This window comes from Gracilinanus agilis, chromosome 1 (genome assembly GCF_016433145.1).
Source record: "Gracilinanus agilis isolate LMUSP501 chromosome 1, AgileGrace, whole genome shotgun sequence".
NCBI classification, from domain to species: Eukaryota; Metazoa; Chordata; class Mammalia; order Didelphimorphia; family Didelphidae; genus Gracilinanus; species Gracilinanus agilis.
Genome location: NC_058130.1, coordinates 622,437,140 through 622,562,853, shown reverse-complemented (window position 1 = coordinate 622,562,853; position 125,714 = coordinate 622,437,140). Strand labels below are relative to the sequence as shown.

At 34.8% G+C, this 125,714-nt stretch overlaps 1 protein-coding gene across 1 annotated transcript; it reads right to left on the bottom strand.

The window, feature by feature from the left end:
* Positions 1-7,434: 7,434 nt before the first annotated feature.
* Positions 7,435-119,733, bottom strand: WWP1 (WW domain containing E3 ubiquitin protein ligase 1). The gene is made up of 25 exons (XM_044668297.1): positions 119,606-119,733; positions 115,977-116,027; positions 106,263-106,353; positions 97,547-97,685; positions 90,450-90,574; positions 82,227-82,373; positions 82,064-82,130; positions 79,461-79,645; positions 71,458-71,812; positions 65,431-65,526; positions 62,277-62,451; positions 47,256-47,310; positions 47,077-47,161; positions 46,811-46,939; positions 39,515-39,587; positions 38,862-38,933; positions 30,261-30,349; positions 28,165-28,324; positions 19,747-19,880; positions 19,526-19,666; positions 17,437-17,557; positions 14,165-14,269; positions 10,901-10,997; positions 10,497-10,569; positions 7,435-9,117 (listed from the first exon to the last, which is right to left on the bottom strand). Exons 3-25 carry the CDS (start codon positions 106,330-106,332, stop codon positions 9,018-9,020), a joined length of 2,793 nt encoding a protein of 930 aa, XP_044524232.1. The 5' UTR covers positions 106,333-106,353; positions 115,977-116,027; positions 119,606-119,733; the 3' UTR covers positions 7,435-9,017.
* Positions 119,734-125,714: the final 5,981 nt, after the last annotated feature.

The window sequence follows — 125,714 nt, the reverse complement described above, 5'->3', positions numbered from 1 at the left end:
CCCAGACAGTAAGTGTCTGAGTCCTCTTCACTCAAAGGTCAGCACTGAGAGGCAATAAAGAGCCATGGAAGACTGCAACAGATACAACTAGCTCTGTGACAAAGATTACTGATAGCTTGTATAAAGAGATTTAAAGGGACAAGAATGTGGCAGTGAGGAGATTTGTTTGTATGCTACTTCAGTAGTCCAGGCCGGTTGTGATAATGGTCTGTAGTAGTTGTAGGAATTAGGGATGTCTATGACTCTGGAGAGAGAAATAATGGGATATGTAGACAAATTGTGGGAGGTAAAGGAAAGGAAGAGTCAGAAGATAAGATCAAGACTGGGGTGGTTGTAGTTCTGTTAATCCTTGTTGGGAAGTTATATGCAAGGTTCTTATTAAAAAATACTTACAACACTAATATATTGTTGGTGGAGTTCTGAACTGATCCAACCACTCTGGAGGACAATTTGGAACTATGCCCAAAAGGCTATAAAACTGCATACCCTTTGATCCAGTAATACCACTACTAGATCTGTATCTCTGAGAGATCAAAAAAAGGGGAAAGGACCTGCTTATACAAAAATATTTATAGCTGCTCTTTTTGTGGTGGCAAAGAATTAGAAACTGAAGAGATGTCCAGCAACTGGGGAATGGCTAAAGAAATTGTGGTATATGATGGTGATGGAATGCTATTATGCTGTGTAAGGAACGAAGATGAGGATTTCAGAAAGAGATGGAGAGACCTTTGTAAATGGATGTAGAGCGAAATAAGCAGAACCAGGAGAACATTATACACAGTAACCGAAACATTGTGGAATCAGCAACTGTGATGCTTAGCTACTCTCAAGTCTGAGGGACTTAAGACAAAGAACGCTCTCTACCTCCTGGGAAAGAACTGTTGGAGTCAGAATGCAAAGGAAAGCGTACGATTTTTCATTTATTTATTTGGGTTTTTGTTTGGGGATTTGGGTTTTATAAGATTATTCACTTATAAAAATGATCAATATGGAAATGTTTTGCATGATAACACATGTATAACCCAGATTGGCCTGCCAGCTCCAGGAGGGTGAGAGGAGGGAGGGAGACAGTGTGGATCATATAACTTCAGAAAACCTATGTGGAAAGTTATTACATGTAAATGGTTAAAAAAGTAAAACTATTTCCAGAAAAGTTTTTAAGTCAGTTAATGGTGGTACCTTCCTGCCAGGGTTGTTGTGAGGATCTAGTGAGAAAGTGGGGGTAAAAGCACTTTGCAGACCTTAAGGTTAGCTATCATCTTCAGTAGCAGCAGCAGCAGCATTACTATTTGGTGAGAGATCTGAGGTTTTTTCCAAGTCATTGCCCATCTTCCACTTTTAGATAACTTGAGAATTGAACCTTAAATATCTTCATAGTTATGTTGTCTCCAGCATAAATTTCCATGGGGTATTCCTTGGATCCATTTAAAATATATTCTTAAAACACAAGTCTAACCATCCACAATGGGTTCCTTGCCTTTAAGATAAAATACAGATGTTCCCTTTTGGTATTTTATGTCCTTCACAATCTAGCTTCATACTTTTTCAGGTTTATTTTACATTATTTTCCTTTAAATTTGTTCCATATTCCAGGAAAACTGGCCTCCTTGTTATTCCTTGTGCTTGGTGTATCAGCCCCCAACTCCCAAATTGTTATACAGACTGTCTCCCACACCTGAAATGTCTTCCCTATTCACCTCTGCCTCACCTTTAACTTCATATGCTATCTCCCAAGTGAGGCCTTTCCTAATCCCCTAATCTGCCAGGACCCCCCCTCCAATATTTTTATTTTGTATATATTGTTTACTTCTTTAGATTTTTTGATATCTTTTGTTTTTAATATCACTGTAATTTCTAAATGTATTCTTCTCCTCTCCCAATTATTCTTTTACCTTGAAACAAAATTTTTTAAAAAAGAAAAAAGCATAGGGGAAAATATTCAAAAGAAAAAAGCAAGAGGCAGCTGGATAGCAGTGGATTGAGAGCCAGGCCTAGAAGTGGGAGGTCCTAGGTTCAAATCTGACCTCAGACACTTCCCAGCTGGGTGACCCTGGGCAAGTCACTTAACCCCACTTAACCCCCTTACCACTCTTCTGCCTTGGAGCCAATACACAGTATTGATTCCAAGATGGAAGGTAAGGGTTTAAAAAAAAAATTCAGCAAAACTAAACAACACATCAACTGTCTGACAATATCCATAGACTCCCACCTGTATAAAGAAGTGAAGGAAGTACATGTTCTCTTCAAGGCCAAGCTTGGCCATTATAATTATTTTTCATTTATTTAAATGTGCCATTTGTTGTTTTCCCTGATGAAACGTACATTACTTAAGAAAACAGAATGTTTAGTTTTTGCATCCCTAGCATCCAGCACAATGCCAAGCACAAAGTAGATGCTACACTGCTTTTACTGATTTATTATTAGTGCATTTTTCTTTTCCTTATTTAGGTCATCAAGGGCTAAAGAGAGTTTGTTACATAGAAATCTTAATAGGTTTTTCTCCCTTTTTGCATCCGTTGTCTTCTTTTAGTTTCATCCATTTTCTTTGTTGTGTGGTTTGCCATAGTCAAAGAATTTATTAAGAAAGTAAACAGAAACAATGAGCTTCTCCCTGCTTAGCTAGGCTGTTTCTCAGAACTTGGATACAGTCCATTGCTAGGGACCATACTCAAAGCCTTTCCTGCATGATCAAACTTGTACTTTGTTGACACGACCTTCAAGAATCCAGGATCCTCTTTTTGCCATAGAATAACATCTGAGTTTTATAGTGCATTAGGGTAGACAAAAGGATTGGCCTACAAACGAATACACCATAATCGTGGATCTTAATCTAGTACAACACCCACACTAACCATATGAAGAAGCTAAGGCAAAGGGGAATTTAAATCATTTGTTCAAAATCACATAGAAATTATCAGAGATAGACTTTAAACATGGGATCTTTGACTTCAGAAGCAGGGTTCTTTTCACTGTACAACACTAGGATAATCCATTGCCCTCTCTTACAGGACTTTTTATATTGGAGAGGCTGTGATACACTGATTTTCCTTACAGTTCTCCCCTCTTCCCGCTGTTCTAAGACAAATAATGCCACCTAGTCTTTCAAGGCAAAGAGTTCACATATATTATCAATCAATCAGTCTATGCATTTAACATTTTTTTATCAAGCACGTACTACTTGCAGAGCACTGTGCTACTCTTCTGAAAGCTTTGGCCTGGGCTAGAGATGAGACCTGAGCCCTTTCTGTTCCCAGGAGCTGAGTCACATTGCTGCTGCTTGTTTCCAAACTTGGTGTTCTTGCTACATTACGTAGAGACTGCAATCCTCCTTACTTTGTAACACCCTTGGGCACAGAGATCTTCCTCAATCCACCTTGGATCTGGGAGATAAAACTGCCAGTTGGCACCTGTTCCCACTCTGGGGCCCTCAGTGTGGGTCTCAGACCTCCTCCTGCCCTGCCCCCAGCATCTCCCTTGCACTGGATAGCATGCTCCTGGTCACATCTCTTCCTCAGTGTCAGACTTATGCTTCTCTATGCCAAGAGGATATGAAAAAATGGACACTTTTTAAAAAAATTTACCAATTAGGATTCAAATATGTTTTCTATGTCTGTTTGGAAGTTTTAGGTGGGGAGAGCTTTTTGAGATTTGTGTTATTCCAATATCTTGGCTCTACTTCCCAAACCACTGTTTAGTAATTCATTGTTTTTTCCTTTTGGGTCTGTTTTGTTTGTGATCCTGGAATTGATTATTTTTGTTGCATTATGGGTGTATTTACTAATTTTTGCCTCTTTATACTTATTTGTAAAATCTCTGTGCCATAATACACGGACAGTTTTCGTAACAGTTCCATGTGGTGCTTAGAAATGTTGTCTTTTGCTGTCCCACTTAGAAGATGCCATTAGGTGTTTTAGCTCTAGTTTCTCCAGCAATAGTTCTATTTTCCCTTTTTTATTTTTCTATTAAACTAATCCAAAATGGACAGTGAATTCTGCCATTGATAGCTTATGTCTTTTTGTAACAAATTCATTTAATGAACTAGTTATGAATGAATAAAATTAATTAGTTTCCATTAATGAATTTATATGCTAAATGTAGATGGACATTAAGTTCAATACTGACAGTGGTTTGTCACCTGTGGTTCCTTTTCAGCATATTTTGTTGGTATATTTTTACATTTTTCAAATTACTTCCATGGACCCATTAATAAGTTACCCCCTGTATATCATTTCTAAATGCTTTATATATTGCATATTGCAACTATCATATTTTGGTGACACTAGATTTGGCCCCATATACATACTAGTGGATTTTAACATACATGCTGTTTTCTCAAAAACTCTCTGTTGTCTCAGTTTCTCAGTCTCTCAACTCACAAGACCTACTCATACCCCACCTTCACTGCCCGCACCTCAGTCAACATTAAAGGGATGGTTATGCTCTTGATTTTGGCATCACTGGCGTTTCATGATCAAGAATGCTGACATTTCTTTATACAACAATAACCTTTCTATTATTTAATCTCTTTTGATATCTTATTCTCCTAGGACCTTTCTTCATTCTTATGATCACTTAGTAGTCTCCCAGGATCTGCCCACTTTATTCTTTTCTAAATCTTACCCCTTTAGTTAACCACTTAAGCCTTACCTCGTCCTCTGCTACCGAAATCTGTGCCCACTTGCCTCCTGCCATTCTGACTTCACAAACTTCAACTCTGGATTATTCGGATCATTTATCTCCTTCACTCCTACTTTGTGTGTGGCTAAAATGTATTGGCTGGGTCCAGTACAAATCTGTCATTAAGCCCAACCAGGCCCTCAGTGCAGCAAGGTAATGTTGACCCCTTAATTCATGCTGTCACTCTCCCCACAGAGGCAATTCTCAGGCTTCCTTCTACTCTCTCAGAGGAGAGACTATTCACTATAAACTCTCTCCTTCCCTGCTCCAAAGCCTTTACTATCATTTCCCATCCTTCCTTTAATCTCTGATAAAGCCAGCCCTTTTGCCAAAGAGGGCAAACAAACGCTCTGCTCTGAACCCTGGTACAGCTATAGGTGTTAGTATTAGAGCTGGAGCCAGGAAAATCTGAGTTCAAATCCTCTTTCCTCTCAGATACTATGACCCTGGGCAAGTGACTTAAACCCTATTCGCTTTAGTTTTCACACGTGAAAAATGGAGATACTGATAGCACAAATCTTCAATATCTAGTGTAAGAATAAAACAAAACAATCCATCCATATAAAGTGCTTTGCAAATTTTCAAGTGCTATAAAACAAAAATTACTGTTATTGATCCTATTTCCTCTGTTCGACTGTCCTGGGCTCACTGCAGCGCTCTGTTCTACCCTTCTATCTCTCTGTACTACGACAGGAATAATTCCCAGACCTAGAAAACGCTCCATAGCTCCCATCCTACATCTGCCTTCCTGTTCGGTGAATGCTGCTTACGCTCATTTTCTCAATGTACACCCTCTCATCCGTGGCAATGTGACGCCCAATCCCATAGCGCAACCCCGAATAGCTCTCACCAAAGTAGCCAATGAAGTCTTATTTGACAAATCTTGTCTCTTCCTTTCTTCTCATCTCCTGGCCCTCTCGGCAGCATTTGGCACTGCCGACCCCTCCTCCTTCCTCCCGCCCTCTTTTCTGGCTGTTCCGGCTATTGCCCTCTTGCTTCTCCTGGGACTGCTACTCATTCTCTTTGCTGGATCATCATCTATCCCACACCTCCGACTATGTATCCCAAAGCTCTCGCGTGGCTCTCTTCTCCCTATCATTGAGTAATAAATGATCATTACATGGAGCTAACTCAGACCCGGATAGGCAGCCCGAGTCTCTCCGGGCTCTCGTTAGAAATCTGCACCTGCCCACTGAACATTTCTAACGCGATATCCCAAAGGAATGTCAGACTTAATGTGTAGAAGGTATAATCCATGCTTCTCCCGCAGACCTATTCCACTTCCCATCTTTGCCATTTCGGGTGAAGGCACCAACAAACACCCTTCCAGTCACCCAGTTTGCAAACCTGGAGACATCCTCAACAGCATTCTCACTGCCACCCCATATATTCGATCAGTAGCCGTGTCTCAGCGACTCTCCCTCTCCTGCAATCACACAGAAACCCCACTCGTTTGGCTCCCGAGAACCTCCTGCGGACTACGGCCACAGTCTCCTAACTGGTATCCCAGCCCCAGGTCTCTTGCCTTTTAGTTCATTCTCCTCACAGCGTCAGATCTTGCAGGCTTCAGAAGAGTCACTGGTTCTCTATTAATCACTAGTTCTATCCTGTCCTTCCAGACTGATTTCAGATTATTCACCATCACACATTGTACACAGAAGACAAATTGCTTTCTGCACCCAAGACACAACATTCTATTTACTATGTCCACATCTCTGTGTCCTCTCATGCATGATATAGTCTCTCTTACACCTCTTCAACTCTCTTCTAGATCCCTTCAAGATTCAGCTAAGAGGTCCAGCCCTGTTTCGTCTTTACCTGGAATCTGTATTTTGTTTTACTTGAATAGAATGGACAGGACAAGAGATGAATCACTAGATCTGAAATTATGAAGATCTGAGTTCAAAACAATGTCTCAGACACTCTCTAGCTATTTGACTTGGCAGGTCACTTAACTGGTCTGTCTTAAGTTTCCTCATATGTAAAAAGGGGGACAACAGCACCTACTTTTAAGGCTTGTTGTGAGAAGAAAATATTTAACTTTAAAGAACTATATAAGTGCCAGCTTTAATTATCACTAATTATTACACCTGTTCCTCTCCTAATATGATTTAAGTTTCTTGAGGTCAGAGGAATATTAAAATTTTTGTCTATATATCTTCAAACCCAAGAACAGTGCCTGGCACATGGTAGGGATAATTTATACTTGTTTAACTGAATAACAAGTTGTTATATTCCTAACATATATTTCTAACTTACTGTCTTTCTGTTAATTGAGAATCATGACATGAGAAACAATTTTTTAAAAAAGCCTTTCTATAATCAAACCATCTTAGTTGCTACTTCCCAATAACTAAAATATTCTCTGAATTCTCATATTTGAAAAGCCCCATTGGTTCTTTCAGAATCCATGTTTTCTAGGAAGATTTCAATGTAAATTCCTCAAAAATGATTTCCCCCCCAATACTTTAAAGTAAGAATTAGTCTAGCCAAAATACTTTTCGGTCACAAATATCTACAAAGGAACAGATTGCCTCACTCTTTAGGTAGGAAATCAAAATCTAGACATTATCTTCATGTTTGATGTGAACATCTTCTAGTGTAGTTTAAGCCCATGAGCATCCTATTTTTAGAAAAAAAGAACTGTTTAATTACCATCTATCACATAAGCCTTCATACAACATAATTTAAAAAATCCTTTGGTTGTGAAATTGTCCTGAAGTGTCAGAGTCGAGAATATGGGAAAAGAGTCTTATAGCCAATAGGATCACTGCTTTTATTTAACCTGTACAGAATAAATTGTGAATTTCGAATAAAAAGGCAGAACACAATCTAAGTTAATATGTAGAAAAATAAAATTTTGGCAAAGTAAAAACTTGTATTGGGAAAATAAGTAATATGCCAGTATTTTCTGTACTCACCTAGCAGTGAAATATGTTACAGATATAATATTTTAAGAAATCAGTTTCATGGGTATATAAAATTTTGTATAAGTTAATTTAATGGAATTTACAGTGCATACTGAAAGCATGATACAAATGGTAATTTTAATTTTCTTATATTAATAAGGAAGCACAGTTTGCTACAGGTAGCACTTAACATAATTCACATCAGATTTATAATTTGTTACACAATCTTTGCAGTTCAGCAAATGCCCTCAATACTGGTAAAAACAATTCTAAAATGTTGTTCACTTAGGACAGAAAATAACTTTGTCTACATTAAAAAAATGACAATATTTTAATATATGCTTATTTAATTCAAGTAGAAAGAATTTTACATGAACTTAAAGAGGGGTGAAAATATTTAAAGAGTAATAGAAAATCATTAGTTTTATAAGTTTAAGTGTTCAAAAGTTTATGTAACTGTCAATTGATTTGGATTTATGTAACCAAAAACTGGAACACAAAAAAAAAACAAAACAATGAAAGTTCACAATACTTTTCATATATTTCTAAGTAACAAATTAAATCAATTTACCATGAACCTAACCTGAAGTATAATCAAGGATTAAGATGAAACAAAACAAAAAACCTTGTAGGAATAACAGAATTTCTTTTTTTAAATTGAAAATTACCTAAAATCCCAAGGTAATATGTAAACAAACCTTTATGCTGCTCAATGAGTTCTGTCCAGTTCCTATAATAAACTGCTAAGTGGCATCAGTTGTATAGCATTCACTTTATTGTATGGGACTTTTATGAAAGTAAAGGTTTCATTCATTATTTTTGCTGCATCATTAAAGTAGCAGAGAAGGGTTAACCTCAACTATTATACTTATTTTAAAAATAAGTTGACAGAATTGGACATCTGTCTTCAGAAAAGCCAGCAGCATTTTTCTATGTACTCTAGGTAAGTGTTGGCCTAAGTCTTTAACACCATCCTGAACAGCCATGCAATTAAAACAACCTTGGGAGATATTGCATAAGGTAGGACATGGAGCAGTTTGCACATTTTTGTTTCTGGATAATATAGCCAAGGTAAAGCAAATCCAGGTCTTTTTCAATGGCTGCAATGTTTCATATACTTAGAGCTCTATAAAACTAGAGCCACTAGTATATATGTATATGTACATTTATATTTTAAATAAAGTCTATTGTCTGCTTCAAAATTTAAGGGTGGTTTGTTTTTTACTGGTCAGTCACCTCAAAGGGGCAATAAATAACAGTAAAAAAGGCTGAATGTTTTGCATATCTTTGTGGAAGAATGTAGAACATTTACACTTTTTAGAATTCCAGAAAGGTCACTGTATGGCCTGAACAGCTTATATACAACATCTGTGCAATTTTACTTGGCTGAGTATTTTAATGCAAGAGCTCCTCTAGGACAAGAAGCCACACTTATTCTTGTCCAAATCCCTCTGTCTCTTCTATTGCAAAAAGAAGTTTCTCCTTTAGCTGTTCGTAGCTTTTATATGGTGGTAGATCCAAACGATTAAAGCTGAATAAGAAGAGATAAAATAAATCATACATATTTATATAGAGATGCATATTTAAAAGAATTATATTTTTAAACCCAAAATGTTATGAAAAGGTTTGCTAAGTAGTTTTTTAAACAAAAGTTTTTTGATAATAAGTAATTCATTTATTGTTATTTAAACGGTTGTAAAGTCACTAATATATACTGATATCTAGAGATAGCAAGGTGGTTCACTGATTAGAGCTCTGAACCCAGAGTAAGGAAAAACCCATAATTCAGATTCAAAAAACCAAATTTATATCTGGCCTCAAGATATTTACTGAGTGACCTTGGCCAAATCATTTGTTCCATCTCTGCCTTAGTTTCCTCAACTGTTTCAGGACTGTTGTGAGGATCCAATAATATCTGTAAAACTTCTTTGTAAACCATATAGTACTATAAAAATATTAGTTATTATTAATAGCATCAAATTCTTAAAGTCTTACTTGCCCAAATATATAACTATATAAATATAGATATATCACAAAATTCCTAGAGAAAACTGAAAATACAGCCAGTTCTTGCTTCACATAGGTGGACTGCTCAGCAGACCTCCCCTTCTCCTAGTAAAGGGCTCCAGGTGACCCCAGCCCATCTACAGTTCTGCAGGACCCAGAAGCACCTTTCATGCCTGGGTCTCCTATGGCTCCAGACCTGGAGTGAAGAATCCCTGACCCAGGGCTGCACTGGCTTCCTCCCCACCCCACTTCCAAGGGTCTGAGCAAAAACTACTGCTTGCCTGTTGAAGAGCTGAATTTGCATAATAGGAATTTATATAAAGCAAGAGTTATCTATATAGCCACATAGGGTAGGTGAAGAGCATGCACAGTTAAAGAAAATTATTCAATTTACCTGCATTCCAAAATTATGCTAATATTTGTCTGCCTATGTTGCATTTATGGTTTCTTATGACATCTCTTCTTTGCCTTAAATTTTTTATCCACTCAAAGCATTCCACTTCTCTGCTCCATCACCCTACTCACCCCTGAATACTATGTGCCTAAAATAATCATCTTTTACCCCAAGAGTTTCAAAAAGTATTTGCCTTCTTGATATTTAACATATATATGTTTAATTGAATAAAAAACTTCAAGTGTTAACATTTTTTAAAAAGGCACATTATTTTCCATGTTACAATAGTAGCTGAGGAATATGAATTTTTGCCTACATAGGAGGTATCACACTATACCAAAAAGAGCACTAGTCCACGAATCAGAAAATGTGGGCTCTGATTATGATGTGCTCAGTACTAGTCTGACATACCTGAAATATATGTCATAAATAAAGTACAATATCTCAGAATTAAGAGATACTTCATGCTCCCTTCCACTCAAAGAAAAAAAGAGATTTATTAAACTCACCATGTATGACTTCGTGGTAACCAGGTTTCTTTGCCAACTTTTTCAATGCAAAATTTCTGAGGACCATTACTGCCTAAATTAGGGAAGATATATATATATATATATATATATATATATATATATATACATATATATATGTGGTTTGTTAAATATGTTTACAGTTAGTAAGCAGTTAAATTTCAGAATGGCTATAACATCGTTGAGACAAGAGTTCATATAAATTATGAGTAATTCAAAATTTTTTTACCCTGTTTTTGCATCTAAAATTTCAAAGAACAGATTCAGTTATTCTAGAAAAAAATCTTTCTATTCTAGAAAAAAAATTGATGATTACATTATGCATTCACAATTCAGAATTATAAATGAATCTTCAGAATAAGAAACCATAATACAATTTTACTTACCCATGAGTTCAGCAAATCCTCCTAAGGGTAGTCGGCAGGTTCCAGTGACAAACTGCATTAGACGCATTCTAACTTCATTGTCTGTCTCTTTCACAAACTGCCAAAAAAAATTTCAAACTTAAAGCAACACAAAACCAATAATCAATTGCTTGAAATCTGAAATGTTCAAAATACTTCATTTAAGATACCAAATATAAAAGAATGAAACCATTTGGAAAATCATGGCTAGGAGATAGCAGTATGGTATAACAAATGGGAAGAGGGGAGCCAGTATGAATTTTAATGATATTTTAAGTTGTATCAAAATATGCTGAAGAAAATAATTGATAAAATTTATATTTTAAAGGTAAAACAAGACTTAAAAAACAAGATTACTTACCAAGATTTTAATAACTATTCAAACTAATTGGTTTTCCAACTCGGGACAAATGGTTTCATCATATAATTAGAATTCAATGAATTAAAGCAGATTTCAATAGATGGACTCAAAGTTAATAAGTATTTAAGAAATTCAACCCTCTAAAGGGTGACATCTTTCTGTTTAAAGAGATGAGTGAAAAGATGGTATGTTTACAGTAGAAGAGATGAAGCAAATGCTGCCAAGTTCCTTATTTTACAAATGAAGCCCCTAGGATAAGTGATTTGTCTAGCAAAACACAGATGGTAAGAATGAGAAAAAAAGGAGAACCCTAGGTATCTCTGATTCTAAATACAACAACCTAATCCTTTATGCCATGCTTCCTCCTTCTGATGTAGAACATTAAAAAAAAATAATCTAAAACTTCAAAATTTGTCCTGTAAGTCTCTAGGATAGGAGACGAGAATCATTTTGACAAATCTACTAAAGTGTTCATATCAGAGGCAGTGCTGAAAATATCTGTTAGTACTTTTGAGAATCTTTCATTTTACTGATATGGTCCAATGGCACAGATCACAAGCCCTCCATTCCAGCCTATCCTGTCCAACTTTTGTCTATCTATGCTCTCCCATACATCTTCCACAAAGGGTACATACCTCATGTATTGAGGACTTTCACCTAAATCTCTCAACAATGCAGCATAATAAGAAATTCTGTAAGCTGCCCATCAGTTATTCCTCACTTTGTTTGTTATTGGCCATTTTGCCCCCAGTCATGTTTTTTACCAATAGTTCTACAACATAATCTTTTTTTGGGTAATGTTGTAGCCTATCTGTGTCCATCCTGAGTCTGTCTTTCCATTATCTTCTGGTGGCCCTTAGTAATTCTTTGAAGGCTTGAACCTTTGTTTCAAGTGAAGGTTGGGGTCATTAAAACTGGGCCCACTTTACTCTCCATTTGCACATGAAGGTACATTCAACTAATAAACCAGCTCAATGGGTTGTCCACTTTTGTGCATATTACAACTGAGTCAACTGGCACTCCATCCATTTGTAGTCTTTCCTGTGTGGTTAGTTAGGGGCAGCTAGATAATGCAGTAGATAGAGTAGTGGGCCTGGAGTCAGGAAGATCTGAGTTTCAGATCTGACCTCAGATACTTACTAGCTATGTGACCATGGGCAAGTGACTTAACCACTATTTGCTTTCGTTCTTCATCTATAAAAAGGGGACACACAAGAGAAGGAAATCTCAAATAACTCCCAGTATCTTTGCCAAGAAAACCCTGTCAGCAACTCCACAGGGTCACAAAGAATCAGACCTGATTTAATGACAGAAGCACAATTTGGTCTGTTAAGCCAAACTCCTTTTTATGACTATGGGTCTCATTTAAGAGGTTCACCAATGTTCTGGGGGCCTGATACAATCAGCACACTATCATGTGCTAAAAAGAACTTCCCATCTATGGGAATCTACTTCCATTTATACTTTATGCTAGACTTCCTTTATGGTAGTAGAAAGCAACTCTAGTAGACATGCATTTCTTTGTTTTATGTCTCATTTAATATCAATAATGAGATCATCAATGACCAAAGGTCTTCTGTTAAACTTTCCAATCCACAAACATTCATTAAGTGTTCCTATATGTGCCAGTCATTGTGTAAAAAGTACTGGGATACAAAGAGAGGCAAAAGGAAGTCCCGGCCCTCAAGGAGCTTACACTCTATAGGGAAAGACAATATGAAAACAAATATATACAAAGTATTAACAAAGGAAAAGCTCTAGATTTAAGAGGCACTGGGAAAGGCTTCTTGTAGAAGATAGGAAGGAAGAAGCCAGCAGGGGAAAGGCAGCGGGCAGAGTGGAAGGAGAGCACACCAGGCCTGCAGGCAGAGGGAACTAGTCAGAGAAACTACCCAGAGCCAACAGATGGAGTGTCTTGCTTATGGAGAGGCCCCGGTGTGGAAACTGAGCTGGACATAGCAGCAGCACGGCATAAGAAGACTGGAAAGCTAGGAGGAGGCCACGTAACAAAGAGCACTGAATGTCAAACAGAACATTTTGCATCTGATCCTGAAGGAGATGGGAAGGCCACTGGAATTTACTGAGAAAGGGAATAACACAGTTGAACCTGTGGTTTAGAAAAATCACTTCACTGGTGAATGGAGAATGGAATGGAATGGGGAAGAGACCTGAGACTGGCAGACCTACCAGCAGGTTATTACAATAGTCCAGGTGTGAAGTGATGAGGAGCTGGCCTAGAATGGCAGCCATGGCAGAGCAGAGAAGGGGGCATAACTGGAGATGTTACAGAGGTGAAATGCACAGGCCTTTGTAACAGGTTGGAAGGGGTAGAGGGTGAGAAATGAATCCAGGATGATTCCTATGTTGTAAGCCTGAAAATTATATGATTTTGACTTCTATATGGGCATTATCATTTTGCTCTGTAGAATCAATTGCTTTCTGTAGTCAAAAAACAAATGAAGTGTGATCTTACACTGTTTATATCTCCAATAAATGTCAAGTGGAATTCAGTAGAAGCTTGGAGGTCTTAGTCTGAATTTTACATCTGCTACTTGTGTAAATTTGGACAAATTGGCAGAATGTAAGACCTCTGAAGGCAGAGGTTGTTTCATTTTTGTTTCAGGTTTCCTGGCATTGTGTACATCACAGAGGCTTATCAAACACTTGCTGAGTTTCAGAAAAAGCCAATGAACTTCTTAGGTCTCAGTTTCTTCAAATACATTATGTGAGATTTGGACATCTAATATTACTTTCATCTCTAGATCCCATGCTTCAAAAGTACTTGCTTATTATTTAACAAATAAAAAAAAACAAATACCTAAGCCATGGTTTTTTGACAAAGAATGTATTTTCACATCTGAATTTTAAAATATAAAGGTTAATACCTGCCAGAACCAAATGATCTGCTTGCTATTTCTTGTGTAATGTCGATACACAGTATTTCTCTGCCAGTCTGCTAAATCAACTTCTTGCATGCCACACAGCATCACCTGAGAATCAAGCAAAAGAATTATTGAGTTAAATTATGAGATAACCAAAAATACCCCTGAGCTTTACATTTTGCTAACTGCATGAACCTATTTCATCATCTATAAAATTAAGATAATCCTAGTTGGCTAGATTATTACAGGAATTACTTCCTCTATTTTTATGGATGATAAAACAGACTTTTAAGTTAAATGACTTGCCCATGGTCACAAAGTTCACACCTGAGGCAGGTTCCAAACATACACTTTGAACAATTTCTTATTTATTTGGCATTATTTGGGGAAGAAAACCAGACATGAAAATAGGCAGATCATTTATTCTTTTAAAGCACCAAACTTTTTTCTTTTTATATTTTTAAAATATATTACATATTATTGAACCTTCTTAAACACAAGGTATAGGAAATAATCAAACTGATGATTTGGAGTAATAAGCCCTCTTGTACTATGTAATAAAACACTGCATTAGTTTTTCCTTTTGCCAAGCAATGTGAACACAGGCAATTATATAGGACCAAAATATCCTTGCATGCAAACTAGGGATACTTAAATTTGTCTTATATACATTAAAGGGTAATTATGAAGATTAAATTTGAGTTAATGTATGTGTAAGTGCTTTGAAAACTATGATGCTCTAATGCAAAAGTAAGGTACTATCATCTCTGACAGCAGGCAGTCAGTTATAAAAATTGCAGCCACTTATTCAAGAGATAATATATCTATAGTATAGTACAGTGGTTCCCAAACTTTTTTGGCCTACTGTCCCCTTTCCAGAAAAAATATTACTTATCCCCCAGGAAATTAATTAAAAAAAAATTTTAATAGCAATTAATAGGAAAGATAAATGCACCCGTGGCCATCACTGCTTCCCGGGATCGCTGCAGCACCCACCAGGGGGCGGTAGTGCCCACTTTGGGAATTGCTGGTGTAGTGGAAAAAACCACCTGATTTGGGATTAGAGGTTCTACTATTTACTTTCTATTATATTACTGGCAGATCACTCAAGCCTCAATTTTTTTAGCTAGGAACTGAGGAACACTGTTTTATTTAAGAGTCTAGAGAAGCTCTGCAAAAACAAATACTGCTCATGCATCTGTGAACTGGTCTAACCATTCTGGAAATAAAAATTTGGAAGAATGTCCCAAAAGTTTACAAAAACAACTTATTTGATAACAGAAAAAATGGACTTTTTACTAGCTAAATTTTAATGAATAACTGCTGAATGGGTTTTTTAAGAAAATAAGAGTATGACTAAGTGCAAGCAGAGCTGCATTTCTGTCATTTGCTTCTCCATACCTTTACCTTTGTCAAGTATTCTTTTTAGCTATGACAGGCATTATGTCAAGTGTTGAAATGGAAGGCAAACCCACACCTTAGCAATGATGTATCATAAAGTGTTTAAATCTTGGGTTTTTAAAAAAATGATAGTATATATTCACATTGCTTGGAATTATTAATATTTTGAGTGAGCAAAAAGGCCTTTATCATTAATAACTTTAAATGTTGTCATTTTTGCCCTTTATATCTAAATTTCTATTTTGTATATGTTTTATAATGTACATAGTATATTAATATTAAACAAATTTTTGGCATATAGGCTCATCAAAATCTTTTTACTGGTAGAGATGATGATTTAAACAAAGTTTGGACATTATTGCTCTGGAGGTCTGAGGGGTTGAGTTTTCACAGACTACTTGCCTCTGGGGAACTGTAGTATTTAAAATATAAAGATTTATTCTTTACAAATACTAAAATTTAGAACTTACCTCGCATTTGCTTTTAACAGATTTTATTTTTAAGCTGAACAAAAGATGATTTAAATGTATTGATGACTGACCTCCAAATTAACTTGTTATTTTTAATGCCTAAAAAAATACTTAAAGTCTTGTAGTTCTATAATAATATTAATTACAATGTGAAAATAATTAAATGGGAGAAGAAATCCTCAGATTCAGAAAGAGGAAATAAAGCTATGAGAAGGGAGATCAGAGGATATCTTGAAACTCATGAAATAGTTGAATAAATATATGTTGATTTGGCTCTATCCTAAGAGATTGATTCTTCTCCTAAATCCTGATTCTCCTCCTAGGTGCTAGGAGGGTTTCCTAGGGTTATGACTGATGGTGAGGTGAGGTGATCATTACCCCCAATTAACCAAGTTATCTTGCACAGTGGTTGGGACAACTGGATTCAAAGGTAAAGCCATACAAGCAAGGAAGGAAGGTGGTGGGAATCATCCAAGGGAAAATTCAGACTCTTTCTCTCCACTCCTGATGTTTAAATATAAAAAGAGTAAGGAGAGAGTAAATACAGGGAAAAGTTCAGGAATCTCTAGTTCTTCCACCTCAGAAATTTTGAAAAAGTCAACTGAGAACTCCAACTCTTCCATTTTAAGACTTCAACCATATCTTCCAGAATTTCTGCACTTCCCTGAGCCTCTTCCTCTATGGCTATCTTTTATATAATTTCATTATTTAACTACTCTTTTGTATTTTATATATACAAGCAGACTATGAGCTCCATGAGAGCAAGGATCATCTTAGACCTTTTAATATCTCTACAATGGTTAGCACAGGGATTAAACAAAATAATCAGTACCTTAATCATGGCTAGGTATTTTTTTACTGTCAAATTCCTACATAGAATTATAACTGAACAGATCACTAATTTGGGGAAGCAATTATGATACTAATGCCCACGACTAATTCTCTCAGCAAACTATAGGTTATCAGATAAAATGCTTTTGTACTAGTGTGCTAAAGAATGGTTTTTTAAACTTTTAAATAAAGTTGTATTGTATTTTAAAAAGCAAAAATCATTTTTAGCTAGTGCAGATAGAGCCCTCAGGTGAAATCCCTGCCTTAGATGGTAAGTAAATGGCAGGATTGAAAATTATATTTTATAATGTTATGCTTATAGGCATTCCTCAGGAAGGAAAAAAACCTATAAATTTATCATTTCCTAGACTATTGCCTTATAAGAACCTGACCCTCAAGGGACTTTTAGGTGTCACAGTGGACAGGCCTAGAGGACCTGGGTTCAAATCTGGCCTCAGATACTTCTTAGTTATGTGACCTTGGGAAAGTCACTTAATCCTGCTGTTTGCCTAGCCTTTGCTCTTCTGTCCTAGGACAGAAAGTTAAGGTTTAAAGAAAAGAAAAGAATCTGACCTCTAATTCTTTTTCATCAAAGTACTGAAGCCATTGAAGTGGGACAACTTCATTAAAACCATCAAGGAAAGCTTTGGTCTGGTCTTGTACTCCTCGAGAAAAACGCCATTCTGCCATCAAACTGAAAATAAAGCAAATGTTTTTTAAATAAGCATCTGCATGTTAAGGAAAATGCTTAGAAATCCTGAGATCTTCCATTACCATTTTCATTAATAAAGGCCTTTCTTCTTCCACCTTCAATATTCCAATGAATTATAGAGACTTAGTTTTTAGGATTAATATGCAGGGCTATTAAATGAGCAAATTCACTATAAACAAAATGCTACATAAAATGGATCATCAACACGAGAGCCCAAAATTTGACCTATTTAAAACAGTCGTGGTCCAAAAATGATTGCATGCTCAGAGACCAATCACAAGATTATAAAAATTGCCACATTTCAGAGATTAATGCTATGTATTACAGATATAATTAGGAGATAGCAAAATATCAATCTACTATCTACAGGGTGAACTGAGGCTAAGAAAAACATGAAAAAACTAATCTTGTAGAATCATGTGATCCTCTATTAGAATAATTTTCCAACATGACAAGTAGAAAATTACATGTATTCAAAGGTTTTGTAATAGTTTAAAAAGAAAAAAGTCAAACTGTTCTTTCAATTGCTAAAGTACAGGGCAGCTAGGTGGCACAGTGAAGTACAAGGCAGCGAGTTAGGATACTGGAGTTCAAATCCAGTCTCAGAAATGTAATAGCTCTGTGACCCTGGGCAAGTCCCTTAACTTGGTTTGCTTGTTTCCTCATCTGTGAAATAACCTGGAGAAGGAAATGGCAAACTGCTCCAGTGTCTCTGTTGAGAAAACCCAGATGGAGTGCTGAAGTGATAGATAGGACTGAAATGACTAAATAACTTAGGTGAATAAAATGAAATTTAATTTAGAATCAAAATATTTTATGCTCTTAAAATTTAATATGTCTAAGTATTTCCTTATCAGGAAACTGAATATTTCTATAGATCCTTGCTAGAACATCCTCTCTTCTTTTCCCTATCCAAATCAAACTTTCTCAAGTCTCATCCCTTCTATACTGTTTTCCCCAGTCCAGTACTATTTCTTCCTAGTATGTGTGACTCATTTGGCAATTATTATATAATAATAATTTGGCAGATATTATATGATAGCTAATTCACCTTTTTACCTTTGTACATCTAACCGCCTTGCAGGGAAGGGTAATGTTTTTTGTTGTTGCAATAAGTAGTATTTAAAATATTTTTAAATGCCCATAGCACTCATTATAGTGCTTTTCATGCAGATAGTCATTCCAAAACTATGTGATAATGGAACTCATTAAAACACTGTTATATAGTAGAAAGTGGAAGATACTAAATTTAAAAATTTTCAATAATTTTTATAAATTAAAAAAATTAATGACTTCTCAGGGGATGGATTTTGTCAGTAGTTGGTCTAACTCAGCATTGTCAAAGGTTTTCAAGTTTTTGTGCCCGAACTGCAACTTCAAACTGCCTCTGAGCCTCCTGTATTACCCCAGAAAGCTGAGGGAGGAAGTGCTCGCATTTGGCTGCTGGATAGAAGGGTGGGGCATATAAAAAAAATGTCTTTGGGCATTGGGAAGAGAGAGTACAAAGCAGTCCCCACAGCCCCATGCTGGCTTGGCACGTGTGCCATTACTTTACCAATGCTGGGCTAACTCATTACTACTTTCTTACTAGTGCTCTATAGAAGGATAGTATATATCAACCAGGACTTCAACATTATATTGAAGAGTGTTTATACACACAAAGATATATTAATAAATTAAAATAATAGCAGCATTAAGGATAACCTTGAGGATCAGGAAATATTATGAACTCAGAATGTAGAGATATGGTAAGCAAAAACAATAGACAGTTAACCTTTTAAGTCTCGTTTGAAATCAAATTTTATATAAAGCATTTTGTGACAACATACAAAGAGTTCTAAATGATTTTGTAACAAAACTTTGGGATATTAAAATGTTGCCTTTTTTCTAGATAATTAATTTTAATAAAGGGTTTCACTAGTCTTATTCTATTGAACTATATCATCCTACCCAATATACTCTTCTTTGTTCTCCTCAGTCACCAGGATATTAGAACCTCCCAACTTCAGATCATGTGAAGTCACTTTTCCCAAAATCTCCATATCAACTGAAAAATACATTTCCAGGCCACATTCTTCAATGTTGTTGTCTCTAGATTAAGAATAATATTAATATTAAAAAAAGATGCAAATTTCAAGAAAATGAGTTACTGAAAATAAAAACCAACAAACCTTATCCAGATGAGAGAGTTATAGAATTCGGTATCAATAGATTCCAAATCTTTAATAGTAAGCTTCTTACTTAGCATACGCTTGTAGAATGGCAAAGAAAAACCAGTATCAATAAACTTGCCATGAAACAGTGCCTGCCCAGAAAAATAAAAAGGTTGAAATTTTATGTCATAACTGCTACTTTTTTAGAACACAATAACTGAGAAATTAAGAAACTTTATAACGGGTGAATGACTGAATAATCAATACAACGGAATATTAAAAACTTTACCACAAATGATAGATAAGGATTATAAAGAAACTTGGAGAAAAGATACAAAGTATTATTTAATGAAGAAAAAATCTGGATTCAATCAATTTACAAGCATTTAGTAAATGCTATGCCAGGCAATACACCAGGTATTAGGGATTCAATGACAAACTGAGAAAATGTCTACAGTCAAGGAACTTATAATCTATCATGGAGTAAGAACATGTTCATATATAACTGAATATATAGAAAAGAAAGAAAATAAACACTAGGTGTTAGGGAGGGAAGGCACTAAGGGCAAGTTGATGGCATAAGTGGAAAGTGGTACCTGAGCTATGTCTGGAAGGAAGGAATAGAAGCTCTTAGGGTCAGAGGGGGAAGAGGGATGTGAACAGAGGAGGGCATAAAGTGCCATGTGTATATAGCTGAGAGACAGATTGGCTGGATTTTGTCATGAAAGAAGGGTAATAATGTATAATGTGGCTATAAATACAGCTTAGGGTCAAGTTGTGAGAAGATTTAACCAAACCAGAGGAGTATATACTTGATCCTAAAAGCCAAAGTGAGCCACTGGCATTTAATGAGTAAGGAAGGAATGTGGTTAGATTTGAGTTTAAGGAAAACCACTTTGGTGGTTTATGGACAACAAACTGGAGTGGGAAGCAGAAACTTTAGGAAGAATAATAATGAAGAGTCCACTTGCCATAGTTGAGGCAAAAAGATGATGATGAACTAAGGCCATCGTTGTGTATAAAAGGGCACATCATAAACTGGAATATGTCATGGTATAATAGAACAATGTCTACATGTTTGATTTTCCAAGTAGACCATTTGTGGGTGTAGCAATCCAGGTATACATTAATTGTGATATTATTTTAAGAGTGCTCACAAATAACTCTTGTATTGCTTATGAGTGATTTCTGTAACCTTGAGTTGAATTAAACCTCAACCTTGCCAAATTCCTAGCCCTTCCCTAAGGCTACATACACTCTGGAAGACTGGTCAGTTATCTCAGGCTCCTTATTTTACCAAAAAACAAGTAATTAGTATGTATCAAGACCTTAGGCCATATGGATTCCTGATCTAGATGCATTTGCTCTATCTATTGCTTTAGGTTCCAACAGTTTGTAACTCTTGATGTTTACCTCACATCAGACCACTTGGCTCCCCCCTTCCCCACATGTACGGTTGTAACCCTAATAAAAGTAGCTATATATGACAGTTGAGAAGGAAGCTCTTGACCACCAGAGCTTACTCGCTGTCTATCTATCTTATGCCAAAACTTTCTGTGTCTGTGTGTCTTTATTCTCCCCTTATATTCTCTTTCCATTAGTCCTTAACCCGTAATCCATTTTCACTCAGTCCTTGGTTCCCCTTTCTGAGTGTCCAACCCACTAGGAATCTTTGTGGAGTCGGTGGATGGCTTCAGTGGGTAATGGTGAAAGCCAGCTTCTGTATGCTAAGGAGAGTAGGGGGAGGCCATAAAAATGGAGGAGACTAGGAAACTGGAAGATCAGGTTTTTGAGGTATAAAATCAATGAATATAAATCTACATAATATAAAAAAAAAGGATATTTACTTGTATATAAGGGGAACATATACAATTGCATATAATATATAAAAATGAGACAATGAAATAAGAAAATGTCAAATAATTAACTAAGCTGTTACAGACATAAAAGTAGATATTAATTTCCTAATAGTAATAATAACTAATATTTACATAGCACTTTAAGGTTTATAAAGCGGTATAACAACATTTCAGGTAAACAAATCTCAACAATTGATAATTCAAGATAAAAAAGATGTGTGAACATAGTAACTGAAGTCAAACACTGTGCTAAATAAATCCCTTTCTGCAGGAAGCCATCAAGCCCGTGACATTTGTAAGGAATAAAATTTAGGTATTATAGATATATATTAAAAATATGTGGCCGCCAGGAATCAACAATTTAGGTTGATTCCGTAATTAAATCAGACCCAAGTCAGCATCGGGTTGAAGAGTTTATTTACAATCGGTAGGTAAAAGTAGGAATAAAGAGAAAAGTAGAGGCTAGTCCAGCCTGGACTGAGAGAGAAGAAGGTTATATAAAGCTTAATAATGAAGCTGTAAGCCACAGGGCCCAATAGCCAGATAGGCAGAGTTTAGAATTGGCCCAGCTAGGCCAAGGAAGTCAGCCTAACTTACCCACGTGACAATATAGAGCGTAATCTGTCTGTGGTCTCAGGAGATGCTTCTTCTTCCAGTTCGAGAAGGCAACAGCCCCCACAGGAAGTTCACTAACTTACTTAAAGAGATAGTGTCTTTCATCACTTCCTGTGGTCCACCTCTAATTCAAATAGACAAATGGCAGTTTCTACATTGATTTGGACTGCCCAAAGGGCAGTCCCTTATTCTTGATTTGTTACTTATTGTCACGTGTGGGTAACTCGTCTCCCCTCCCCACTAAGGGAGCTGAGAGTGACATCATTAGCGAAGCCTGGGTTGAGTAGATTTTTGACTATTAATGGGATCGAGCTAATTCTATTTACACACATTTAGCACTGCTCGTCACCAGTTCTGAAAACCCGCACAGCAGGTGTTAGAAGGATGGTTGTTTTACTCAGTTTTCCCTGTGACTCTTTTCTTATTAACATTCCCTTTTACTGAAATTATTGAAATCAGTATCCTTACTCAGCTCCAGGGAAACACAGAAAAACAATACAGGCTAGACCTTCCACAAACCCCTAAGTAAACCCCACATTTATATGTTATAATACAGAAACTTCCACTGAAATTACTTCACAAAAAAATCAGCATATAGTGAGTTAATGTTAAGAATTTTAAAACTCTTAACTCAGATTCCCATACACAGGTGCCTGCAAAAAACAGACCAGAATAATTTCTAAGTTTCCCCCCGCCCCTCCCTGATTTGGTACAGTAAGCTAACATAAAAGAACAATGAATGAAATATGGAGAAATTGTCTCCCATGAAAAAGCCTGTACTTTCTCACCACTATACGTCAAACACATTGTATTGTCTCTAAGAAAAAGATGGATGGTGAGAATGGATTTCCATGCCAATTTTATGTGTGATCTCAAAGCGCATAAAATAAATACAGCCCAAAAGTTGATCAGAGCAATCTTTATGATGCCTGGCTCTGGCTGAAAACCTTCCTTACAAGGGGGGGGGGGGGTGTCCTTCAAATAACAAGACAACTATCATTTCCCCCCTTCACTCCTCAATTTTCTCTTCTTTAGGCTAGGTATTTCTCATTTCTTCAATCAATACTCCTGATAAAATGAGACAAAGCATTTAAAGTACTTTGAAAACCTTAAAAATGCTATTAAAACATCATCTTGCAGCAGCAGAAGCAGCACACCAGAATCTCCTGTTATCTCACCATCTTTCTCAGTTTTAAACGTGCTCCAGTTTGTCCCTGATCCTACTAAAAAGGTATCCAAATTCTCTAGAACTGCTCTGACTGAAGCAGACTATATATCAGGCCTATTGCCCCTTTTCTTATGCATACTATCCCAATAGTGTTAGATTTCTTATTGGCTAGATTACACTACTAGCTAATATATAGAATGCTGTCTTATCAATCCAGATTTGTTACATATGAATTATTGTCTAGTCAGGTTTCTCTTATCTTTTGCAAGTGAAGTTGAGCTTTTGAACCAGTGTAGGATTTTTAATATGTAGTTGTACTAAATTTCACCTTCTTAAATGTGAACTGTCTACCTTACTAACATATTTTTGGATCCAAACTCTGTCATACAACAGGAAAGTTATCCCACCCAGCTTTGTACAATCTACAAATTATATGAATATGAATTATATGAATCATCTATGTCATCACTAATGTCAAAGATGAAAATTTGTACTTGCATATGGCCAGACAAATCTTTAAGGTTGTCTTATTTAAATAAGTTCTGGGGTTCCATTTAGAGGTATTTGGGGCTCATTTGAGCCTTAAGATATGTAGATATATGACAAACTTCCTGTGGATGTTTTGGGGACTTTGGAAACTACATTTCCAATGATTTCCTCTTGTAAAATGGAGGCAGACAGGAAGTGTGATGACGTAAGAGAATGATATAAGATTCCTGGGGTCATTGGAGGCAGGTCTCTTTTTGCTACTGGATCGCGCTCTCAGTGGGACGTAGAAAAGATTAGGTAAGGTACTGAACGTAATGGCTGAGGCAGTAATTTGAAATTTTTACAGGTGCGTGGTTGATTTCATTCTACCAACATGGGCCTAAATAAAATATTATTTATTCTCATAATATCAGCCTTTATAATTTTTAAAAACAAGGTACAACTGCAAAGGTTTTTTTCCATACTGACTGAATCCTTATGAATACTTTTAGGGTTGGATTGCTCAAACATCTTTTAATATAGCATACTACTATATTGCTAAAAAAACCACACATGTTGATTCACATGTTTAAGAACATATAAATACATGATGATTACAATACCTGGCATCTATATGGTACTTCAAGGTTTTTAAAGTACTTTACCAAATATTGTTCTCCTTTGATCTTCACAACAATCTTATAATATAAGTAGGAGAGAAACTAACAATCTCTACTTGACAAGCTTTGTCAAGAAAAGAAGTCAAGGAAAATTAAGGTTGTAGAAATTGAGGTTCAGAAAGTTTAAATGACTTGCTCATGAACATGAAGCTAACAAGAATATGAATGAGATTGAAACCGTAGCCTTTTGACTCCAAATCCAATACTCTAATAACACCAGTCTGCCTTTCCCAAAGTATCAATTCTTTCTACAATAACCATTAACTTTTTTGAATTCCTATAAAAATAGAAGTCTAGCCTATACTTCCTAACATGGTCTCCCTCTAAGTTAATAATACAACCACAAAGAAGGGAGAAGTGAATACTTTCTCTGGAAGATTATATAATCCAATACCTGCATACATTCTGATGACTAGGCTTGTCAATATCAAGCAATTGGGAGAAAATATCTTTTTTAAAAGTCTTATTGAAATTCATTTAAACCTAACTTTACATTTTTTTTTTTCCAATTAAATGTGACAATTGTTTTCTGATAGTTTCTAGTTCAGATTCTCTTCCTCCTATCCCACCCCAACGTGGTATATAATCTAATAGAGGTTATACCAGTGCATTCCTGCAATACATATTTCCATATTCTTCATAATGGCCAAGAAACACATACAATAAAATACTTATGAAGGAAATAATGTGAAAGATGGCATACTTTGATCTGAAATCAGACTCCAACAGTTCATCCTTTGGATGTGGAGAGCATTTTTTATCATGGGTTCTTTGGGGTTATCTTAGAATTTTGTTTTACTGATAACAGTTTAGGTTTTCACAATTGATTAACTTAAAATATTTCTGTTACTATGTACAATGTTCTCCTGGTTGTGCTCACTCCACCTTGCATTAGTTCATATAAGACTTTCTAGGTTTTTCCAAACTCATCCTGTTCATCATTTCTTATGGAGCAATAGTATTCCATTAGAATCATATACCACAGCTTGTTCAACTATTCCCCAATAGATGAACGCCATCTCAGTTTCCAATTTTTTGTTACTACGAAAAGAACTGCTAAAAATACACTGTACAGGGGGCAGCTGGGTAGCTCAGTGGATTGAGAGCCAGGCCTAGAGACAGGAGGTCCTAGGTTCAAAACTGACCTCAGACACTTCCCAGCTGTGTGACCCTGGGCAAGTCACTTAACCCCCATTGCCCACCCTTACCACTCTTCTGCCTTGGAGCCAATACACAGTATTGACTCCAAGACGGAAGGTAAGGGTTTAAAAAAAATAAAAAAAAAATACATTGTACAATTAAGTTCTTTTCCCTTATATCTGCTCTCTTTGGGACACAGAATCAGTAGCAGTATTACTAAGTCAAAAGTATGTATAATTTTACATGGTTTATGTCAATTTATTTTGTATTCTGCAATTTTGCTAATGTTTCTATTAATTTTTTAGTTGATTCTTTGGGATTCTGAATGTATACCATCATACATCATCATACCATCTATAAAGAGTGATAGTTTTGTTTCCCCATTGCCTATTCCATTTCTTTCAGGTTTTTTTTTTCTCTTATTGCCATAGCTAGGTTTTTTTAGTATGATATTAAACAGTAGTGGTGATAATGGGCATCCTTACTTCATCCCTGATCCTACTAGGAAGAGTGCTACTTTATCCCCATTACAGATAGCACTTGCTGATGATTTTAGATAAGTATTCTTTAGCTCCTATCAAAGTTTAGTATTAATTGGGAACCCTTTTGGCATCATTTTTATTTTAATGTAAAAGCTCTTACTTCTGAACCTGTGAATCATACCTCTCTGAGGTGAGGGATGGAGTCCTCCCTACTATGATGAGAGACACTGCACTGCTGTTGTATGGCTATTCTAAGGACTGTATGGTGACTCCTGGTGTCTGGAAGACCCACTTCTTGTTCAAACTGAGATTGGAGTCCTCCAAAGGGATGTCCCAAAAAGCATAAACTGGAATTGGAAAGGAACTAGGGCCTTCTTGCTTTGGAATCCCAGACAGAAGAAGTGGCTAAGAGAGTGCTAGTGCGCCATGGTCTAGATGCACAGCTGGCTCGAGGGGAGCTGGTAAGGAGAGTATCAGTACAGGTGATCTGGCTTAGGGCTGGCTAAGGAAATGGCTGACAACACACCTGGTGCTTTTTATTTCTCTAGCCTGTTTTTTATTATTTAATAAATAATGATAAATTAAGATGTAGCTACCAGAAAATTTTCATCATAATATTCTTTTTATTCAATGTTTTCTAATTTTTTTTTTTAAACCCTTACCTTCCGTCTTGGAGTCAATACTGTGTATTGGCTCCAAGGCAGAAGAGTGGTAAGGGAAGGCAATGGGGGTCAAGTGACTTGCCCAGGGTCACACAGCTGGGAAGTGTCTGAGGCCAGATTTGAACCTAGGACCTCCCGTCTCTAGACCTGGCTCTCAATCCTCTGAGCTACCCAGCTGCCCCCTGTTTTCTAATGTTTTTAAAAGGAATGGGTGTTGTATTTTGTCAAGGAACTTTTTCTGCATCTATTAAGATAATCATATGGTTTCTGTTGGTTTTATTATAGATATGGTCAATTATGCTGATAATTTTCTTAATATTGAACCATTTCTACATTCTTGGTATAAAACTGACCTAGTCATGGTGTTTGATTCTTGTGATATAATGCTGTAATATTGCTAGTATTTTATTTAAATATTAAATATAAAATAAATAAAAATATTCATTAGAGAAATTGCTCTATTGGTTTCTTTCTGTTTTAGCTCTTCCTGGTTTAGGAATCAATACCATACTTATGTCATAAAAGGAATTTTAAAGGATTCTTTCTTCCCCTATTTTTCCAAATAGTTAAAACATTATTTGAATTAAATTGTTTTTTGAATGTTTGGTAGAATTCACTTGTGAATCCATCTGGCCCTGAGGCCTTTTTCTTAGGGAATTCTTTGATGGTTTATTCAATTTCTTTTCATGATGGAGCTATTTAAAGTATTCTTCTCCCTCTTTTGTTAATCTGGGAGATTATATTTTTGTAAATATTCATCTATTTCACTTAAAAATGGTCAAATTTATTTGCAAATAGTTGGGCAAAATAATTCCCAATAATTGCTTTAATTTCTTCTTCATTGGTTGTGATTTTATCTATTTTATTTTTGATACTAGTATTTTGGTTTTTTCTTTCTTTTTTAAAAAATCAAATCACCCAATTGTTTATCTATTTTATTTATTTTTTTTACAAGAACCGATCTTTGCCTTATTTTATTAGCTTAATGGTCTTACTTTCAATTTTATTTATTTCTCCTTTGATTTTTCAGGATTCCAATTTGGTGTTTAATTAGGGATTTAAAATCCTGTTATTTTTTTAGTTGCATGTCTAATTCACTGATCTGCATTTTTTCTATTTTATTGATATAAGCATTTAGAGATCTGAATTTTCCCCTAAGTACAGCTTTGGCCACATCTGATAAATTTTAGCATGTTGTCTGCTTGTCACGCTTTTTTATTTAACTTATGGTTTCTATAATTTGCTTTGATCCATTCATTCTTTGAAATTCATTTTTTTTTTGGTACAAACTTTCCTCCTTGATTACTGAGTCTTATTAATATTCTTGAACAAAATATATTTACCATTAAATTAAAAACTCACCATAGCAATAAAGCGTCCAATGAAACAGAAGTATGAAAGATGATCTGGATTGATTGTTGATGCTGGATTAATCTGAAGGCAGTAATTGCTTTTCCCAGCATACTCAAATAAACAATACATAGGATTCAGCACTTCATGAGAGAGCAAAAAAAACCATTCTCTACAAGAGAGAAAACAAGATCAAACTATTCCATATCTTCAAATACCAAATATACAAGGTACAACTATACAAAATAGTTAATAAGCATGAAATAGAAAACAATTTCCTTTCATACTTCTCAAAACACCAGCTTTATGAGGGAAGCTGGGTGGCTTAGTAGATTGTGAGCCAGGCCTAGAAATAGGAGGTCCTGGTTTCAAATCTGGCCTTAGATACTTCCTAGCTGTGTGACTCTGGGAGAGTCACTTAACCCCCATTGACTAGCTCTTACTGCTCTCTTCTGCTTGAAACCAATACACAATATTCATTCTAAGATGGAAGGTAAGGGTTTTAAAAAAACTAACAAATAAGGGGGCAGCTGGGTGGCTCAGTAGATTGAAAGCCAGGTCTAGAGATGGGAGGTCCTAGGTTTAAATCTGGTCTTAGACACTTCCTAGCTGTGTGACCCTGAGCAAGTCACTTAATTCCCATTGCCTAGCCTTTACCACTCTTCTGCCCTGGAATCAATCATGGCAGAAGGTAAGGGTTTAAAAACAAAAAAATACCAGCTTTATACATCCTTTCAATAGATGCAATATAAATTACAAACTCCTTTACCTAATATGCAAGTTCTTAAGTCTCCAAACTTATCTCTTATTAATCTCTTATATGTATAAGTTTTATAAGAAATCTACTCTGTTTTCCAAACACAACATGCTTATATGCCTACTTCCACATCTTTTGCTCATATATAGTCTGCCAAAATTGGCTTTTTTGAAGAATAGGGTTGAGGATGAAAGGATTCCCAAGGCCCAGCTCACATTCTACCTTCTCTACAAAGAATCTTTGATCAACCATCACAGTCAATTTCTCCTATCGCACATCATTTGTACTAATCCTTTCAAAATTAATATATGAAAACTTTTAGTAACATTTTCTGGTGTACATTTAAGTTTCCCTAGGAGAAAAAAACCCGTAGCTTTTCAATTCTACGCGTTTAGCAGATGCTCTACACCACAAGTATTTGTTGATGATATATGTAATGCTATCGTTACACATGAAGTTTTAACTTAGTAGTAAATAAATCATCAACAAAACTAAAATCATTAACAAGGTAATTAGTAAATGTTCATTTTCATTAACTCACTAACAAAATGATTGTACAGAAAAGCAGTAAATCAAGAGAGTTTGTAAAAGAACTGGAGAAAAAAAATGTTGATAATAAAGCAAGAGTAAGGATTAATCAACTGATATGGATATGGACAGCCTGTGAACTTCACTGGTATCCATATGAAGTGGAAGAAAGGGTTCTTCTGCATGTTGGGCAGAGAATCAGAGGAAGTCTTAGAAGACTGCATTTAATATAACACAGGATATTAAACATGGATGAACTGTGCATTGTTGAAAGAAGTAACCACATTAATAAGTTCACAGGTCTCTCAAAAATATTACAATATCATATGCAATTTTCTATTAAGTACTTGGGAAGATACAGGGGATATAGAAGGAAAAGTAAGATGTACACAAAAATAATTTCAATAAAAATGAATAAATGATGCAAGATAAATGAAAGAATTATTAACAAAATCATCTGGGAGATCATAGTTGTTCACTTTGGGGGAGAGAGTAAAACAGGAAGGCTTCATTAAGCAGGTTAGAATTTCTAGTAATTTCATACCAAATATATAACAAAACCTAAAATATACATATTTGAATTTACAGGATGGATAAATTATAGTATTATACACATTACAAAAGAATTCATTGCAGGGTTCCTTAAGTAACAATTTCTTTCATATTATTGTAATTCAAGTCATTTATGCTTTTAAAAGAATGTATCTATTTCATAAAATAATAAAAAATTAATGAAATAAAAAATGTATCTATTTCATAAAATAAAATAAAGTAAAATATCCTTCGTATGTGAAACAAAGTAATGTTTTCTTTTGTCTATTACCTTGCCAGGCCACCATAATCAAGTCCTTCTTCTCCCCTGAATATTACATACAATCTCCTCCTTAAGTCATAGGGTTTTAGAGCCATGATCTGGTTAAAAAGGAAATTCAGAAACATAAAAAGGCACATTTTTAAACATTCTCTTCATGCAACCAAATTCAGTTTTGATATTTATCTAGGTGAGAGCGGTCAAACATATAGGTAATGCTGCCCCCAACCTATTGCTGCCCAAATAAGACTAAAATATAAGAGATAGTTAAGAAAACAAATAAAATACAATAGAGCACAGATGATTTTAATATGTCCTTTCTAAGTCAATATTTGGGTCACCTTCTTTCTATTTTAGCTTGACTCCACTATTCTAGATGAACAAATCCATATTTTGTAAGCCTTCTTTTACCCAGTGATATTTATAGATGTGCAATTCTGAAATCATATCTGCAACCATTATTAACCAAATAAGCCAAAGATCTCTTTTGTGCCCAGCAAAATCTAATCTAATATTCTAATTTAGAAGTCTTTAAATAGGAAAGTTATATATGAAAACACTGTGCAAACTGAGAGTAACATTTTACATGAATGCTTGTACTTTAAAGAAACAGGAGACATAGCCTGTGTCCTTTAAGGAGTTTTTAGTTTAGGTAAAGAGAATCAGATCCATTTGGAAAAATGAGAAGTATATCATGAAGAACAGTCAAGTATGAATATATATTAATTGAATTTTTTCCTAATATAGACAAGACAATCTTTTTCACTGTGACACATACAAACTATGCTCATTCATCTGCTTACTTTTTTCCATGCTATTTTTCCTTTTGGAAGAATAATACCTATCTTTGTTAAAATCATAATAAAAAAGAATTTTTAAAAAAAATCTAGCAAATACAAACTTTCCACATACAATGAAAAATGTGAAAGGACTGTATAAGAAACAAAACTTTTTTAGGGTTTTCTTTTTCTTTCTTTAAAGTACATATTATTACATTTGGGGCAGCTAGGTAGTGAGGTAGAGTACCAGGCCAGGAGTCAAGGAAACCTGTATTCATATTTGGCCTGAGATATTTCCTAGCGGTGTGACTTTGAGCAAGTCAGTAATCCTGTTTGCCTCAGCTTTCTCATCTGTAAAATGAGCTAAACAAAATAGCAAACCATTATAGTATCTTTGCTGAGAAAACTCCAAAAAGGGGGTTGAGTTGGACACAACTAAAATGATTTAACAAATATTGCATTTAATAATATACTACCCAAAATTGCTCTACCAATCTAAATTCTACTTCAAGGTTCAATTTAAGATACACACAACTACTATGTTAAATTTCCCTCTCAATTCTACATCATAATGATCTTTGCCTTTTAATGAACTTATTAGATTTAATATTCTTATTACAGAAAACTGACTTTTTACTTTGGTCTTTCCTAAATTAACTGTCAGCCTGTAAAAGAGAGGAGATTCTTTCCTCTGGTGACAGCCTTCATTTAAGATCCACACTTCCTTTACTGAGTCTAATTTTAGTAATATGCCACAAGATGTTGCATATATCACAAAAACAAGTGGTAAAATGAATTCCTGGTATAGTTGAATTCTGCTTCCAGATGCTTAATAAAATAGATCTATACTTCTAACTATTTCGTTCTTCTGCCTAACACAGTAATGGGCAACCTTTTGAGCTTGGTGTGTCAAAATTTGCCAAAAAAACGAGCATAACTGGGGAAGTATGTCACTTCGAGAAAAAAACACACACATAATTTTGTGATATTTATAGTTGAAATAACAAAAATGTATAACTGTAATATGTAATTGTATTTAATAAAGCAAAATAGGTAAATTAATATAGGTAGAACTGTCATCTATAGAGACAGAGTGTCTATACTACACTATAGCAAATATTTCATCCTTGGCATGAGGCACCATACTTCTCTGTATGCAGCAGCCACATGTCATAGGTTTGCCATCACTGACCTAGCATTTTGTTGCTTTTCCTTAATCCTAAAGAAACCCAAAATACCTTCTCTGGTGTCTAACAGATTTGCCTTTGGCATTTGGCCTCCTTTCCTATCATCACCATGTTTATATTCTTCCCTCATAACTTTTTCTCATTAGGATCATAGGTCCTGGTACCTTTGGGTCACATCATTTTATAAAAACATACTTTTAAGTACACAGTGTGAAAGGATATGAAAAGAGAATAAACAGTGTTTCCAAAAAAGAGGTACAATATTTTACTGAAGAAAATAAATCCCTGGAATTAGAATTAGCAAAATGGAAGCTAATGAATTCATGAGATATTAATAAGTAATAGAATGAAATCAAAAGACTGAAAATACAGAAGAAAATGCAAATTTCTAATAGGAAAAACAAGTTGAAAATAAAACAAAAGAAAATCTAAGAATCACCGGACTATCTACCTAAAGGTAATGCACACACAAAAAAAGAGCCTAGATATATTTTAAGAAATTATAAAAGAAAACTGACATTGCTCATTGCCTGAAAGAAATCCTAAGATGAAATCCTCAGGAATATTATGGTCAAAATTCAGAACTCCTAGGTTAGGGAGAAAATACCTGCAGCAACCAGAAAGAAAGAAATTCAAACAAAAACTTAAAGAAAAAAATTCGCAACCACTACTAAAAAGCAAAGGAGAGCTTAGAATATGATATTCCTCAAGGAAGAGGGTCTAGGATTACAACTAAGAATAATGTACTTTAGTAAGACTGAGTATAATTGTATAAGTGGAAAATAGATATTTGATGAAATAGAGGACTTTTGCAGATTACTGAGAAAAAGACCAGAGCAGAATAGAAAATGCAACAAAGGACTGAAGAAAAACAAAAAAAGGTAAACATGAGTGAAAAATCTTAAGGGATTAAAATAAGGTTAAACTATCTACATTTTTATATAGGTAGAAGATATATGAAACCCCTCACAACTTTATCACCATCATAGGTTTTAGAGAGAATCTAGTAAAAAAATAGTCTGGGGTATGATTCTGATTGGGTGATCTCAAAAGAAGAGTGGAAGAACAATGAAGAAGCCCTGAGAAAAGAAAAAATGGAGAGGAAAAATTTTCACATATAAATTAGGTATACAAAAGAGGTGGCAGTGGATAGAGGAAGGGAAGTGGGTAGCACTTTAACCTCATATACACAAACAGCTGAGTATAGAAAGACATCCTGCTCTAAAGGAAGTAGGAGAGAAAGGAAAGAGGAGAGATGAGTTAAAGAGACTGATAGGAAGGGTCAGAAACAAAATCATTTACTAAATAGGGAACAAAATAAAAAAGAGAAATAAAAGAGAATGGGATGGAGAGAGAATAAAAAATACAGTTAGCATTCATAACTGTGAATGCGAATGGGATGAACTCACCCACAAAATTGAAGAGGATAGCAGAATGGATAAGAAATCAGAATGTAACAATATGTTTTTTACAAAAAATACACCTGAAACATAAGGATACACACAGAATAAAAGTATGGACTAGAGCCAAATCTATTTTGGTTCAGCTGAAGTGAAACAGGCAAGGACAGCAATTAGGATCACAAATAAAGTAAAAGCATAAATAGAACCTAACTGAAAGGCAGAAATAAGTAATTACATTTCATTAAAAGGTACTAGGCATGAAATAACATCAATTCTGAATATATATAAAAATAGCATCTGAATTCTTAGGGGAAAAGTGAAATGAGTTACAGGAGCAAAAAGCAAAACTGTAACAGGAAAAAAGCACAACCCACTCAAAACCTTGATAATTCTAACTGTAAAATATTAAGGAGCGGAATAGAATTTTAGAAAAGTTAGATATGACAGATCTCTGAAGAATATTAAATGGGAATAAAAAGGAATATTACTACGTTTAATTATTGTGAATAATAGCATAAAAATCTCACAAACAAATGCAGAAAAGCAGAAATATTAAAAGTACCTATTGACTGAAATAAAAATTATATTCTATTAGGGGCTTTTGAAAGACAGATTAAAAATGTATTGAAAACTAAATAATAATCCTAAAGAATTGGTGAATGATAGAACAAAATCATGGAAACAATAATTTCATTAAAGATAATGACAATAATGAAAAAACACATCAAAATATCTAGGATGCAACCAAAGCAGTACTTAGGAGAAAATTTACAGATTTAAAAGAAAAGGTAGATAAATTGGGTGCACATGTAGAAACAAAATAGAAAATCAACAATTTTAAAATAACCAATTTAAAAAAACAAAATATAAACCACACCAAATTATCAGTATCAAACATTTAAAAGATGAATTCACAAATAATGAAGGTAAAATTATAGCAATTAGGAGATACATTATACAAGTATATGCTAACAAACTACAATTTAAATGAAATGGATGAATATTTTTAAAATATAAACTGCCCAGAATAAAAGAACAAGAAATAGAATACTCAATAATACTATTTTAGAAAAATAAATTAAACAAGCCACAAACAAATTCTTTAGGGGAAAAAACCAAAGGACAGGAAGGATTTGCAATGCTACTAAACATTCAAAGAACAAATAATTCTAAAACTACACATTTTATTTGAAAAACTGAAAATAGGCACCTTTTTTTAGGAATCTAACCAAATTTCTTCTATAACATAAATATCATCTTGATACCTAAATTAAGGAGTAAAAGCAAAAAACATACAGTGACCAATTTACCTAGTAAATATTAATGCAAAAACAAAACAAAACAAAAAACCAACAAGGAAATTACACTATAACACAATAATGCAAACAACTAGAATGAATTATACCAGGAATGAAGTGTTAGTTTGATATAAGGAAAACAATAAGCATAACTTACCAAATTAACAATAACAAAATCACATAATTAGCTCAAAGATGGGGAAAAGGCTTTTTACGAAATATAAATAAACCCTTTTCTGTTTAAAAAAAATACTGGAAAATTACAGGACTGAAACTTTTCTGAAAATGATAAGTATTATCTAAATTTGAAATGCATTATTTGTAATGGAGTTAAGCTAAAGTCTTTCTAATAAGATAAATACTATACTAAAAATTCTAGTTACAGCAATGAGTCAAGAAAAAGAAATTGAAAGAAAAAGCAAAGGGGAAACAAAAGTACTGCCTTCTGTAGATGATATGAAAGTTTACCTAACAAAAACTGGAGCGTCTACTAAAAAAACTAATCAAAGTAATTTACTTCAGCAAAGTTAAAAGATATAAAACGAACCCCCAGAAATCATTAGGATTTCTTTATATTTATACTAACAAATCCCAGCAGAAGCAGTAGAAAGAGAAATTCTAATTAACTATAGGTAATACAAAATAGGAAGTCTACCTGCCAAAACATGCACAGAAAGTATAGTTAATTAGATATATAGAGAGTTAGAAATATAGTTAGGAAAAATAATTAACAAAATTCATCTGGAGGAAAAAAGTTCAAGAAAATCAATAGAATCATCAATTAATAAAAATGAGGAGGAAAGAGGCTTACAGTACCGGATCTCAAACCATACTACAAAACTGCAATCAAAACAATCTGTATCAGGATAAGAAATAGAGAGGTTGATCAATGGAAAAATTAGATACACTATATATGGAAACAAATGAGCACAGTAACCTAGTGTCTGATAAACCCAAAGATCACAGCTATGGAGGCAAGAATTCAGTATCTAACAAAACTGTTAGGAAAACTGGAAAGCAGTTTGAGAGAAACTTGGCATAAAAGTTCTAAGGTAAGCTAAAATTCTAAGATAAGCTAAAAATGAGCAAAGAACTTAAACATATGGGCAAATAACAGAAGCAAATTGGGGGAGTATAGAAGACCTATTAGATCTATGGATTAGGGGGAAAATTCATAACCAAAAAAGAAATAGTTAAGTTCATTGGTGATAAAATGAATCATTTTGATTACACAAAACTAAGTTTTTGTACAAATAAAACCAATACAACTAAAAATCAGAAGAAAATTAGGAAACTAGGGGAAATAAATTTTGCAGTTAAGTTTTTTTTGATAAAGGTTTCACTCCCAAATATACAGGGAACTCAGTCACATTTACAAGAGTCATTCCCCAACTGATAATTAGTCAGATATGAATAGGCAGTATTCAGAGAAGAAATGAAAGCTATCAATAGTCATATGGATAAAGTTTTAAATCACTAATAATGAGAGAAAAGCAAATTTAAATACCTCTAAGGTAACACTTCACAAACATGTCAAATTGGCTAATATGATAAGGAAAATAATGAATGCAGGCAGGGATGTGGGAAAAATGTATCTGGTAGAGCTATGAACTAGTTTAACCATTCTGAAGAGCAATTTGGAAATATACTCAGAAAGCTATTAAACTTTAAATACCCTTTGACCAAGCAATACTATTTTAGGTCTACATTCAAAGAGAACAAGGAAATTTTAAAAAGTAGCAATTCTTTTTGTGACAGTAAAGAACTAGAAACTAAGGGGGTACCCATCCAGCTGGGGAATGGCTAAAACAGCAATAGTATATAAATGCAATTGAATATTCTGTTGCTGTAAGAAATAATGAAGAGAATCATTTCATAAAAGCCTGGGAAACTGTCTACGCACTGATAGAGAAGTGAGTGAGCAGATCAATGAGAATAGTTTTTACAGTAACAATACTGTAAAGATAAACAACTGTGAAATACTTAGTAACTCAAAAACACAATTTATCAATGTTGTTCAATTGTTTCAGTTGTGTGTGATTCCATTTTGAGGTTTTCTTAGCAAAAAAAAAAAAAAAAAAAAAAGCCTTTTCTTTCTCCAGCTCTTTTACAAAGAAACTGAACAAAGTTAAGTGACTTGCCCAGGGTCACACAGCTAGTCTGATGCTAGATTTGAACTCATGAAGATGAAGTCTTCCTGATTCTAAGTCCAGCACTTTATCTACTGGGCTACCTAACTGGCCTGACACAATGATCAAGTACAATTCCAAAGGACTCATGATGAAATATCCTATCCAACTCCAGATTGAGAAGTGATGGAATTAAAGAGTAAAAACTGATGTGTATTATTGTCTTCTATATAATTTTAAAAAATTATTTTCTGAAGAGAGAACACAGTTAATGCAGAAATGTTTTGTCTAACCGTAAATATTTTTAATTGGTTTTATTTTTCTTGCCTTCTTGAACTTCTGTTAAAGAAGAAATCATATAGCTACCATTGGATTCACTGGAAACTATGATGAAAAAAGAATCTTAATAGCATTTTTCAAGCAATCATAAATGAAATTATTGGATTTGTTAGAATAAGAAATAAAAATAAAAATAATCCACTAGTCATTTTGTGAGAGCAAACTCAAACTAAATATTCAAGGGAATGTTATAACCAAAATCAAGTATTCTCATATCAAAGAAAAAATATTGTGACTATTCAAAAAGAAAGCTGAAATACCAAGGAATGATAGTCGGTATAACACAATATTTAACTAGCTTCAACTAAAACAAATTACAAATTATGGAATACAATATTTGAAAAGGGAAAATATAGATGAACAGTTATGACTACTAATTTACCAAGCAAAAATCAATATAATTCTACAAAGAAAGAAAAGATGAAATGGTAATAAAGAGGCAGTGAAGACAAGTGTCTAAGAATTTGGCACTCTAAAAGAAGTTATACAGGATGATAAAATGAGGAAATCAAGATCAAGAGAAAAATTTGCATGTTGGTGGACAGCAGGGAAGAACATTGGTTATAGATATGTTCCCAAAGAATACTAATTCCATATGATACCAACCTAGGTGAATTAGAATTGGAAAGTTTAAGAAAAATAAAGCACACACAAAGACATAAATCCCTATAAACACAAAAGTAAAAATCTCATAAGTGATCAAAAATTCCAGTAAGGATTCTGGTTGATATTTTGTCAATGGCAACTTGATTTAAGAGGTAAAAGTTTTTCCTTTAATAAATTAGCAATATATTTGATGAGACCAAAACTGAATTTAAGTTGAAAAATTTGGATAATACAAAAGTGAAACAAGAATTCTCTTTTTGTATATATGATCTTCTTTAACTAGTTTAGGGGGGTTTAGGGAGGGATTGAAGTTTGATGGACAACTTCCTAATATATACCATTTTCCTTGTTGTTTTCTTGGTGCAAGTCCTGGTGTTTAAAAAAACAAAGGGAAAGACCTGAAAATAGTAGTTATATATCGAATTCAACCAAATTTAAGGTAAGGATTACAATCTTCAGGTTATTTTAATATTTTTACTTTTAATCACTAGGGTAAAGAAAAATATTATTTATTAAATATTTAAAGATAGCAATATTTTAATAAGTTACATTTATTAATTCTGTTCAGAGAATATAAACTTTAAAGTAGGTTACTTATGAGAGTGCCTGAATGATACATCATAATTATTGTAGAGGTACATCAAATCATTATTAGTACAGGTGTGAAAAAGAATTTTGCACATTTAAGTCAAATAAAATTTCAATAGAACATTTTTGGTATGTATGATTTATAAGTTATAAATTTTTTATATTATATTTACACAAATACTTGATATCTTAATATATTTAATATATTTACACAATTCTTTATAAAAACCAATAGCACTTTTGTATAATTTTGTTAAAATTAGTAATGTTGAATATAGCCTTACCTGTTGGAAAGAGTCTTCAAACAATGTCTGTCGGGATACATTGATTTTCACATGACTGGGTAGTGCATTAGACTAAAAATGTAAATAATATCATTTAATATGCATATATAATTTATATAAAGACAAAGACAAACATTTATGAATGCCATATTTATTTACCACTACAGTATTACTAGAATTTATTTTTTATATACTATGCCAATTTCTACATTAGGGTCACGGATCAGAGAGAATTTCTGTGCATTCCTGTGTCTAGATTCTGGATCAGAAAGCCCTATTAGTGTGCTGCTTTTTACATTTTGTTTAGTCTATAAGAATCCCAAGGAATGTCTTCTTTTTAAAAAAATTTGGTTAATATAAAATTGAGACAAGAATTCTATTCCTGCCTATGTGACCATTATCACCTATGGTTTAGGAAAGGTTTGGAAGTCTGATGGACCACCTCCAAATTAGCTATTTACCAATTAGAGATGTCTTGGGGTGTTTTAAGGGAAGCGCTTAATAATGAGTTCTCAAGAAGTGTATATAGTTACCTTGGCCAGGGGAGTTTTTTGAGAGAATCATCAGACCAGATTAAGATGCTTTGATGGATCAATTAATAAATTATTTTAAAATTAAGAAATACCGCCTCTTGAGAATTTCAATTACAGTACCTGGCACAGATAACGGAAATGTGCAAGTTTCCATCTAAAGCTGCGTTCATAAGCAATTTGTGGGCCTTTAGTTCTAAAAGAAACAAAATATAAAAAGTAAATCAGTAGAATCATATAAACTCAGAGTTAGAATAAACTTCTAAAGTTAAGTTAGTCCAATCTTAACTAGCTTCAACTTGAAGACCTCTAGTAACAGGGAAACTAATAGGGCAGACTATGACAATTTTTTTTTGAAAACTCTAATTATTAGGAGGCTCATTATACTGAGTTAAAATCTGCTTCTTTGATACTTTTCTTGCTTCTTTGTCAAAAAGAAGCTAATAACCTCTCACACTTATATAGCCAAATAAAAGTTATTAATAAAGCTCAATTTTCTGCATTAAATTTATCGGAACTCATTATACATTTATTATGTATAAAGCATCACATTAAGTGAAAGGGATTAAAGATGGGAAAAAAACCCTAAAACTAAAACCACCTTACCACATGCTCATTCATTAATAGAGGCCTATAACATTCTAAATGCAAAATACGTTCATTTCCATTAAAAAAAAATAGAGGGTATTCCTAATAGCAATGGAGTTCTCAGAAATCTCTCTCTCTCTTTTTAAACTCTTATCTCCTAAGTAATACTAAATATTAGTTCTAGTATTGAATCCAAGATAGAAGAGTGGTAAGGGCTAGACAATTGGTGTGAAGGGTTCACATAGGAAGAAGTTACCTGAAGCTAGATTTCAACCCAGGTTCTCCCAGTTCTCCCAACTCCAAAAATGGTGCTCCATTCACCGAGTCAGCTAACTTGCCTCTCAGATATCTCACTATACAATGAAGTGAACTCTAAAACCTCAAAGGTTATTATTGTAAAGAGCATATCCTGGAAAATTCTACCCACCTGGTTATCAAGTAATGGACTATCCTTTGAGAATTAGCCTAACTAATTTTGGAGCAGCTCATCTTAAGAAGGCTAGTATAAATCAATGAAATATTTTCATAGTAACTCATGAAGCTTCTACTCAAGTGTAGAGCAGTGATTCCTAAAGTGGGCACCACCGCCCCCTGGTGGGTGCTGCAGTGATTCCAGGGTGGGCGGTGATGGCCACAGGTGCATTTGGGGGCGGTGAAAGTATGTGACAGGGGGCGCCAAGTAATATTTTTTCTGGAAAGGGGGCAGTAGGCCAAAAAAGTTTGGGAACCACTGGTGTAGAGGATTTAGAAACGATTCTAAAGTCATGTTTACAAAAATAACTTTTGCAACTGATAAGAAACATTAGATAGTTATACTAAGGAAATAAAGAGTTAAGTAGAAAAGGTGGTTTATGTTAATGGTTTCTCTATATCGTATTTAACTGAAAATAAATAGGCTTCTGTCAAGAGATGGCATAGTATTTATGGGGAACAAGAAGTAGACCAATTTGGTTGGAATTTTGAAAACATGGGGAAATTTAATGTATAATCTTCTGGAAAGATAGGCTATAGTCAAACTGTGAAAAGTTCTAAATACCCAATGGAGTTTGCATTTGATAAAAGAGTCAACAGAGAATCAATGATGCTTCTTGAGTAGGGAAGTAATATGATTAGAATTACACTTTAGGACTAATAATTTAGTATATGTACAGAAAATATATTGGGAAAAGGAAGAGATTGGGGGCAAGGAGAATAATAGGAGACTATTTCAGTAGTTCTTGCAAGATGATGAGGAAGTGGATTAGAGTAATGACTAGGTAAGTATAGAGAGTTTCTTCTGGAAGTAGAACTGATATGATTTGATAAGTAACTGGTTATACAAAGTGAGTGAAAATGCAGAGTCAAATATGGCTTTAAAAATGGGTGAATGAAAATATGGTAATGACTTTTAAATATGGAAGCTTAAGAGGAAGAATGGATTTGAGGGCAAAGATGATGAGTTCCATTTAAGACATACAGAGTTTAAGGCTATCAAAACATCCATTGAAATTGTTCAGAAAATAGCTAGCTGGTAATGGGGAAAGAGAACTCAGATTAGATATACTGGTTATGTTCATTTTGGAGTCCAACCAATTGGAGGTAATGAAATACTGAGAAGATTTAGAAAAGGGGGAAAAGAAAGGCAGAAGAATACACTGGAAAAACCCCAAATCCTTGAATTATGTGATCAAGATCTTATTTATACTATCACTTAGCAATGAGAACCTAAATAAAGTGAATTAACATCTCTGGACTTAAATCCTATCTTATGTAAAATGAGAGGCATGGACTAGATGGCCCCTTTTTTAATCCTGCTAGCTCTGAATCTAAGTAATCAAAGTTATTTTTTAAAATATGGTAGCTCACAACAGTCTTGGTATAGAACTACATAGGGAGGATGAAACATGGATAAAGATCTAGCAAATGAGATTGAGAAGGATCATTAAGCAGAAAGGGAAAAAGGAGAAAGCAGCAACAGGAAAACTCTGGAAGAAAAGGGCATCAGAAAGACAAGGTCCAATAATAATAAAAGGAGAAGTATGAGACCTTGAAGAAAAGCAAGTGGAATTAGTAATGAAGAGATTATTGGTAAATATGTTTTGGACATTATTTTCCCAGGATGCAATAAAGGAATAATAAACTAAGGAAGGGGTGAAAACCCATTAAACAAAATACAGTAACATGCTGTGTTCAGATTTTTAGCAGCTAGTTCTTTCTTTGAACCCACACAACTCTAAACACCAAAATTAAAAAACAATTTGGGAAAAAAAACAGGACTGTTATACAGTCCATGAATATTATTCTTTAGGCAGAATGACCACTGATCTTTGCTTAAATGACTCTATGTAAAATATGGAAGACAATGGACAGAGCTAGTAGTGGCAATAAGAAGGAAATATGGTAGTAAGGGTAAGATAAATGCTCAGTGGTCTGGGGCTATTTAATATACTGAGGAATAGTTTTAAGTATCTGAAGAGATCCTGATTGCATCACTATATTAAAGTACAATATAACAGTTTTCATTCACAATGACAGCAACTCAAGTTTATACATTACTTAGTTTTTCCAGATACTTACCAAACGTGTAAGTGGCCTGTGGAGATTAAAATTAATATACAAAATACTAAATATTATATTTATACATTTTTATTAATAATAAACTAACAAAGAAAACTAACTAAAAAGGTACTAACCAGCCCGCTCCTAAGAACAAAAGAGAAAAAGGGAGGAGTTACAGCCAACTTTAAAACAATAATGTGACCACCCAAACATGGAGGCGCAGGAGAGATTAAAGGGAATTTGGGGAAATACTAAGGGACTTATGGGGGATGGTTTCACTAAGTCTGGCCCATCTCCTTTTTCAGTTCTGTATTTCTTTGGTGATATATGTTACTTCTACATAACTTCTCATGAATAATATGTTATGTTGGTTCATGCCCACCATGGGATTCGCTTAGCACTGCTCTTTCAATGACCCTTAGCTTTGGTTCTGTGGAAACCATAATATTCTATGACTTGCAACCATATGCTAGAAGAATATTGTTTTTAAAAATGGGCTTCCCCACCCCCCCACAGAGAGTCATTTAAAACACTCTGCAAAGGTATTCCAACTTTTTCTCATTCTGTTCAACTCCTTCACTAGTTGCATTGCCAGTCCAAATATATCCAGCTTTGAAGGTTGTTGCCCAACTGCATTATCATAGTATGAAGCATTCTTCAGTCACTTCATTTCTCCTGTGTGGATAATTAGGCCTCACTTTAAAAGGCTTCGAAATAAATAAAAGCCAGAAGTGATGAACAAAAACAGGAACATCTGGAGCACCTTACAATATCTGGAATAAAAACCTCTTCTGTCTGTAACTTACTGAACATTTCCTCCATGATAGCTGCAAAAGGTCAAGGCTATTTCTGCATTATATCTTTCAATGTATCTTATATAATTTTGACATGCATGAGATATCTTGTTGGAGGAAAGCTTTTTAGGAAGGTTTATAATACCTTGAATACTTTCCTAACAACCAACAATAACATTAAGAAACTTGAATTCACTTCACCTTTCAGTCAACAAAAAGACCTTTAAAGAAATGGTCTTCTACTAAATATCAATTACAATAGTATATCTTATATACTTCTAATCAAGAATTCTTGTAATACAAATGCATATTATTTTCAAAAATCTTACAGAGCTGAGAAAATAGGTTTATATGTTGGCAGTTATTGACATTTTCTTTAATGCCTTTTATGGCTAATGTCCTTGACTTTTCCCAACCATCTGGCATCTTTATCTCTTTATAATATCTTAAGAATCAGAACTTACTTAACACCCTCAAAATTAGGTTGCAAGGAGTTTGGATGTCTTTAGGGTCAAACATGATTTACTCTCTAATTTCTTTAGTGTCATTTCTATTTCTTTACAGAACAAATCAAAGACTGATATTAGGATGCCTAATATAATAGCTCAACTATTAGTGAAGGAAAAGAGTTTGTTATAAAAATCTTGGCAAATCTTTTCCCTTTTCTTCCCCAAATCTACTCCCTGTTATCTCTGGCATAGTGAATAGAGCACTATACTTGTAGTAAGGAAGACTAAAGTTCAAATACAGTCTAAGCACTTATTAACTTTGTGACCCTGGACAAATGACTTAACTCACCTGCCTCATTTTCTTAATCTGTAAAATAGGGATAATAACACCTATCTCTAGGGATTATTATGATGATCAAATGAAATATTTATAAAGTGCTTTGCAAATCTTAAAAGTATATAAATGCTAGCTATTATTGTTGATATTACTAAATGGTCTGAGAATGTGAGAAACTTTTAACCACATTTCTATACACAGTAGAGCCCTCTTACTCACAGTTTTTGTTTTCTGCAGCTTCAGTATCAACAGTCAAATGCCAATAGTCAGAGGTCAGCCTTTGAAATGTCAGACACTTTCACTTCTATAAAGGGCCTTTTCTGGTCCTGACAGCTGTGCCTTCACTTCTAAGGTTATTTTATATCTACTTTGAATGTATTTTATATATAGCTGTATATTTACATGTTATGCCCCCCATTATGATTTAAGTTTTTTGAGAACAGGGACTGTTTCATTTTGGGGTTTATATATACAGCACTTAGCATCCTCCCTTGCACATGGTTGGTACTTAATAGTTGAGTGATTCTTGAATTTGGTATGGAAAATTAATATTAAATTGGGATATTTTTTGAGAAATGGTTCCCCTTTTGGCTCTAAGAACAGTCTGATTTTAGAGCTCAAACACTCTTTTTCCCAAGCTATGAAACTGGATTGGGTACTTCTATCTTTTATCTAGATCTTTTAGAGGAAGGGAGGAGACGTGATCCTAAAAATTCTCTTGGGTGATGATGGTGGGAAGTGTGCATATGCAGCCATTCTGGAAGCTACATGGCGAGTCTCTTGGCCTCCTTGCACATCTTCCTGTGAAGATGGAGTTTTGGTCTCAGATTCCACTTCCCATATATATGACTATTCTCCAATAAGATGTGTGCAGGGGAGGGACTGAATGATGATGTCAGGAGGGATATATTTTGGTTTGCATGATAGAAGTCAGCCCTTTTTTGCTCACCAACTGCTCCTTCTGAGGCTTCTTTTGGCTGGTGCACCTCTCCTGCCTCACTACCTACTTGTTCCTGCTTAGGGCTCTGCTCCTTCTGGCCTAGCTTAGCTGCCTTGGCTGCTCTTACTAATGTCTCTCCTCTTGGGCCCCACTCACTTGAGTTCTATGGCATCTGTTTGAACTGTGAGGGAGTCTACTGGCAAGTTAGATTTTCTTGAGTGGTCAATAAATAAATACTTTAAAAATAAAAATACAGGTTCCAGAGAATTTCATTCATTACACTGGGGTTGCCCTCATTCCACTACACCATACTGCCTCTCATAACAGCACACAGACAAGGGCAGATCAGTGGGGTATTTAATCTGATTATTGTTTTTGGTCATTCATAAAGCAAAGCAACAGAGTCCTCTGTCTTGTGTGTATCTCTTTCTATATCAGCAGCTATAACTGCAATGTTGTGGGAAAACAGGCAGAAGGTACTAAGAATCATTGAGTTTTAATATCATCTAAACACTTTTATATTATCTTTACTAGTATTGTTCTCTCAGCCTGGAAAGCTTTCTCAATTTTATCTCAAATTCTCCATAAACACGTACATATACACATTTCAGATCATTCATTCATTCTTTCATTAATTTGTTCATGTATTCAACAGTCACTTATAATTGAAGTAAAGTTCTGGGTCTGGAGTCAGGAAAAGAAGAGTTAAAATTCATCTTCAGACACTTAGCAGCTATGTGACTTCAAGCAAGTCTCTTAATGTGTTTGTTTCAATTTCCTTATTTGTAAACTGGGGCTGTAAAAGCACTCACCTCATAGGACTGATGTAAGGATCAAATTAAATAATGTGTAAAATGCTCAGTAAAGTTCCTAGTACCTATTAGTATGTATTTAAATAAATGCTTGGTCTTTTAAATTTCAACACAATAAATTAAATATAAAACATATACAAGATCATGGCAACCTTTATTGTCATCAATATGAACACCCAGAAGGAATTATGAATTCAGAAGGTGTCTGAGAGCACATTTGAACTGAGAAAGATCAGTCTTCCTGACTCCAGACCTGGCACTCAATCCACTACACCTCCTCATTGCCCCCTCAGCATAACTACTAGACACCAAAGAAACTGTAGTAAACCAGGTATACATTTTAATTGGGATTACTTTTGATTATTATATTCACAGATGCATGGGGGTTTTCTTAAAAAGTGCCCCTGAGTTGGTTACTTTTGATTATAAAGAAGTACAAAACCTAAGAATTGAAGGGAGAGGCTAGTAGAACATCCATAAAGAGTCGGCAGTTCTTGTTTACATCTCAGAGATGTTACAGTTAAGTCTCAAGGTCAGAACAAAAAGGACCCAAGATAACTATATAACAGAAATGAACATATTTATTTTATCCTCTATTTTGATATAAAGAAATGGTATTTGGGTAAATCCCATGAGCTTAAGTTATTTATGTTTCTCTTTCTTTAGACGCTGGAGGCAGGTAGTTTTTCTCATTCTTCTCTTTAATTCTTACACTACTTGGTAAAATACTTTGTATATAGATAGTTAAATATTTATTAATGAATTTAGCTCTTGTTACCTGGAGAATATGTATTTTGCTCCCCATCAATAATGAATTTATAAAACTTTACTATAGATTTTTTAGTATGACCCATCCATAAACAAAACCTATTTAAATAGTTTAAGGTAATAAATTAGATGTTTTGCCATAAAGTCTTCATAAATCAGCAGTATCTTAATAGAACTTTAGTTTATCACTTACACAGAGGATTTCCCAGTACGAGGATCTTTAAATGTCGTTGTCTTTGTGTTATGATCAACAAAATACTTGAGACCTTCTCTAGTATATCTGATTTCCCAGCCTTCTGGAAGGGGACTTTCAGGCAATAAACTGAAAAATAAATTTATAAAAACAGTCTAAATACAATTTTTGAACATCAAAAATATTCACCGCTATTTTAGTATATTTCCAATGAACATAGGACAGCTGACTATATTAGAAACTAAATATAGTATATTCTTACTTACCCTTGAGTTCTTGGGTCTTCCCACTGTGTTGTTTTGGTATTATGATTCACAAAGTAAACTCTGTCATTTGAATCTACTCTTTTTTCTAGAAAATAATAATAATTATTATAATAAACATTTAATTTAAGTCATATATTATATCATATAGAATAGCTATCTTTAGAAAGTCTATATCTTACCCCAGCCTGGTGGTAAAGGACCAAGAGGATCATTTTCTGCAGATAACATCGAAGCCTGATTTGGAATAGAAAGAGGAAAAAAGACCAATGATTTGAATGTGCTCTTTATTTAAAAAAGAATTTAAAAATCATGAAACCTAGAAGTTCTATTTAAGCTTTTTAATTTCATAGTGCCTAAAATCTTTCAAAGTAAATAAGCATTTGGTCAGAGCAATGAGACTGAAAGACAAAGATTCCCATAAAAGTATATTATCTGTGGTAAAATGATTGGCCAACTGAAGAGCCTGGCTTTGAAATTTTTAATTTCTTTAACAGAGAAAAGACATAATACTTGGGCACCAAATACTACCAAAAGGTCCTTCTGGAAAAATAGAATGGAAAAGGGAGAAAGTAGGAAAAGGAAGACACTTGAAAAAATACTGTAATATATAAAAGAAAAATAGATAAAAGTAAAACCTTTAAATCACATTGTTATTCAAAACAATTAAAAAATAACTTCTTTAATGGTATGAGATTACTTGAACTCAGTTAATTCAAAGATTGTTTTTCTCCAATGTTTATGTCTAAAATCAACATAGCATTGAGGAGGTGGGGATGGGGGGGGAGCACTTGAGAACTCAGTGATTTAAAGTATGGACTTGGAGAATCATTACAAAGAACCATAGCACTGCACACGCACACACAGGTGCATGTGTACACACATACACACACAAATAGGAAATCTTAGCATTAAGGCACTATATTTAATATGAGACATTTTAATGAACTAAAACATTCAAATGTTAGGAAATATTCTGTAAATGTTCCTCACTGGGAGAAAAAAAGGTTCAATTCAGAAAAATAAAATTTAAAAGAATGAAACAAATCTACAATTGTTGCTTCTTGAAAATAAATTTCCTAATTATAAGTTATTTTATATTTGGCGTTTAACTTTATATTTTCATTATTTTTGAAAAATGTTTAACAATATACTAGATATAGTACTTTATAATAGATTGTCCTTTTCTGGTACCCAAGAAATCTTAAAAATAATTTAAAATCAAAAGTACTAAATTATCTTTACAACATGGATCTTATCAGTCAGAAATTTTTCAAGTATGTCCTTAAAAGTGTAAAAACCTATCTATGTATTCCGTATATATATTTATATCTATAAATACTACTAAAAGCACCAAGAGCCCTCAATTATCCAACATGTTAACAGCCCTTATTAAACATCATAATAATTAAACAACATTAAAATGTGAATGCTCTGATTTGGGTATAGCTCTTAAATAATTTTCTCAAAACAGATTTACAATTCAAAAGAGGAAAACCTTTAAGCTAAAATTTAACAATCAACTGCTTAGAAAGGGGGAAAAACATATAATTCTTATTTGAATAAGATTCACGTTTATGTATATATGTGGAATAGTTAAGATAAGCAACCAACCAGTAATGTTGAAATTACCCGCCTTTTGTTCTGACAACTGGAAAATTACCATTTCTGTTAACCATGTATCATTTTTGTTCCCCCTCTCAACTGATTCCTCCTATGATTTGCCCTCAGGGGAAAAAAAGAATTATGACCCAGAACCATACCTCTTAGCTAACTAGAATAATTTGGTATGGAGTTCTAAGTTAAATGTCTCAACTGGTAGAGCTGGTTTCAGAATCTAAATTAACACAGAAGAAAATTTATTTTATCTGCACATTGAACAATTCATATTGGTGTCTTTGAAAAAAGACTATACATTGAACTATACAGACTTTTTTGGATATATCACTTTTTCAAACTTGAAATTAAAACAATGTATAACATTCTTTAAAATGTCCACTATAATGGAATCTAGCCAGCTTGGCTAAAATAAAAAATACCCTTCAGACTTTCACAGTTTGACAGAATTATAGAAATGGAAGGAAACTCTCAAGACTATCTAGCTCAACTTAAAATAGTCCTTCTAGCATCTGAAAAGCAAATAGCAGGGGCAGCTGGGTGGCTTAGTGGATTGAGAGCCAGGCCTAGAGACAGGAGGTCCTAGGTTCAAATCTGGCCTCAGACACTTCCTAGCTGTGTGACCCTGGGCAAGTCATTTAACCCTCATTCCCTAGCCCTTACTACTCTTCTGCCTTAGAGCCAATACAGAAAGTAAGGGTTTATTTTTTTTTTTTAAATTGAAAAGCAAATAGCCAGGCTTTGGGGGAAAGTTTCTAGTGAGACAAAACCTAGTAGTCCCAAGGCAGTTCATTCCACTTCTATGTGTATAATTTTTAATAATTATTGGAAAGTAATTTCTCAGGTTAAGCCTAAATTTGTGTTTTTGAAGCTTCCATAAAAACAGCTAGCATTTATATAGTTTCTTAAGATTTCAAAGAATTTTATAAATATTATTTTATCCTCACAAAAGTCTGGGAAGTAGGTGATATTATTTGTCTTTTATAGATAATGAAACTGACAGAGGCAAAGATTAACTGACTTGCCCAGGGTCATGCTACTACTATATAAAGCTGGATTTGAACTCAGATCTTTCTGACTCCAGGTCTAGTGCTCCATCCACTGGATCTGGCTAGCTAGTTAAATCTGATCTTCCTAGTTTTTCTACTTCAGGCCAAAGATAACAAACTTAATTATTTTTCTCTTCATTAGGCAAAATAAGGCAGTTTCTTCAAATAATCTTCATATAAAAAGAGCTTTCATCATCTTGGTTGCTTTTATTTTGTACATGCTTAAACTCATCAATGTCCTTCCTAAAATGAGGCCCTTAAAAATGAACAAAACAATCTAGGGAAGAGTACTAAGGCACAATCACCTCCCTAGTTAGTGGTGGTCATTATGGCTCTCTTAAGGCAATCTAAAACCAAATTACATTTTTTGACTATTACATCATATTGAATATGCTATTTTTGAAGTTTATTAAAACCTGATTGTAGAGAAATTGGGAACTTTTAAAGGTTCTGTGAGTTTGGAAGGAAGAAGGGGAGGAGGGAGGGAATTAAACCATGATGTGCTTGATGTGCTGATAAAGACAAATAAGTTTGCAAAATACCCCATAACAAGAGCAGTATAAAGTATAATCATCAGTTAATGCTGACAGGGACCAAGAAGCTGCTGACTCAGTCCTCAGGTAAATATAAAAAAAAGGAATCTGGACCTTAAATTAAAGGATAAATCTCAGTATTCAGAAAAATGCTTTGTCCTTTCAGGGACAAAAAAGAAATAAAGGATATAGTTTACCTTAGATTACAAAAATCAGAATTGAAAGAAAATTCAGATGAATTCAAAGAAAATGAATATGAGAATTTTTTAAAAAGAGAAGTGAACAGAGTTTACAAAATATAGGTCAGTAAGCCTGAATTTTATTCCTGGCAAAATTCTAGAGTGTATTGTTAAAAAAGTAGTTAGTAAATATTCAGAAAAGAAAGCAATGATGACAAAGAGCCATCAAGAAAATGTGATGACAGATGAATCTTATCTCCTTAACTTTCTTATTTGACAGGGTTACTCACCAGGTGAAAATGGAAAGTGCTAAGTACCTAACCTAAATTTTTGCAAAACATTGATAAAGCTTCACTTATTTTTCTTATGGAAAAAAATGGAATATTATGGATTAGATAATTTTATGTTTCTCTTTAATGGAGATTATCATTAGTGTCAGTGTTGGTTCTTACGACTCCAAGCCTCACAGAGGCTTTGTAATAAATAAAACCTTGTGATAATTTACAAAATCAATCTGATCCATAATTCTATTCAACTACAAATATGGGATTATATTCCCCAGTTAATAAATGGTCTTTTTCAGAGGAAGAAATCCAACCTATGAATAACTATAGAAAAAAATGCTTTAAATCACTAATAATTAGAAAAATGTCAATTGAAACAACTCCGAGGTTCTAAGTCACATTTACCCAAAGTTGTTTAGAAAAAAAAAAAAAGAAAATGACAAATATTGGAGAGCCTGTGGAAAAACAAATATATTAATGTACAACTGACAGAACAGTGAACTAGTTCTGGAAAGCAATCTGGAATTCTGCTTTAAAATTATTCAAATGGGCCTAGCAATACTAATACTAGGCCTGTACTACAAAGAGATCAAAGAAGAAAAGGACTCATATGTATAAAAAACATTAATTTTTTAAAAAATATTTTGTGGTGGCTGATTGTGGCTGAATAAATTATGGTATAAGAATGTGAAAGAGTCCTACTGTGCTGTAAGAAATGATGAAAGACTGGTTCAGAGAAATCTTGAAAGATTTGTATGAACTAAGGCAGTAATCAGAAACAGGAGAAAAATTTAAATAAGGGGAAAGGAAAGAGAATAAGTACTTTTGAAGCATCTGTTATGTACCAGGAATTATGCTCTTTGCTTTAGAAATCCTCCCTTGATTAATAATAACAATATCAACAAACAACTTTAGATTTTGGAACAATGATCAATTCAATGAGCAATCCATCACTATTCCAGAGGAATAATGCTAACCAATTTTAGATACTGAGATGATCTCAAAAGTAGAGATTGAGAATTTTTTTTTACATACCACTGAAAGACTTTGTTTTATTACATCCAGCACTGCTGGAATGCCTTGGAAATGTTCTTCTCTCTCAAGTTTATTACATATGTTATATGATGTACATGAAGCTCTGATGAAACTACTATTTCCTTTGTAGAGCTGAGATTTTGCTAGAGGGAATTTTCTTACTCCCATCTCAGAACATTATGTTTATTTACATGAAAATACACAAGTTAGGGTACTTAGTATTAAATGTTTTATTCAGAGGATACCTTTATGTCTATTGGAATAATTTTAAAACTTTTTCTAATTAAGTACTATGGAACCAAAAGGCCACCCATTCTTAAACATTTATAAAGAAAAGATTATTTTTAAATCAAGTTGCTAGAAAGGAACTTTACAAAGAAACATATTATACTAGATAACAAGTCTATAAAATACTGAGAACTGGCATTTCTGCAGGCCGAATAGTAAATGTTAAAAAAATATAATCAAAATGTCTTAATGCTGGAAGCCATCAGGACATTCTGACTTATAACCATTTCTTTTATGTTTGTCCTTCAAGGTTTTCATAAATGTTTTAACTTTTATGATACAATGCAAAATTCTTTAAGTCCAGCTATCAGAAGAAAGTGAAGAAATTGTATTGGGTAACAAATATCTGCTGAATTCCATTCATCTAAAAATCGATCCAGGAAATGCACTGTCTTTCAAATCATGCTGTATCAGTTCTATTAAAATTCTTACACATAAAGGGAAATGTTTGGTATTGCAAGTGGAAATATAGATAATTTATTGTTATATGTGATCAACAAATTTTAAAACGATTACTTTGTTAATCAATTTGTAATCCAAAAAAGGCAGTCTTTGTACTAGTCCAATTATCTTCATAAGCTCCTACAACTTATATATCCTAGAAGCACTAAAACTACAACTAGTTTAATTTTTTTAAAGTGGAATTACTCAACCAATATCCAAAAAATTTACTAGAAGTGATTCTAAAAAGAAGACTTTTAACACTTTTTAACCTAAAGAATATAATTACAACAATAAAATGCAATTGGATGTGTCTGTCACCTCATATAGCAGTTTTTCCTTCAACCAATACTTGTAATGAACTGAGTTTCCTGGATAAATTAATTTTCTCCAGGGATAAAGTTTGCCCCTTAGATAAAACTTTAAAAGTTAAACATTTTGAGGAAAAGTTTTCTATTACATATTACACATTTTTTTTGCTGTTTTAAACAGATAATTTGGAACATAATTCCAACCTTTTCTTGATGACTCAGGCTCATGATTATGCATATTAATTATTAATTTGCTGTAATTCAATGATACACTTGGGATTTAAGATGTGTAGGACTGTCTGCCTCTACACTAAATGGTCCCAAATTCCTAGGCTTTTCTGGTTATTTCTTCTGTCTTCACTCTCTGCTGTCAGCTGTTACTTCTTACTGCAGTCTGCTGTTAACAGTCCCTCCCCAAGTTTCCTTCGTAACCTAGAAAAAAAACACTGAAGATATCTAGAGGAAACCAAATAACCAAGATTATTAAATGAGTACTCTTAATTGTATTCACAATACTTAAGCCGAAAGGCTTTTATGTACATGGATTTTGTGTGCAATTCTTTTTCCTAATCAGAATCCTTTTACTTACTTCTGGGTTGCAAGTCATAAGACTGAAGCTGCTCTAAGTCTAAATGCCAAACAATCTGACTTTACTGTATAATGATTTTCAGAATGATTTCCAGCTTCAAAAATGACTTAGCTTAGGGAGAAAAAAATAGATATTTATTGAAGCAGAACCCTAAACATAAATATAAAAAATTCAAATGATTTACTTTCTAAAAACAGGAGAGTATTTTCCTTGCTTTTAGCAAACTTGATATATGAAAAATCAGATTTAAAAAATTAGGGAAGGAAAGAGGAGAGAGGAATAAGCGTTTAAGAGTCTATGTGCCAGGCAAAATATTCAATGTGCCATCTAGTTGTAGAGGGAAGAGTATTCAACTTGGTGAAATGTTTATTTATTTTACAGGAGATTCCTTTTAATACTGAGTGCCCATTGTAGATTTTAAATTATCTGTATACAAATTCCATAAGCATATAAACATGTATACACACAAATATGTATCAAACATCTCTTAATTCCACTGCTTTCTCTTTCTTAATTTTGTCTTATTTATTCTGTATATAGCCTGCTTTGTATAAATTTGAATCTGTCAGTTCCCCCTTTATATTGAAAACTTCTCGAAGGCAGGGACTGCCTTTTGTCCTTTTATTGGATTTGCCCTTAGCAAAGAGCCTGGCTCATGTTAGGCACTTAATTTGTATTGGGTTGAATATCTGCATATGTTTAGTGTAACATTCACAAAAGAATCATTAAGCTTTTTGTAAAAAATATCAATTCTTAAACATGAATTATTAAGTAAAGCACTATTGGGAGTGGCCAGCTGAACAAATATTTTTTTTTAAATCTATTTTTATAGAAATAGTCATTAAGAATTGACCACATGTATAAATCAAAATTGGAAGGGGAAAAAAAAACAAAACACCTTTTATACTGTTTCCAATAAGAAAAGAAACAAAATTGGTCTTGTCACAATCATAATTCTTTGGGGAATTAGAGAAGTTATATGCTCCTGATAACCTAATCAGATGGAAACCTTCTCTGTAATAACAAGAAGAGCATTTATATAGCACTTAGAGGTTTGTAAGTGCTTTTACAAATATTAATCTCATTTGATTCTCACAACTCTGGGAGGTAGGTGGGTACTATTTTACAGATGAGGAACCTGAAGCAGGAAGAGGTTAAGTGATTTGCCCAGAGTCATACAGTTGAAGTATTCCTGACTCCAGGTTAAGCATTCTATCCATTATGCCACCTATCTACTTCAGTATAATACTTTTTTTTAAACCCTTAACTTCTGTGCATTGGCTCCTAAGGTGGAAGAGTGGCAAGAGTGGGCAAAGGCGGTCAAGTGACTTGCCCAGGGTCACACAGCTGGGAAGGGTCTGAGGCCGGATTTGAACTTAGGACCTCCCATTTCTAGGCCTGACTCTCAATCCATTGAGCTACCCAGCTGCCCCTTCAGTATAATACTTTGAAGATATCCAAGGCTGTACCTTGGAAAATCTGAAACAAAAGTTAAATGGATTAATCCCATCTGAAAGACAACTAAGGTTTCCAGATGTTTCTAAGAGGGGCTGCTGCGATAGCAACTACCTCTGTGTTCAGAATCTTCCCTCAGAATTCCTGGAGTCCTTTACATAAGACACCTCATTGAAAGATCAGCAACAACTGCAAAGCAGAGAGAAATTAAAGGAACTAATTATAGAAGCAGTACTTTTGCTAATGTTAATCAAGGATACATATGATAAGTGAATAAATTATGTCAATTCTATCTTCAACTAAATTTTGATAACATCATGAAGTTCTGAACGTGATAAGAAAAATTCTTTGCTCAGATGATGATTCACATCAGTTTTTCCTACAAATCACCATTTCTCAAAACAATTGCAAAAAACTGGAATTTATTATCAATGCTTATACAAAAGTATAATTTCTTTTCTTCTGACAGGTATATAGGTTGGCAAATTTGAAGCTTAGAGATCATCTAGTCCAACTGTGTTATTTTATAGATCAGGAAACTGAGGCCCAAAGACTAAGCAACACAGTCGGTAGAGCAAGGGTTTGTTTGAAGGTCTCTGATTCTAAATTGTGTCCTTATTCCACCATAGTACCTCTCCCCACCTCCAAGTTCTTCAATGAAGTACATATAGAATGTTGAAGCAAACACTAATCCATTCATATAACTGCAAATTTGGGAGGAAATTGTTTATCAGTATTTTATTACTAAATTCTAAGCACATTTGTTCAAATTCATAAATTACTGGGATAAAAAAATTCATAAATTACTGGGATAAACTGCTTTTGAACAGTCTTATATTTAACCTGTATGTCATAGAACAACTACTAAAGAATAAAATATAGCTAAAGAATAGAAAACTGAAAATAAGTATTTAATAATCATATGATCTATCCTCTTTATACCTGAATGAGTTATACTTTAATTGCTTATTTTAAATTAAAACCTAAATTAAATTTTAAATTGTAGTAAAATTCTCTTTAAGTCAAAGTATTTATGGAGAAGTAAATATGATCCAAAATTTTCCCAAATCAAAAGATTTAAGTTAATAACATAGTAACGTGGAGAAGCTCATCATCACCAGGCCATTCATCTAGAGTTAAAATTATTTTAACTCTACAACAACTCATAAAAGATCAACAACTAAGGTATGGAGCAGCTCTGATGTTTATCAATGGAGGAAGTAGCCAAACCAAAGAAATGCCTAATCTTTTAAAAGACTGCAGTAACACAAATACAAGAAGAAAAAAAAAAACCAACTAACTTAATTAGTAAGGATATAGGAATTAATGTAAAAAAATAGAAAAAAATTAATGAGGAAATATTTCATCTGAAAAAATTAGACTTGGGAAAACTTGCCAACCCCCCCCCCTTCACTTTTTCTTACACTAAATTTATATTTTTTCTGGAAATGTTTCTCTACATATATTTATGGTTCTTAGTGATACTTGCTTCTGGTTAATGTCTATTTCCTTTATTACTTATTATTCATTCATACATTCATTCATACAATTATATATTAAATGCTTGATATATAACACTTTTGACATATGGAAAGGCAAATTTAGAAGTTATTTAGTTTAATTCAAATAAAACAGTTATTAAACATCTCCAATATATGGACATTTCTATATAAAACTAGCAAGAGCTGAAAATGAAAATTTAGCCAAATTTTCACTTTCCCATGGTGTAACATTATTGTCTCAGAGTAAGTAAAGCATTGTCAGAGATATTTTTGTTTTATTCATTGCTAGAGTATTACAGAACTACAAATAGAGCATGAACTTAGATATTCCTGGGCTCAAAAAATTTTCTTTCAAATATAGTTATGGTAAAAATCTTATTCATTCAGAGTTTTTTTTTTTTAATTTTTTTTTAAACCCTTGTACTTCGGTGTATTGTCTCATAGATGGAAGATTGGCAAGGGTGGGCAATGGGGGTCAAGTGACCTGCCCAGGGTCACACAGCTGGGAAGTGGCTGAGGCCGGGCTTGAACCCAGGACCTCCTGTCTCTAGGTCTGACTCTCACTCCACTGAGCTACTCAGCTGCCCCTCATTCAGAGTTTATGATAACTCTATCTGTGATAACCTAACATTGAACTTTGTATTATTTATGGGGGAAAAATTGTTAAGGAGCTGGCCTAAATAAAGTTAAGAAGCCATTTAGCTCAAAGAAGAAAAGCAAGCTTTTTTGGGGTATATGGACACTGACAATAAATGGGTGCTAATTACATTTGACTTATCTAGTCATCCAAAAAGGTGAGGCAAATGTCTATTTAATGTCTTTAACACAATGTTAAAATTGGAAGTGACCTTAGAAACCATCCGCAATCTTCCTCACTTGTAGATGATAATACTGAGGCTTAGAAGTTAACTTACATTTCTTTTAAAATATTATATAATTCAGGCTTTTTATTCATTCTTTCTAACCTTTATTAACTGATAACTATAAACACAATAAAAGTCATCAATCTGTAACTTTGGTATAAGTCCTGTTCATACACATGGCACTGTGGAAAGAATGCAGGACCCAAAGTCAGGAAACTTGATTTAAATACTACCCCAAGCAGTGATTAGTTGTCTGATCACATGTAAGGTGATAAGCCTTCTCAGAGTCTCAGATTCTTTATCTGAAAAGTGGAGATAATAAATCTAAACCATCTAACTCATAAGATTATTATAAGAAAAGAATGTAGCAAAAATTATAATTATATAAATGTGCGTTATTTTAATTGTTATTAATAACCATAGCTAGAAACAACAAAAACTTTGCATGCACACTGCCAATGTTAGGAATGTTTCTGTTCAAAGCACTAGTCAAATGAGGAATGGGGGATTTCCCCCTTTATCTCCTATGAAGAATGGAAAGGAAACGTGCTATGAATAAATAGATAGGGGAAGCTAGGTGGCTCAGTGGATAGAAAGTCAGGCCTAGAGATGGGAGGTCCTGGGTTCAAATTTGGCCTCAGACACTTCCTAGCTGTGTGAACCTAAATAAGTCACTTTACCCCCACTGTCTAGCCCTTACTGCTCTTTTTTCTTGGAACCAATACTTAATATTGATTTTAAGACAGAAGATAAGGGTTAAAAACAAAATCAACCCAATCACCAGAAAAGAAGCACTTCCCCATCATCTTTGGCTGCCTTCTTCCTATGGATGCCCTGTTCCCCATAACTTACATGTTTTCAGTGTTTTGGTGTTGCCCCAAAGTACTGAATTTTTGTCCTGCAACTCACACATCCTTAGTACCACCTGGTCTCAAGGCATCTTCCTTCTCTGTTTGGAAAGAGTAGAGAATTTGTCCTAGACTTTCTTTTTAGGAAGCAGGTGGAGGGCAGCCTTTACGGTTCCTTTTCTACGAGGCTGTGTTTCTCTGGATTATAAGGCCTGTGTGGGGATACTCTCTCCCCCTGCCTCCAGCTTCATGTTTCTTTTTATGCCTTGTCTTCCATTACAAGGAGCTCAAAGTGGGAGCTCCCTGATGGTAGGTTCTCCATAAATGCTTCCTGCTTAATTTAGTACCCCATCACAACTCCTGGTCTTATGAGAAAGCAGATCTCATCTAGATAAGAGAAGGCTATCAGAAAGAATGGCCTGAAATCAAACTGAGATGTGACTGGATGCTTGTTTCTTCTCATTATTTTTAGGGTTTTGGGAGGGTCATGTTTACCCCATGTTTGGAATGCACTCCCTCGTAAACTCTATGTTTGAGAATTTTTGGATTCCTTCAACACACTGTTCAAATGCAGTCTTCTATAAGAGACCTTGTTCTGTGTCCCCCATGCTAGTGCCTCTCCACCTTAATTACCTGGAAAGCAGTTACATTCTAACTACATTAAGTGGCCCAGGAAGGAAGTGTGTTAGACGTGGAGTCAAGAAAATCTGAATTTAAATCCTACCAAAGATATTTACTAGCTGTGGGACCCTGGACTAGTGACTCTCTCAGTCTCAGTTTACTCATCTGTAAAAGAGAGATGATAACATCACCAACCTCACAGAGTTGTTAAGATCAAACAAGGGAACACATATAAAGTGTTTTGCAAATCATAAAATTTTATATAAATGCCAACATCCTTTATTGACTTTATATGGAATATATTGACTACATTCCATACATTTATGTACATGCATGTACATGTTCATTATGCATGTACCTAATAGAATATAACATAACTTTACCAGTCTTAAAGACAAAAATTGATATATGTTTTCTAGATGTCAGCCTGACCTTATTTTTGTCTCTGAGTACTCAACAGAGAGCACAGTGCCCGGTATACATATGGTGCTTAATAAATGGTTACTGAATGATTGATGAGATAATCTAAATTGGGATTTCATGTAATATGTGACAGAGATAGGTGCAAGAGAACCTTCTGTTGAACCTGAAAGGAAGAGAGGATCCTAGATTGGTGTTGGAAAACATCTAAGACAAGACATCTGATCCAAGCCCTCCCCACCCCAAGTGATTGTACAGAAAGAATAAATGATCACACAAAGCCAGATTTCAAATTCTCACTTCAGATTCAGTGTTGGCCATCTAATGTCCTATTGCTTTAAGTCTAATCACTTATTAAGTCAAGGAGGAGAAAAAGCAATTTTCTTTTGGTGAAACCCAGGCCTTTCTATAAGAAGCTTTGCCCCAAATCCTTTAATGTTAAAGAGTTTTTCCTCTGCAGTTTGCCTTCTGTTTTTTTGTACCTGGCTATTTGTATATTCCTACTGTCTCCCTTACTAGACTTGTGAGCTCCTGGTCCAGAGCAAGGACTGGAGTTTTGGGGCCTTTCTTTGTATCCTCAGCACTCAAATGTGCCTGGCACATTAGCAGAGGCTGAATATATACTTGCTGATCAAATGACTTTCTTCGCAAGACAACAGGCCACTGTATTGTGTTGTTAGGTTTTTTTCCCCTCTTCTATCAAGCTCCCTATCTGGAGCATGAGGCTCTTGTTAATCTCTTAATAAATGGGTACAGCTTTTGTGAATAACAGATCTGCTCTAATAGTAAACTAAGTAACTCAAGTCTGAGACTCCAATTGTTTGAGAAACCAAAAAGTATTAAGTGTCTACTATGTGCCAGGCAATGTGCTAGGTGTTCAAAGAATGAAACAGTACCTACTTGGAAAGAAATTACTTAATACATTAATTCCCCTGTGAGTTAAAGCCAGTCCTCTGACACTGAGACACCAGATCCCACTCTTCCTAACTGCCTAAAACCTTCAAAACAGCTTCTTTCTGTCTCCATTCATTCTTCCCCCATCTTACAAATTGTCCTACCAAGTAATGCTTTTCCCCATCCTGGGCCTTGTAGTTCTTCTATTTACTTCCCAGACACAGGCTATCCTGTTCCTTTGTTTTCCTGGGTTTAAGCTGCCAGAAGTCACAGAATCACAGATTTGAAAGTGACCTTAAAATTATCCAATCAAATCCTTACCTTTTACAGATAATGAATCAAACAAGTAAGCTTGTTTTAAGTGCCTGGTTTGTATGTATCAGGCAACAGAGAAACAAAAGTCAAAGCAAAACAGACCTTGCCTTCAAGAGATTATATTCTAACAGAGAAGACAATTTGTATATGTATAAGATGATATATATATATATATATATGTAACAAAGACAAAGCAGATAAAAGGTAACCTTGAGGGAGATGATACTAGCACTTCAGGAAACCAAGAGAGGCCAACACAGAAAGTGTTGTTTAAACTAAGAAGGAAATCAGGGATTATAAGAATTGAAGATGAGGAACAAGAGTATTCTAGGCGTGGGGGAAAGTCAGCCCAAAGTCATGGAGACAGAATGATATGCTGTGCATGATGAACAGCAAGAAGAGTACTAGGACAAGATGGTAGAGTTCATGGAAAGGAGTAATATGCAAAAAAAGCTGAAAAGATAGGATGGATCGTGAAGAACTTTAAATACAAAACTGAAGATTTACATTTAATCTTCAAGGTAGAGTTTGCTGAATATGAGGATAACCATGGTCAAATATGTACTTTAGGAAAATCACTTTGGTAGCTGGGGCATGGGGGGAGGGGTAGATTGAGGTGTGAAGAGAATTGAAGCAAGGAGATGAATATAGGAAGCTACTGCAAGAGTCCAGGAAAGAGATAAAAAGAACTGAACTGGGATGCTGGCTATACAAGTACAGTGAAAAGTATTGATAACAGATGTGTAAAGAGTTTTGCCCAAAACTACACAATAAATTAGTGGTATAAAGGGATAAGACTGAGTTAATGACATTTTGTCTATTTGTGGTTTTATCAAGATACCTGATATTTCTATAGAGTTTTTAAAAGTTTTATAAACTGTTTTACACATATTTTCTCAACTGAGCCTCATATTAAGACAGTGAAGTAGGTGCATTAGGCATTATTAATCCTTACTTTATAAACAAGAAAATTAAAGCTTAGGAGACTTAAAAGTAACTCACAAGTAAAACATCAGTGGTAGATTTCAAACTCAGACCTTCCTAATTCAAAGTTCAGTATTCTAACCATTCTCAGTACACCATCTCTCATAAACCATGATATCTGTGACTCATTGAGTAGCCTTGGTCCCAGATCTCTGTACTTTCCTAGGACACTAATGAAAATGAAATGAGACCTAAGTCTGGAAAAACTATTTCTAGTTCCTGTCTAGCTAGGCTCCATTAGACAAAGATGTTGTCTGTGAGGACCCAGAATGAGTATCAAAACAGCTTAGTTGTCAACATGTTCTTGAGGCTTATTAAGTTTTAAATAAATACTTCCTTAAAACGTGTTAGATTAACTATTGCAAATATTGAAATATCAAAGCTTATTCATGTAGGGCCATTTTTTCTTCACTTGCTGCTCATGTAACATGGTCGGCTATTTACACATTAATAATGGAGGGAATATTTACTCAAACTAATATTATAAAAAAGAGTTCCACTGCATTTTATGGAGTACAGCAATAATTTTCTAAATGATATTATTTTGAACTTACATACCTGTGACAATGCATTATTACCATTATTAGGGGGAAAATGCCCTTACTATGAGGGAAAAAAAAATTTCTTAGGACAGATACAAGATAAAAGAACTAGTTTTACAACAAAGAAATAATCCGAACACCCAGGCAGCGATCAAAACTTGCTCAAACAAAATAAATATGTTTAGGAGACAAAAAAGTAATAAAGGCCATCCACATTTCTAAAGTAGTAATCTATCTATCTGTGTATACATATATCATATACACATACACTTATATTCATCAGAATTCAAGTACCTAAAATAAGGATTATGATTCAACTGGTTATTGTGTACTAAAAATATCAAGCATCTATATAGCAGACTTATTGAGGCAATACATTAGGTTGTAGAAACAATACACCTGGGAAAATGTTATTTTATAATATTCTAATTACCGAATAGAGGTATCGTTGGTTAAATTGTTGCATAGCTCCTTGAAGTTGGTTACGCTGAGACTTCCATTGTTCAAAGTTTCTGACTGATTCCATAGTAGGTCGCTGCCATGTTGTTGTTCTGGTGTTATGGTCCACATAATAAACTCTTCCACGATCATCAACTCTTCTTTCCCAACTTGCCCCCAAAACAAAACAAAAAAGCCCCCAACACCCCCATAACATGAGAAACAAAATCCTTTATTCTTAAAACTTTTGAGGCTTATGTTGCACTTAAAGCATTTAAATTCAAGCTAAAGTTTCTTAAAGAATTATTAATGAAATGTAAAATTTCAGAAATTATATAGCTCCATAAAAACAGGTAGACTAACTTGATATTTGTATTGAGACCTTGCATGCCATGCTCTACCATTATTTACAATGATTTGCTTACTAACTACATATCGGCATTGTCTAGGAGACCACAGACTCCCTAATCATAGGGCCTCTTTGATTTAATCATTATTTTTATATACTAAATGAAGATAATAAAAATGTCCTGAGCAACTATTATAGTATGTACAGAAGGTTCTACCTTATTTAATGAGATATATTTTTAATAAATCAATTACCAATATTTAGTTCAACTAGGTTTTGTAAATTTCACATATTTAAAAATAGCCATACAAAATTATTCTAATGCAAAAGAAAGTACAGGTATAAGGTTAATTTGGCTCAATTAGTATAATAATCTTTTGAGTGCATTTACTCTAAGAAGATACAGATGACATCAAAGAAGCAAAAAAGATAATTTAATGACAATGAAGGTCTCTATTATTTTTTAAAACCCTGATTAATCGAATTATTTTAGCAGCAAGTCAAAATTTAGACTGACCTATCTATGTTACACTGTAGAAGCAAGAAGACACTAACAGTTTATTTTCACATTCTTTCCTTCTCAAACTGGAGAGAATGAAATTTCTAACTAACTTCACAAATATATTAAAAAATGCTGTAGAACAGAGGTGTCAAACATCCAATCAATAAAATTCCAGAGTGGCCTAAGCCAGATTAAAATGTAATTGAGAAATGTTTAACAACAATTTAAAAAATACAACATGCATAATATTCATTTATGGTTTTCTAAGTCAATATGCAGGGGCAGAAATGCACTTATATTTGTTTGACACCACTGCTGAAGAAAAATTTATGGAAGTCAGACTGATAGTAGTAGATTCCCAAGAAGAAAGTAAGGTAACCTTTTGAAACCAATATCACATAAAGGGCAATTACTATGCTCACATTTCAAATCTTTCTTGAAGCCATTCCTATGTGGCCTCGGACAATTCACTTTACCTCTCTTGGTCTGAATTTCTTCATCTGCAAAATTAAGGAGTTGGACTAAAGGAAGAACTCTGAAGTCCCTTCTAACTCCAAATCTGATTCTAACACCATTTTCTTCAATGTGCTAGGCTCCCATAGCATCTAGTAGTGCTCTGCTATTTAATTACTTCTTGAGACATTAATTATCTAAGACAATCACAACTATCACAGAATAAACCAATATTCATTAGAGAGCCTGAATCTAAGTGAAAAAACATTAACCTAATAGAGAGAATGAGGAGGTTATCATTCATACATTATTCAGCCACATCTCTCTCTAATCTCTCAACTCTATCTCTTTTGGGCTCCTAATTTTTGTGATTTTTTTTTATTGTCAGTTATTTGGAACCTTTGACAGTTTTGTTTTGAATAAGAAGAGTGTTCAAGAAAGAAAAGAGTTTAAGAAAACTACTTGAAGCCAGGAAAAAAGAACAGTTCTTCTTTCATCAATATTGTAAATAGCAACCAGTCAGATGACCTCTTTGGAGCATGATCATTAGGTATTCTAGGAGAAAAAAAGTTTGTGCAGGATTTTCTTTAACCAGCATGGGCAAAACATTATTTCTATAAGCCATCTGCCAGGATAACATAATTATCCTTTTTAACAAATATTTGAATGCCTACAAGGAAGAAATTTAGCTAGGTGCTAATGAAAGATACAGAAATGAACTTATTTAAGTGAGAAAGAGGAGACAGACAAGTAAATTAAGGAAAATACTTAAGTAAAAAATCATATAAGAGAATATATGATAAATATAAAAAATTCAACATATATCCTGCATCCTATTAGGATTTAGGAGGAAGGAAATAACCACTTTCATTATAGCAAGGGTTCTTAACCAGATATGTCATAGAACCCACCTATGAGAGTCAAGTAGAGTCTATGGGACTCTACTCAGTTTATTTTTAATGCATAAAATTAAAAAACAAAGGATTACAAATGAAACCAATTACTGAAATAGTTATTAAAATTTAGAATTAAAATTTAGAGATGGAAGGGACTTTAGTCTATCATTTTACAGATGAGGAAACTGTGGCTCCAAGAGCTTAAATTACCTGTGCTTAGTATTACAGTGACAAATTAAGTGGCAAAATTGGGATTTAAACCTGTCTTCTAACTCTAAATCCAATTCTCTTTCATAATAGATGTAAGCATCTGAGCTAGGCACTAAAAAGAGTTCTATATGGAAAGTAGAGCATGAAAACTGACAGAAAAGCACTAGGTAAGTTTAGAATATGAGCATACCAGTTTGGGTAAAGTAAAGGTACAATATGTGTTACAACAGGAGTTAAAGTTGGAAAGGTGTGGGACAGATTGTGGAGAGCCTTCAATATCAAGTCAAGGAGTTTGAATGAATGCCATTCTGTGGACAATGGGAGCATGGAAATTGTTTACTCAGTTAACTTATGATTACGTCTGTGGTAAAAGAATAAATGAAACCATTGATCTACACAGTGTGGTACTTGCAAATGTGAGCTATAAAATCTAGTTTATTTGCCTCTCTCTGAAAAAGCATTTAAATCTAGGTAATTTTAAATGGAAGGCTATCATCCATTTTAAATAGCCAAGTCAGTACTCCATTAAAATGTTTGAAAATGCTGTTGTTTACATTTTTTAAAAGTTTTCTCCTATATTCAACCTTAGAAAAACCTTAGAAATAATGTGGCTATTCTCAAAACTTAAACAAGTTTATCATATGCAATGGTTTATTAATTATGCATATAAAAATTTGTACAGAATGTGAACATCCATGTGACTAAACATCATTTAAAATACGTAAAGGATCTACATTACCCTGGTGGTAAAGGCTGTGGTCTCTCCCAAGTTGTAGTTCGTGTATTATGATCAACATAATAAGTTCTATCATGAGGATCTTTTCTCTGTTCCCACCTTTAAATAAGAAAAAACAGCTTAAGACACTTTGAAAACATCACTCTATTTTAATAAAAAAAAAAAAAAGAAAAAATATTTATCTAGGAGACTCAAACAATACAAAGGATATGCCACAAAATCCTGGACACCTTATGAATTTATTTTTCTTCTAAGTATCTTAGACACAGCTCAAGTTCTTAAATATTTCCTTTCCATTAAAATGTGTTGACTTAGTTTAAAGGTATTGGAAGGGCAGCTAGGTGGCACAATGTGGATAAAAAGCATTGGGCATGGAGTCAGGAAAATTTCATCTTCCTGAGTTCAAATCTAGTCTCAGTCACATACTAGCTACGTGATGCCAAGCAAATCACTTAGTCCAAGTTGCTTCAGTTTCCTGGAGCAACTAGGAGGTTCAGCAGATAGAGTGCCAGCTCTAGAGTCAGGAAGACCTGGATTCAAATCTGGCCTCAGGCACATCCTAATAGTGAGACACTGGTTAAGTCTCTTAACTCAACTGCATAGCCATTCTGCCTTGGAACAATATCTGTATCAATTCTAAGCCAGAAGGAAAGGTGTTTTTTTTTTTAAAGAGATAGGAAACTGATAATAATGTGTCACCTTTATCTTCATGGAACTTTATACATCATCTCATTTAATCCTCATAATGCTGTGAAGAAGTACTGCAAATACCATTACCCTCATTTTACCATAGAGGAAAAAAATGCTTAGTGAAATTTAGTTAAACACAGAACTCTGATTCAAAATCCAATGTTTGGAATTTACTAATTTACTAGGGTAGGAAATAGTATATGGAAAACTGAACATTAAGAGAATTCAGAATTATATGGAAATGATGAAATATGATCAAGGGTCAATCTGCATTTGGCTTAATTTCAACATCTAAACACCAAGAGATTATGTTGTCACTTAAGATAGAGGCTGAAAAAGTTAATACTTCTTAAACTTAATTATTTAATTTAATAATAATTTCATTTTAATGCCTCTAACAGCAATAACCTAAAATGTCACAAGATAGGGGTACTGTTCCAAAAAATTCATTCCTCTGAGGATGTAGGAGTGTGCTTATCACAGTCACTCTTCCTCAGCCTGTTCTCCACCTTTTTTTAAGTTCCTATGTTGAGTTGTCTTCCATTTCCTTCCTTTTGTATCCCAGTATCTTTTATCTATTAGAGACAGAAATGATCTAGTCCAACTTCTTTATGATACAGGGTGGGGAAACAAAAATCCAAAAGGACAAGGCTTGGCCAATGTCACTGGATCCAGTAATTGAAGCTGGGTCTTTGAACACTAAGTCCAGGAATTTTTCTACTTTATTAGAATTACTTCCATTACTTTTTTAGTGTTGGTATCAATCAAATAATAAACATTTAATTAAGTGCCTATTATGTGTCTTTCATTGTGCTAAGCTTTGGGGTTACAAAGAGATAGTCTCTGCTCTCAAAGAACTTAAAATCTAATGGGGGAGACAATACACAAACAAATGTATACGAAGCAAGCTATACACAGGAGAAATGAGAAATAATTAATAGAGGAAGGCATAGAATTAAGAGAGGCTGAGGAAGCTTCCAATAAAAGATGGCATTTTAATTAGGACTTAAAGGATTCCAGGGATATCACTAGTGGGAATGAAGGAGAAATTGTTTCAGGCAAGAAAGACAGTCAGAGAGATGTCGAGAGCCAAAAGCAGTTGTCCTGTTCATGGAACAAACCAGGTGGTTAATGTCTTTGGATCAAATAGTATGTGGCAAGGCCTGAAGTATAAGAAGATTGGAAAGGTAGGAAAGGGGTAGGTAATGAAAGATTTTGAATGCTAAACAGACCATTCTACATTTGATCCTGCATCCAAGAGGGAGCCATTAGAGTTTTGGGGGGATGGGGGTGGGGAGGGGAAGGGAGTTTCATTGGCATGACTTGTCCTATACTTTAGGAAAATTATTCTAAAAGAATTTCTTTCCTGTATTATCTCCCACCACACAATAAATAAATAAACTCTTCTCTGGACATTTTGATCTTATAAATTCAGAAAGAAGGAAAGAGGTCCAAAGAAGAAAGTTAACAGTGGTTAGTAGGAAATAAGCAGATGGCAACAATAGTCCAGGCAACAGAGAAAAAATCCTTTCTCATGCCTAGTATTTCATTAACTTTAGTTGGTACTATCAAACAATGACTATTAGGAATAACAGGAAATGGTGGTCAAAGAAAGGAAAAGTAATTCCTTAAAGTTATAATTCATAGTATTTTGATCTCTTATTTAAGAATAAAAATAAATGAAAAAAGTTTAAAAGGTGTTTCATTTCATAGTCATTTTTCTAAGGAATTCATGCATTCCATATATCAAGAGATTAGAAATAAAGTTACAGTTACTAATTTTTTAAAATTCCTAATCTGAAAAACTAACTCCATATGTCTAGCAAAAACAGTAAAATACCTGAAATTCTACACAGTCAAGTTAAAATATAGATTTGACATTTTCAATAAACTATTGGTTTGGTCTTTTCAATTCTTGAATAATTTCAGTAGCATTCACGACCTCATATGGGGTTTTCTCAGCAAAGATACTGGATTGGTTTGCCATTTCCTTCTCCAGCTCATTAGACAGAAAAGGAAAACTAAGGCAAACAGGGTTAAGTTATTTGCCATGGTCACATAGGTATTAAGTGAGACATTCTCGCCTTCCCCCCTCACTTCCCCTCCTTGAGACAGCAAGTAATATGATATAGATTTTATATTGTAATAGTGTAAAATATCTTTCCACATTATGAAGTCAGGTCTTCTTAAATCCAGGTCAGATGCTTTTTCCACTTCACCACCTAGCTACTCCTGGTTTAGCCTTGGATTTTTATTAACATTCTACTTCCAATTTGCATTTTTTGCATTTCCAAATATAAGTGAGAGACTCAATAAAATGCAATACCCAATCTTCTTTTCTAATTTTCTCTTGAAAATTAGGTTTTCCATTCTTCGAATGAGTTATATACTTTTCTCCTATATTATTCCCCAAATTAGTTATACTTTTCTGGCAAAGCCTTCTAGAACTCAAGTTTACCTCCATATTTTGATGTTGCATTGAAGTAGGATTTTTCTCTAGTGTATTTAAAAAAAAAATCAAAACAAACTCCAGTTCATTTTAATCCTATTTTGTTTATATTCATAATTTCATTATCCAGGATGAAGACAAGATTAATGCTTTATTCAGAATGACAGTTTGTGGGACAAAATTATAGACATCCTGCCTCATTACTGATTGAGATAAACATCATTATAGTGGGAAATTATTTCTATTGAGATACAGTCTTATGTTGGAAAGAGAAGGGAGTGGGGGGAAACCCAGAGAGAGTGGGATAAGTAGTTGGGCTCTAAAAACTTGAGGTAATGAAGGAAAGAGAAAATGATAAAGAGGAGGAATTACTTATTATAAGGTATGGTTAGAGTGGTTTTAGCTAACCAGCCAGGGTTATAAGATACAAGATGAATTTTGTTAATAGTTTGATGATATTAACTGTAAAACAACATTTGTTAGTGAAATATTATATAGGGTACTCTAGGTTTTACTTGTAATGCAGTGAAATTCATTTAAAAAAAAAATCTTGGTAGAAACTAAATTAGAAGGGGGCAGCTAGGTAGCTCAATGGATAAAGAGCCAGGCCTAGAGAGGAGGTCCTAGGTTCAAATCTGGAAGTCACTTAAGCCCCACTGCCTAACCTTTACCACTCTTCTGCCTTAAAACAAATAAATAGTAGTGATCCTAAGATGTAAGGTACAGATTTAAAAACAAAAAGAGAAAAAAAAGAAAATAAATTAGAAGAAAAAACATCTAGTGCTTATTTAGGAATCTATTTAATAATTTATATACTTTTAACTTGTAAATTATGACAGAAAACTAATCTATTCATTTTAACCTGAAACTCATAGCCAAAGTAATTTTTAACACTAGAAGATATTACCTATTAGTAAGGAAGAAGGATATTACTCAGGAAGCAAGATGATCAATTTGGAAGAATGTTAAAGTGAGGGCTTCTTCTGTGTGTGGATTGTACTTAGATGATCACTGAGGTCCCTCCAAATTCTCAACTCTAGAATTCTGAGATAATGTTGGGGGGGTGGGGGAGGGACAATTGGTAGCAAAAGTCAGGGGACCTGGACTATAATCCTGCACTAACCAAAGTTGTGGATTTAGGTAAATCAATTCACCTCTCTGGGCCTCATCTAAAAATGAAGTGGTTAGAATCCTAGAACATTTAGAGTAAAAAGAAACATCCGAAGATCTCAATTCCCTTCTTTACACATAATATGAATTTTATCTATGATACTCATGACAAGTAATCAACAACTTGTCATCAACCTCCCACTGAAAAACTCCAGTGTCAAGAGAATTTATCACTATATTCCGTTCCATCTTTTAAAAAAATCTTTCTTTGGAACCTTTTTGTTTTTGTTTTGTTCACTTGAAATCTGCCTCCCTATAACTTGTGTCCTGGTTGTAACTTTAATCTGAGGTCCCCTATCCTATAACTCTAATATTTTATGACAAGCTTTTATAAAAAATCAGAACCTATAGGAAAAAAGGATAGTGCTTGTCTGGTACAGAATATACTTAAAATGAAGAAAAATGCAACAGTTTTGAAAGATAAAGGCTTGAAAAAAAAGATGAGCTAATTGGAAATATTGCTACTCAAAACACTAATATAACAGTTGACAAAGACAACATTCTAATTTTTGGATGGCTAATTTTTTTAAAGGAAGTCAATAGAGAAAATAATTGACTTTGTAGATAACTACTGAAGCATATTCCAAACCTCTAACTATTGTATATAAAAGCAAGAGCAGCAAGAGATAGATATCCTTCCATTTGGTAAAAATCTCCAACAAAAAAAATTTCAAAAAATAGCATGATCTGTTTAATTTAGTTTTAGACCTAACTGAAAAGGAAAGTTTTAATTTCTGATTAAAACATTATGTTCCTAAAAAATATTTTCCCATTATACTTGGTAGAGTATAATAAACATGAATGAATCTTTCTTTGCCAATTGGAAATGTTGCCATGCTCCCAGCTCACTTGGAACACAAATTTTCACTATAAAGGAATAGATAAAAAACTGATAAATAAAAACAAATAAGATATAGTTTTATATATACAAATATCTTTTGGTCAAATGACACCTTCTCTACTGTGGAAGGTGAAGAAGGGAGGAAGTTGATGGAGTATTTTAATATAACAATTTAAAAATAGATATAGAAGTTGTAGAAGAATAGGCTGACTGTATGTTGACCTTCAAAAATATTCTTGGAAGTTTTTAATTTTTCATTTCAAGTAAATGCTAATGCTTTTTTTTTTTTTTTTTTAGTGATTTAAGTCCTAATGTTTAATATGGTTAGAAAATTCCAGTTAAAAGTACAAAATGATCACTATTTTTCTACTTTTCTTCTAACTTGGCTGATTAATGTTTTGGCATTAAGTAAATTAGGATGAAAAGAATTAAACTAATATAAAACAGAGGTTTTTAAATACGAAAAACTCATTATTTCTCATATTAAAATACTACATTTAAGGAATCAACATAACCAGAATTTACCACTTCCATTATTTTATCATTAACCTATACAAGCTCTTAAGAGTTGGAAAACTATAGTATTTTTGGCACCCTTATACTTAAGACTCCCTTTTGCCAAAATATTACCACCAAAAAACACTTTTTTTAAAATGAAGAGGCCTGTCAGATAAATCTGATTGTTATCTGGTTTAATACCATATATTTCAACTGCACAAATGAGTCAACAACTGTTATTCGTTTTCAAAATAATTATTCAAGTAAATAATAAAGTCTCAAACACACTATTTAGAATCCATATGGAAAGAAATTTGTACAAACACTTGATGCTTATATCAGATATCACCACATATATTACTATCAAAAATATCTAACATACCCTGGTGGCAAAGGTTCTGTAATGGAATTTCCAGGCTGTTGCCTTATAGGTTCTTCAGGGACATTTGAAGATTGTCTTGGTTTGGCTGCTTCAACAACAGAACTATTTTTTACGTTAGAGGCAGTGTCTGAAATATTAAAAGCTTCCTGTACCATTTCTGCACTCGTTGAAGCAAAGTATGCACTATTTCCAGAGCACTCAGGAATTTCCTGAGTTATAGGATCTGTAGTAGTAGTAGTAGTAGTAGTAGTAGTATTAGTGCAATCAGTAGACATGGGAGTTTCTTCAGATCCTATTACAGTTCGAGAAGCAGGTGCATTATCAATTGCTGCAGATGATGATGATTCTCCATTAACTACAAAACAAAAATTAAGAAATCTATAACAAGCAATGACAATAAAATACTTAATTTAATAGTCAAATACTACCTCTTGTCAAATGCTAACAACCAAGAATGCTTAAGATGATGACTCTGTCTCTTTAAGGATGTACATCTTGGGGTTAAAATAATGATTATCAGAATATTTAGCCTATATAGAATTGTTCAGAAATTGAGAAAGCAGTATTTTGGACTTCAAAAAACTAGAAAGGTTTGGCACCAATTTACAAAAATAGTAACATGATGGTTTTCCACTAAAAGAAAGAACCAAATTCTTTTCCCCTCTTTCTCCCTCCCACTATGTCCCCCCAATGTTGACAGCAAATATCAAAGGAATGGTATATAGTATGGGATGGTATCATTATTCAGAAGAATCCATTACTATGACTTTGAGAAAACAACCTAGATCCGGAACATATGTTTATTAGCTTTCTGGGCTCTTTAACCTTTAATGCCCTTCAAATATGCTACGATTCAGGAAAACTGGCCTTTTATATAATACTTCTTGTGCTGAATGCAGGCCTTTTCACAATCTGTCCTCTATTTTGTTTTTCTGGAAGTCCACTAACTTTCTTTTTAAGCTATTTATTCTCCTTCCAATTTTTTTTCCTTAAAGAGCTTCAATTTCATTAAAAACAACAATAAAAAATAACATTTTCTTTCTTTATTCTAGCGAGTTAACTCGATGGTCTTTTTGGCCAACTCATTCTTCTTTCTCAAACTTTATAACGTATGGTCTTTCTTCTGAGTTTTCCTCAACCCACAGAATTTCTTCATTGTATTGGGTATTTTCTTCTACTCCAAAGTGACAACAATATCTAGAGTGGTAAACATGATTTTGAATTTGCTCTCAGACACTTAATGGCTCTGTGACTCTGGGCAAGTCACAATCTGTTTGCCAAAGTTTCCTCATATGTAAAATGGAGATATTGATAATATATTTCTCCTAGAGTTGTTATGAGGATGAGATAATATTTATAAAATATTTTGCAAACCTTAAAACACTATAGAAATGCTAGCTATTATTATTTCTGGATAAGAAATTTGTGCTAGGGGAAGTCTCTGCTGCCTCCCACACAGGGAGAAAGCAACAGAGCAGAAATTAGCATGGGGTGATCTAGTAGCAGCAGGAAATAATGCCAGAGTAGCATTCAAGCAGACACAGCCCAATCTAGAGTCCAGGGAGTTCACATCAGGACCATAGAACAGGCAATGCCAAAAAACTCTTAGAAAAGGTAAGACCTAGGCTTAGGCCCTGAGCTCATACATATGAGAGAAAGGATAATGCAAGAAAAGCTCACAATCCAGAAACTGAGGCTAAAGAAATGAGTACAAAAGAAAAAAAGACAACCCGCCCCCCCAAATGTGGTAAGGAAATACCTTGGAATAAAAAAAAGTCCAAGGAACAATCTGAGAAGAGAGAAATAAATTCAATATTCAATAATAAGAGACAATAAGTTCAAACAGTTAAATGGAAAAAAAGAATCTCTTCGATATGAAGACTAAAAGAATACCTGGAAGAAATGAAACATATAAAATGGAATTGCAAGGGATGAAAGGCTGGCAAAAAGAATTAATACCTTCGAACAGAAACTGGGAAAGTAACTACAAATTTTTGAACTCTGAAAATTAGGATGAGCCAAGTAGAAAACGATTCCATGAGACAAGTAATATTAAGATAAAATCAAAAGATTTTTAAAAATGCAAAGTGTAATAAAAAACAAATGACCTAGAAACAAGTGGAGAGAGAACCCAAGAATCACTAGACTACCCAAAAATTATAGCCAGTCATCCCAAACAACTGGATATTATATTTCAAAAGATCAGAACTGTAGAGCCCCAAAATTTTAACCAATAAATGATATATGGCCATTTCCTTGAGGAATAGCAACACTTAAGAATGGGGCATGTAGTCCATTAACAAAGGATTAGTCCTTGTCTCTGCTTCCCACACAAAAGATCCTCAGAAGCCCTGACTAGCTTTCATAGGGAGGTGTGTCTTGTTTCTGATTGGCGTGACAGTTCTATCCCTTGGACATCCCCTGGCAATTCCCACTGGTGGATATTTCAAAAGACAAGGTAGACTTAGAAACTGCAACTCCTTCCTCATTACTTCATCATAGGGGAAGTGGATCTTTAGCAAATTAGGGACCTGCTTTCCTTACTCTACTTTCAAAAAACTCAGAGAAAGTGTTCATAACAGTTAAGGAAAAGACAAAAGATCCCAGTCCAGTTTATATGCTTTGAGGCCTGGATTATTTCAATCTGACCTAGGAAGGCTAAGAGGATTGGGGGGAAATGAATGATTTCTCATAGAAATATTACTAATAAATAATAAAATTCCAATATTAATTTTCTTCAGAATTAAAAACTGCCTAATCTGTTAGTACCCAAGGGGAAAGTAAAAAAGGAATCCATGTACATCTCCTAAAAGAAACTCCAAGAACTTCCAATAATGCCATGGCCAAATTCCAGAGCTTCAAAGAGAAAATAAGAAGTCCTGGAAGCAGTCAAAAAAGAAATGACAGAATATCAGGAAGTTTGAGTCAGAATCACGTAAGATTTGGAAATTGCCACTATAAAGGAGAGAATGATATTAAAAAAAATAAAACATAAAATAAAACATACAATCTAGTATAACCTAACTGCTAAAGATGAGTAAAGTAACCAAAGTGAAGAAAGGATACCTTTAATAAAATGAATATTTTGAATCATTCTTCTGAAAAGGGCAAAACTGAATAGACATTTTGAAGGAGTAAAGAAAAACATAAAAGTACAAATATTTGAGGATGAATTATTTATAGGCTAATTGAGGGAAAAGAAACAAGTGTCCTGCAGAACCCTCAAGTATTCAAGAATTGGTCATTAAGTCAATAAACATTTATAAAGCACACTATTATGTGCCAGGCATAAACTAGGGATACAGAGAAAGGCAAAAGACAGTCGTTGCTCTCATGGAGCTCACAATCTAACAGAGGAGACAAAGAGCAAATGATTTCTACGAGCAAACTTCATATAGAATAAATAGGAAATAATTAAAAGAGAGAAGGCATTTATTATTTTAAAAGATGGGAAAGCCTTCTAGAGGAAAATGGGATTTTATCTAAGACTTGAAGAAAGCTGGCCATCAGAGATGGAGAGGGAAAACATTCTAGGAACTGAGAACAGTCAATGAAAATGCCCTGAGTTGTGTGTTATTTGGAACCCTGGGGGTCCCATTTAAAAGTATTTTACAAACTTCCTGTGAACATGTGGGGGACTTTGAGACTACATTTTCCGTGATCCAATGGGTTTCTGGTTTCTGATGTGATGACGTCAAACAACGGGAACCAACGTAGAGTGCGACTTAAATTTAGAGGTGGAGATGAGGCTCACTCTCTCTGGTACGAGGCAGACAAGATGGAAGGAGATACGGACTGGCGGTATTTTTGAAAGAGTCAGGCGTGGTCTTTATATTTTTACCAACATGGCCATGAAAATTAAAATATTATTTTTCCTCATAATATCAGCCTTTATCATTTTTAATCCTTACAGTTGAGACAGAGAATGTATTGTTTGTGAAATAGTCGGGGGAGATAGCTTTAAGGACGACTTTGAACACTAAACAGAGGGATTAGATCCTGTAGGCAATAGGGAGTCACTGGAATTTACCAAATAGAAGGATTACATGGTTGGACTTGTGCTTTAGATTTGAAAACCACTTTGGTGGCTTAATGGAAGATGATCTGAAATGGGGAGAGACTTGTGGAAAGCAAGCCAAACAGTAGGCTATTGTCTAGTCATTTAAATGGTGGAATATCCTTTAGAATATCACTAGAATATTGTCTGCGATGAAGGAGTGGTTTATGATGGGACTAGCAGTTTCCTAATACAGCTTCTCTAAAGTCCCTGATATAGCTTCCTACCTCTGAAATCTGAGTGATCCCAGTTTCCTTACATTTTCCTGGTCTGGAGACATAAAACACCACAGCCATGTGTAGTTAAGCACCTCTCAGACTTGGAGGCAGAATTATAGAAAAGTGTTATAGAGAGTATTGAGAGAAGACTAAAGGTTAAATGTTTTTAGTTTTCTCTCCATTCTACCATTTGCAAAAAAAAAAAGTGGGAAGAGAAGACTATAATCATACAAGATTCTGAATTAAACAAACATCTGAAAATTGAGGATCCACAGTACTTCTGGACAAGTAAAATTTGATCTTCTCAAACATTTGTAATAACTTTCAGAGTTTTTACAAATAGGTGTTAAAATGATGCTTAAATAGAGAGAAGAATCTGTCAAAATGATCTTATCAGCACTGGGTGTTAAAATCATTATCTGGGATAAGATGGATGCCACCTTGACTGACAGGGATGGCAGTAGAGAATTTGGAATGTTCCCAGGTGCTATAAGCCAGGGGCAAAAATCGGTTGGCTCCACCTTATAAATACCCCCTAGGAACAACAGTTGGGGGCTCAAAGCTCAGAGCTGAGATTTGAGCAAGCTTCTCTTGGAGCAAGAACTGGGACAGAGGGAGGTGAAGGGTGGAAGAAGGTAGGCCTGAAACATATAACCTGTACCTGACTGAGAGAGCTAGTGATCAATCAACACCATTGAAAGTAGAGCTGAGAGAATATATAGATCATCTATCAACAACACCATCAATAGCCTTCCCTAATCTCTGGCTTGGCTGTGGCCAGGTCAGGTCAGAGTTAATGAGAGGGTGAAGACCTCTAGCTTCTACCAGCCTAGCAATCTCCAGACTTGATCAACAATTAGCTTAGTAGCCAAATAAATAGCAATAGGGTTCCTAAATCCTCAAACCTATTACCTTGTTTTCCTTTCCCCATTAATAGTTAATAAAGTGATTTACCAACAAGTACCTTTCTTGAGTAGTTATTCTACCAAAGCCCTTGGGAAAGGGAGAATCAGTCAGATAATGTTTCCAATAGCCAATCAATTGCCTATCAACAACTAATCCAACCTCAGGTTGGGCCTGGTGAGGTTAACCATCTACCTAACCTCTCAAGGGTCTGAACCTGGGCTAGAAGGAAGTAACTGACAGGCTTAACCAATAATCAAGCCTGTCAGGGAGAAGAGGGATAGATTACATTCATAGCTATTGTGAGAGGAGTGGGGTTCCTCCCTCACCAACTATAGTCGGCTTAGGCCTTGGGCACGTGATCCTTCCTCCATTTATACCAGTGGTTCCCAAACTTTTTTGGCCTACTGCCCCCTTTCCAGAAAAAATATTACTTAGCGCCCCCTGTCACATACTATCACCACTCCCTTACAGTTATTCACTGCCCCCAAATGCACCTGCGGCCATCACTGCCCCCCTGTATCGCTGTAGCACCCACCAGGGGGCGGTGGCACCCACTTTGGGAATCACTGATTTATACTATCTCAGAGATCTATATATCATCCATCCTCCCAGATCAAGAGGAGATATAAGGAGATATACAAAGATATTATCAGTAGGGCCAGTTTCATTCCTTTGTAACATGGGAAACTCATCCATCAATACAAAATATAATCCATCTATGACTGAGTAGATGTGTCCTAGGGCCATAGTGGCAAACCTATGGCACCTGTGACAAAGGAGGCACTCAGAGCCCTCTCTGTGTACAAGCATGCCATCACCCCAGCACAGATAGTTTGCCAGAGTTTGTTATAGAAAGACAGAGGAACGCAAGCCCAGGCTGCTCCCTTCCCCCTCTCTACACATGCCTGAGGACATTTCTCACATTGCCTGCCATTATAAAAGGTTCACCATCACTGTCCTAAAAAATGCTTAAGGCACAATGAAGTTGATGATTTTCTCATTATGAGAAATCTAATGATTTGTGTCACAGTCAGAATTTGAAATCAGGTCTCCCTCATTTCAACTTTAGTAACTTACCTACTATAGCATGTTGCCTTCCATGTGCCTGCCTGCCTGAATGACTCTCTCTCTATGTGTAAGTATGCATATGTAAATATATCTTGAGAAAAAAGGCAATTATACATATATTGCAAGAATTATTTTTAAAGGTAAAAGTATCAACTTCTAAATTACTAGGCAGCATGCAATAGTTCCATTCAGAATTTTCACAAAACTTTTTACCACTTTCATCCTCATCTAAAACATAATTTTCCTCAAGAGATTTTTAAAAAATTAAAATTTTTTATTGATTAATTAATTTATAATATTTTCCATGGTTACATGATTCATGTTATTTCCCTCCAATCCTCCCTCCCCTCTCCTGGAGCTGACGAGCAATTCCACTGGGTTTTACATGTATCACTGTTCTAAACCTATTTCCATATTATTAATATTTGCAATAGAGTGATCATTGAAAGACAATGTCCCCAATCATATAGCCATTGAACCATGTGATCAATCATATGTTTTTCTTCTTCATTTCTACTCCCACAGTTCTTTCTCATATAAGTTCCTCAGCCTTGCTCTGGATTCTTGCATTACCACTAGTAAAGAAGTTCATTACATTCAATTGTACCACAGTGTATCAGACTGTATACACCATTCTCCTGGTTCAGGGCTCCTTTTGCTCTGCATCAAATTCCTGGAGGTCTTTCCAGTCCACATGGAATTTCTCCAGTTCATCATTCCTTTCAGCACAATAGTATTCCATCGCCATCAGATACCCTAATTTGTTCAGCCATTCCCCAATTGATGGACACCCCCTCGTTTTCCTTTTTTTGCCACTACAAAGAGCACAGCTATGAATATTTTTGTACGTGTATTTTTTAAAAACAAATTCTAATTAAAAAAAATTTTTTTTTCTAGCCAAGCTACTAGAACAGGGGTTGGCAATATATGGCTCTTGAGCCAACCGGCCAGTCCGGACAGAGCCCCAGGATGTGCCCCAGGGGGCCCTTCAGCCCCTGCCCCATATTCCAACGCCTTCCTTCTCCTTCTGCAGGTGTTTATGGCTCTCACAGCCAAAAAGGTTGCCGACCGTTGTACTAGAATTACATGGCCCTGGTCTCTACTAGTTTTCATTTCAGGTATACAAAAATATCACCAATGCATTCTGAATTAAGTAGACTTATCAAGATATATTAGAAAGATTAGTCTTAATTTGAAATAATTTTTTCCACATTAAAAATATTTGAAACTCAAGCAAGTAATAGAAATATTCTTATAACCAGAAAAAACCCCAAATATAATGATTTTCTTTTAATGTTCTTTTAGTATGGACCTATGCTTTTATCACTACAAGGACCTTCTGGTGAGGATATTTCCTCTACTAATGCTGATTAGCAGCTGTTCTGCAACTTATAATTTTAAAGAGTTGTCTGGGGAGAGAACTAATAACTTGTCTGTGACTGGCCTAGGGTCACATACATAGTGACTACATATTAGAAGCAGGTCTTAAACCTAGCATTTCCTTATTCCAATTCAGGCTCTTTATCTACTATGACACAGTCTCTTTACAAGATTCACAAAGAGGGCTAAAACATGGAACAACTCAAATAACTTAAATAATTTTCTTTCAATATTTATAAACTCAGAATTCCTATATAATTAGTACCAAGCAAATATTTTAAAGACAAGAAATCAATAGATAAGTAAAAATTGATTTATGTATTAAACTTAACAAATTTTTATTAAGACATTTTTCAATGTTTTTCCTTCCTTACCAGTATTATTGGCAGACTGAGAAGTAAGTGGTTTAGAAGCTGGTGTATTTTTAGGTCTAGTCGCAACATGAGAAGGAGAAGAGGGTGTGCTGTCTCCATTAAGTACATGTATGCAGAATGAATTTTGTACTACTGGGTTTGTAGGTGCATGGCTATCTATTCCATTAGCAACTTCAATGGCAGGTCTTTAAAAAAAAAAGAAAACAAAAAGAAAATTTTGCCTTATACCAATAAAACAAACTGACATAAAAACCATAAGGCATAAAAGATCTTAAGAGGATATTTAGAATCAAACCTTCTTACTTTTCCTTAAAATACAGATATAAGATAACAGAAACGTATATCTCATATTACAAATTCCATTGTTCAGCTAGAAGAAAAGGAGCACATATAAGTATATTGGCAATGCTATCATTTAGATGATATCACAAACAATGCAAAATGATATGGAGGATCATGCATTTCTGACAAAATTCATAAAAGCATTATTACCTAAATGAATTGTAAAAAAGAACAAGAATATAAATCATTAGGCTTTTCTACCAGTGTCTATATCTTTATGAAAAATAAGTCAATATTAAATCCTTTAAAACATTATAGTAAGAAAATGCTAGGAATTAAATTGATAAGAATTCAATGAGCAAGTACTATATATAAAACATTGGTAGGAATTCAAATGTCAAAAACCTTTTGATTTCCACCAACAGGTCAAATATTGTACAAAGGAATTATAAAAGTTAATATATAGCACAAATAGTGCTCAAATTAATTCCCTGAGGGAGGATATATGTAAGATCTCTAACAAGAAAAACGTTCTCTTTATGAGGCATTTTTAAATATTTCAACAAAGAAAATTTGGTAAACTACGTCATACCAAATGTAGTAAAGATAATGAATTTCTGCAAAGTGACATTTAAGATCTCTCTGCTTATTATAAATAATTTTAAAAATTCAGAGTACTCCCAGAATAAAATGCACCTATGGTAATTTTTTCCATTGTAAAGTTTAAATTCTTTTGAGAGTAATTTCAGGATAAGAATTTTGCCATCTCCCCAGAATCCAGACAACGAAACTGTTTGGTGAAGACACCATGAAGATGCCTGAAGAACCTTCACTGGATCATGAAGATCCAAATTTGAACTTTGGGGTGCAGTTGATTTGAACTATGGGGAGTTGAATGACTTGAATGCATTTGTTTTGAATGTACACTCTTATGCCAATAGGGGACTGCCCCAAATTGGTTTTTTGTCAATGCAGCTAGTTTTTATCGTCTTTTTCTTTATCCTCAATTTTCTGTAATTTAGAAGTTGACTATGATTTAAGATCCACCAAAAAAGACCAGTCTTTTTCACTGGATCTCAGGGGGGTAATGTGTTATTTAGAATTTCTAGGGTTCTATTTAGAAGTATTAAGCCTCAAGATATGTAGATATATGACAACTTCCTGTGGACATGAGGGGGACTTTGAGACTACATTTTCCATGGTCCAACAGGTTTCCTGTTTTGGATGACGTCTTCAGGATAAAGCCCGGCTTTAAATATTGGGAAGTCGGTTTTGACTTCCTCTTTGCTACCTGAGCGCGCTCCCTGGAGGGACATAGAGGAGTAGGGAAGGTACAGAACGTAATGGCTGAGGTGGCAATTTAAATTTTTTACAGGTGTGTGGTCGATTTTATTCTATCAACATGGGCCTAAATAAAATATTAGTTTTCCTCATAACATCAGCCTTCATCATTTTTAAAAATAACACCATTCAACTTTGTTTTGCAGTATTGTCTTGATTTTCTCAGCACAAAGCATCATCATGAATAAATTCAATGTTTTTTATTAAATAATATTTCTACTAACCATTCTGGCTTTTTATATAGGAATTTACTAGAACTATTAGTAACTATGTAGCTCAACAAATATTAGAATTCTCTCATGGGCTACTTTGAACAATAAACAAATCAACTGAAAATCTGTAAATTCTTATATTTCTAGGCTTAAATTCTTCTAAATTTTATCTTTTAGATTCTTTTACCACTGGTAGATGTATCCTAGACCAGGAGTTCTTAACCTGGGGGTCAAGGTACTTATTTTTAAAAATATTTTGATAATTACATTTTAGTATAATTGGTTTCATTTGCAATCCTATTTATACTACTTTATATAATTAAAAACATTATTCTGAGCAGGAATCCATAATACAAAAATAGTTAAGAATCCTTGTCAGAAGGGATCATCCTTTCTGGAGAACTGTTTAATATTTCAGAGGATGGGCCCCAAATATTTCAGACAGCAATGTAATGATCCCTTTTTTCCTTTTTCTGACAAACTAAATTTTATTTATTACAAATCTAACATATGCCTAAATTTATTTTAGGGAGTATTTTCATAAGAAAAAGTTACTATTTTCTTAGGAAATTTTATATTTATATAAGTATAAATAAATAAATGTATGTATATCTATATAGATATAGGTATGGCTCTGTGTATGTGTGTGTGTGTTTGGATAAGAAATCTTTATTTGCATAAGAATTAAAAATTAAATTTTAAAAGTTCAAAACATTGGAAATGTGTTACTTACTACTGATACAATTATTAAAATTAAATATTTCTAACCTGGTTGTAGTCCTGGCTGAAGTTTCTCTGTTTTCATACATGGCATCACCATTCTGCTGTACTTCTACTAAATAATAAGAAACAAATAAATAGGGCTTTTTTTCTCCCTCATTGAAATTGTACATATTATTTATTTATTTCAAAGGCATATGAATTCACTTACTGGCTGCTGCTGCTGCTGCTGAACTGCAATTTGTTGGTGTTTCTTGCTCAGCTATGAATCCATCAAGCACAACAGTTAGTTCACCAGTTTGTACTATTCCACTCTTGTTTTCCAAGGAGAGTTTTAATTGTTCTTTCACTCTTTCCACTACAAAAAAAAGAAAAAGAAGAGTCTAATTTAGATTTTTTTAAAACATAAAATGATATTTTTAATAAAAATGAGATGTCTAAAATATCATACAAATCTATAAGTACTATAATATGGTTCCTAATGACTATGGGGGGGCAACAAAAACTGTAAACTAGGTGCTGGGGGCACCTAGGTGGCTCAGGTCTAGAGACAGGAAGTCTTAAATTCAAAATTGGACTCAGATACTTCCTAGCTGGGTGACCTTAGGCAAGTCACTTAACTTCCACTGCCTAGTCCTTACTACTCTTCTTCTATAAGGGTTTTTAAAAAATCTGTTAAGGGGGGTGGGGGGTGATCTAACTAGCTGAAAAACAGTAGTCAACCAAATTTAGCTCTCCAATCTCTCTCTCTCTAGAAGCGAACGCAAAGTCTAGAGACCTGGCTTATGATCTTAATTCTGCCACTAACTTACTTAATGATTCTGGGTTAGATGGTGTAAATTTGCTATGCCTTAGTTTTTTTCAGTTATAAATCAAGAAATGTTTAAACTTTCTAAGGCATCTTCCCAATTTGAAAATCCTATGAATCAATATAATAATGAAACACAAAATAAAGGCACAACCCAGAGAAACACACTTTAAAGTTCTTACACATATTTTTCAATTATAATAGTTAATTAGTACAAGCTATTACTAGGCATAACTATGAAAACTTTTTACTTATGGCATTCTCTCCTTAGGCCACAAAAACTCTCTTCACCTAGTCATCACATCATCTTGGGTTTGAACTCCCGACCTTAACACTATTTCAAAGTCACTCAGCACTGGGCCACTATGACTTCTAAGGAATAATGACAATTCACATTTACTGACACTTTAAAATTTATAAAGTCCTTTTACCCACATCTTTACATTTGAGTCACACAAAAATTTAGAGATTATACAAGTATTATTCTTTACATTTTATGCATGAAGAAACAGACTCAAGAAAGATTAAACAGCCTTTTGGTGGACCCTTACTTAAGATGGTATTTGAATCCAGGCTTTTTGCTGAAAACTTTTTTTTTTAAATTACACTAATAAAACTGCCTCTCAAATAATAATCTACCATATTCAATTAATGAATAGCTAGAGGTAGTCTGTTAAAAACAAAACCCTACATATTTGTTGTATGTAGAAGAAAAGTCAGAAAGGATAAAAAGAAATCAGTCTCAAGGAAAGGCTTATGGGGGAATTAATTTGGGACACACAAATGTCTCTATCAAATAGCACCGACTAGAACTATTCTCTTTGTAGATAAGACTAGACATGTAAAATAAATTAAAATTAAATTAAGATGGTTAAGTGAAGCTAAGATGGTAGAACAGAGAGAAGAAATGTAGCCAAGCTCCTCTCCACAAACTCCTGACAGATCAAGAAAATGCATTAGCCTGAATCCTGATTGGGAAATACAGAAGAAGTCATATTGAGTCCTTCAGCCCAGGTTGATATACATAGGGAGACAGTTAGGGAGAACTTGGGATACTCATGACTCGAGTTGGGCCAGAAGCATGTTACATGGAGCACTCAAGATCCTAAGGAGAAGCTATAAATCAAGGAAAATGAAGTCTCAGATCCATACTGAGATATACCCCGAGACCCACAGTGAAGCACTGTGATAAGGATAGGTACCAGTTGGCAGCTTTGTTACCCACTACCCATTCCTGGGTCATGAGTGGAGGTCAAAGTATTCTGCTACAGAGAAGTCCTAGGTGGTGTACAGATAAAGGAAGAAATGAAAAAGTTAACAGCAGCAGCAGCAGCAGCAACTGTGTTGTGGCCAAGACTGAAGGTTTAAAGCTCTCTTCTAAAATCTAGCCCAGCATAACCAGGAAGGAATTTCAGGCCAAAAAGGGGCCTACAATTCTTCTTCTTTTTTTTTTAATACAGCTGAATTTTTTTTTGTTAAGTATATACTCTTAGGTTTTTTATATTGTCTACAGTTATTTTGTTTTTTCCCTCAATTGCATGTAAAAAGTTTCCAACAGTTTTCAAAGAATATTAAGTTTTGATTTCTTTCCCTCCCTCTCTCACCCTCCAAGCCCCACATTATTCCAAATTAATCTTTTTGTTGAAGGAAACTCAAATGGAAAAGAAATTAATAGAGTAAAAAAGTTTGCTTTGGTCTGAATTCAGACTAAATTCTTTTTCTCTGGAAGTAGGTGGCATTTTTTTTTTATCATGAATTCTTTGGGTAATTGTACTGCTGAGAATGGCTATTATTTACAATTGTTTATTGTAAAGTATACTTGTCATTATACAATATTCTCCTGGTTCTGCTTATTCCACTGTTTTCAGATCATTTAACTTCCCAGGTTTTTCTGAGCTCCTGTTGCTTGTCAGTTCTTACAACACAATAGTATTCCATTACAATCATATACTATACTTTACTCAGCCATTCCCCAATTGATAGGTATCCCCTCCCTTTCCAAATCTTTGCCCCCTTAAGAAAAGGTGCTTTAAATGTTTTTGTACATATAGGTCCTTCTCCTTTTTGTTCTTTTATCTCCTTAGAATACAAACCTAGTAATGGTATTGCTGGGTGAAAGGGTATGTGTACTGTTTTATAGCCCTTTGGGCATAGGTCCAAATTGTTTTCCTGAATGACTGAATCAGTTCACAACTCCCCCAACAACGCATTTGTGGTCTAGCTCTCCTGTAACTTCTCCAAGTTTTGTCATTTTCTTTTTCTATCATAATAGCCAATCTGATAGGAATGGGGTGGTACCTCCGAGTTGCTTTAATTTGTATTTCTCTAAATAATAGTGATTTAGAGCATTTTTTGCATGACTACAGAGCTTTAATTACTTTGAGAATTGCCTGTTCATATCTTTTGACCACTTACCAATTGGGGGAATGACTTGTATATATCTTTATATATTCAACTCATTTCTCTAAATACTTGAGAAATGAAGTCTTTATTAGAGAGGCTTGTTAAAAAATTTTGCATCATTATGATTACTGTGTAATACTTTCCATCCTATCTATTTACCCATTTGGTTTCTGACCTCCCCCTCCCCCAATTTGTTCTTTTTTCTATCAGTGCCATCCCTCTTCTCTCCTCCCATTCTCCTTCTACTTTCCTGTGGGGTAAGATAACTTTCTATAACCAACTGATTGTGTATGGTATATATTATTGAGTCAATTCTGATGAGAGTAAGGTTCATGTGCTCTCCTCCCCACTGTCCCCATTTTCTCCTCCACTGTAAACACTCTTTCATGTCTCTTATATTAAATAATTTACCCCAGTGCTAGTGAACCTATGGTATACGTGCTAAAGATGGAACAAAGAGCTCTCTCTATGGGCATGCATGCACCCCACACCCCACCCCAAGATCATTACTAGAAAGGCAGAGCTGCTCCCTTCCCCTTCTCCCCTGAGTTTAACATTTCTTCATATCACCCACTCCTCTGCCCAGCAGCACTTTCTCCCTCCCCTGTGTGGGGTAAAGGGAGAGTGGGTGTTCTTAGCACTTGGTGGGGGTAGGTGGGGTAGGGGATAGGGCACAGGCACATAGTCTCTAAAAGGTTTGCCATTACTTTTTTACCTCATTCTATTTTTCCCTTCCCCCTCCTTCCAATGCATTCCTCTTTCTCATACCTTAATTTAATTTTTTATATCATCCCAGCATATTCAACTCACATCCTCTCCTCTATGTATTCTTCTACTAACTGCTCTAATAATAAATAATGATTTTGGAGTTACAAGAATCAAGTAGGGATGTCTTTTGATTTCTCTTTCCTATTTACCTTTTTACTATTCTCTTGAGTCTTGTTTTTAAAGAGTCAAATTTTCCATTTTCTCTGATCTTTTCATCATGTAAGATTTAAATTTAGGTTTTTGCTAATTAAGTTATAAAATAATATTGTGATTGCTGATTTTAAAATGTTATAGCTTAAGTCAAAATGACTTTTAGCAGCTTTTATTTGCAAAGAAGTGGAAAGAGTGAAAGTGTAAAATGTAGATAGACAGATTCCTAACAAGCCTACCAGTCCTTCTTGGGTGAAGTCTGGCTCAGCTCCAGCAGGGGCTTCCATAAGTCCCTGTCTCCACATCTCCACATTGATTTTGCGGTAATCCTCAGCCAGAATTGCACCAATACAGCCTCCTCCAAAGCCAAGGCAGGAATTCTCAGCCACTCACCCAGCAAGCCAACACAGGATCTGGGAAAAAAGTCTCCTCCAAAGCCAAGGCAAGAATCTCCGCCACTCACTCCAAACACCAAGAAAGGAATGATGTTCTAGACCATGTTGGTCTCTTTTATACTCCTTTTTCCTCATCACTTCCTATCACTCTCCTTTCTTTATAGAAACCAATGCAGTCTTTCAATTTGCCTAGCACTGTGGGGGTGGGGTGGGGACAGGACACATAGCAGCCCAGTGACCTTTGGAGGTGTGAGCTTACTGTCATAAGTGACTTGTGAACTCTCATACTTAATGGTAAGTAGGGGTACTCTAAGTTCTTGATCCGATTAGTTAAAAATAAACAAGGGGAAAGTTAATACTATCTTCACAATCAGAAATGCTTTAAAGTCTTCTATTTCAGTAAATACCCAAAAAATTATGTTCAATTTTGCTGGGTAAGTGATTCTTTGTTGAAATCCTCACTCCTTTGTCCTCTGGAAAATGATATTCCAAGGCCTTCTGATCCTTTAACATAGAAGCTTCTAAGTCTGGGGTTAGCCTGACCATGGCTCTGTATCTGATTTGTTTCCTTTTGGCTGCTTGCAATATTTTCTCCTTGACTTGGGAGTTTTGGAATATGGTTATAATATTCCTGGGAGTTTTCTTTTGGGATCTCTTTCAAGAGGTAATCAGTGGATTCTTTCCATTTCTATTTTGTCGTTTGATTTTAGAATATCAGGGCAGTTTTCCTTAACAATTTTTTGAAAGATGTCCAAGTTCTTTTTTTGATCATGGACTTCAGGTAGACCAATAATTCTTAAACTACCTCTTCTAGATTTATTTTCCAGGTCAGTTGTTTTTCCCATGAGATATTTCAAATGTTCTCTTTTTTTCATTCTTTTGACTTTTGATTATTTCTTGATGTCTCATGGAATCATTAGTTTCCACTTGCCCAAATTCTAATTTTTAAAGTATGATTTTCTTGAGTGAGTTGTGTGCCTCCTTTTCCATTTGACCAATTCTACTTTGCAAACAGTTCTTTTCCTCAGTGAATTTTTGTACTTTTTCCAAAGACTCGATTCTTTCTTCCAAAAAATTTTTTTTGCCAGTACATTTTTGGATATCTTTTTCCATGTGGTCAGTTCTATTTTTTTTAAGAAAGTCTTCTCTTCTTTGTTTTTTCAGTTTTGGGGTTTTTGTTTTTTTGCCTCTTTTGCCAATTGGCCTATTCTGTTTCTTGAAGTACTGATTTCTTCAGGAATTTTTTGTGCCTCTTTTACCAGGATGCTGACTCTTTTTTCATGATTTTCCTGATTAATTTCTTTTTCCAATTTTTCTTCTACCTCTCATTATTTGATTTTTAAAATACTTTTTGAATGCCTCCATTAATTCTTTTTGGGCTTGAGAAGCTTTGGATGCTGTGGTATTGACTTTGTTGTCTTCTTTTGAGTCTGAGACTACCTTGTCACCAAAATAACTTTCTATGTTAAGTTCCTTTTTTTGTTGTTTGCTCATTTTCTTGCCTTGTCCTTTTAGTTTAAAAAACTGTTAAAGTTGAGCTTTGTAACTGTGGGGAGGAGAGTATTGTTCTAAGCTTCAGATTCTTTGTGCAGCTGCCTTGAGAGCTAGCACTGGGGAATCTATTTGCTTTCAGTTCTTCCAAAGTGGTATGATATAAGGACAGGTATATTTAATACTCTCCTGGCCTGTGCTTTGGTCTGTAAGTAACCCCAAACACATCCCTTGGAACTGTGACTAAGGTTCCCTGTTTCCCTATGACTACAAGTGCTAGTGTATGCTGGTTCTCCTCCTTATCCTATGGACAATGCAACGACAGTCTTGTACCCAGCAGCAAAGGGCTCCCTGCAATCTTCTTCTGGGCAGTTGTCCAACCTATCCATACCATCTGTTGCTGAGAGTTCCGGAAACCTGAGGTGCTGCTTCAATTGTGTCCAAAGCCTATTGCCTAAGTAGACCCACCCCTAGTGCACTGTACTCCTCCATCCTGCTGCACTAGGTTACCTATGCTGGTTTCTAAGTTGTTCTGGATTGAAAAATTACTTCCCTTTGTCTTTTTGTGGGTTATGTTGCTCCAGAATTTGTTTTGAGACAATCTGTCATTGCTTTTTGGAGAGTAAATTGACAGAAATCAAATGGAAAGTTTCTCTACCATCTTGGCTCCCAGGAGCCTACAATTCTGCCTCCTCTAGACTAAAAGAGATTTTTAGCTAGCTGATAAGGTAGAGTCAAATAGCAGTCTATTCTTACTCAGACCCGAACCCAAGTCAGGATTCCAGAGCTCAAACCAAGATGGCAACAATCAGACTTTAATCTGAACAAGACCACTTTGGGAGCAACTTAGCTTGCATGTCCCCAGTCAGTCCTGGACAGACTGGAATGACACAATACTTAATATCCCAAGAAAGCTGCAATAGATCCAGTCTATACATTCCCTCTAAAAATGCTACAGCACCTAGTTGGGCCTTAAGTTCCTAAAATTGGGGGCGGGGGGGGGGGGTTGTGATGGTAGAGGGGAAAGGAGAAGAACCACATTATAATGAGCTATTATGGTAGTGTGGTCAAGCAAGACAAGAACAAGAGAATGACTCAAAGAAAAATACAGCCTGGGCATAAATTCAACTAGAATTTCTGGAAGAGATGAAACAAGAATTTTATTTTTTTAAAAAGGAATCAAAAACTTTTAATGAATGCAACATGTGTGAGGAAAAACAGGAAATGAGAACTAAAGATAAAAGAATTAGAAAGGAGATTTCAGCTTAGGTACAAAATCCCACTCACACAACAAATGCCCTAAAAATTAGAATGCAATACCAATTAGAATTAGAAAAATTAGAATGCAAATACAAGTCAGTGATTTCATAAGGCAAAAAGAAATGTTAAAATAAAGTCAAAAGCCTGAAAGGAAAAAAAGAAGAAAAGGAAAGGTATTACCAAAGCAGCAACCCCACCCCCACCCCCAAACCTGGAAAACAGAACAATAAATTTGTGATTAAATGGATTACCTGAACATCACAGAGAAAAAAAGAACCTAGACACCCTATTTCAAGAAATCTTAAAAGAAAAATGCCAAGACCTCTTCAAACTAGAGAACAAAGTGGAAATAGAAAGAATCTCTCAATCACCTCTTAAAAGATACTCCTAAGAACAACATAGCTAAAACTCAGAGTTTCCAGGTCAAAGAAAAAAAGACTATGAGCAGCCAGAAAGTAAGAGTTCAAGTACAAATGAGCCACAATCAGGATCACTTATGATTTAGCAGCTACCTCTATAAAAGAGCAGAGAATGTGGAAAATGATATTCCAAAAGGCAAAGGATATGGACTTAAAGCCAAGAATATCTTACCCAACAAAACTGAGTAGGGATGGGAAAGGGAATATGTGTTTATTAAGAGCATACTATGTCCCAGAATCTGTGGAAAAGACTTAATAAAATTTAATTCATTTCAACTCCACAATAACTATGCCAGGTAGGTGCTAATATGATCCTTATTTTACAATTGAGGAATCTGAGGTAAATGGAAGTTAAGTTATATTTGAACTCAGGTATTCCTGGCTCCAGGCCCTGCACTCTATCCACTGTACTAGCTAGCTGCCTCCCTTCCCCCATATTTCCCTGTTCACTCATATTTGCATCTAAAAACAATAAATGAAGGATGCTGCTGAAGAGTTTAAATTATCCAAAGAATTCATGAGATAAAAATGAGTAATTAATTTTTTAATTCACTTAAAAAGTTTTTAAATTCACTTTTAAAGAACTAAAAGTTACTTCATAACAATAGTGTTCTAAATATACACTATAGATATTACATATATAGATATAGCATATATGTGATAAATATACCAAAATGACTTGCTCTCGTGTAATTTAAAAAATTTAAACATAAAATTAGGAATTAGAATAAAAGACTTACATTTTCTATTGTGTAATTCAAGAGCTTCTCTCAAGTCTACTGTTGCTCTTCCTAATAATGCATCTGCTTTTAAAGTGTGATGACTCCACACTCTAAATTCCAGTGTGGCCTGAGGTGTCACATTCCTATAGTGAAAAATAAGAAAAAACCATACAAGAGATGAGGAATGACAATAGTTTACATCAGTATATTGCTTTATATTTATGAAATATTTCCCTCACAATCACACTATTGACTACAAAAATAACTATTCCCCATTTTATAAATATGAAACTAAAGTTCAGCTAGAATCATAAAACTAATCAGCAGAAGAAACAGATTCAAAGATATGTCCCTCTTCAATTCAAATCCAGTGCTCTTTCTATACCATTATTAATTCCTTTATAATAATTTCCAAGTATAGTAAAACCTCACATTCATTTTTGGGAAAACCCAGTTTACATCAATAAATCATCTTAAATAGAGAATAGGGAGTACTTAAAAATCAATTATTGCTTAGTACTTAAATTTAAACAGGAACTTAAAATGGGGAAACATGATAAATAAGGATAGGGCTAAGGAATAGATAAGAATTATCTATAATTGGCCTGACTAAATGTAGTCTATTCTTCTTGTACAATAACTGCATTGTTTTAATATAAAAAGGGGTTTGTAACATTCTTGAAACTAGCTACTGATTAATAATCACAACATAAGTTTTTAAATCTTTATTAATAAATACCATGATTTACTCTATATTACTTAATCTATGATACTACCTGAGAAATGGGGGGGGGGGAAATCCCCCCAAACAAGGTGGTCCTATACTTCCTTAAGGTCGTATATTTCTACTTTTAAATTTCTTAGCAAGTTCCTTTTTCAGTATAGAGGATAGAGAAGTGAATTGAGAATGGAGACCTGGATGTGAACTATAGTTCTGACATGAAGTTTCTGTGTGACCTAAGAAGTCTCTGCCTATCTGAGTCTTAATTTGTGAAATAATATTGAAATAGATATAATCTCTACTGTTCTTTCCAACTCTCAATATAACTTATATAATACAAAAATAAAAATTCAGTTTCACTTCTCTAATAACTACAAATTTTCAATTAGGAAAATCAAAAAGAATACTTTTGCAGTACCTGTTAGCGAATATACCAATATTCATATGGACCTGTGATCACATCGATGTTGTTCCTCTAAAAGTTCACATTGCAACATATTCATCCACTGACATTCTTGTCCAAATACTCCTTTCTATAAATCTACAAGAGGACATTACACTTGAGGTGCTACAGTTTTCCTCTTGTTCTCTTAAGTGGCAGGGATTCCAGTGACTCATGTCACATATTCTAATAATTTAGAATCACTAAAAATAGTGCCTTATGTCTACAAAATACTACAGAGTATAGCTTGACTCAAAGTATCTCAGAATCTCAGAAGGATCTCAAACCAGACCCGCACTTGTACATACTACAAACTATGTAGTACATACTACATACAACAAGATCATTCCTAATGAATCATCTAGTCCTTTTTATTTTTTCTGAATATTTTTATTGAGGAAAAATGCAATGACTTTCAAGGTAGTCCATGTACTTTTTTTTTAATTTTTTTTTTTTTAATTTTTAACCCTTAACTTCTGTGAATTGATTTATAGGTGGAAGAGTGGTAAGGGTAGGCAATGGGGGTCAAGTGACTTGCCCAGGGTCACACAGCTGGGAAGTGTCAGTCCATGTACTTTTGAACAACTATAACTGTTTCTCCTTATATATAGGTACAAAATGTCTTTCTGAAACTTCTACTCCCCTGTTTTTTGTTCTGCTCACTGTGTCTAACCAAAACAATTCTAATCCCTCTTTCATTTGAAGGAACCTTCTCTTTGGTATTGCCAGTTAATTCAATATATTGTCACATGATGAAGTTTTCAATCCCCTCACAAAATCATGCTTAAATTGCTTATATACATTGTACTTTGTTAACGTCCTTCCTAAAATGTGTTACACAAAGCCGAATATAATATTTGTACAGGTGGTTTGATCTGGATTCTTATTGTGTTATTACCGCCCTCTCTCCCTGTAAACAACATTGCTCTATTAATGCAGCCTAGGATCACAATGGCCTTCTTGATTTTCACATTAATATTGATTCATCTTAGCTTGTTATTCATTAAAATGCCATTAATAGCACACAAGATGGTTGTTTAGCCAAGCATTCTAAATGGACTTCAAGTTGATTTATGAACAATAGACTGTAGGTCTGAGGAATAACCAAGCTTGACCAAGAAAAGTTCATCAACAAATAACTAGTTACTATGTAATAATTTTTTTGGCCACAATTTATAAAGACTGTGTTCAGAGGTGTAAGAAGCTATCGTCTCCATCAATGGAACAAGTACCTCTATGCAGATGAAATCACAAATCCCAGAAGTAGTTGATTCGTAACACATAAAATCAGGTAGGTCTATGAGTCTTTGAGCCACATGACCCAATTTCCAATATAAGCCTTTATCCATTATTCTAATTCCTTTTCCCCTACACATATGTAATATACAGATATCACCCTGTATATTCACATTTGCATATATCTAAATCTTTCTTTTTACATAAAAACATATATACAACTACAGATCTATACAGATCAACAAAAAGACAGATTTGGAAATATATGTATGTGTACAAATAAGTAGTTAATATTTATATGGCATTTTAAGGTTTACAAAGTGCTTTATAATTATTTTGTATCCTCATAACACCTCTGGAAGATAGGTGTTGTTATTACACCATTTTACAGATAAGGAAACTGAGCAGAGGTTAACTGACTTGCCTAAAGTAACACAAATAGTAAGAATCTAAGGGTCAAATTTGAAATGTTGTCTTTCTGACTCCAGGTGTGGCACTCCACCCACGATGCTACCTAGCTAATTATAAATATATGTAAAAATAAATATGAATACATAATATGTGTGCATAATTAGTTATTTTATCATCAATCTGGATATGTGTGCATGTGTCTGTGTATGTCATAGTGGGATGTAGAGAGGGAGGGGAGAGAAAAACAAGGGACAGAGTAGGGAGAAAGAGAATAGCAGATAAAATCTATGACCAGAAGTCATGAGTCATGTATTTTAGAGGTCCACAGATCAACCTGTTGATATATACTACAGTTCAGTCACTTTGAGGACTAAATGATTTCATATGGGTGGATATCTGTTCCATAGATTTAATATCTCTAAATTTCTGTACATAGTCTTTGTTTGTTGCTATAGCCAAAAAAATTAACTACTTGACTTATAGTGGTGGCTGACTGATTAGAGAGAAGAGGTCAAAAATGAGAAATGTTATGACCATAGAAACAATAAAATATGGCATGAGGAGAGGATTTCTAGGGTAAAGATAATGTTAAGTTTTAAACATGCTGAGTCTGAGATTTCTCTAGGATATCCAGTTTGAAGTATCTAATAGAGAGTTGGAGATGTAAATGTGGAACTCAGGAAAGAGATGTAGCTGCTTTAAACACAATGTATATGTATACGTGTGTGCGTGTGTATAAACATGTAAGTGCACAGGGTGGATGTGGATGTGGCTAGAGAAAAATATTATGCAAGACATTACATACTGTACTATGTATATCCAGCTCATCTCTCTCTCTTCTAAGGCCAACTGACACATTGCCAATAGCCTATTGGATATTTTAAATGATCTCCCAGAGACATCAACATGTCCAAAACATAATTTATCTTTTTCTTCCCCTTTCCCAAGGTTACCATCATTTTTACAGTTTCCAAAATTCATAATTTTGGCATTCTCTACAACTCCTTCCTCACTCACTCTCACTCCATATCCCTCTTATATGTCAAATCTTATGTTTTCTATATTCACAAGCTTTTCATCACACTTACATACTTCTCTTTAATTATAGTTACCCCCATAGGTCAAGGCTTTATAACCTCTCATTTGGACAACTGAAAAGTTCTTCTAATTGGTCTCCTTGCCTAAAAATTCTCCCTAATCTAATCTATGCTTCACACATCTGAGAAAGCTTTTCTTAGGTGAAAATTTGGCCTCGTCACCCCTCAACACTATTCAACAAATTCCAGTGGCTTTCCACTACCTCAGGATACAATATTAACTTGTCTGGCTTTTAAAGTGGCTCCAACTTATCTTTCTAGTCTCATATTATTTTCTTTCCTATACTCTATATAGCCAAAAAATGGACTTCTCTCTCTTCCTCACAAGGGGCCCTATATTTTTCACTGGTTATCTACCTTGCCTAGAATATACTTTTTCACTTCTGCCTCACAGAATACTTCTCTCCTTTCAAAATGGAGTTCAACCACTACTTTTTTTAAATTATGGAGAGAAAAAATGAGCATTACTATATGCAAAGTGGCATAGAAAAGGGCTATATATAAGAATGTTTATTACATATACTTTCATTTGAAATATGTGTTAGTGGAAATTTGGGGTTCTTTGGGGTTCACTGAGTCTTAATATTCAGGTCCATGATATAAGCTTCCTGTGGACGCTTAGGGGACTTGAGAACTACACTTCCCATGACTCAACAGACTTCCTGTCTTGCGTGGTGAAGTAAGACAACATAAACAGAAGCTTAAATAGAGAGATTGGGATTGGTATTCTCTCTTTCCTGTGGAACAAGCCAGGTGGGCAGAGGTAATGGCAGGGCATTTGAATTAGATCTTAGCAGGCACGTGGCCTTCTTAATTACCAATATGGCTTTAAATAAACTATTAATACTTTTGAATATATCCATCTATATCAATATTATTCCTAACAAATATAGATTCATATAATGTCTAAGGGACTGGTGGGAGAAAAAAGTGGATAGTGAAATCGGGAGGATTTAAGAACATAATGAAAAGAACACATTAAAAAAATAATTGACAAAGCTTGGTGCTCCCTCTTCTCACATGAAGGTATAAAGATAGGATTAATTCTTCCCTTGTCTATTTTTAAATTAATCAACAAAAACTGAAAACACCTCTACTTAACACTAAGTAGGGGAGGTCCCCAAGCCATTTACTAAATTTAGTGGGTGACAATTCCAGAAGCGACTGACCACCCCTGGGCAGTGCTAAGCAAATTTAAAGACTGCAACTGGCTCCCGTAAAGTGGAGGAAGAAACAGGAAGAGGTGTGGGAAAAGGACTCTTAAGGTCCTGAACTTCCTGTCCAAGGAAGTCTTCGACCTGAATCTTGAGACTATAGCTTGGAGCTTTGACTTAGGACTTCGACCTGAGACTCTGGCTCTTGGGCTGCTTCTAGTAAAACTGCTCCTGGATCTTCTCATTTGGAGCATCGCTTGGGTGAGTGAGAAGATGATGCTCCTTTCCTGGCTTCTGGAGAGATTAGTTCCAGAGAGGCTTTCCCCTCTTGAAGGAGGCCGTGTGGGTGGAACCCCTGTTTATTTCACCATCAAGTCCTCCAGCTGAGGAATAACAAACCCTCCCAATTTAATCCTGAGGATTAACAAGTCCCTGACCCAGAGATTGGGACAACATTTAGGGTGGATAGGCTAGACATCTTCTCTACCCTCTTTTATATTTCTCTACTTTCACCCCTTTCACCTTTTTGTAAATAAAACTACTAAAAGTCATTTTGGCTTATGCTATAATTTTTTTAAATTGGCAACCAAAATATTATCTTAAAATTCTCATATATTTAGTCAAAACCTTAATTTGAATTTCTTACAAAGGGTTATAATTGGTGACACTCAAAGCATTCAATAATATAAAGAACTATATTGCTATTCCTACTTAGTTGCTTCATGGGGTGAGGGTGATCTAGAATGAAGGAGGGATAAACAGAAAGCTCTACTATTTTGCTTCTCTGGTGAGGTCATGGATGATTGAAGGAGGGATAAAGAGAAGCTAAGTGGAAAGAGTACCCAATTCCTAAAGTAAGCCAGCCAGGGTTCAAGGGATGAGCAAAATAAAGGATGTTTCTTACTATCAGTTCTTGAATGGATAGGGTCTGGAATATTCAGGAATTTGATGATGACAATCAAAAATTTATTCATGAGGTTTCTGAGTTGTCACATAGTTAAGGAGTAGCAAAGATGGGATTTACTTGAGGTGCTCTGACTAAAAAGTCCAGAACTTTCCTCCTTACATAGTAAGGAGCCTAGTCTAGGCCACACTGAGTAAAATACATCAGTCAAATCAGTCAATAGGCATTTATTAAGTACCTAGTATTAAACTCCTTAAGCCTCAATCTGATCATCTGTAAAATAAGGAGACTGAACTGGACAGCCTCTAAATTTCTACGCCTTTGGTTCTTTTATTTCTTAATCATGTCATATTTTCCAACTTATTTTTCAAAATCTTCTCTTTTGCCAATTTTTACATCTGTGACTGAGTATTAAATATATAATTTGTGAATTCATCAGTCTTTTTTTTTTATTCTTTGGAAAGCTTTTGTATCTCCTCAACAACATAAGCTACAACTATCTTCATGGTGGTCTTTATGCTTTTGCTTATTAACAGCACTGCAAGGCAAGATGAGCAAATGTTTCCCTAAATTAAATTTCTTGCTTTCTTTGGAGATACAATAAAATCAACTCCACTAATGAGCCATTCTTTTATAGTTTCTACAACAAAGACTTTATTCACCTAGTGGTTAGCTACTGGCAATGATCCTCTCTGTGCTTAGGCAGATTGGTCCCTGGAAAATACCAAATATATCACAATGAATATACTCTAAGCTTTTTCCGTATGGTTCAGAGCATGTGGGTGGCACAGTAGATAAGAGTACCAGGTCTAGAATCAGGAAGATGTGAATAAAAATCCAACTTCACCTCTGTATTATTTTCACCACCTATAAAATGGGGTTTAATAATAAAATCTACCTCCCAGGGTTGTTGTGTGTATTAAATGAGATAATAATTGAAAAGCATGTAGCAAAATGCTTGGCACATAGTAGACACTATATAGATATTATCTATTACCATCATTACTTATAAAACAAATTGAAGCTTATGTACTACTTGAATGACTTTTGAAAACCTATAGTCACCTCCATGCCATAATGAGATAACAGAGTAGGATTTGGTGGTGAAATAGTTTTACATACACACAAGTTATTGAAACAAAATACTTACACGGTTAACTGTTCATCCCACTTTGGATTAGAAGAACTACTGGATTTTGCTGTTTTCTTAATTTCTCCATCTACAGATAATTCTGCATAGATAGCTGTTCCAAACCAGTTCTTTTTTCTTTTCAGTTTGGCACTAGAAACTGATAGAAATATGACAATTAATAAAGCATATATTTTACGAACCCCATCCAAATACACACACACACACACACACACACACACACACACACAATATCACAATAGAAAATAGGCCAAAAGCTATATTTCTGAAGGAAGAACTGCAAATTACTAACAACCATATGGAAGACTGCTCCAAATCATTAACCCATGTCCACAAATTACTAATATCTATCCTAATACATTTCTCAATCAGTAATGGGCAACCTTTTGAGGGTGGTGTGTCAAAATTTGCCAAAAAACTAAGCATAAATCGGGTGGTGTATCACTTCAAGAAAAAAAAAAACATAATTTTGCAATAGTGATAGTTTAAATAACAAAAATGTATAATTGTAATATATAACTACATTTAATAAACCAAAATAGGTAAATTAAATAGGTAATTAAAATATAGGTAGAATTATCATTTATAGTACACAGAGTGTCTACACTACAGCAAATGTTTTAGCCATGCATACAGCTGCATGCCATCAAAAATGGCTACACGTGTCAGTGCTGACATGTGTGTCACAGGTTTTCCATCACTGCTCTAATCTAATCTCAACATTAGAAATAAAGCAAACTCATTTGTTAATTAAAATAGACTCATATCCCTAAATGACTTAAGATTATTAAAACCAAATTTGGGACTTTATGACTTTGAGTACTACTTAATCTGTCATGCCACTTAACTACTTCTGCTAATATATTAATTAATAATAAATATTATGGAATATGGACACAAAGTATCACAGTGAATACAGTGTTGGGCCTGGATTCAGGACGATTCAATTTCCGAGTCCAAATCTGGCCTTAGGCACTTGCTGGCTGGGAGAACCTGAGAGGGTCACTTGGACCTGTTCTAGGTTTCTTCATTAGTAAAATGAGTTGGAAAAGGAAATGGTAAATCACTCCAATATCTTTGCCAAGAAAATCTCAAATGGATTCACAAAGATTCATACACAACTGAAAAATGACTGAATGACAACAAAAATTAAAGCATGCTAACTAACTAACCAGGTATGAATAGAAAGGGACCTGGTAAAGTGCTTTTAAACCAACTTTTTGCAGTATCTCCTTAATAAGGTATTATATTCCTTTGTTAAATTTAGATCTTTTAAACAGTCCTCCTAATCCCCACCATTATTTTACTTCCTTTCCCACCTCTTCGCTTCTTATTACCCTCTTATTTTTCTTTAGGGTCATTATATTCCCTCCCCCCGCTCTTTTCCTTCCTTTAGGTATTCCCCACCCCACTCCCCACCTCTGTAGGGTAAGATAGAATTCTATACCCCAACAGATCTAGTTGCTCTTCCCTCTCAGAACTGATTTCACTGAGAGCAAAAAAAAAATTTCCCCCCCCTTTCTTCTTTACCTTTTCATGTTTCTCTTGAATTTTGTATTTGGACATCAAATTTTCCATTTAGTTCTGGTCTTTTCTTCACAAATACTTGGAAATCTTCTATTTTCTTAAATGCCCATACTTTCCCCTGGAAGTATATAGTCAGTTTTGATGGGTAGGTGATCCTTGGTTGTAGACCCAATCCTCTTGCCTTTCTAAATATTATATTCCAAGCCTTGTAGTCCTTTAGTGTGGAGGCTGCCAGATCCTATGTAGTCCTGATTAGTGCATCTTGATATCTGAATTGTCTCTTTCTGGCTTCTTGCAATATTTTCTCCTTAGCTTGGAAGATCTTGAATTTGGCAATTACATTCCTGGGGGTTGTCTTTTGAGGATTTAATGTAGAGGGTGATCTATGGACTCTTTCAATGTCTATTTTGTCCTCTTGTTCAAGAATATCAGGACAGTTTTCTGGAAAATTTCTTGTAATGTGATATCAAAATTGTTTTTTTTTTCTAGGTTTTCAGGTAGACCTATGATTCTCAAATTGTCTCTCCAGGACCTGTTTTCCAGGTCTGTCATCTTCTCAATGAGATATTTCATGTTTCCTTCTATTTTGTCATCCTTTTGACTTTGCTTTAAAAAATTCTTGCTGTTTTGTGAGATCACTAGCTTCTACTTGCCCAATTCTAGTCTTTAAAGACTGGTTTTCAGCTATAATCTTTTGATTTTCCTTTTCAGTTTGGTCTATCCTGCTTTTCATGGCTTCCAGTAGGTAAATTCTGGTCTCCGATTTGCTTATCACTTCATGTGAAGTCTGGGCTTCTTTTTCCAAATGGGAGATTCTGTCTTTTAAAGTGTGATTTTTGTTTTGAACTATTTCCTACTTTTCTTGACAAGTTTCTTCTATCTTTCTTACCTGGTTCTTGAACTCAAATATGAATACCTTGAGAGCTTGTGACCAATTTCCATTTTTTTTTTTGAAAGTTTGGATGCATTTGCTTTTTTGTCACTCTCTGCTGCCTCCTCTATAGTCTGCTATTTTTCAGAGGCTTTTTCTTATTTTTTTTTTTTTTTTGGTAGTTGTAGATTATAGTTCTTTGGTGTTGCTGGCCATTGCTGTGTTGGTTTTTCTTCTCTTCCCAGCCAGAAGTCTGAGTGAGGAGGGTAGGCAGCTTTCTCTGTATCGAGCTACAGAATGGTTTTTGCCCTGAGGCTATTTTTCAGCCTCTGCCACGTTCTGCTGTGGGAAGCCCCTCTTTGCCCTATCTCTGTGCCCAAGCTCTGCATTCCTCCGCCTCCTGGAGTACCAAGTCTCGCTGCCCTCAGGGGTAAGTGTATGGCATCCTTAGCCAGCCCCCCAAGAACCTAGAGATTGCCCTGCCATCACTCTGACTCTGGCACTGTAGTGGAGTGGGGGAGGAGTGATTAGCTCACGCTTTGGTAGGAGTAATTTTACACCCTTCTAGCATGGAAATGCCCAAACCCTGCCAACCTTCAAGGCTGCACCCTATGGTAGAGCCCCTGAGCTCATCTGATTTTGATTTTTGTCCTTGAGGCCTTTATATTGGTCGGTGATGAGGAGAATAAGACTCTTGTTTCCACTCTGCAGTCATCTTAGCCCATAAATGTCAAGTTTAAACCTTTAAATAAAGGTATGAAGCCTCAAAAAAAAAATACTAAAAACCAAACTGTACTATAAATTTTGAAATACTGTTGTAATGTCTAGGCAACAGATCCCTCAAGACCAGTTCATCTTAGAATCCCCACTTCCTACTCTAAGGAAGCTAGCTGCTTCAGCCACTACCGTCTTCATTCTATTTAACTTACTTCCCAATACCTACCACCAGAGATCCCATCTGGCTCACCTTTCTGGCTTCTTTACTAAAAGTTACCTAACATATCCTCCCTAAGTCTTTTCTTCTCCAAGTTAACATCCATATCTTCTTCAATTAACTGGAAAATGGTAGAAACTTAAGAAATCTTACCATCCTGCTTGACTTTCTCAAGACACCTTATCAAGTTTGTCAATGTCCTTCCATAAATATGGCACCCATAAATGAGTACAATATTTGAGGTATGATTTAGATAGAGAACACTTTGATATTATTACTAGCTCTCTAGACCAAGATTCATAACACAGGTTTAAACCATCTAATTTTCTTAACTGTCACATCATACTCTCAAATAGTACTGAATTTCCAGTTCACTAAAATTACAAATTCCTTTTTAGTTAACCAGATTGCAAGCAATATTCTCTGTCTTAAAACAAACAAGAACAACAAAAAACAATCAGGGGGCAGCTGGGTAGCAAAGTGGATTGAGAGCCAGGCCTAAAGGCAGGAGGTCCTAGGTTCAAATATGGCCTCAAGATACTTCCTAGCTGTGTGACCTTGGGCAAGTCACTTAACCCCCATTGCCTAGTCCTTGCCACTCTTCTGCTATGGAACCAATATATAATACTGATTCTAAGGTGGGAGGTAAGAGTTATATATATATAAAAAACAAACCCATATCTTCTATCTTTATAGATTCTAAGGCAGAAGGGTGGTAGAGCTAAGCATTTGGGGTTAAGTGACTTGCCCAGGGTCACACAACTAGCAATTACCTTAGGTGAGATCTGAATCTAGATTTTCCATTCTCCAGGCCTGGCACTCTATTGACTGTGCTACCTACCTGCCCTTCGAACAATATTCTCTTCAAGGGGCCAGGTAAGTGGTAGAGTGGATAGAACACCAGGTTTAGAGTCAAGAAGACATCTTCCTGAGATCAAATCTGGCCTTACCAGGTGTGTGACCCTGGGCAAGTCACTTAATCCTGTTTGCCTCAGTTTCTTCATTTATAAAATGATCTGGAAAAGGAAATGGTAAACCAGTCCAGTATCTTTGCCATGAAAACCCCACAAGGGGTCACAAAGAGTAGAACATGACTAAAACAAATGAACAACAACATAAATTCTATTCAAATTTTGGCCTTTATTCTTTTGCTATTGAGGTATTTCTATATTGTAAACTGCCACAAAGATACTGACATGCGGATAAAAATTTACACTCAGTCATGAAGTAATTGATGTTGCATCTACAGGGAAGATAATTATTTCTCAGCTCCCTTTTGACCATACTCTAAATCAGGGGTTGGCAACGTATGGCTCTCGAGCCATATCTGGCTCTTTTGAGGGTCAGATATGGCTCTTTCTGCAGGAGCCATAAAGTCCATTTTTTTTTCAGGCGCTGTTACAGGACCATGCAACTGTGAGCACTGTACGGCTCTCACGAAATTACATTTTAAAAAACGTGGCATTTATGGCTCTCACGGCCAAAAAGGTTGCAGACCCCTGCTCTAAATCCTGGTTCCCAAATAGTATAAGATCCAGTCAGAAACCACACACAAGATCAGAGGAAGAAATCTACTTGCCGTACCAAATCCTAAGACTACCTGCTCAGAGGCACAATGGTCATACACAATAATATCAGTGAAAGACATAAAGGAAAAAATGCTCCAAATTACTACTAAGCAATTAAAACACAATGATAGCTCATGGGTAAGACGAGCTAACATAATAAAAATGACAATTCTACCCAAATTAATTTACCTATTTAGCGCCATACCTATCAAGCTACCAAAAAACTTCTTTATTGAATTAGAAAAAACTATAACAAATTTCATTTGGAATAACAAAAGATCAAGAATATCAAGGGAAATAATGAAAAAAAAAATGTGAAGGAAGGGGGCCTAGCAGTACCAGATATTAAACTATACTATAAAGCAGCAGTCATCAAAACAATATGGTACTAGGGGGCAGCTGGGTAGCTCAGTGGAGTGAGAGTCAGGCCTAGAGACAGGAGGTCCTAGGTTCAAACCCGGCCTCAGCCACTTCCCAGCTGTGTGACCCTGGGCAAGTCACTTGACCCCCACTGCCCACCCTTACCAATCTTCCACCTATGAGACAATATACCGAAGTACAAGGGTTTAAAAAAAAACAACAATATGGTACTGGCTAAGAGATAGAAGGAAGGATCAGTGGAATAGACTTGGGGTAAATGACACCAGCAAGAAAGTGTATGATAAACCCAAAGAGCCCAACTTTTGGGACATGAATCCACTATTTGACAAAAACTGCTGGGAAATTTGGAAAACAATATGGGAGAGATTAGGTCTAGATCAACATCTCACACCCTACACCAAGATAAATTCAGAATGGGTGAACGACTTGAATATAGAGAGGGAAACTATAAATAAGTTAAGTGAACACAGAATAGTATACTTGTCAGAACTCTGGGAAAGGAAAGACTTTTTAAAACCAAGCAAGAGTTAGAGAAAATTACAAAATGTAAATTAAATGGTTTTGATTATATTAAACTAAAAAGCTTTTGTACAAACAAAAACAATGTAGTCAAAATCAGAAGGGAAACAACAAATTGGGAAAAAAATCTTTATAACGAAAAACTCTGACAGGGGTCTAATTACTCAAATATACAAGGAGTTAAAGCAATTGTATAAAAAATCAAGCCATTCCCCAATTGATAAATGGGCAAGAGATATGAACAGGCAATTTTCAGGTAAAGAAATCAAAAGTATCAATAAGTACATGAGAAAGTGTTCCAAATCTCTAATAATTAGAGAAATGCAAATCAAAACAACTCTGAGGTATCACCTCACACCTAGCAGACTGGCTAAAATAAAAGAAGGGGAGAGTAATGAATGTTGGAGGGGATGTGACAAATTTGGGACATTAATGCATTGCTGGTGGAGTTGTGAACTGATCCAGCCATTCTGGCTGGCAATTTGGAATCATGCTCAAAGGGCTATAAAAGAATGCCTGCCCTTTGATCCAGCCATACCATTGTTGGGTTTATATCCCAAAGAGATCATAGATAAACAGACTTGTACAAAAATATTTATAGCTGTGCTTTTTGTGGTGGCAACAAACTGGAAAAGGAGGGTATGTCCTTCAATTGGGGAATGGCTGAACAAACTGTGGTATATACGGGTGATGGAATACTATTGTGCTAAAAGAAATAATAAACTGGAGGAGTTCCAGGCGAACTGGAGAGACCTCCGGGAACAGATGCAGAGCGAAAGGAGCAGAGCCAGAAGAACATTGTACACAGACACTGATATACTGTGGTAAAATTGAATGTAATGGACTTCTGTACCAGCAGCAATGCAATGACACAAGACAGCTCTGAGGGATTTATGGTAAAGAACGCTACCTACATTCAGAGGAAGAACTGCAGGAGAGGAAACATATAAGAAAAGCAACTGCTTGAATGCATGGGTCGGGGTGGACATGATTGGGGATGTAGACTCGAAACTACCACACCAATGCAACCACCAACAATTTGGAAATAGGTCTTGATCAAGGACACATGACAAAACCAGTGGAAATGTGCATCGGCCATGGGTGGGGGGAGTGCGGGGGGTGAAGGGGAAAGTAGGAGCATGAATCATGTAACCATGTTAAAAATGATTATTAATGTTTAAATTTAAAAAAAAAGATACATCTAAAAAAACACAATGATAATAACTTTGTTAGGTGAGTGAATGTTGAGTGAGATTAATATACATATTTTAAAACTATACTTAATACAAGTTTATGGTTTCATACATAATTTTCTTAACTTTCCATTCATGCAGAACAGTAACGCATCTGTAACTTATAGTTTCCCTGGGGCACTACCTAGATGTTAAGTGACATGACATATTCATGGTCACACATGGTCAGAGATAGAACTTGAGGCTAAGTCTTTTTGACATTAAGACCAACCATCTATCCACTATACTACTATAGCATGCTATCTGTCAATTTGATCATAGGCTACATACCTGGGGCAGCTTGGTGACACACTAGATAGTGCGTCTGGCCTGGAGTCAGGAAGACCCAAGTTTGAATCTAGTCTCAGACCACTTACTAGTTGTATAACCCTGGGCAAGTCATTTAACTTTGCCTCAGTTTCTTCATCGGTAAAATGAGCTAAAGAAGGAAATGGCAAACTTCTTCAGTATCTTTGCCAAGAAAACCCCAAATGGGGTGAGGAAGAGTCACACTTCTGAACAACAAATACATTAATATATGCATCATGCCCAGAACAAGAGATCTGATAGCCTTTATTCTGTCTGCGACAAACTCTATCAAAGTACTGTTTCTCAAAGTATGATCTTTGAACTTTTTAGAGTTCCTGTCACTCTTTCAGGGAATATGCAAGGTCAAAAGTATTTTCTAAAAAATCATAAGACATTTTTTGCCTATTAAAAATACCAAATTACATATCTATCTGGGAAAGCAGATTTTCTTCATATACTTCAACCAAAACATATCACAACAGATTGAATGCAAAAACAGCTCTGAGAATCCAGCTGTCTTCAATTAAGCAAGACATTAAAAAGATTTGCAAAAATATGTAAAATAATGCCACTCTTGTCACTAAATTTTGGGGAGTTTTTGTTCTAGAAGAGTTGTTTTTTGTTTTTAAATATTTATGTTAACCATATAATATGGGTTATGGTTTTAAAATGAATAACTATTTCAAAATAGTTATCAGATTTAATTTCTAATAATGGCCAGCATCAATAACTATAATTCACAAACAAAATCTCTTTGGGGTCCTCAATAATTTTTGAGAGTGTAAAGGGATCCTAAGACAAAAAGTCAGAGAATGATAGCAATACCTACTATATACCAAGAGCTGTGCTAACTTTCTTATTACTGTGATGTCTTTTGACTCTCACATAAATTGTATTTAAATGAGGCAGAATTGCACAAAGTCATCACTTTCAATCTCTTACAACCACAAGTTGAGGTGAGAGGAGATGGCTCAGAATGCAGTGAATGTCCTTGGCCTCTTGTCTGCTTCAGCCATTTTCATGGCCATTGGAACAATTGTTCTCAGCTGCTCCTTCCACATACTCAAGGCAGGGTTTCATGCCCATCAGTTTCTCTTAGCATGGTTTGGCCTGCCTGCTGAGACAGTTTACCAGAGTGTGGCTGCTATGAATGCTACAGCTTCTTGGAGTCACAGGTGAGAACCAGGTGGTAGATGGACACCAAAGGAGGAAAATAGCCTAGAAATAAAATGGCTCAGGCAAGCCCTCACATCAGTTACCAGTTTTCCCTGAATATCCCATAGACTCTAAGGGTTATGTTATCAATCAAACAGAATCAAATTTAAACTGACAATTATAAATTCTAAACAAATAGTTATAAATATAGTTAACTTACCAGTCACCTGAAGCTGTGATCTTCTATTCTGGTTATTACTAGTATCAGACCGTGGTGAAGCTGTGGCCATTTCCTAGTATTCAGTTTTAGCCTATTTTTAAAAAGAGAATGTATTCACTTGTCACAAAATATATATTTGAGTAATATTTACTACAACATATTATTTGAACTCTTTTAAGCCAAACTAAGCTGAGACTATATATATAACTAAGAGGATAGGCTCCTTTTTTCATAAAATAAAATAAAAATTCAAATAAGATTATAGATTTAGAGCTAGAAGGGGCATATGAGTCCATCTAGTCCAATTTATTTTACATATAAGGAACTATGTTTCAAAGAGTTTATAAAATGGCTCACACAGATAAGTAGACGAGTCAATATTTTAACTGAGTTCCTCTAACTCCTGCCTGAAGAGCTAGCACTTTCCTCTATATTACACTGTCTCCATGTCTATATTCAATATATCGCCTAAAAAATGTTCTACGGTCATTAAAAAACTCCAGAAAATGTCTGACCATGAACTTAAGTGGAGTTGGTGGTGCATGTAAAATCGGTCACATTTTCTAAGAAAATATTTTCTATAGGAAAAGTATTTTATTAGAAAACATGGGAATCATGAGATTGTCATTCATTTTTCCTCTTTGCCAAATGACAAGAAATTGGAAACAAAAAGCTGTACTGATATATAAAAATCCATTTTTAACCGAAACTACAAGAATTTGGTAGAAATAAATTCATGACAAAATTAAAGATGAACAATACCTTTCAAAAGCACCATTTTTAAGACTGAAAATTATTGGTCTATGCATATCAATCAATGAATTATACAGCTTAAGGTCCTATAATGTGGCAAGCATTATGCTCAGTACTATGAATATTCATATAAAAATGATGAAATTCATACACTCAAGAAGAAGGTTTACATTCTCCTGAGAACGTACACATGCTCATAAATAAGCAAAAACTGTATAAAGTCATGCCTCAAACCACTCTGAAGCTTTGACTGGCTGTATATACATATGGAAGGGCCAAAAAAATGGTGTGAGTAGGCATAGGAGACAATGACTTTGCTCCTGAACTGTCTCTATTACTTTCTCCTTCAAGTCAAAGGGTTGCAAGGTTTGAGGTTTCAAAACTGGGGAAAACCCCAAATCCCAAAGTTGTTTGGTAGCTATTTAGAAAATAACCATTTTCTGGTCTGGTCTGTAGTTCATTTCTCAAAGATCAAAACTGAAGTAAGACCATATGAAGAAAACTTAAGAAATTCTGAGAGCATACTTATTCTGCAAATGGTTCTGTTCTACTAACCACAAAATAAAAAGGAACTTCTTTGGTTGGCTTCAAAGTCAGAATTGGGTTGCATTCAAATGGCACTAGTAGACCAGAATCTGTCCTTTATGTTTATCTTTTTTAACCTAGTCCCTGCCTGGCAGTGTTCTATAGAGAGAGAATACCATAAGGAAAGAACCTTGGAACCTCCACATTCAAGGCCAACATGGGCCTTGATCCCTTTGGACACACCCCTCCCCCCCACCACGCTATCAACAGCAAGGAACACACAACCCAAGTAACCAACATACCAGCTTGCAATAAAATTCAACCACACCCTTTGATTCCTCTCCCTCTTTCTAGTGCCAGAGATTTGGCTTCTATACTACAGAAATTTGCTGGGGCTTCAGTGGCTAACACCACAGCAAGATTCTGTGCTGTAAAAATTTCTGCAATAGAGCAAAGAAATATAGAGAAGAGGACAGGCATATGTCTGGCCTTTGTGTGGGGTGAAATTTCACTTTATTCCCCAGGATGCATTGATTTAGTATTAGTAATCATAGATTGGCAACTTCCTATAGAAAAATTAGTGAAGTTAGGTGCCCTCTACTAGGAGATAGCAATCTCTCCTTTTGAATTGTAGAAGAATCCCCCTCCTCAGACAGCTTTATATATACATATATGTACATATGTATACATCCATACATACATACACCCATATTAGTATAGACCTTTGACATACTTTTTCAAAAGTGGCTAAGAGAAATCCCCTCTTTCTTTTAGGAAGAAGTTCGAATGTTCTAATTTCTATGAGAGAAATCTCAAAACTTAGAAGTCATAACTTTGATTAAGAAATGTTATAGCGTGAATGTTGGTACCTGAGGAATATTATAACAAAATCTGATTCAACTGAAAAACTGCAAACCTAAAGAATATTCCCATATATTTGAAAATGTTGATAGAGGATAGGATAAGACAGTATTTCATGTTACACTCAGAAGTGTTGGGAAAGATTGAGGAGGATAGAAGGAAGATAGAACAAGATAGAGAAATATACAAAAGCGCTAAGAGAATAAAGGATGGGAAAGATTAAGGCGGAAGAAGGAAAGGACAAGATAAAGAAATGTTCAGATGATGGGAAAGAGGAGATAGCACTGTGTAACCCTATAAATTCTGAGTAAATGTGGGTATCTGTGCCCACTACTTCTGAGGATTTTCAGACTGTGGAGCGACTCCTCTCTCTCACCCTTAGGTATCCTCCCTTCCGCTGTGAGGATACTGTCTCTCCCCAGGCAGTGTTCCTTCACCCTTGGCCTCCCCCACAACTCCTCTGAATAAAGTCAGGTGAACTCTGTCAGCATCAAGTCTCCTGTCTGCTCATTAGAGTGATTCATGGAGGAATGAGCCCCCCCAGAATTCCACTCTACACAGGTGGGGGTGTGCCCTGGATTCTAGAACAATAGGAGTGCCTCAGTTTACCCATATGGGAAAATTGGAGTCCTTCTATATGCTTCTAAAAAACCCCACAAGCAAGAAGGCAGACAGGGAATGAGAGATGCCAGAGAAAAGACCAGAGCCAACACTTCTAATGTAGAGATCATTTATTTTGCGTGAGTATGAATAGCAACCCTTTGGAGGGAGGTGTCCTCTCTCTCTAAGCTTGTGTGTGAATGAATACAGCTTGAATAACTGACTGGCAGAGTCCAGGAGACTTTTTAAGACCAAGTGAAACAAACTGGGGAGTCCTTATTATCATAGTTCTGTAACTCTGTGAGGGAATAGCTGAGAATGGGATGAAGAGCTTGTGTATGTGTATGGAGCTTCAGAGAAAGAGACAAGTCAGTAGAAATGGAATTTCTAATTAGGGAAGTTTGAAGATGAAAGTGTAATGATATTGGTAGGTGGGACAAGGTCCTGAAAAGCTACATGGGATAAGGGAATAAATTGTGCTTCCAAAAGGGTGAGAGTTTATTTGCTCAAAGAGCAAAATAGAGGTAGATAGGGAGCCAGCAACTGAAAAGTAAAAACCCTTTTAGTTTTTGAAGCAACAAGAGAAAAATGACAAGAGATAGGACAGTCTTAAGCAGGCCACCAAGTTAAGGTATGCCTGAAAAGAAAGCAAGATTAAAAATTTCAAGACAGAAAAATGGGGCAAAAAAGCATCACCCCAGAGGAAAAAGAAGTCCAAAATAGAGGATATAGATCCATATAAGAGAGAACTGAACACAATTCCTAGGGATAATCCTTTAAGGGCTCAATTGAATGCTTAGAAAAATTCCCCTCTATATGAACACTTTGACCCAGGCACATTCATTGAGTATTGCTGTTTTCAGTGGGCAGGTCTGGAGACTGACATACAGACCCACACCCTGTGGGCAAACAAGAACCTAAATAAGGCTGTTAACAGGAGAAAATTTACAAATGATAGAGAGATAGCATATACTGCATTTTGTCAGCCAGAGTTCTATCCTGGTGATGAGAGAAAAGGCAGAAGGGGACAGAGCATTGGCTGTAACAGTTACTGTAGCAGAGAAGGAAAAAGAATCACAGGAAGAGACAAAGACTTGGGACCCATCTAATCTAATGATTAGAGTCTCTCCCTCCCCTGTATCTGTATTATTCCTCCTGTTCCCCAAATGCCACCTGCTCTTCCTGTGTCTCCTGTGCCAGCATCAGCACCTCAAATAGAACCTGAGCCAGTATTAGTGCCTCCTGTGGCACCAATAGTTCCATCGACTCCCCCATTGCCAAAACCAAGAGCAGAAGCAAAGGCAACAACTACTCCTCTACCAGACCTCTCTGAACAGGTAAATAGAGAAGTTAAGAGATTACTAGAGGACCAGATGAATTTCCCTTTTAGAGGACATGTTAAACAGTATCCACCCAGAGAAGTGACAGTAGGACAGGGGCTAGGATATATTAGCACCCCTCTCAGTGCCTCTGAGGTTCAGAACTTTAAAAAGGACATGCGATTTCTGTTAGAAGATCCTGTGGGTGTTGCTAATCAAGTTAGGATCAATTTTTAGATCCAAATTTATATTCATGGCCAGAGACAATGGCAGTTATGAAGCAATTATTTACTAAGGAAGAAAGTGGTCAGATTAGAAAAGCAGCAATAAGAGAATGGGACAGTGGACACCTAGAGGAGGAAGGAGGTCCCAATGGGGAGGCCAAATAGCCTATAAGAGACCCTGGCTGGAATAATAATGGGCCTACTCACCAAACAAATATGAGAGATCTTAGAAAGATGATCATCCAAGGGATAAGGAAAGCAGTACCTCAGAGTCAAAATATGAACAAAGTTTATGTAATCAAACAGAGAAAGGATGAAATTCTGACTGAGTTTATACACAGATTAAGAGAGGCATTTAGCAAGTATTCTGTAGTAGATGACTGAGCCTGATGGACAAACCCTATTAAAGAGCTATTTTGTCACAAATTCATGGCCAGACATATGGGAAAAAACTAAGATAGACGAATGGATAATAAAACCCTTGACGAATTACTCCAGCAAGCCCAGGAGGAATATATTTCAGGAGAGAAGAGGAAGATGGAAACAGCTGAGTAAATCTGAGCATCTGTGCCCACTACCTCTGAAGACTCTCAGGCTGTGGAGCCACTCTCTCTCTCTCACCCTTGCCTCCCCACCCAGGATACTGCCTCTCCCCAGGCAGTGTACCCTCACCCTTGCCCACACCCCCAACCCCACACCTCATGCCTCCGAATAAAGCCATGTGAACTCAGCCAGCATCAAGCTCCTGTTTGCTCATTAGAGTGAATCATGGGGGAATGAGTGCCCCCAGAATTCCACTCCACACACCTTAATATAGAACTCAATCCCATCTCAACCCCCAAAGCTCCAGAGATGCAAAATCCAAATGACGGAAATCATCCCAACCTATAGAGGGCACGAATGTGACAGTAGTATGAAGTCCCTGACTAGGGAAATTAGAAAGAATGGGCCTGCAAATTTTGTAGGGGATGGCTGAAGGAAAGAGGCAAGCATCACTTAAGGCTAGTTCTGTTCCTGCAAAAGTTGCTTAAGGCATAGACTAGTGTACCATAAATTGCTCAACATGAGAAGAGACTGTGACTTTTTAAGATCTAGCCCCCAGGGAAATGATCATAAGGGGGAGGAGAGACAGAAAGTAATAGAGTAATAAATATAAGGAAAAAAAGAGTGAAATGATCTCAGATTTCAAGAAGAAAACTTAAAATTAAAAATAAGCAGATAAATTAACAGGGAAAATATCAATGGTAGTAGAAAATGTGTCCTCTAGATGTAGTAAACAAGTTGAGACATATATGAAAAAATGCTACAAAACAAAGGAAAATGATCCAACATTTGATGAGACAGAGGACCATGAATTCCCTATTAAATTCAAGGGGAATATGGAAGCACACCTTGTTTCAGTGGTTTAAAAAAGAAGTGAGAATTTTTTTTTTTTAAAAAGTGAAAATTTTAAGATGAAGATTTATGGCCTGCACAATAAAAATAATTGATGCAATTGAAAAACTGTTATATGTAATGACAAGTTTCATCAGAGACACAAAAGAGAGAACAGTTTGAGAATGCAAGTATACAGAAGTGAAGGATGATTTAGAAGAAGAGAACCAAAAAAACAGTAAAATTAAAAAAAATGTAATCTCTATCCAAGCAAAGACTAAGGATCCAGAAGTCAGGACAAACAGAAACAATTGAAAGATTAAAGGTCTCCCAAAAGAAAATGACAATTCAAAAAACTAGAACATTATAATGCAAGAAATAATATAAGAAAATTGTCCAGAAACTTTAAACATAGAAAACAAAATATGAAAAGAAAGAATCATAGGTTACCTTCACCTCCAGAAAAATGCTCAAGGCTACAAACTCTAAGACACACAGTGGTTAAATTTAACAATTCAATTCAGAAACAACAAATTCTAGAAGTAACCAGGAGAAATCTTCAAATACAAAGGAAAGGTAATGTGAATAACCCAAGACTAGTTTGGACTCATTAGAAAACACAAGAGGAAATGAAATAATGTGATCCAAAGAAAAATGGTGCCCAAGGTTACCTAGCCTGCAAAAACTAAGCTTGACTATAAATGAAAAAAGATAGTCATTCAATATAGAAACATTATTTTAAAAGATTCTTTAAAAAAAAACCTGAAGAAATAACTTAGTCCTTGAATACCACAGAAAACAGAAATGCAGGAGGGGTGAAAATATGCAGCATCCACTGTATGCTATCCAAGGATAGAGAGAAAAGTGACAACAGGGAGACTTGCAAGAGTTTGCTTTCCAAATGTACAGGAGGAGATCTTGGTAAAGACTGAAATTATATGGAGTCAGAATAGGTGAGGACGGACTTGGAGAATTATGGATAGAACTTTCTAATATTTCACCTACAGGTAAATCAATTTTTTAAAATTTAGACTACATTACAAAATAGGGCAGTGAGGTGGCATAGTGGGTAGAGAACTGGGTTAGAAACAGGAAGACATCATCCTGAGTACAAATCTGGACTTAGACACTTAGTAGCTGTGTGACCCTGAGCAAGTCACTTAATCCTGTTTGCCTTAGTTCCTCATCTGTAAAATGAGCTAGAGAAGAAAATGACAAATTATGCCAGTATCTTTGCCTTGAAACTCCCCAAATGGTGCCACAAATAGATACAATTGAAATGACTGAATGACAACAACATTAAAAAATAGGATGATGAATGAGAGAGAAAGGGAAGCAAGAAGATAAAAGAGACTGTGTGATATGCCTAGGTCAAACTGAGGCCCAGCAATGAGGCAACTATGATTCCTATGGTCTCTCATGAAAGAAGAGGCTCTAGGGGATTGGGTGAAGAAGAAGAAAGAACTTAAAATAAGGCAGGGTAAAGAGTCTTGTTTGGGTGGTGGTAGGGAAATGCACAGATAAATGCTCCCTTAGGTAAAAAGTAAACTTCTGTTAAGGAAGATGGGGACCTTCATGCTGATTGTGGTTTGGGAAATTTAAAAGCACTTGTTCATTATTTGGGGGGAAGGGGGCAGAGAGATTCCTGCCGGAACAGAGAGCATAGACCTGATATGCTGGTGATGGAATACTACTGTGCTCAAAGGAATAATAAACTAGAGAAATTCCATGTGAACTGGAAAGACCTCCAGGAATTGATGCAGATTGAAAGGAGCAGAGCCAGAAGAACATTGTACACAGAGATGGATACACTGTGGTAAAATAGAATGTAATGGACTTCTGTACTAGCAGCAATGCAATGACCCAGGACAATTCTGAGGGATTTATGGAAAAGAACACTACCACATTCAGAGGAAAAACTGCAGGAGTGGAAACACAGAAGAAAAGCAACTGCTTGAACACAAGGGTTGAGGTGGACATGATTGGGGATGTAGACTCAAAAGGACCACACCAATTCAACTATCAGTAATATGTAAATAAATCTTGATTGATGACACATGTTGAAGTCAGTGGAAATGCACGTTGGCTATGGGGGGGTAGATGAAGGAGGGGTGAAAGGAAAAGTAAAAATATGAGTCATGTAACCATGGAAAATTTTTCTAAAAAAATAAAATATTTAAATCTTAAAAAAAAAAAAAATTAAGAGCATAGACCTGGAAGGAGATTCTGAGGCAGATGGTGAAAGAATGTAACCAGAAAGAGGATGGAGATCATAGTCAACAGTATAATCAGGGACCTAGAGGATATGTCACCTGCAAGAACTGGCACTGTTCTGGGGTTGAGGCAAAATGGAAAATGGGAATCTAAGGGGAAACTTCTACAAGGCAGTGGTAGACACTGCCAAGAAGGGATGAAAACCTCCAAAGTTTTGATTTCATGAAGAATACAAAAAATAGAAAGGAACCAGTTAATAATAGGTAATAAATCAGACAATAAAGGTCTAGAATAGACATCAGAGATGGATAATAAAAAAGTAAGAAAAATCTGCTCTGAAAAGAGATTTGTTGTTGTTCAGTCCAACTCTGTTTTGACCATATTTAGGATTTTGCCATTTCTTTCTCTAGCTCATTTTATAAATGAGGAAACTCAGGCAAAGTTAAATAATTTGCCCAGGGAGGCAGTAAGTGTCTAAGGCTAAATTTGAAATCAGGAAGTCTTCCTTGACTCCTGACCTGGCACTCTATGCACTGTGCCACCAAACTACCCATAGGAAAAGGAATGCAAAATATGAAATTTAAAAAATTAACAGGCAGAACGAATTAAAGGGGAGGAGAGGAAGGTAGAATTCACTTGACTATAAGGGTAAAAAAAGGAGAACAATGAATAACTAGATAAAAACAGTAAGAAAAAGTCATTAATGAACAAAATTCCAAGAAGAAAAGGAGAATGAAGGGAAGGAGTGAGAAAAGAGTGTGTGTAAAGAAAGGCACCTTTAAAAAGATTAAGTAACTGAAGACACATGGTATTGTAGTTACAAGAGAAGGGAAATAATTTGAAAAGAAAAACCAATATTAGAGACAAATAAAGGAAAACAGAAGCAGAACTCTCATAAACAATGAGATATAAATGAATTAATCATATAAAAAAGAAAGACTGACAGAGTGGTTAAAAAAACAAAACCCTACCATCTGTTGCTTAGAAGAAGCACACTTAAAAGACACAGACATACACAAAATAAAACTGAGGGGATGGGGAAATTATTTACCATGTGAAGCAGATCCAAAAAAGTAAGAGTTACAATCTTGTCATTTGAAAAAGTAAAAACAAAGAAAGAAATAAGTAAGGCAACTTAGTCAAAAGAATCAAACAATAAACCAATGCCAGTAATAAAACATACATTTCAAAAGTCTTACTATCCCAATTCATAAAGGAAACATTAACTGAAATACAAAGACAGAGGCAGAAAATAGTGACATGAGACTTCAATATCCTCTTTCAGATGAGTGGCACAGTGGACAGAGTACCAAGATTGAAGTCAGGAACTCATTTTCCTAACTTCAAATCTGGCTTCAGACTCTTACTAGCTGTGTGACTCTGGTTGAGTCACTTAACCCTGTTTGCTTCAGTTTTCTTATCTCTAAAAACAGCTGGAGAAAGAAATGGTAAGCCAGTCACAAAGTGGGTCACAAAAAGTTAAATAACTGAAATGACTGAACAACAATGAGCAACCACAGAAAGATAAACAAATGGAAAACTATAGAATTAAACAAATTGCAGGAGAAATTAAAAAGACTAGTGGAATTTTCTAAATAGAACAACAAAAGAATATACATTTTTATCAGCACCACATGGAACTTTAATAAAAACTTTCTACATGTTAATACATCCTTTACAAACCATAACACAACAAAAAGTAATTGGTTTAGAGGTTACAAAAATAAACAAAAAAATACAGACCAAATAGAGACTTAATGGTAACATCCTAAATAATGAGGAGAAAGAACAAATCACAGAAACAATTATTATTTGGGGAAAGAAATTATAATGAAACAACATACCAAAATTTCTGAGATGCAGCTAAAGCAGTCCTCAGGGGAGAAATCATATCCCTACAAACATACATTAACAAAATAGAAAAAGAGGATTAATGAACACAAAATTGGAGGTGTTAAAAATTAGAGATTAGAAAAAAAATCAAAATTACAAAACTAAAAGCTGGTTCTCTGGAAGGACTAATAACATTGATAACCTTTAGCTAATATAATTACATTGAAGAAAGAAAATAAGATCATTAAAGTAACAAATGAGCTAAGTGAGATCACAACAAAACCAAAAGAAATATTATGTACAGTTATATGCTAACAAAAATGAGAGAACATATAAAAAAAGATTCATCTTCAAAAACATAAATTATCTAAACTATCAGAACAAATGGAAATCTTAAATAATCTAGTCTCAGAAAAGGATGTAGAATTAGGTGTAAAGAAATAAAAACAAACAAACAAACAAACAAAAAACTACCTCCTGGTCCTACTGTATTAAAAGGAAAATCATATCAAAATTGTAAAGAACCATTAGTATCCTTAATTCATAATTATTCTCAGAAATTGAGAAAACAAGCACCATACCAGAATCTTTTTATTCAATAAATATAGCCCTAATACTTAAACCAGGGAAGACTAAATTAAAAAAAAGAAAACTTATCAATAATGAATACTGACTCAAAAATATTTTTAAACAAAATCCCACCAAGCAGACTAAAGCAATTTATCTAAAAAATATTTCATTATGAACAAGTTTGATTTATTCCAGGGAAGCAAGGATGGTTCAACATTAGGAAATCAACATAATTAATCATAAAAAACAAAACATCCCAAACTATGATTATCAATAGATGCCGAAAAAGCCTTTCAAAGTACATTTATTTATGCTAAAAAAATAAGTACAAAGCCTCAATATTGTACAGAAGTAATCTTTTTTTAAATGTTCTGAAAAGCATTTATCTAAAACCAAAAGCATCAAAAGCAATAAGAATACACTGGAACCTTTTCCAATACACACAGAATGAAGCAATGACGCCTACTCATGCAGCTATTATTTTATAGGTTTGGAAATGTTTGCAATAAGATAAGAGACAGAAATTAAAGGCATAAAGGTAGGTAAAGAGGAGGGAGAAAAAATTATTTCTGTTGATAGCATGGATGGTTTACTTAGAAAATTCTAGTGAATCAGCAAAGATACTAAGACAATGAATACCATCAGCATAATTGCAGATTACAAAATAAATATTCACAAATCAACAGCATTTCTGTATAATAACAAACAAGAAGTAATCAGAAAGGGAAATCCTATTGCAAATAACTACAAAATACATAAAGTATCTGGAGATCAACATACTAAAGGACACAAAAAAAATCTGTATAGATTCAATCACAAACTTCTCCTTTCAGAAATAATCAACTTAAATAGCAGAAGGAATATTTGTTGCCACTATGATGAAAATGACTATCAAAGCTTATTTACTGTTTTAATGTTATACCAATTACAAAGAAGATGTTTTTTAATTTGATAAAAATAAAATTCATTCAGTAAAAAACAAGAGCTAGAATATTGAAGGATATAAAGCGGGAATAGTATTTCTAGCCCTCAAACTATAATATAAAGCAGAAATCATCTGATTTTAGTTTAAAAAATAGACAAGGATCAATGGAACACATTAGAAGGGAAAAAAAATCAAACAACAGAAATCACTAAGCAATTTTAAGTGGCAAATATAAATTATTTAGGAAAGAACTCCTTATTCAATAAAAATGTTGGGGAAATGGAAAGCAAACTAGCAGAAGTAGGCCTAGGGGCCATCTTACACCATATTCCACAATATATTCTAAATTGCTATATAACCTTAATGTTAAAGAACATACTAGTAAAAAAATAGAAGAGAAGCAGATAATATAATCTTTTCTCTCACAGCTACAAGAGATGCGAAGTATCTGTTCTAAGGCAGAATAGAAGAAGGACTAGGAAAGTGAGGTTAAGTGATTTGTGCAGGGTCACACAATAAGGAAGTGTCTGGGGCCAAATCTGAACCCATGAACTTCCATCTTCAGGCCTGGCTCTCTATCCACTGAACCACCTACCTACCCCAGGAGACGTATTTTTCTTCTTCTTTAAAAAAAAAAAAATATATATATATATATATTTTAAACTTTACTTTCCGTCTTAGAATCAATACTGTGTATTGGTTCTAAGGCAGAAGAGTGGTAAGGGCTAGGCCAATGATGGGCAAACTTTTTAAAGAGGGGGCCAAAGGAAAGGAAATGCTCAGTCTGTTTCTAAGGCAACTCTTTTGAAGTTTCATTGTATTGTATCCTACTCATTGTATTCGTCATATTAGGAATAATCTCAAGCAGCCAGATAGAACATTTCAGGGGACCACATCTGGCCCGCAGGCCTAGTTTGTCGATCACTGGGTTAGGCAATGGGGGTTAAATGACTTGCCCAGGGTCACACAGCTAGGCCACATTTGAACCCAGGACCTCCTGTTTCTGGGCTTGGCTCTCAATCCACTGAGCCACCCAGCTGCCCCCTTCAGGAGAAGTATTCTTAACTAAACAGGAGACTGAGGCATTATAAAAGATAAAATAGTTAACCTTGATTATCCCCAAACTGAAAAACTTTTGCACAAAATCAATACACCTAGGATCAGAAGGGGAAGGAGTTTAATGTAAAAGAAAATTTTAAATCAAATTTCTCTAATAATAATTTGGTATTCAAGTTACATAAACAGTAAATATATATATGACTAATTCTCCAGGAGATAAGTATTTGAATGATAAGAATTATGAAAAGAATATCAATATATTCACAGCCACATTAAAGAATTTTCCAAAACATTAATAAAAAGAGAAGCAGACACTAAAACAACGTGAAATTTTCCTGAATATTGGAAAACATGACCAAAAAATAGCCAACAGTCAGTGTTGTAAAGGTTTGGGAATATTAAGCACAATGATACACTGGTGGAGCTGTGATATGGTATAAGCATATTGGAAAACAATTTAGAATTATGTAAATAAAGGGACTAACTTTTCAATATCCCTAGAACAATAGAGTTCACTATCACAAGTAAGCCATTAATAAAAATAAAGTTCTTGTATTCATCAAAATATTTATAGCAGGGGGCAGCTGGGTAGCTCAGTGGATTGAGAGCCAGGCCTAGAGACGGAAGGTTCTATGTTCAAATATGTCCTTCAAACACTTCCCAGGTGTGTGACCCTGGGCAAGTCACTTGACCCCCATTGCCTACCCTTACCACTCTTCTGCCTTGGAGCCAATACACAGTACTGACTCCAAGATGGAAGGTAAGGGTTTAAAAAAAATTTTTTTATAGCAGCACTTTTTGTTATAAAGAATTTTTAAAGAAGCAGATAATCATTGATTGGGGAATGGCTAAACAAATTATAGTACGTGAATATAATGGAATATTATTGTTATGTAAGAAGTAATGTATGTGAACACAAGGAAGCATGGGAAGATCTATTGATGAAGAGTGAAGCAACTGGACTAATACAACATACATAATTATAACAATGTAAATGGAAATCACACAGAAACAAATATTTTTTAAAGTAAAAAATTATAAATATCAGCATGACTTGATACAAGAGATAAATGGAAAGACACTCACAATCCACTCCTGCATGGAATTGGGAGGATCATAGGTGTTTAAACATTGCACATGCTTTCAGATTTTTCAATGCATTCATTAGTTGTGCTGATTTTTTTCCTCTTCTTCTTCTTATTTAAAAAAAAACACTTTCCTTGATACTAGTGGATAATTATAATAAAAAACAGAAAAGTATCAATAAAAACTTGATTATTTTATTTTTTAAAATTTATATATAAACAATTTTTGATGATTATTTTCTGACATTTTAAAATTCAAGTTCATTCTCTCCCATCCTCTCTTCCTACTCCCCAAGGTGGCAGTTTGATAAAGGTTATATATAGGTGTTTTCATTCAATACATCAATAAAAACTTATTTTTAAAAAGAAGTCTGGCATCTGGATCTGAACTCCTCCCCAAAAAAGAGTAGGTCCTAGAGCTAAGACTCCTACTACTTTGTCATAGAAATAGACTGAATTTAGACAATCATTCATACTATGTGGTAAGGGAATCTATTTAAAAACTTTTGGCCATATTTCCATTTGGAATATCTATGTCTATACATGGGACAGAGCTAATGGGCAAATTAGATACAGTTCTGATCCTAGGCACAAGAAGAAAAGTTCAAATCCAGCCTCATACACTTTGTAATTCTGTAATGTAGCTTTGTAATTCTGGGCATGTTACTCAACCCGTCTGCTTAAAAAGTCGCTCCTGTATTACTGTCTTTTCTGGGCAGAGGGGTCTGAGTAGCTCAATGAAACTAAGAGCTATCCCCTGCAGGTTACCCAAGATGGGCAGGTCATAGTGCAGAGTGCTGACAAAAAAAGATCATCCACTTGAGAAGGAAATGGCAAACTACTACAGTATATCTTTGCCATGAAAGCCCCAGGAAAAATTAGTCCATGGGCTCACAAAGAGTCAAACAGGACTGAACAACAACATGACTCTACTCCTGGAAATTAATTTTTTTTAATTTTAATAGCAATTAATAGGAAAGATAAATGCACCTGTGGCCATCACCGCTCTCCTGAATCGCTGTGGCACCCACTAGGGGGCGATAGCGCCCACTTTGGGATCACTGCTCTACAGGAAGACATTGGAGATATTTATGAGCTATTTGCTAAAGGAACTGATTAAATTAATTTCTACTCAGGACAGGCTGGTGTCTCACTTGAAAATGAAGGTTGATTTCTAGCCAACCCTGGGACAGTTATCCCTCTTGGGAAAGGCCTATATGTTCTAGGAATTCATTTGGGGCTACATATTCCCTCTGAATTTGATTCATTTCTCCCCCACTTTTTCTTCTTTACAGTGTTTGGGATAAGCAGATTGACCATTATCAAATAATATGACAAGACAGCAAGGACTGTGGAAAGTTGTTTGAATCTGTATAAATCCATACATATATTGTAAAGCAATTTTTATAGTCTTCAGATATATCCACTATGGCCAGAATGGACCCTAATAAAAGACTGGTAATAATCAGACTAAGAACTGTGCCATCTGGACTCTGCTCAAACTTGTTAGAGAACAGTACTGGAGGAGGAATTTGAAAGGACAATGCCTAAGACTACAAAATCACTAGAGCTATCCAAAATTAGAAAAAAAAAAAAAAAGATGATTTGCTGGCACAAGTAGCTACCTAGGGAAGAAAGTATAAATTAAGCATTTTAGAGATTTCCAGGCAAGAAAGTGTGAAGAAATTTGTCAACCAACTCAATGCAAAAATAGGGCACTGGTCACTAAAAAGAAAGGAACTAAAAAATCACCAGACTTCTTTTAGTGGTAGCCTAAATTAAATATTCTTTAGAAATCTGTAGTCTACTAACTAAAACATACACAGAAATTATATGAAAACAATAATTAACTATTTTAAATGGAAAAAAAGAATATTTAATAAGGAAGATGGTTGGTCTGTGTTTATACAGATTGACTCAAAAGTCAGTACAATTTTAAGTTATTAAAGCTTAAAATTGCACTGAGACTTTTGTATACCCTAAATGACAGTGATGGCAACCCTTTTAGAGATAGAATGCCAATGCTCCCACCCCACCCTCCAGACTGAGTGCTGTGCCTGCCCCCATGAGAGACCACACATCATGCCCCTCCTCCCCTACTTCCACAAGTGCTACCATTGGGCTACTGGGCAGAGGGGATAGCTCTGTCAGAGTTCCTCAGCCTTTCTAGTAACAAACTAGGGGGTGGAGAGGTAGGGGGTGGCTAAATTGCCCACAGAGAACATGCTGTATGCTATCTTTGGCACCCATGCTATAAGGTTCACCATCACTGCTATACAATGAGAAAAATATTATCTAATTTACAGGTCCATTGCCACATCAAACTATCAAAGGATTCCTTTATAGAAGTGCAAATAATAATAATAATAATAATAATAATAATAATAATAAATTAATCTGGAAAATAAAAGAAAAAGAACTGAAGAAAAATCATTTACAAAAAAATAGATAAAGGAATCTCAAAATACCAGACCTTAATCTACCATATACAACAGAACAATAAATATCAAAAACAAATTAAATAGGGGGCAGCTGGGTAGCTCAGTGGATTGAGAGCCAGGCCTAGAGACGGGAGGTCCTAGGTTCAAATCCGGCCTCAGACACTTCCCAGCTGTGTGACCCTGGGCAAGTCACTTGACCCCCATTGCCCACCCTTACCACTCTTCCACCTATAAATCAATAAACAGAAGTTAAGGGTTTAAAATAAAATTTAAAAAAAAAACAACAAATTAAATATTGGTTAAAAAATGGAAAAGTTGATCAGGAAAAGAGACTGGGTATCCAGAAGCTATTGATACTATTATAGTATCTGATTGATCAATCAATAAAATGTATTGAGCACCTACTATGATCCAAGCACTGTGCCAGGTGCCATGGATATAAATACAACAAATGCAACAATCTGCTTCCATTCTAACAGGGCAGAGAACAAGGACATACATAAATATATAAATAAGCATAAGAAAATAAATGCAAAGTAGCGTAATGATTAAAGCTGCCTCCTAGAGATCGTTCAGCCAGATAGGCCAAAGCCCAAGCTGGGCTTCTTGGGCTCCTGGCCAGGAAAAATCATTAGGCCAGATACAAAAAAGCCAGCAGTTCTTGCTAAAGGAGAGAGAAAACATTTATCCCAGAAGAAAAGCAAGGCAGAGAGCCTGCTCCTCTTGGTCCTTTCTCTAATAAAGCCCATGATAGGATTTTTACCAGCCCACCCTCTCCTAGAAAGCCATGTAGAGCCACAAGAAATATGGCCAGTCAAAGGAGAGGATGGTATCAAGAATCTGGTTTTCAAAGTGAACAAGTGAGAAGATTTTAAATTACATTTACATAGTAGTTAAAGTCAAGCTGGTTTAAGAGGGAGAACACTATCCAGAAACCACTTATGGTTTCATTTTGGAGTTTTGGTTTTGTATGAGTGCATTCTTACAACAATGACCAATATGGAAATGTGTTTTATATGATAATAAAAATAAATTTTTTTAAGAAGAGGGAGAACACTAGAAGTTAATCAAGAAAGGCTTCTTCATAGAATGTAAAGCCTGAGCTATGTTTTGAAGAGAGGGATTCTATAAAGTAGAAGTACAGAGGAAGTACATTCCAGGCATGGAATGTGCAAAAACAAAGAGATAGAAAGAGCCTAATTTGTTTGGATCACAGAATACAGGAGTCAATGAGGTAGAAAGATGGATTGGGGTCAAGGTGTGAAGGGCCTGAAAAGTTAAACAGGGGAGTTTGTATTTTATTCTCTAGGATCAAATATAAAGAGGAAAGGAATGTGCATTTTATAGCTCCCACTATGTGTCTGGCACTGTGCTAAAAATAAGCACTTTACAAATTGCATCTTATTGATCAAATGGAAAATCCTTTGTTTCACATTGAAAAGCCTTCATAATCTGTGGCCCTTATCCACATCTTTACAATCTTTTCATACCTTATATCAGCCTCCTCTCCTCCACTTGTGATTCAGTAACATTGGTCTTTTCTGGCTGTCTCCATGACTGGAAATGCTCTCCTTCTTCATCACTCACCTCCTGGCTTCCTTTGAGTCTCAGCTAAAATTCCATCAGGAAGTCTTTCCTGATTCCCTCATAAAATTCACTGCCTTCCCTCTGTTGATTTCCAATTTACCTTATAATATAGCTTGTTATTATATGTAGTTATTTATATATCTCCTTGATTACATGGTGAACTCCTTGAGTAAGGACAGTTTTTTGTCTTTCTCTGGATCCTCAGGATTTAGCCCCATGCCTAGCATATACTGGGTACATAATAATTAGATGCTAAATAAATTGACTAGTTGTATCACGGGTGCCCAAATGATACAAATCTATCACCCTATAATACTGAAATATGCTCTATATAAATACTCAATTAGATGAAAATTCTACTACTATGCACATTCTTCAAGGATAAAGAAAGAAATTCATTATAATTATGAAGATATTCATAGCACCATTTTTTTCTTTGAAGTGAAAACATGACAGCAGAATAGGTATCCATTAAGTGAGTAATGGCTGAAGAAATTTATGGTATATACATATATATGCTCTGATATAGATATACATATATCTGAACAATGCTCTGAAAGACCTAAAACACGAGGAATTCAAATTAACAATTAAAGACATATCAACATGTAGAATATAGTAAACAGAACTATAAAATATATACAATGAGTAAATCAGGGTAAATACAAGGAACATTAAATAAATAGTAATTAGAGGAAAATGTATATCTTTAAAATGCTTATAAATAAAATGTAGAAAGAAGAGATCAAAGAATTAGGTATACGCATTTTAAAAAAAGAAAGAAAAAGAACAAATAAAAATCCCCAACTAAATACCAAACTGGAAATCCTAAAAATTAAAGGTGAGACTAAGGAAAGTAAATGAAGAAGGTTGGTTTTATGAAAAAAAAACCAACAAAATAGATAAAACCAATGACTGATGTGATTTTTTTAAAAAGAGAAAACAAAACCACTAGCATCAAAATTGAAAAGGCTAAATTTACCACTAATGAAAACAAAATTAAAGCAATTATTAGATTTATTTGCCCAGTTATATGCCAACAAATTTAAAACTTAGGTGAAATGGAAGAATACTTACAAAAATAGAAATGGCTGAGATTAACAGAGGAAACCAGATATATAAATAAGCCTTTTTTAAAAGAAATTGAACAACTAAATGAACTTCCTAAGAAAAAAGCATTAGGGCCAGATGGATTTACAAGTGAATTTTACCAACAATTAAAGTCATATATTTCCAATATTAAATTATAAAACAACTGGTAAAGAAGGATTCCTGCCAAACTTCTTTTATGAAATAAATATGCTGACAACTAAACCAAAAAGAGCAAAAAATAGAGAAAGAAAATTAGAGCTCAATTTCATTACAGAACATAGATGCAAAAATCCTAAATAAAATATTAATCAAGAAACTATAACAACATATCACAAAGATTGTATATTATGACCAAACAGGGTTTATATCAGGTATGAAGGGATAGTTTAATATAAAGAAAAATATTAACGTACATCAACAAAAGGAACAAAAATCACATTATCAATAAATGCAGAAAAAGCTTTTAACAAAATAATTTGTTCCTACTAAAAATGTTTGAAAGCATAGGATAAATGGATTTTTCCTTAGAATGATAAGTATATACCTAAAGTCATAACTAAACATCTGTAATGGGGATAAATTAGAAGCCTTTCCTATAAGATCAGCAGTGAAATAAGGATGTTCATTACCATCAATATTATTTAGTATTGTATTAAAAATACTAGCAATAGCAGTAAAAGAAGAAAAATAAATTGAAGGATTAGAAAGGGCAAAGAGGTAATAAAATTATCTCTTTTTGCAGACCATTTGATGTTATATATATGGGAAATTGTAGAGATTCAACTAAAAAATTAGCTTAAACTATCAATTTTAGCAAAGTAGAAGAATATAAAATAAACCCACATAAATCATATACATAGCAGTATACCTGCTAAAACAAACCCAGGAACTATAGGAACATAATTATAAAACACTTTTTATACAAATAAAGTTAAATTAAAATAACTGGAGAAATAATAGTTTACGGGTGGGGTAGAGCCAATATTATTA

Bases quoted from the DNA above. Each gene is read 5' to 3' on its own strand.
- WWP1 (XM_044668297.1), bottom strand. From the start codon at position 106,332: ATGGCCACAGCTTCACCACGGTCTGATACTAGTAATAACCAGAATAGA. The intron at 79,646-82,063 runs GTTAGAAATATT...TTTTTTTTAAAG, and splicing joins TCAGCCAGGACTACAACCAG to ACCTGCCATTGAAGTTGCTA. The intron at 9,118-10,496 runs GTGAGTTTAATA...CTTCTTATTCAG, and splicing joins TTACCACGAAGTCATACATG to CTTTAATCGTTTGGATCTAC.